Source organism: Megalobrama amblycephala, linkage group LG11, assembly GCF_018812025.1.
Source record: "Megalobrama amblycephala isolate DHTTF-2021 linkage group LG11, ASM1881202v1, whole genome shotgun sequence".
Classification (NCBI taxonomy): Eukaryota; Metazoa; Chordata; class Actinopteri; order Cypriniformes; family Xenocyprididae; genus Megalobrama; species Megalobrama amblycephala.
Window position 1 is genome coordinate 8,083,925 of NC_063054.1, and position 144,179 is coordinate 8,228,103.

At 37.7% G+C, this 144,179-nt stretch overlaps 4 protein-coding genes and 1 non-coding gene across 16 annotated transcripts in view; 4 read left to right on the forward strand and 1 right to left on the reverse strand.

Moving 5' to 3' along the window:
* Positions 1 to 5,896, forward strand: part of ches1 (checkpoint suppressor 1) — an 89,412-nt gene extending 83,516 nt beyond the window's left edge. For all 6 annotated transcript variants that reach the window (XM_048208525.1, XM_048208524.1, XM_048208528.1 and 3 more), the window contains one exon: positions 2,637 to 5,896. In XM_048208525.1, the coding sequence (XP_048064482.1) occupies positions 2,637 to 3,135 (499 nt within the window). In that variant the 3' untranslated portion in view covers positions 3,136 to 5,896. The remainder of the gene's footprint in view (positions 1 to 2,636) is intronic.
* Positions 5,897 to 12,076: 6,180 nt separating this feature from the next.
* Positions 12,077 to 31,838, forward strand: gtf2a1 (general transcription factor IIA, 1). Of its 4 annotated transcripts, none has more exons than XM_048208533.1 (10): positions 12,077 to 12,325; positions 16,149 to 16,250; positions 16,337 to 16,493; positions 16,567 to 16,652; positions 19,995 to 20,070; positions 23,446 to 23,579; positions 27,087 to 27,188; positions 27,290 to 27,553; positions 27,642 to 27,731; positions 30,395 to 31,838. In XM_048208533.1, the coding sequence occupies exons 1-10, from the start codon at positions 12,296 to 12,298 to the stop codon at positions 30,500 to 30,502; spliced, it is 1,149 nt and encodes a 382-aa protein (XP_048064490.1). In that variant the 5' UTR covers positions 12,077 to 12,295; the 3' UTR covers positions 30,503 to 31,838. The 4 variants fall into 4 exon arrangements, with proteins under 4 accessions (XP_048064490.1, XP_048064491.1, XP_048064494.1 ...); XM_048208534.1 differs by having other exon boundaries at positions 12,078 to 12,325; positions 16,588 to 16,652; XM_048208537.1 differs by lacking the exon at positions 12,077 to 12,325 and adding an exon at positions 13,154 to 13,284.
* Positions 31,839 to 42,063: 10,225 nt separating this feature from the next.
* On the reverse strand, positions 42,064 to 42,179 carry LOC125279165. The gene has a single exon (XR_007187336.1). It is a non-coding gene; the product is annotated as a U5 spliceosomal RNA (small nuclear RNA).
* Positions 42,180 to 51,395: 9,216 nt separating this feature from the next.
* On the forward strand, positions 51,396 to 101,786 carry LOC125279058 (leucine-rich repeat-containing protein 52-like). 3 transcript variants are annotated; one of them, XM_048208538.1, is made up of 4 exons: positions 51,396 to 51,505; positions 53,243 to 53,263; positions 53,785 to 55,027; positions 100,534 to 101,786. In XM_048208538.1, the coding sequence occupies exons 3-4, from the start codon at positions 54,379 to 54,381 to the stop codon at positions 100,872 to 100,874; spliced, it is 990 nt and encodes a 329-aa protein (XP_048064495.1). In that variant the 5' UTR covers positions 51,396 to 51,505; positions 53,243 to 53,263; positions 53,785 to 54,378; the 3' UTR covers positions 100,875 to 101,786. The 3 variants fall into 3 exon arrangements, with proteins under 3 accessions (XP_048064495.1, XP_048064497.1, XP_048064496.1); XM_048208540.1 differs by having other exon boundaries at positions 51,398 to 51,505; positions 53,959 to 55,027; XM_048208539.1 differs by lacking the exons at positions 51,396 to 51,505; positions 53,243 to 53,263 and having other exon boundaries at positions 53,293 to 55,027.
* A 31,490-nt stretch (positions 101,787 to 133,276) lies between these two features.
* The window catches only part of LOC125279059, a 19,429-nt gene continuing 8,526 nt past the window's right edge, over positions 133,277 to 144,179 (forward strand). The window contains exons 1-4 of one of the 2 annotated variants that reach the window (XM_048208542.1): positions 133,293 to 133,439; positions 133,527 to 133,557; positions 138,739 to 138,918; positions 139,962 to 140,091. In XM_048208542.1, the coding sequence (XP_048064499.1) occupies positions 138,741 to 138,918; positions 139,962 to 140,091 (308 nt within the window). In that variant the 5' untranslated portion in view covers positions 133,293 to 133,439; positions 133,527 to 133,557; positions 138,739 to 138,740. Of the gene's footprint in view, positions 133,440 to 133,526; positions 133,558 to 138,738; positions 138,919 to 139,961; positions 140,092 to 144,179 lie in introns of both variants that reach the window. The other variant, XM_048208541.1, reaches the window with a different exon arrangement.

Sequence of the window (144,179 nt, forward strand, 5' to 3'; positions counted from 1 at the left end):
AAACATGAAACAAATACTAGTAGTATTTTAATAATACCATAATAACACTGTTCTCAACCAGTGTTAATTTCGTTGATTTGTCATAATTTTCGTCTACATTTTTTCACTGACGAAAACGAGACGACAACTAAATAAAAAACAGTTTTGAATGACGAAAACTTTGACAAAAATCTACTCTCATTTTCGTCAATGAATAAAAACGAGACAAAAATGTTAGGGAGGGACAATTTGGGAAGAGATCCAGTTAGAACTGATGTCCTGCGTTGTAGATGCACACATTTGAATTGTAACGTGCTGATCTACCCGCAGGAAAACCCCGCGCGTTCTCCAGGCTCACACAACACAGTGCTTCAGACTACTTGATTCCTTATGAAATAATGTTGATGAGTTATGACAATGTTTACTTTGCGATGTTTATATGGTAATGTGTTTTAATCTCAACTCCTTTAATTCATATAAAAGGAGCTGACAGAGGAAAAATGAGTCCCTGAAATGTGCCAGACTCCATTCTCTCTTGGCTTTTGACAAAAAAAGCCAAAATCCAAAGCTGTTGTAAAATAGCTAATGGACACTGCAAAAATGTATTTTGTCTTATGTCATTGTTAGATATATATGGAAGAGGATTAGGGCCAAGCAATAATAAAAAAAATAAAACCATCTCGAGATTAAAGTTGTTAAATTTCGCGAAAAAACTTGTTAAATTTCGAGAAAAAAGTCAAAATAAAATGTTGAGAATAAACTCATTAAATTACGAGAAAAAAATCGTTAAATTTCAAGAAAAAAGTCGAGATAAAATGTTGAGAATAAACTCATTAAATTACGAGAAAAAAGTCATTAAATTTAGAGAAAAAACTTGTTAAATTATGAGAACAAATTCGTAATTTAACGACTTTTTTCTCATAATTTAATGACTTTATTCTCAACATTTTATCTCGACTTTTTTCTCGAAATTTAACGACATTTTTCTCATAATTTAACGAATTTGTTCTCGTAATTTAACGAATTTGTTCTCGTAATTTAACGACTTTTTTTCATAATTTAATGACTTTATTCTCAACGTTTTATCTCGACTTTTTTCTTGAAATTTAACATTTTTCTCATAATTTAACAAATTTTTTCTCGTAATTTAACAACTTTTTTCTCGTAATTTAATGACTTTATTCTCAACATTTTATCTCTACTTTTTTGTCGAAATTTAACGACATTTTTCTCATAATTTAACGAATTTGTTCTCGTAATTTAACGAATTTGTTCTCGTAATTTAACAACTTTTTTTCTCATAATTTAATGACTTTATTCTCAACATTTTATCTCGAAATTTAAAATTTTTCTCATAATTTAACGAATTTGTTCTCATAATTTAACGACTTTTTTCTTGTAATTTAACGAGTTTATTCTCAACATTTTATCTCGACTTTTAAACAAGAAAAGCATTTTGACAATATAAAATAAAAAAATAAATATAAAGCATGTTCATTTTCCGTATTTTAACATTTTAGATTAAATTTGTTGTCATCTAATGCTCACTCAAAATGAATCTGTAAAAACAATAACACTGTAAAATGTAATCTTTAGCAAATCTCAAAATGAATATCCATTTATATACTGTATATTATAATGTTCTGATACCTAAATTAATTTTACAGATTTTAATTTTTAGCATTTCATTTTTAATTTAGAATTTTAATTTCAGCCATTTATTGGTTATCGTCAGGGCTTGACTTTTTTTGCTCACCAGCCACTGTGGCTAGTGGTTTTTCAAAGTTACTAGCCATTCACCATTTTGACTGGCCACAATTTTGACATAGATACCATGGGGAAAAACTGCCATATAGATATTTTTAATATTATCTCATAATTTGGCAGCTGGTATATTAGGCTGCTGTCACTTTAAGACCTGACGCACAGATCAATTATACTGTTACACGTGCCTTTTCTTTCTCAACTGTTCACGTTCACTTAAAACAAAACTGACTATGTTTACGTCAATACTCACCAAAATCAGCATTTTGACATTATTTTGTGTGTATTTGACTGTTTAAGTGCACAAGCAGCAAAAAAAGAACTCAGTTTAGTACTGAGAGGCGGCTTTATGTGCGCACACTTTGGGTGTGAGCACAAAATCTGCAGGAATCAGTAAAATTATGCGCAATACGTGCAATTCCACACTGAAATTAAAGCCCTGTAACACCAATGATATTCATCTGGAGCAATTGAAAGAAGTGAGTGAGGGAAGGCGGGTATGTGTGTCAATTCACTGTCAGAGAGATGAGAGAGCAAGAAAGCACAGCTGGTATTGTGTATCTATTCTGCAGAAAATGAATATCGGAAGTGTTTATTATATTTTTGACAACACTACATTGCACTTAGTTTATTATGTCAGATGCCTTTTTAAGACTACAATTGAAAATGTATTATATGTCAAATTCAACCCGCCTAAGTGGCTAGTAGGAGTGACTTGTTACACGCCACTGCTGAAATCCACCCGCATTTGGCGGATGTTAATGTCAAGCCTCAGTTATCAGCCATAACACAACATGTATATACCTTGAATACACTGTCATTTTGGTAATAGCTTCTGCGTAACTGTAATATATTAAATAATGATTTGCCTCCCTCTCTGTCTGTCTTAACAGATCAGCCCTGGGCGACTATCTGACACGGGGTAAAAACAGTCTGTGCAGTGACTCTCCTCCACCCAGCGATGATCAACAGGAGGACCACACGTACAGCAGCTCCCAGTCTCCAAGTACAAAGGGGGACATTTCTTCCTCCCTCTCCTCCTGCTCCACTCAGGGTTCCCTCTCTGTCTACAGCCACGGTCAGGAGGCGACGGTCACTGAGGTCAAGGAGGAGCAAAAAGACTTTCCGCTGGACGCTTCGCCACCTCTTCCCCAGCTACTCCAGCGCAGAAGACTGCTGTGGACCAAAGGTCACCTACGGACCCCTGGTGACACACTTCCCCTGAAGAAGAGGAGGGCGGAAAATCTCCTGGTAAAAGAGGAGGAAGATGAGGAGATGAAGGAGGCGGCGGGGTCGTTGCTTCACCTGGCGGGCGTGCGCACCGGTTTGAATAAGAACGCTCAGCGTGCGTGTAAAGTTCAGAAAGAGCTGAAAGAGGAAGCCAGTGATTAGCAATGAACGGAAATCCCGTTAACACAGATCTAAATACTTCTGTTCCAGGATATCAGGTGAATTCTAGTCAGTTGTTGCAATATCAATAAAATCACTGTTGTCCCTTGTTAAATTTGATTTCCTGGGTGAAAGAATCTCATGTTCATGTTTTTTTGTGTGTGCGTGTGTGTGTGCGTGCGAGCGTGTGTGTGTGTGTGTGTGTGTGTGTGTGTGTGTGTGTGCATGTATGTGTGAAGAGGGAAAAAAGCCATAGTAAAAATTGGGTCATTTGAGTGAAATCTGTTTTAATGTTTGTTTTTGAATTCATCAAGCCTACGGAACAAGTTAAAAGAATTAATTCTGTTGTAGCAATCCTTCTAGTTCACATCAGAAAGTTGAACGGAGAGATTTTCTATGCTGCTCTCAAGTGTGCCAAAGATGATACCTGTTGATGAAAGTGCAGCTAATCCATGCACACTTAGTAAGACCAGTAATAGTTTCAAAACGTAGTAATACCGACCTATATTACAAAAACCATCAGATGAATATTTGGGTCAATGACATAATGCTCATTTTTCTTGGTCCACATCTATTGATTAACTCAAAAATACATTAAAAATGCAGTTCACGACTTGAGTACGCCTCTTGTTGCATTTTTTATTTCGAAATTCATTTTTGGGTCAAGTCAGAAAGTTCAGTGTGGTGATTAAAATTAGCAGTGTTAAGGGGAAAGTTACTTTTTAAAGTAATGAGTTACAATTTTGCGTTACTCCCTAAAAAGTAACTAATTGCGTTACTTAGTTACTTTTAATGAAAAGTAATGCATTACATTACTTTTGCATTCTGTTTTGGGCAAAAGGAAAGGCCATTTTACACTAAAAGTTACATGAATAAGCCTTAGGCTGAAGGAAATGCAAAGTAACTTGCGTTACTTATTTGAAAAAGTAACTCCGATGTTTTGTAAGTAATCTGATTACGTAACCCGCGTTACTTGCAATTAGTTTCCCCCAACACTGAAAAGTAATATGGCATTATCTTTTATTATTATTGTCTTAAAAATATGAAAAATTTGAAACATTAATTAAATTAATAATAATATAAATATTTTTGACAAAACTGCTCAATTATATTTGAAAACTTTTGTCTGAAAAGTAAAAAAAAAAAATCTGCAGACTTATGTGTCAAGGTCAGCAAGTCTCTTAAATATCAGATAATTTGACCTTTTCATGTCAAAATTCATTAAATAAAAAAGGAATAATTAAGAATGCTTTTTGCCTTGAGAAATTTATTTATTTCTTAATAATGATTAACGTGTGCATTCATGTATGTACTCAAGGTATAAGGAAAATATATTATTCTTTTTATTAATGTTTGATGGCTACACCACAGCATTTTAAAGTCATTATATTTACTTTTCTTGAAAATGGTGTACACAATAACAAAAAGTACATTTCTACTTGGCACGTGTTTTAAAATAGATTTTTCCTATTCTTTATGGTGGACACTCTTATATGTCATTGATCCATTTATTTATTAAGCAGCAAATGTTTTGTGTAAAATGGCCTGTGTCCAGTGGATAACAAATGTAAAGGTCAAATGCAATATGCCAATTCTCTCTAGATGCCTGGTGTTCAAAACATTTCTGGTGTTAGTTCTTATTTGAAGCACACGAAAACTAATCTTTCTATGAAGCAATGTGTCAGAAATGCCTATTATGTTGCCAAAATGTTTTTTTTTTTTTTTTTTTTTTAATCTTTATTTTTAAAAAATCTTCATCACAATCCAAGCAATTTGTCCTGTCAGGATAACACTGTAAAAAGATATTCCCTTTTTTTCCACAAAAGGCAGTTTTTGCCTGTTTTTCAGTTATATTGCATGGGTGCTTGTACATAAGAAAGAAGTATTTTCTTTTCTAAACGAAAGATCATGTAAGATAGATATTTAGCATGAGGCATGGCTTATTTTCTTACGAGAAAACAGAGAGAGGCGTCTCTTAAAGCGTAGGTTTCTTTCTTTACTTTTTTTTTTAATCGTATTTCTCTTCTGCGGCAGACAACTCTTCCAAAGGAAGGGACTTCATGAAAACCCATTAATGAACAGATCTGCCTTGTATTGAATATCAGGTGAAACTGATTTTGCCTTTTTTGTGGTCCTCGGTTTGGTGGTCCTTTTTCAATTCATTGATGTAAGTGTTCAGATGTTGTTAATAATCAGTGTTGGATGACCTATCACTCTGTACACCCTTTAAGGTTGTGCTTGGATGTCTGTTCTGTTCTTTTGTAATGGTTCGATACTCCGTTAAAGTCATTTGCATTGTGCAACCTGCAGCGTTGATATCATAAATTGTACTGAAATAGTTTGACAAGGAATTAGTATTGGCTTTAGGATAATCCCTTATTAGCGCGATCGACCATGGCTTGTCTGTTTCCTTTATATCTTGTTTTAAAGTACCCATCTTTGCTACCATCCCTCATGAACTTGAACTCCATCTGTGAAACTGAATGTCCAGGTGTGTGAGGGCGTCCTGTGATGGTTGTTTGCTGCCTGCTTGGGTCGTCATCCATCAATGTCATACATATGGCGCGTTCAAGTCATGTCGGAAAGATCGTATTTACGAGTTGAACGCACATGAACGCCACCATAATGTCGTAAATATGAGTGGGAAGCTGGGGATTATATGTGCATTCGCGCCATGTTGTAATTACTGTAATTCAGATATTTCAACTTTTAAAAAGTGTCCATGACCTCATAGAGCTTGTAATTACACCTTGTAAGATGGGAATTTTCGAAAAAATCCTACCTGTATCACATGACCACTGTACCACCCGACTGCTGCAGATTCATTTAGCCTATATGGAAGATTGTTTCCGCCACAGAAAAAAAAAAAAAAAAAGATATTTGTGACTCTTTATCTCACAATTCCCGACTTTTTTCCTCCGAGTTTTAAGATAAAAAGTCGCAATTACTTTTTTTATTCAATGGCGGAAACAAGTTTCCATACATTTAGGCATTGATAGTGTTGGCATAGAAAAGCATAATTCCCAGTCTGAGGATGTGAACAGCTCTGAATAATCACATGTTGTCATCTCAAGACTACGGTAATTATGACATGGTGTGAACAGCATATATTTATGCTGCCTTTATGTGCTCTCGGAATTATCGTAAATACGAGTTTCCTAGGTTAAAATATTGCACATGAACGCCCTCTCATGTTGAAACTGGAATGCGATAAGCTCGTATTCACGACTTAGGAAGTGGGAATTATCAAATTTTCTATAGCACATGAAGGCAGCATAAAGCTGCATTCACGTCACCTCGTATTTACCGGAATCTTGAAATGACAACACGTGACGTTATATTCGGAGCTGTTCACGTCCTTTTGGTCCTTGGACTGGGAATTATGCGTTTCCATGGCACCACTATCGTGCAACAACGCTGTACAGTTCGTTCAAACCGCCGCCGACGGGAGGGTCAAAATAAATGACAAGTCGCGTCAACCAATCGGAAGCCTCTCAAGCGAGGACCTCTACATTCCAATTGGCTGCCGCCGAAACGCGTCATAGTTCATTACCATAAAGTTAACCTGATTTCAACTCTCCTCGACGCTCTCACCGTCCAAGACGCGCCGCGCCGCTCTCGCCGGAGCTCGCCGCCGGCTCTCATTGAAAATGAATGACTAGCGTCACTTTGACGCTCTCGCCGCCGGCGGTGTGAACACACAGTAATAAATCAATCTACAGCGGTCAGGTGGTAAAGCGGCCACGTGGTACATCTGGGAGCTTTCAGAAAACTCCCAGCTTACAAACTGTAATTACGAGGACGTGAACGCTTTTTACAAGCTAGAATCTTGTAACTACAGGAATTACGAGGCCGCGTGAACGCACCTTAAAGCCCCGATCTTTACGAGTTTGGGGCGTGTCAGTGAGAAACATGGCGGAATACCACAATACTTAGGTATTTAGCGGTGACCTTGTCAGGCGTATTTATTCACAACCAAATAAGTTAACTGCCTGCACAAAATACGATAGCATCGTAATATAACAATATAGCCTAATAATATGTAACGATAAAGTTCACAGTAGGCTCATAATTAAAACATAAAAAAGCAAAACACACCTGATGCACATTCTTTATTCTTCATTTTAGAAGTAGAGTTTAAAAACCTTGCTGTATTTTTGTGTAGTTAAAGGGTTAGTTCACCCAAAAATGAAAATTCTGTCATTAATTACTCACCTTCATGTCGTTCCACACCTGCAAGACCTTCGTTCATCTTCAGCACACAAATTAAGATATTTTTGATAAAATCCAGTGGCTCAGTGAGGCCTGCATTGACAGCAAGTTAATTTATACTTTCAAATGCACAGAAAGCTACTAAAAGCATATTTAAAACAGTTCAACCAGTGGTTCAACCTTAAAGTTATGAAGCGACAATAATTCTTTTTGTATGCCAAAAAAACAAAATAACAAGCTTCGAAGCTTTACGAATCTTTTGTTTCGAATCAGTGATTCGGAGCATGTATCAAACTCCCATAGTCACGTGAACTATTGAAATTTCAAAACACTTAAGACGTAACGAAGCCTCGTTTACTGAAATTACGTGACTTTCACTTCGACTGATTCGATACAAAATATTCATAAAGCTTCGACGCTTCATGAAGCAGTGTTTTGAAATCACCCATGTTGAATAAAGTGTTTTTTTTGGCACACAAAAAGTATTCTCGTCACTTCATAACATTAAGGTTCATGTAGTTAACATTACCGGTTTTAAATATGTTTTTAGTAGCTTTCTGGGAGTTTGAAAGTGTAAATTAACAATGCAGGCTTCACTGAGCTGTCGAATTTTATCAAAAAAATATCTTAATTTGTGTTCCGAAGATGAACGAGGTCTGGAACGACATGAAGGTGAGTAATTAATGACAGAATTTTCATTTTTGGGTGAACTAACCCTTTAATGCTGCCTTCACGTGCTTGTCTGGGAGGACGATCATGTGCAACCTAGGAAACTCGTATTTATGATAATTCCGAGAGCACGTGAAGGCAGCATTACAGAAGGTACACCGCCATTTTGCTCCTACGAAAGTGGCTTGAACGCACCCGACGTCATAAACACGACTTCCCAACCCGTAAATACAAACTTCCAAGGAGGACTTGAACGCACCAATGTATTTGTTACACAGCATCTATCACGATGTTTACACTCCATTTGAAACGCTTTCTGAATGTTATGCGTCTCCAGGGGGAACGGAGCACAGATATACCGTTTCAGTCCTTTCAAATACTCCAGCACGATATTTCAGCACTTTTTAAAATGGTAAAATAGGACTGTTTGTCTTCGGCAGGGGGTCTAGTGATGGAGCGGCACTGTAGAGTACAGTGTAAAATAAGAGACGTACGGCGGGATGACCCTACTTTGTTTGATTTGCATATTTAGGCAATAAGCTGCTGCTAAGGTTTTGCTTTAAATTTATGCCAGTCCCATAATATGCCATTGTGTGTGTGTGTGTGTGTGTGTGTGTGTGCGTGTGTACCAAAAAACACGATTTGTTTTTAACTGATTTAATAGCTAAGATTCATACAAATCCATGTAAGACAAAAAGGGGAAACAAATATGCATGAATTATTTATTGGAAAACTCTCACTGCCTCTGAAATTATATGTGAAATAATATAAGGGTTTTGTCAATGTTGTTGATGTTGTTTGTTTTTGCCAAATATGTTTTTGTCCTTGTACTTACATAAGTCACTAGTGGTCTGATATGATTTTAGAGCACAATGGAGTCATGATGAATATGTATTTGACCAGGTCTATTTTCAATACACACAGATGCCAATGCTGTACGAGTATAAAGCTGTCTATTTCCTTGGTGTGCAATCATATTGCCAAAGAACAATATCAAACTATTTCATCAATACATGTAAATAATCACATTGTCTATATGACAATAAATGTCACATCATGTTGTTACTTTTCCACATATTTCTCCTGAAACTTAAAATAATGTTTATGTAATGTATTGTCTTCCAGTTGCAATAATAAAAATATCAGAGTTTTAAATGACAAGTTGTTTTCATTTATTTAGTTTCAGTGGTAGGCTAATTGTTGTCAGAATTTGAGTTCTCCATTCCCTTCAAAGTTATGAATAGTTATTTGAGGATTATATATTTATTACATTATATTATAAATTATTTTATGTATCACTACCTCAGTATAGAAACCATTGCATCTTGTCCTGTGTGTGTGTGTGTGTGTGTGTGTGTGTGTGTGTGTGTGTGTGTGTGTGTGTGTGTGTGTGTGTGAAATGTTCTCACAAAGATAGGCACAAATTTGGCCTTGTGCCGACATTGTCATTTTTTAGGGTAGGTTTAGGGTATAGAATATACAGTTATACAGTATAAAAATCATTATGTTTATGGAAAGTCCCCATTAAAATGGAAACCCGACATAATTGTGTGATTTTGTCTGGTTTAACTGCAATCTTGACTGATTTATCCCACATTTAAGGTGACTTGATTACACTGAGCTTGGGTGTGGCTAATGGGACCCAATGATGGCTTATGCAACTGGAGCTTTATTCATAATTAAAGGCAATAGAGGCTTAATCAGCAGCCACCAGCTCCCTGTGCTCACTGGAGCCATTTCTGTTGCTATGCAACTCCAGGAGCCATAAGTAGGCAATCTGTGCTTGATACATTTTATTAGTCTTTGTGTTGAGTCTTTATGAGTAAACAGTACAGGTGTATTTCATTCCTTGGTTAAGAAAAATGGGCCAAAAATTCCATAGCACAGAAGAAATGATGAAAATAGTGAGCGGATGAAATTCATGTAAACAGATGACACCCAAAACATATACAAAAAAATAAGATTAAATTATATTAAAGTTAATGGGTTAGTTCACGCAAAAATGCAATTTCTGTCATTGAATACTCACCCTCGTGTCGTCCCAAGACCTTTGTTCATTAAGATATTTTTGATGAAATTCAAGTTTTTTTTTTTTATCCCCCCCATAGAAGGCAACGTAATTACCGTCATTCAAGGTCCAGAAAAGTAGTAAAGACATGGTTAAAATAGTCATTGTAACTACAGTGGTTCAACCTTAAAGGGTTAGTTCACCCAAAAATGAAAATTGTGTCATTTATTACTTACCCTCATGCCGTTCCACACCTGTAAGACCTTTGTTAATCTTCAGAACACAAATTAAGATATTTTAGTTGAAATCCGATGGCTCCGTGAGGCCTCCATGGGAAGCAATGGACACTTCCTCTCTCAAGATCCATAAAGGTACTAAAAACATATTTAAATCGGTTCATGTGAGTACAGTGGTTCAATATTAATATTATAAACCCATGAGAATATTTTTTGGTGCGCCAAAAAAACAAAATAACGACTTATTTAGTGATGGCTGATTTCAAAACATTGCTTCAGGAAGCTTTCGGAGCATAAATGAATCAGTGTGTCGAATCATGATTCAGATCGCGTGTCAAACTGCCAACGGCTGAAATCACGTGACTTTGGCGCTCCGAACAGCAGATTCGATACACTGATTCATAATGCTCCGAATCTTCCTGAAAGAAGGTCTTACGGGTGTAGAACGACATGAGGGTGAATAATAATAAATAATATTATTTTCATTTTTGGGTGAACTAACCATACACTTCAATACTGATAACATATTATAGGGCTCTATTTATCCCCTAAAGCCAAACTGTAAAGCTGTTGCATTTACGTGAATTTACACAGTTTAATGCTGCTCAGAGGTGGAATACATGAATTTACACAGCAGTTACAGTTGCATAAATAAACTGCCTTTGATACTAAGGGTTGGGTGGGTCAAAGCTGGCACAATCTGACTTTTAATCAGCATAATGTCTTTACACTTACTTCTGAGCAGACAGCCTGAACTCGTCTGTTCAAAGACAAAAGATCTGAATGTAGACAATCCTCTCTCTGGCACGATCTGCAACTTATAGAGGCAGAGAAAGTCCTCAATTCCTTTATTTAAATTTCTTGAAATATGTATATCCAAAGGTAGTTTTGCTGTTTATTATTTAAAATTGCCTAAGTATCATTTGAAAATGAATGACTTAGGCAATTATGCTATTAGGCTAACGATTTAAAGTATTTAAACATTGGAATGTTTAAAATGAATCTTAGATATGGAGTGGTACACACTGCCCTCGTGTGGTGAAAATGGTAAGTCCATTAGGCTTGTATTTTCCAATAAATTAAGGGCCATACATACATTTCTCCATACCTTGCTGTATTCAGTACTAGGGCTGGGCGATATGGCCAAAAAAATAATATCTCGTTATTTTTTATTTATTTATTTATTTATTTTGTAGCTGAATTGCGATATACGATATCTAGATATTTTCTACATTTTTTTATTTGGATTTTGTTTTACAAAAATATCTTTTGTCCTATAAACAATGTTCATATTGAAAGCTATTAAGACAAATATAGTGAATGTAACCATGTGGTCTATGCTATAGGATATATGTGCAAAAAAAGGGGGGGAATTACATTACATTCTAACATTGTTAGCTACTACATTTGCGCCCGTATCAAACTACTGTATATCGATATAAACGGTATATTGCTTCATTTATATAAATAATATATCGAAATCCCGCCCAGTTTGGCAAACATTGATGTTGTTTTGACAAAGCATTGCCTGAAAGTTTGAATTATTTATAAAAGCATAAAGATTTAATCTTTCTAATATTATATACAGAAGGGCTAATAAATAAAGATGCTAAGAAATTTGATCTCAATAATAATAATAAACAAGAAGCGCTTAGTAACCAACAATCGTAATAGTCTTTTTTATGTTGATAAACTAAGTGACTCTATTGGCTGATTTTGGTAAAGCCTCCATACTGACTAACCGTGTCGTGTTTGCGGTAACTCGTTGAAATCTCGCGATATTTCGCACAGTGCCCGCTTGACCCTGCCCTGTGTCTCGCGTAGCTCCGTATATAAAGGCGGAGGACTGGAGAAGACGGACGGCTGGGGAGCAGCAGCCCTGGGACTGTGAATAAGACCGTAAACGGCTGTGTTTTTATTTCCAAAAACTTTAACCGGCAACTTTTTAAGCGTTTTAGATGTTTCCGTGCTTTTTTAAATGATTTTTGGGGTTCTTGCTTGATATTTGCGGTGTGTTTTTCCCCTCACTGCGCTCATAATGGCGAGCTCGGCTAACTCGAACCAAGTGGTAAGGATCAGACAAACGGCACTCATACTCGAAATCACACACGTGTCCAAGCATTGTAGTTAGACGCAGTGCGCTTTAACCAAACCCACACTTGGCATTTACAATAATAAAACATATTAGACACATCAAATCTGATCCATTTGAGCTCTTTGTAGGGAAGTGTGTGAGTGTTTGCTGGTAGAGAGGTTCAAGGCTGGATCTGCTGGAGGAAATACAGTTGCTCTGATCCATTGCAGTAAGCTTTATTATGTGTTTGAGAACGCATTTCTGTTAAACTTACACGGACTTTATTACATTTGGCCTCGGCCGTGTAAAAAGCTGTGTTTGATGCGGAAAATAAAATGTGTTGGTTCGAATTTCGTGTAACTCTATATTAGTTTGTTGCTAAAGCACCATTTGAACCCGAAATGAAACCATCTATATTATATAAATATCAAGTGAGGGCAGAATTGTGTTGTTTGTTGTCCTGCGTGTTAGAACGAAAACCTTCCTACATCACAATTTTATTATTAACGAGTTGTACAGTTCCCCCATATTACCGAATCCCATGTATAAGAGCCCAAATATGACCCGATTATCACAATAAAACACGTTCACGGAATCCTCAATGCAGGCAAATGCTGTTTCATCATGGCTACCGTCGCCCTTCTCTGTCTGCGTCTCTCTCCGCCTCTGACCCTCCTTCTTTCAGACGCCTGGTTTTATACAGCCATACCGGCGCTCTAATATAGACTGCCCGGGATGGGAAGGTGCTACTCGGCGCTACGTCACGGGCTCTGCATATAAACACCAGACTGCGCTTTAAATAGTGAGCCGACGGGCCGCGCGCCACGGACAGGACACGGCGCAGACCGCGAGCCTGCTGCTGCTTTTTCCGTCTTAGCAGAAACGCATTAGTGGCGCCATTGCGATGGTGGTTTCTGTGCAGCGAAAAACGTTTGCTTGATTGACTGCTGCAGGAAAGTGCATGTGTTTTTGACTCTTGTTTCATTTTTCAGTTTCGTCTTGTGCAGTTGACCGTGGTCGAAGTGGTGCACGCGCTATTTAAAGCGGATGCATCGCCTTCAGATCGCGAGTTGTAATGCACACGTTAGCAGGTCCCGGTGTGTCTATTTATAGTGCTCGGGTCCAGTTACCAAATGTTGACTGGGAAGTCAGGCTGATGTCCGCGGGTTGGTTCTTTTTTTAAAAGAAATGATTGAGAAACATTTTAGGCGCTTTTTACGTAATTACGTCATTTTCTGTGCTCCTTAAAGGATTAGTTCACTTTCAAATAAAATTTCCTGATAATTTACTCACCCCCATGTTATCCAAGATGTCCTGCTTTCTTCAGTTGAAAATAAATTAAGGTTTTTGATAAACATTCCAGGATTTTTCTCCATATAGTGGACCTCAATGGACTCCAAACAGTTGAAGGTAAAAATTAGTTTCAGTGCAGCTTCAAATCGTTGTACACGATCCCAGACGAGGAATAAGGGTCTTATCTAGAGAAACCATCGCTCGTTTTCAAAAAAAAAATTAAAATTTTATACGTTTAACCATAAATGCTCATCTTGAACTAGCTCTCTTTATTTGAATTCCAGCAGTGTAGATGCTGCTAAGTGTATTACTGCCCTCCTCAGGTCAAAGTTTGAACTAAATTGTCATATTCAATTTGCTAGTGCAAGTATATAACAATTAGTTCAAACTTTGACCTGTGGAGGGCAGTAATACACTTAGCAGTGTCTACACTGCCGGAATTCTAATAGAGAAGAAGAGGAGAGCTAGTTCAAGATGAGCATTTATGGTTAAAATGTTTTTTTTTTTTTTTTTTTTTTAAGAAAATGAGTGGTTTCTCTAGATAAGACCCTTATTCCTTGTCTGGGATTGTGTAGAACGCTAATTTTTACCTTCAACCATTTGGTGTCCATTGAAGTCTATTATGGAGAAATTCTGGAATGGTTTTTGATGAAAACCTTAATTTCTTTTCAACTGAAGAAAGAAGGACATGGAAATCTTGGATGACATGGGGGGTGAGTAAATTATTAGGAAATTAATTTGAAAGTGAATTAATCCTTTAATTGGGTTGTTAGACTCTAATACAAACTGTCAAAGCCACGTGTGTGGACACATATTACCGTTTATTACTTTATTTTACGTTTTGGTTTTCTTGTCGTTTTGAATGTTTATTTTAATCTTGTGTCCCAGTTCAGTTTGTTGCATCCATTATTTAGCTCATTAAGGGGTTAGTTCACCCAAAAATGAAATTTCTGTCATTAATTACTCACCCTCATGTCATTCCAAACCTGTTAGACCTTCGTTCATCAGATATTTTTGATGAAATCTGAGAGCTTTCTGAACCACTCATAGGCAGCAACTTTATTGCACCTTTTGAGGTCCAGAAAGGTAGTAAAGACATCGTTAAAATAGTCCACGTGACTACAGTGGTTCAACCTTAAAGTTATGAACTGATGTGAATACTTTTTGTGCGCACAAACAAAAATAACTTCTTTAACAATTTGAACTGTTGTTATATGCAGTTGACGTAGTGAACGCAGTGCAGGCTTAAGTTAGAGCAGCACGATTCTGAATAAAATGAGAATTTTTTTCAAATAGAGATCACGATTCTCCCACGATTCTGAATATACAACCAAACAAAATAACATCTAATTTACTAGAGGTTCTGACAAAATATAAATTGCTGACTCTAATTGCTGAAAAATGTTTGAATTAATTATTTAAAAAAATGGTTTTGAATGAATTCAATGATTCATTAATAAATACTTGTTTCATTACTGGATGAATCAGTGTTTTTGAACAAATCTTTGAATGAATCATTCAATGACAACTACATTTAAGTCACTTGTCACCACCTAGTGGAATAAGATGTATTTGATACAACTGTTATTTGACGTGCCAAGTTCGTTTCAAAAGGTAGTTTGCTCTATTTTGATCGCTGTCGTAGACATCGGTGTTTAAATACTAACTTAAAACTTATATCTCAGTACTTCTGTGATAATTTGAATATTTGTAACACAGAAATAACTAATGTGTGGTTCAAAACTGCTCTCTCTGGCTCTGGCAGCACAAACACATATTTGAATGTTTCGGTATGATTTTTGTCAAGGCTTTAAAAGATGCGGGATAATCGTTGTCATTAAGAAAGGAAGATCGCATGGGTGCTTGAATCGATTAATTGATTAATGGCTTAAGCGTTTACATCCGAACACCTCCTCATTAATGGCCGGCTCCTGCATCAGCATCAACGTCGTGCTGCTCAAGTGAACCGCGTCGACCAATACTGTGCTGCGTTCGGAACGTAAACACGGAAGCGCTGAACTGCGTTCGCTACGTTAACTGCGTATGACAACAGTTCAAATTGTAAAATAAAATCATTTTTGTTTTTGTGCACAAAGTATTCTCGTCGCTTCATAACCTTAAGGTTGAACCACTGTAGTCACATAGACTATTTTAACAATGTCTTTACTACTTTTTGGGACCTTCAATGACTGTAATTAGGTTGCTATCTATTGGGGATTAAAAAAAACCCTTGGATTTCATCAAAAATATCTTAATTTGTTTTCCGAAGATAAACGAAGGTCTTACAGTGTGGAACAACTATTATTAAAAACGTTTTGCCTCGTCAGTCAAACCCTCTGTTTACTGCAAATCAGCTCAATCATTGATTCTCAGCTCATTACGAAACCGATTCAATTTGGTTTGTAAACAAATAGTTTGTATACAGTTAAACCACTTCTTTAAAAACTCATAATTTTTTTTTTTTTTTTTTTTTTTTTTTTTTTAGTAGTAAGAAGGGATTACATTTTGTTTGCTTGCATTGTAGCCTAAACTGTATAGATCAGTAATGGAGGATGTCATCAATGAAGTGCGGGAGCTTTTCCTCGACGAGGGAGTGGATGAGCAGGTCCTGATGGAGCTTAAAACGGTAAGATGTTTGGCATTATGATGAATCTTAACATGCTGGCCAGATCGATGGTTGATTTTTAAACCAGCATCTTGCTTACTGAGCAGTTGTGGGAGAGTAAGCTGATGCAGTCCAAGGCGGTGGAAGGCTTTCATACAGAGGAGCAGCAGGTTCTTCAAGCTCAACAGCAGCAGGCCCAACAAGCTCAGCAGACGCAAGCGCAATCCCAACCACAGCAAGTCCTCCTGCCTCCAGCGCAACAGGGTGAGGCCCGGTCTGACGTGCTCTTGTTTTCTGGAATGAAATAAGAGCCAGTATATATTCTGTTAATTATAAGTGTCTTTCTGTGGTTTCTCAGCTCCTCAGCAGCAGGTCATTGTTCAGGATCCTAAGATTCTCCAGCACATGAGTGCGACAGGAATGGTAGGCCACGTTTCAATGCTTCACTTTCGTGTTGTGTTTGGAATAATGAAATATAGAGTGCAACAGTTGGGTTCCAGTCATTTTTTCCCTTAGGAAATTGATTTATAATGAGAACATATTTATAAAGATGGTATATGCTTTTGTTGAAGCCATCAGCATTATTTTAACTCATTTTTTTGAAAAATCAGTGTTTAACACTGGAATTCCTTGTGAAAACCAAAGTTACCCATGATTCTGCAAAGAAATCTCCACCAATCAAAGCCCACCACTCCCATAAAGCAATATGAATGAGAGTAAGAGTTAGTCTCCCTAATGCTTCATGGGATTGTAGTTCTTTCCCTCATTAAAGGGGTCATGAATTGAGAAATCAAATTTTTGATGACACATAAGAGGTCATTGTACTATATATAATAACCAAAAACGGCTTTTATTGAAACCAAGCTCCCAAAATGTCTCATTTTTGATTTTGTCAGATTGACATCAAAGTGAGACGAAAGTCTGCCTCTGCAGATCAATGTCTACTTCTACATCATTGCCTCTTTAGCCCCGCCCACTGATTCACAGATGTTATGCAGTAGTATATATGAGAGAGAAGAAAACACAGGATTACTCCAGCAACAAAACTGATAGAGATAACTCTGAGAATTACAAGATGTTTTGCAGTGCCCAAAAATGAAAATTATCCCATGATTTACTCACCCTCAAGCCATCCTAGGTGTATGTGATGGTCTTCTTACAGACGAACACAATCGGTGTTATATTAAAAAATATCCGTTGCATCAGAGGTTACGCTCTCGCCGTAAGTTAGTTAACTTCAATAGTTAACTTTGTTTGCCAGAACCAAGACTTATAAAGCATATGTAATATGCATACAGTGGGTACGGAAAGTATTCAGACCCCCTTAAATTTTTTCACTCTGTTATATTGCAGCCATTTGCTAAAATCATTTAAGTTCATTTTTTTCCCTCATTAATCTACACACAGCGCCCCATATTGACAGAAAAACACAGAATTGTTGACATTTTTGCAGATTTATTAAAAAAGAAAAACTGCAATATCACATGGTCCTAAGTATTCAGACCCTTTGCTCAGTATTTAGTAGAAGTACCCTTTTGATCTAATACAGCCATGAGTCTTTTTGGGAAAGATGCAACAAGTTTTTCACACCTGGATTTGGGAATCCTCTGCCATTCCTCCTTGCAGATCCTCTCCAGTTCTGTCAGGTTGGATGGTAAATGTTGGTGGACAGCCATTTTTAGGTCTCTCCAGAGATGCTCAATTGGGTTTAAGTCAGGGCTCTGGCTGGGCCATTCAAGAACAGTTGTGAAGCAGCTCCTTTGTTATTTTAGCTGTGTGCTTAGGGTCATTGTCTTGTTGGAAGGTAAACCTTTGGCCCAGTCTGAGGTCCTGAGCACTCTGGAGAAGGTTTTCGTCCAGGATATCCCTGTACTTGGCCGCATTCATCTTTCCCTCGATTGCAACCAGTCGTCCTGTCCCTGCAGCTGAAAACACCCCCACAGCATGATGTTGCCACCACCATGCTTCACTGTTGGGACTGTATTGGACAGGTGATGAGCAGTGCCTGGTTTTCTCCACACATACCGCTTGGAATTAAGGCCAAAAAGTTCTATTTTGGTCTCATCAGACCAGAGAATCTTATTTCTCACCATCTTGGCAAACTCCATGGGGGCTTTCATGTGTCTTGCACTGAGGAGAGGCTTCCGTCGGGCCACTCTGCCATAAAGCCCCGACTGATGGAGGGCTGCAGTGATGGTTTCTACAACTTTCTCCCATCTCCCGACTGCATCTCTGGAGCTCAGCCACAGTGATCTTTGGGTTCTTTACCTCTCTCACCATGGCTCTTCTCCCCCAATAGCTCAGTTTGGCCGAACGGCCAGCTCTAGGAAGGGTTCTGGTCATCCCAAACGTCTTTCCATTTAAGGATTATGGAGGCCACTGTGCTCTTAGGAACCTTAAGTGCAGCAGAAATTTTTTGTAACCTTGGCCAGATCTGTGCCTTGCCACAATTCTGTCTCTGAGCTCTTCAGGCAGTTCCTTTGACCTCATGATTCTCATTTGCTCTGACATGCACTGTGAGCTGTAAGGTCTTATATAGACAGGTGTGTGGCTTTCCTAATCAAGTCCAATCAGTATAATCAAGCACAGCTGGACTCAAATGAAGGTGTAGAACCATCTCAAGGATGATCAGAAGATGTGATATTTCAGTTTTAATATCAGTTTCTTTTTTAATCTGCAAAAATGTCAACAATTCTGTGTTTTTCTGTCAATATGGGGTGCTGTGTGTACATTGAGGGGAAAAAAATGAACTTAAATGATTTTAGCAAATGGCTGCAATATAACAAAGAGTGAAAAATTTAAGGGGGTCTGAATACTTTCCGTACCCACTGTAAATGTTTCACATTGTTGGCAAATGTTTCAACTATGTAACGAGAGATTTTTCAACATCGGAAGTTTTCAAAACAAATTCCACACGTGTAATGGCGAGGATGTTAAGTTATTTTAAGCAAAACTGTTACCTAGTCGTAGAAGTGGGTGATTACTTCTAAGATTTGAATGTTGCACAGCCATCAAAAACAGGATAGAAAATAGCTTATTCTAAACTAGGATGTTTTTTTTTTGATGTAAGTAAATAAATAAATAAAATGACATAAATAAATAACAAATAAATAACATAAGTGGGCCTTAAACAGTTTTTAAAAAATGCGGTTCATGACCCCTTTAAAGTTGTGAATTACAGTCTGTGTCTGTTTCCAATCTAAGTCTGTAATTTTGTGATTTATCATGTAGATTGTTGGTTTGGTTCATGCCTTTATAACTCTTTAAAAGCTGCTTTAAAATTCCTATGGGAAAAATGTATGGGGGGAAAAAAACACTTGTGGAGCCAAGGCCACTGAAAAAGTGGGTGGCCACTGTTGCATTCTGTTGACTTAATTGTTTAAGGGTTGTAGTTCAGAGTTCACATGCTCAGCAAGTTTTGTAAGCTTTTTGCAACTTTGTCACAAAGCTGAGCATGCCCAGTCACCGTTACTGGAATCCAGAAATCTGCAAGTCCCATTGAAATGAATGACTTCAGTGGTTTTGTCACTGTATGTATGAACACCCCTTTAGGGATCAGCATTAATGTCAGCAGGAGAGCAGATGGGAGGAGTCTTCCTGGAAAATGGTTTAGACAGTGCTGGGGACTTCAAATTAGATTACACTGCAAATTCCTGCAAGGATATTGTTTCTCTCTCTCTCTCACACTCCCGCTCCACCTGATCATTAATGTATGTGCGTGTCCTCTGTGGATTCAATTCTTGTTTCAATCTCCTGTTCCACTAGAGTGCCGCAGCCACAGCAGCGACTTTGGCTTTACCCGCAGGTGTAGCACCAATTCAGCAACTTATCACACCTCAGGGTAAGACATTACACTCTGACATGTGTCCTGTAAGGCAATGGTTCTTAACTTCAGGCCAGGGCCTCAAGGTGACTTAAAATCTTTAAAATAAGGGAAAACAAACTATAACACACCAAAACTTCTGGAATTCTACAATGTGTCTAAATTATAATTATTTTAGTTATTTTAATCTATGAGCGCTCCTAATTTCTGTAAATTTAAAGAAAAGAGATGTGGGAGGCCCCTGAAAGGTTGAGCACTACTGCTGTATGGGGACAATTGATCAATTGATTTAAGTGTTACACATTATTTAAACTAAGTTGTTTTTGAACAACAGTGTCTGCATAATTAGTTTATTAACATATGTGACCCGTCACGGAAACCAGGGACACAAGTCGGCAGCACAACTCTCGAGCAAAATGAGAAAGAAGCATTTTTTTTTCAAAATTGGTGATTTTCGTTTTTTTGCAGAATCTGTTAGTTGAGATCATGAAGAAGCCTTTCCGTGTTTGAGATAGCAGTATTGGTATATTTAAAAGCGTACATTTTGAGGTTGAAATCGGCTTGTTTTTCGGAGACTCTAGCACGCAGTAGGGGCATGTCATTGTCTGTGTGTATTTCCATACTGGGAAGGGCTACTTACTATGCAGCGCTCTGGCCGGCTCTAGCTGATATCAAAATTCAATGAATGTTTTGAAGTACTTCTTCGACAAGCCGGATGCTTATGAACAAGCGCTCACTGATTCTGAAGACGATCTGAGCGACGATGAAAGCGGCATAATAAGACATTACCTCTCTGGAGTCGGGTAACGTGCCGGCGCATTTTGCAGGATTTTTTTCACATTGCAGCAAAACAGACTTAAAATACTCCGTCTTTTTTTGTCATAGAGACATAAGTAATATATCAATTGAAACTATAGAATGTCTTCTTTTATTTGTGTACACTCAGAGTAAAAACAAAATGTTGTGCTTTTTGAAAAATAAAGAAAACTAACATTATGCGTGATCTCTCGTCTCCGTCTGAACGAAGTCCAATCTGATAGTTCTCAGAAAATGAACTGTAACTTAGTGAATACTAATCATAAAAAAATTATACTTAGCCTATGTCTGAAAAAACGTTGAAATGTCAAGTGTTAAAATGTGTAAGTCAAATCGAAAACAAACCTTCTGTGTTTATGTAATCTGTATGAAAAGAGAGCCATGTCAGAAGTCCGTGATTCAGCTCATTATCTGCTAATGCGGCCACGCCCACGGAGCCAGCGCTATTCAGACGCAAATTCTGAGTCAATGCATGCATTCATCGTCTCAATCGTGTATTTATTGACTTGAAAAGTGTTTTGAATAGCCATAGTTAGCGATCTCTGGCCTCTCTGTTAGTCCAGTTATTTCCTGGATTGCCTATTCTTCTTTAACAGGCTTCTCAGGTGAGAACATTTCATTTCATGATTATAGTGACCAAAATGATCATGGTTATCACAGAATCCTGTTCAAAAAGTCAATTCACCAAGTTTTATGTGGAAAACCAGCAAATAAAAAATAAAATTAGCATCAATATGTACTTTTTCTTTACATAAACATTAAAATAATAACATTAAAAATGATGGGCAGATTTTAAAGGAGTGTCTTGCAACATGTTATCTACAATGCACAAGTTCAAATAGAGTTTTGACAAAAAAGTCACATATTTCAGCCTCTAAATCATTTTTATAAAAGTCAAAAAAGATAAATTACTGACATTTACAATGCACATTAACCTTTATTATTAATAGTATGCGGTCCATGCAGCTTTACAGGAGGTATGGCTTATCTAAATGAGATGTAAATGAGCCCTATTGTCACTCCCAGCAGGTGAGAACAGGCGAGAACTGCAACTTTAGAGGCGTTTTTCTCCCTATAGAGCTTTCTTGATTGCCTACCTTCAAATGGCCACAACTTCTCCAAATATTATCAGATTTCCATGTGTCACACATCGTTGGAAAGCTTGGAGACTGCACTTTCAGAATCTGTGAATAACTCAAAATGCCCCAAAACCGACTTGTGTCCCTACTTTCCGTGACTGGTCACATATATAGTTTAAAACAAAATATTTTATTTAGTTTTTTACGTGTGACATGCAGCGCTTCAATTCTCAAGTATAAAATGTCTCTGCTATATATATAATTTTTTTGGTAACTCCTTACAATAAGGTTTCATCTAACGTTAGTTAATTATTAACATAACATTAGATAATTAACAATGAACAATACTTTTATAGCATTTAGGATTAATGTTAATTTCAGCGTTTACTTTATTAAAAATTGTCGCATTAATGCACTGTGAATTAACATGAGCAAACAATGAATGATATTTTTACTAAACTAACATTAACAAAGATGAATAAAATGCTACCTTTCATTTTACGCAGTGTCATTGAATGAATGCATTAACAATGTTGAAGACCCTCATGGCGAAAATCAAGTTTTTAATGTTATGTCTGTGCAGTGTTTTTAATGTGCTTTAAGACAAACCATGTGCAAATTCATAAGTCATTGCTGAGTATTTTCTCCTTAAAACCGCAGTTTATCAAAGACACTCAAAAACGTGGTTTAAAATCGCCCTTGTTCTCTTCGTCACAAACTACATTGCAACCAATCACGTCAATGTGCAGTAATAAAGTAGTCAAGCATATGGCTAATCATATTAATTACTGTTATGTGTCTGACGTTGTAGAAAGAGATGCACAAAACTCACTGCCATTTTGATACATCGACTTGTAGACAAGCCTGAATTATTCACTCTTCCACTTCTTCTTCTGAGTCAGTTTCTGATTCAAACATATTTGGCTGAATTAAACCAGTATTTCCACTTGCCATTGTGCAGTGTTTACTACAGTAAAGTTGAGCGAGTGGATCAGGTATTCTGAGCTGGGTTGGAGGCGGGGCAAATTTGCATATTGATAGTTCCGTGTATACTAAATGAAGCAAGGGTGTAGAGTTACATTCAGGCTACTTTAAGGCATGAAGATTTTTTTTTCCACAGAAATGTCATTTTGGTGATCAAAGAAGAGTTTTAAGGGATAAAATTGACTACAGGGGGCCATTAAACATTTAGTCACTGTGAAATCTAAATTGACTTCAGAGTTCAAGAAAATGTGTCCTCATCGTAATCTCTTCTGATTAAATCAGTGTGAGGGCTGGGAAAAAAGTTGACAAGTTGCCTGACGAGTTTAACTCCCCTCCAGCAACCTGTCGTATACATGAAATAAACATCCATTTCATTCGCAGCCCCCACATTGTATGATCCAGTCACTTCCAATAGATTTTTTTTTTTTTTCCCTCTTTCGCAATGTTTCATGCTGACTTTAAGTGCATCAAGTTTGAAAGCCCTAAATAAAGCGTCTCTCTGTTGGCTGTCCAGGTCAGATCCTGCAGGTGGTCAGAGCTGCCAACGGAGCTCAATACATCATTCAGCCTCAGCAGCAGATGGTGTTGCAGCAGCAGGTCCTGCCACAGATGCAGCCTGGAGGTGTGCAGGCCCCCGTCATACAGCAGGTCTGTGCTTCATACCTCACATAACACTCAAAACTTTCAGTGCCCATGTTCAGTGTGCCAACAATGACTCATTTGTTCTAGTTCAGTCACTGGATCCTGCAGGGTGCCGTCTGCATATGTGATGCGTGTGATTTGTTTCACAGTGTCAGTAGAGGTCCTTATCATAGCTAGCCAATGCAAGATACCTGTCAGTTCTCCTGCTTGTTTAAGTAACATTAGAAGTGATGAAGGACAGTTCACAGGAAGAGAACTGATGGAAGTAGAGCAGGTTAAGCTGTTGCAGTGTCAGTGGTTTATGAACGACGTACGTTCTAAAAATACATGAAATTTATAGATGGACTAGGGCTGGACGATATGGCCAAAATTTACATCACGATATAATTCTTAATTTCGGTCGATACGATATAATTCCGATATCGATATGAACTATATAATAGCCTCAGAAAAACTGCCAAGAACGGCCACAACGGATGTCTGTACCTACAAACGTCTGAAAAATGAATTTGCCAAATCTATGAAATCTCTTTCTATAAGACTATATAATATATTAATATAATATTTTAGAAATAAAAACAGTACAAATAAATTTATGTTCAGCTTTTATTTGTGTTTAGCCTTCATACAAACATAAAAATAAACCTAAGACTCACTCACTTTAGTAATATTAATATCTTTAACATTAAACTATAATGTAGGCTGATTTTCATGAAACCCCAAAACACTTTTTTTGAGAAGTAAACAGATATGTATAGGCTGCACATCATTGAAAACACTAAAGGTACTCAATGTTATTCATAAGTGAAAAATAGTTATTTTTGCATTTTTCATAGCGATTTCTGTCTTCCTGTTTGAAAAGCCTGACCTAATCGTGTACTTTCGTCCCAAGTATGGGCATGGTCGAACATGCTGACGTAGACCGTTTTGAACGAATCTCGACATATATATTCATAAAGCTCATTTAATCCAATCACTGCGCTGTAGTATGCATAAGATTGTAACTGCAGTATTATGCATGAGGAAGCATCACTTCTCTCGGAAGTGGATTGTTTTGCTGTAATCTACCAGCACAAATGGAAAATATGTTCGCATGAGATCGCATTACAGCGGAGAATTCAAATAACACAAAAGTGCTGCTCATTCACCTCTGCCTGCTCTAGCTGCGTTCAAATACGCAAGCCGTAGGCTGTTTACCTCAGCACAGCACGTGTGTTGTTTGTATTTTGCTCATGATGCGGTCAGAACTGGAGTTTGAATACGAACACATGAAAGATACGATTGTTTTTATGATATACAGGCGGAGCGCGCATATGCTCGGTTTCAGCGCGGAGCTCCGCGATGAGTTTAACACTAGCCACGTGACACATAGCTCATACAGAATAAAGTATCCGTGTTTAAAGTTTTTATTTCACACATTCTCCTGCACCAAACATTAACCAGCACGGTGTAGTTGCACACATATTTTCATCAAGTTGTGGAAGCTTGTTCCGTCGCATTTGCATCAGGTGTACTCCTTTTGTAAAACTTGCCACGTTCGCGTTTGATCTTAGCGTACAGCTGTTGAGCACTGGCTGGTGGCTGCATGTCTCTGTGGTGTACGTCATCACGCAAATAGCCAATCGCGTTCTGCTCTTTCTAACGGCTGCACCTCAAGTCAGTGACGCTGTAACGTGTATATATCAAAATACCGGAAATATGTTTAAAAATCATGTCACCGTTATCGAAAAAAATTATATCGCGATATATATTGATATTGAATTATTGTCCAGCCCTAAGATGGATTAGGGTCCAATTCTCAGTATTAACTAACTATTAACAAAGACTTTTGCCTCAAACTCATAATTACTGCTTATTAATAGTTAGTAAGGTAGTTAAGTTTAGGCTGGGTAGGATTAAGGGATGTAGAATATGGTCATGCAGAACAGGGCATGTAATAGTACATAAATGTAAGTGCTTTATAAGAACTAATAAACAGTCAATATCCTAGTAATATGCATGCTAATAAGCAACTAGTTAATAGTGAGAACTGGACCCTAAACTAAAGTGTTACCAAAAAAAAAAGGTAGCTGTTGTTGCCAGAGCTTTAAAAAAAAAAAAAAAAAAAAAAAAAAAAAAGAGAAAGTAGCAATATTACGTTTTACAGATTGGTCTTATATTTACAGTAAAAGACTTTCATTAACTCATAGTTAATATACCAATATACTAAAATGTTGTTACTTTATAATATATTGACAACTACCATAAAAACATAACTTTTTACTTTTAAATGTTTTTTAAAAAGTTTTTTTTTTTTTTAGTAAAACCGTAAACGACTATTTAAGTAAATGTTATACTGATTTTTTTTTTTTTTTTTTTTTTTTTTTTTTTCCTTTGTTTTTTACTTTCTTGGTGATGTGTATAATACTTAAAAAAACCAAATACTTCATTATTTTAGTTTTACTTATTTAAACAAGTAAATCTATTTTAAAGAGAGCCACACTGACTTCACCACAAGTAACTCTTCCACAAGCTGACATAAATACTAATAAATATATATATATATATATATATATATATATATATATATATATATATATATATATATATATATATATATATATATATATATATATATATATATATATCTATATATATATATATATATATCTATATATCTATATCTGACTGTCATGCACATAAATACAAAATGCTATATTACTCGCATCACAAATTAATGCAGTAAACATTCATTTAACACCATAAGATGTAATGTAACCCTGATAACAAACTGGGGGGGAAAATGGAATATCCATATTTAAAACTTTACAATAACCAACTTCTGACAAACATCCGTTATGCAAATCGACTTATAGCAGAAGCGTAACCTCTGATCCGTGCTGTAGGAGTAGTGGGACATTTCTGTTTAAAAATTCTTGTTTTAGAGTCACGTCAGAGGGTATGCTTTGTCAAATTGTGTAGGGATGTTTGCTGAAAGCTGCCTATTATACTTTATAAAGTTGTAAATATGGATATTTTTCTTGCAAAAACCTCTGAGGGAAGATAGTCATATACACCTAGGATGGCTTGAGGGTGAGTAAATCATGGGATAATTTTCATTTTTGGGTGAACTATCCCTTTAATGTTATATTGTCATGTTTATCAAAATAAAACTGATTAAAAAAAAATTAGACTCCACTTTATTGGCGTTTAAATAGTATAGGCTTATGTTGAACTTTTTATTCTAGTACACATGGCTCTGTATTATTCAGTACATAAAGTATTGAATAAGTGTTTGTTTCTTCTTGAAAACATCTGAAATTTGTGTATTTGACAAATATTGCATCTAATCCACTTTATATTTAATAAAGTTTGCAAACACCTTGCGAGTGTCTCTACAGGAAGCAGAAAGTGTCCGACTTCATATCTCCATTTTCAGTTCCTCCCTGACTGCATCTGGCAGATCTCGCCAGTCGGTAGAAGCCTAGTATAGTTCAACTCAAACAACCCTAATGTCTGTGTCTCTCTATGCAGGTGTTGACTCCTCTTCAGGGAGGCCTTTCTCAGCAGACCGGAGTTATCATCCAACCACAGCAGATTGTCCTCACAGGAAATAAAGTGCAGCAGAACACTCAGGTCAGCACAACCTCAGACCTCAAGCGTAAACTACATGCCTCTGGGACGATATTGATGAATGTGTGCGGCAGCGTGTATTGAGAAGTCTTGCGTGTCTTTAGGTCATGCAGGCAGCAGCTATGGCGGTGCAGCAGGGACAGGGAGCTGCGCAGGTGCAGGCTCAGGCTCAGCCCCAGCCTCAAGCACAGCCACCCCAACAACAGACACAGCAGCAGCAGGCCTCGCAGCAACCTCCCATGATGCTCCAGGTGGACGGAGCAGGAGACACGTCCTCAGAAGAGGATGAAGAGGAGGAGGATGAGTATGATGAGGACGAGGATGAAGACAAAGAGAAAGATGGTGGCGAGGATGGCCAAGTGGAGGAGGTATGCACTGGACAGAGCGCTGTTTGGCTCTGGTTCTAGGCCAGTCTTGTTTTTTACAATTCTGTTTTTTTTTTTTTTTTAAATTCAGGAGCCGTTAAACAGTGGTGATGACGTCAGTGATGAGGAGGACCAGGAGCTGTTTGACACAGAGAACGTGGTGGTTTGCCAATATGACAAGGTCAGTATTTGTAGGTAACTTCTGTTACCTCTTTTGCTAGTTTACATGTTAAAACCAGGTGGAAAGACTCCAGAAAATAAAATAAAATAAAATAAAATAAAATAAAATAAAATAAAATTTCTGGAGTCTTTCCTCCTGGTTTTAACATGTAAACTTTTGAAATGGCTTATAACTGTACCCACACAGAATTTCAAAATAGAAACTGGCATTTTGCATACATAGAAATGTAATGCAAAAACTATTTAGGGTAGATTTACATGACAACGATGTACTAAAAACAGAAAAGGTTTTCCTTTTGCGTTTTTAAAAAGTTTTGTTATTTTAGTAAATGAAAACTGAAACTATTGGTCAAACCTTTTTGTAAACTGAAATGAAATAAAAATTTCATAATTAATGAAAAACTAAACTAAAAACAGTTACTGAAAAACTAACTGAATTAAAATTAGCAAAAATAATCATTTTCGTAATTAAGAAGCTCTTATCCTGTGGTGGAAAATCTGACCTGTGGCTGTTTAGGGAAATACCTGTAGATGGCGCTTCATGTACGCGAGGTTAGCTGAGGCAGTGGGCTGGGCGATTAACCGCTGTCCTGTGACGCTCTCAATGAAGGACCGTAATGTAGTACACATTGCTAGTTCTAAGCAGCTATTCAAAGAATGTGTTTGTGGCTGTGGAATGGAAAAAAATAACTGAAGGTTATGAGACACAATTAGAACTTCATTTAACTTGAGCGCAGCGTTTAGAATGACAGCCAAACAAGTCTGTCAAGTGCAAAAACCTACTGCTGTATATTAGAGATTTCATGTTTGCATGATGGTGACAGGCTGAAAGGTGCTATTATCTGTTTTTACAAAACATTTACTGCTAATAATATAATCCATGTGGAGACATTTCCCCACAACGTAGGGAAAACCTGGACGACGCGCGCACACATGTACACTTCATTATTTAATCACACTGACTTCAAAGCAGGTTGTGTTAGCTGTATATGACTTGAACTGTTTTTTGATGTACCAGTGGTCACACTGCTTCATTTGTACAGCTGATAAAAGTAAACTAGGCATGTTTAACAAGACTTCATCTTGAAAATGAGTTGTCTGAATTTTTCATAATTTTTAAGTTGCACTTATTTGGGTCTTTTGTTCAATCTCAAAACACTATTTTATTTTTATTACGATATATGCACAATAGTTAACTGTATACTGTGCAAACATTAAACTTGCATTAAATGTCTTGCTTTGGTCTACACTGGAAGTATTGTTAATTCTGCTAAACTTTAATTACCAAAACTAAAACTGAAACCAAATGTATAAAAACAAATGATAAATGTGTTCACAAAATAAAAGCTAAACCAAACCATTAATGAAATGAACTAAAACTAAACCGAAATTTATAGCAAAATTGAAAACGATAATAAAAATAAAAACAAAATTAAAAATGCAAAACTATAATAACCTTGGTCAATACAATCCCCGTTCACACGGATCTGCAAAAATGACTAAAATTGCTTTATGCATGTTAGTCTAGTAGTTGTTGATGTCACTTTGTAAAGAAACACTACATGCTTGCACATTTTTATATAGAGAGGTGATTACAAACGATCAAGATAAAGTTAAATAATGCGTCTCCGCAGGTCGTAGTGGTGCAGTATACCTACACTTTGCTGGAGAAGTGTTAATAAACTCAGTATCTTGAGCAGCACAGATACAGTCCTGTAGTCCGCCATTGTTTTGCTATTCAAGAACTCGATACAACAGGGAAAACTGCCATTTTTAGATATTTTTATCGTATTTTTTGATAATTTGAGTAATTTTGTTGCAATCTCTTAAATGTATCAATGAGCCGTGAAAAAGAACTCAATTTGGTACTCGTGAGCCGTTTGAGAGGCAGATTTTTGTGCACACCGCTTATAGACTTGCATATCAAATGGTGAGCATGAAATCTGCGGGTATAAGTAAAATTATGCATGATACCCGCAACTCCGCACAGAAATTCATGACCTGTAACACCAACACTATTCAACCAGTGCGTATGAGATGAGTGAGTGACAGGAGGCAGAAGCAAGAGTATGATGCATCAATACTGCAGAGTATTGGAATCATTTCAGATATTTCGGGATGATTACGTATCGAAATATCTATTTTTGACAACATGACTTTACAAGTGAAATTAGAACATTGCATAGGAAAAAGTGAATTAGAACTTTTTCCAATACAGTATATTTATTAGTAATTTATTAGTCACTGGCATATTACATGCCTAGAAATTTAATGCAAAAAGAATAGCATGATTTTACAAGTGAAATTTGACGCTGCATAGGAAACTTGGTAACACTTTATTTTACAGTGCCGGTTACATGTTACATGTACTTACTATAGTAATAACAGTAAATTATGCATAATTACAAGTAACTAACCCTAAGCCAAACCCTAACTGTAACTCTATAGTAAGTACATGTAATTAATAGTACTCAGTACTTATTTGAGTAATTACAATGTAACTATGGCACTGTAAAATAGTGTAACCGGAAACTTTCTTTATCAAATTACCAATAAATAATCTCTATTATAATAGTCACTGACATTACACCCTTTGGGCATTTAATGCAAAAATCTTTTTTCTTAATTGTTCAATCAAAATTCATACAATATCTTTTGCTTCAGATTCACAGAAGCAAGAACAAATGGAAATTTCACCTGAAAGACGGGATAATGAATCTGAACGGGCGGGATTACGTGTTCTCCAAAGCCATTGGAGATGCAGAGTGGTAAAGAGAGAGGAACAAAACACAAAACTGTCTACTCATGAGGCAAGACACATCGAGACCTGAAACTGTACGTTTCAGGGGATTCCCACTTCGGGGGCTGAAGAGTAACGTCCCAATGCTACTGTGCTGTTTGAGTGATATCTGCACAAAATAATGTGTGCCATCCAAGAGATTTTCCCCTCCCCCTCATTTTAAGATGGCCCTTTTTACCTGTAGAATTTCACAGGAGTCCGTAACTTCTCATTTAGAATCATATTCTCGCCCCTCAGATGTATGAAAATATATTAGGCGCAGGGAGCCAATTTTAGCGCCTGGCGCTAACTTAAGTTGACTCTGGTGTGTTAAGATGGCCTTTTTACTGCAACCGTACGTGTTTGTTGGTGATTTCCGTAGCTAGATCAGCCATCTGAATCCTGTGTAAAGCGAATCGTCCAACACAAGGACCGTTTCATCACCACCTTATACAAACACTAAAACAAGCAACCAAGAACTGTGTTCCAATAAGTTCCTTTCATATTTGCTATGTTTTTAGACCTTTGTATGTTTAACAGCAGAGATACCAATGAAAACAGGCGAGATAAGTGTAACGTTGTCACTAAATTGTTCACGTGTTTGTATGTCTGTCATGGATTTTTCTAACTCTGTACTCTGGCTAAAGATCTGCTCTGTCAGTATGATGCATGTTTTGGGCAGTGCATCACGGAGCTTGCGTCGTTCCGCGTGTGTTTGTGTGCAATTATTGCGTTTGGTGTCAATGAAGTGCTCGGTCAGGCCACCCTTCCTACTTTTACTTGCGGTCAGGCTTATTTTACACATTTCTAGTAGTTCGTATTTATTCCTGAAGCTCAGGCAGCATCATATTTTGGGGGGATGAAACCGAACTGTGCTCTTAATGAAAGAAGTGCTCCTTTCAGCCCATTCTCTGCTGAGGAGGATTTCAATCTGATTCTGTGCATTGTGGAACTTTTTTTTTTTTTTTTTTTTTTTGTCCCTCCATATTTTGTTTCATAATATTTTGTCTGACTTTTTAAGCAATGCCCTCATACAGTCTGAGAAAAGACAGATTGTGGTGGTCTGTATCCATATGTTCAGCAGTTGAAAGTATTGACAGGTTTTGTTGAATATGTTCATGCTAAGATTGTTCGAAGAAATGGTTTGGACTAGTTTGGGGCTTTTTTTATTTTTATTTTATTTTAGTATATGTAGTTCTTTGCGCTCCTTATTTGTGCCTTTCAGATTTATTTTAGATATCAGGTCTTTTGTCTAAAGGGGGAGAGCCTTTAACAAATCCTACAAACTGTACATTTTGCTTTGCGTTTCTAATGGTAAGTAAATAATATTTCAGAACTACTGTCTGGGTCATGTGAGGGAACTTGTATGTACATTCATATACTGTTTTACCAATCAAACTGCTCTGTCTCTGATTCTCATCTCTATGAAGGTTGTGTTATGTTAGTAGAGATATTTAGTGTTTTGTTGAACCATGAGTTTTATTATTTTTGCCTTTGCTGAACTTTATTAAAGCACTATTAAAATTGACTCTTTGTTGAGCAACATTTGTTCTTTTGCAACTTGTCTCCTGCTGATCAGTGCTGCCTTGAACTTTTTACTGAAGACTATTATGAACTATTCATATTATAATGGTGCAATAGGCGATTCTCTACAGAAACATTTTTGTTATACTGGTTGAAAGTCTCCTCATATCCTGATCACTGTTAAACGGTCTAAATGTATTTTTATAAATGTATATCTATTTTTTATAAACGTCTGTAGAAAGCGTAGGACCATAAAATGTTCACCCAATTTTTCTATTCAGTCCGAATGAAACGCTATGTCCTACCTGCCTGTCAACGTACCCTTGCGCACCTTTTTTGTGCAGACGTGTGTTTCAAGCTATGCAGAGTTTATGTAGACAGACGTCAGTCGCGGAGCACCACAAACAAACAGCAGCCACCTTTTACAGTTCCTGCCAAATCAAAACAATGAGCTTTTGCTGCATTTATGCCATAACTACCATAATTAAGAGATGGCAACCTGTGACGTTCTAACCGGAGCTGTTGAGTCAGACTCGGAATTGTTTCCATGTCAACCGTGTCAACACCGAAATTAATCTGCAGCATTCAGGAACAAGCTCTCCTAAGTTTACGTTTATTATTATTATTGTAATGTTATGTGCTTTAAGACATGAGGTAGTTTACCGCTGTCTCTTGTGACTCTTTGTCGAGAGCAGCTGTGTGCGTTCATGTGTTTGAGGAGGCATGGCTTTTGGACAGCGTTTTGTAGAGAGGGTGGGATTGTATGCTTTCAATACTAGCTGGCTAACATTAGCATTTAACCAGGTCACCTACTGCACTTTTAAAGTCTTTTGTAATTGTCAATTTCATAAATTGTTCCACTTCTAAACCCCCCTTTTGTCATGTTGTGTGGATGATTGAAAGTATCCGAATCATTTAAGAAAACTATTTTCTAGGTTTAGTTTCAAACACTCAATTTAAAGAAGCCATTTTTTTGATGTCTAGAATAAAGCCCGACCCTCTTCTTTATACACTACCCTTCAAACGTTTGGGTGTGTAAGATTTCTTGTAAAAATGTCTCTTATGCTCACCAAGGCTGCATTTATTTGATACAGTAAAAGTGTAATATTGATAAATATTGCTATTTAAAATTTTTTTTTTTTTTCCTATTTGAATATATTTTAAAAAGTGTTCCTGTGATGTCAATGCTGAATTTTCAGAATCATTACTCCAGTCTTCAGTGTCACATGATCCTTCAGAAATCATTCTAATATGCTGATTTGCTGCTCAAGAAACATTTATCAGTGTTGAAAACAGTTGCTGTTTAGTGTTATGGAAACCAGGATTCTTTGAATATAGTTCAAAAGAACAGCATTTATTTGAAATGGAAATCTTTTGTAACGCATCTTTACTGATCACTTTTGATCAGCTGAGTGAAAAGTGTTCATTTCTTTAGAAAGTCTTGTCAAAATGTCAAGGAATGAAGCTTGATCTTCATTGTCTGCATTTGAGATCAGTTGAGCTTTGCAGCAGATTATCTGTCTGAATGTATGTTGTGCTTTACTACAATGATCCACAAGGTGGTGATATTCCCTATAAAAGTAGTTATAACATGTAAAAATTGTCATTAATTGTCAAATCTAACTATAGATTAACACTGCTTTGCAAACTGCAGCAATATTGATAATGACTGGTGGAGTGAAAGGTGGACCAAAAGCCATTAAGGAAGTAACACTGAAAATGAAGCTTCTGTTTTTGCCTTTTTCATTTTGTCTTCTCACCTACATTAACCTCTTCCACATAAATGCTACAGCTGCAGTAAAAAAAAAAAAAAAAAAAAAAAAACTCCATTCCAGTTCCACACCTCCCTTCCCCTGAATCAGCACTTTTCCACTGCAGGTCCACAGCGTTGCCTAGGTTGATTGAGCACCATATCAGCACACGTCTCTCACTCTCCCATGGGTCCTCTTTCCTCCATCACTTTGTCTATGTGGCTTTTCCCTCAAATTTTCAATCATGATCCATGTCCTTATACCTATAACTTCCTTCATCCCATCCATTCCCTTCCTCTGAGGTCACGATGCCACTCAAGTCTACGTATATTCACCATCTGGGTTTATATGCCTCATCAATCTTCACACACACTCCATTAGGCGTCTAATGGAGAGGACAGCTGTGTCGATGCCTCAGTTTCATATGAATTTTACGCCTACAAGAACATCAGCAGATTATATTGTCTCCCACTCTTTAAAATAGGTACGTTATGGTGTGTTTGTGAAAGTACAGCAATAGCCCTGAGCTTTTATATTTATCACCATCTACACCCACTTTAGAGCTCTTCAGTGTCCTTTGACACCCTGGCAGGTTGTTCACATGTATAGTGCTGTGTGTTGAAGTGTTTTTCCACGTTGACATCCGTACAGTCCAATCCTAGTGTACATTATTGAATACACACATAACACAGTGGTTATGCAATGGAGGCATCGGATGATTCAAGCAGTAGAAGAAAGACAATAGTAAAATGTTATTTAGGATTCAGCTGCATTGGTAATACTGGGATTCAATGTACATTTGACCAAAACTGTAATGTTAACTGCTAGACAAGATAGTTGCAGTTAGTGGTGGTCTCCTAAAATTTATGGACATGGGCTGTTAACTAGTATTGGGGATTTTGATTCTCAGTGACTCCAGTGAATCTTTTAAATCAATTCCCCAAAAAGATTCATTCAAATTTGTTCATGAATCGTTCAAGTTTCATTATACCAGTAGAGTAGATGCCGAGGTTACACCTTATTTGGTTACACTTTATTTTACAGTGATGTAGTTACATTGTAATTACTCAAATAAATACTGAGTACTATTAATTAACTACTGTACATGTACTTACTATAGATTTACAGTTAGGGTTTGGCTTAGGGTTAGTTACTTGTAATTATGCATAATTTACCGTTATTACTATAGTAAGTACATGTAGTTACGTGTAACTACGGCACTGTAAAATAAAGTGTTACCCTTTATTTTACGGTATCCTTGTTACATTACACCTATTCTGTTCTATGATCAAATCCAGTCATTTCAAAATTAATTCGTGAAAGGGCTAAAAAAAAAAAAACTCAGATTTTTCTCGTCACACAAATTTGTGACTTTTGTTCAAGTGGTACTCCATATCACTGCTGTATTGATAATGGACAGGAAAATTTTGCCAATGTCGAAATCGCCCCCTGTACACTTATATAGTGCAGTATTTGAGGGGACAGCCATTTGTAGTGGTGTTTGAAAACATAGTGGACATTATCAGGTGCTCTCATTCAATCCTATTATATGCTGCTCTAACAAGTGTCCAACCGATGTACACTCAACAGATAGTGAATATAATCATGCACTGTGAGGGTTGCACTGAATGAATTCCTGCTTTTCACTTTGTTTCTGAATTTGCTCACTCATTTTCATTCCTTAAAGTGGATTAATGTATGGATTAGTGAATGAGGGTATGGGTGTCACATTGGCGAAAACTGCGAAAGAAGGTCCATTGTCCATCATCAATAGTGTAGTGATGCATGAAGCAATACCAAAACAGTCACTTCCAAACTAAGCACTTTTATATTGGGTCAATGCAGCAAATTTGCATGTTCAAAGGTTAACAAACTTGAAACCGTTACAAAATCCACATGGGGAAATGTTTAGCCTCGCATGAAATTCCAGATTGCACAGATACCTGTTGAGTTGAGATGGACATTTTGTCCATGGAATTTCAGCATACAAAGTTAAATGTGACTCCACCCGAAAAGTGCTGAAAGTGACTGTATAACTTGGAATTGCGAGTTTAGATCTCACAAATCTCACAATTGCAAGAAAAAACTAATCAGAATTGCAATTCTGAGAAAAATGTCACAATTGAAAATGTAAACTCGCAATTGTGAGACAAAAGTTGCAATAACCTTTTACATTTTTTTTATTCCTTATGGCTGAATCAAACAAAATGTTGGTGGCAAATTTGCGACCCCCTGTGATGTGTGGCAGCAGCGCGAGGCCACGGGAGAATGACCAAGCAGACATAGATCAAGCGTAGTACAAAGCATTCTCAGTTTTATTCAGGAAGAAGGGTCAAATTTATAGACATAGGTCAAACAACAATCTCCAGGATGACTTGAGCATGCAATCATACGTCTTAAGAATCAAACCTTACTATGTATGGCATTTCAAGAAATATAATAACAAATAAGAAATGTATGTGCATAAATGTGTGTCTTCAACTTCTGGTTACGTGTGAGAGTGTCAGTGTGTCCGAGGACTACTGCTTCTTGTTTTGACTAGGTAGGTACACAATGGAAAAATCCCAAGACACAGAGAAAGTCAAAAAGTGAAGCCCAAGAAATAAGAAATTATTTAACAATTACTAACTTGAATATGAGTAAAATCTGTGTGAAATCTTGTGTGAAAGTCACAATCAAGCAGGTTCCTGTTGGAATGACTGGATTTCAACCACAAAATGTTGCCAAGCAACAGTAAATGTGAGTTCGCCTTAAGTGTATTATGAGTTAGAAAGTGAATCGTTCACTCACACTATTATTAACTAATGAATTGAGTTATAAATCAGAAAAAAAGTCTTACTATCCTTTAATAAAGACGTTTGGGCCTAGAGGTATACTAAAAGACTGCAGTGGACAACCAAGTATTTTTCATCCATTTTGTCGACTCCTGGGCATTTATATCATTGCTATAAAAACAATATATTCTAAATCAAGAGTTAATCATGTTCTTACCTTACTTAAATTTTGTATGGTCAATGGCCATTTTTACACATTTTACACAGGTTGACACATGCTGAAATGAATGAACAACATGCCTCTCTCATTCAATATCACGATGAGTCTCGTTCAGAATCGAGACACTGATTCATTTAGTAGAGGGCGTATTCGTTCAGTAAGTTAAACCAATTATTAAACACTTCTTTACAACCTTCACTCAAATGCTGTTTGCTTGGTTCATAGTCAATCGTTGAGGTGCGGTCACATTTACCATTATTTGGCGAATTTTTGAATCTAAAATCCAATAATTTAAATAGGAATCTGCAAAAAAAAATGGTTCTTTAAACGTTCTTTACATGTAGGCTAGTAAGTAACAGTTCTATTTAGAACCGTATCGTTTTGAAGAATCCTATGCTGAAATGATCCTTGTTGTTAGCTGGGTTCTTTTTTCCCGCCTTTTTGTTTTTCAAATACGTAACTGTCAAAGCCACCTCATTACTGATTTTCTGGAGCTTAGCAGTCAACACACTCTCAACAGGTAAATTATTTCTTTCTTAAAATGTCTATAAATTTTAACTTTCAAAGCTGTCACTGGATTCCTATACCATTACATTTTCTCTTAAGTTTATCAGAACATGTAACACCTTGTCCTAACCAGACGCGACGCAACGCGACACGCGATAAAAGTCATCTTTTCCATGTTAATCAGATTTTTTGTCCTAAACAGCCGCTACGGCGACAGGCGAATTACTAGAAACGTTTCTATTTCTCCGCGACGTCGCAGCTGACACAGCAACACAAAGTATGGCAATGATAATATCAGGTACTGTGTGCTTTAAAAGCGTCTAATGTGAGTTTGAATATCATTCTGTGTTCCCAGCTTTTTAGCTGTAATGAAAACAAAACTGGCTAATTCACCTCAGATCTTGAAAATAAATAAATGGACACAAGAATGTTCAAATTGTGAACTCAGTGCGAACAAACAAGTGTATTCTATGACAAGTCTATGTTCAGTCACTTCGTATGTACTTTAAATAGTGTTTAAATTGTGTAATATTTATAAATTTTACTATGTACTTGCCTATTTCATTGTGTCTGCTGTGCTCGTGCCGAGAGAGCCCGCCCACACTCTCTTCTGATTGGCTGTGGTTTTTGATCGATTTTATCGCTTCTATCGCTTCTCATTTTCGCGTCGCGTCTAGTGTGGACAGTCAAATTGCTCGTCGCTGGAATCTTATCGCATCGCGTCTGGTTAGGACACGGTCGGAGCAGCTCTATTCAGTTAAGGATCTTTATCTTTTCTTCTCCAGAGATATTGACGTTATGATCCACATTGTTAGATGTTTTAAATGAATACTTCATTCATAAACTTACCCAGTCACAAAAAAAAAAAAAAAAAAAAACATTAAAGCTACCCCATGACTTTGTGACCCTGGACCACAAAACCAGTCATATGTCGCACAGGTATATTTATAGCAATAGCTAACAATATATTGTATGGCCCATACAGTATGGGTCAATATTAGCGATTTTTCTTTTATGCCAAAAATCATTTGGATATTAAGATCATGTTCCATTAAGATATTTTGTAAATTTCCTACCGTAAATATATGTGAGTGGATATGCATTGCTAAGGACTTCATTTGGACAACTTTAAAGGTGATTTTCTCAATATTTTGATTTTTTTGCACCCTCATATGCCAGATTTTCAAATATTCAGCTTTTAGATGATGTATAAAACTCAATTTCAAAAAATTGACCCTTATGACTGGTTTTGTGGTCCAGGGTCACATATCTCTTTTTTTCTTTTGACATTGTAAAGGGCTCATATACTGTCAATTTTTGCTAATTTTGGCCTTCATAAACATAATTTTTACATAGAGACACTGTAACTGTAAAGATACTAATTTACTCAAATTAATAAAAATAAACTATTAATAAAAAGGTTATTTATAACACCATTAAGGTCCTATAGCACTTTCAAAGCATGGTTCTTTATGGAACCTTATAAAAAAAGTTCTGTTTAGCACCAGAAAGGGTTCTGCTATTTGTTACAAGCCGAAGAACTCTTTATACTGTTTAGAACCATTTGTCTTAAGAGTGTGGAATTTCACGCAAGGACGAACGCAGGTGAGATATGGTGTACGGTTGTGATGACAGATTGAAGATAGTGGGGAGTACTGTAGGTGGAAACACTGTACTGATTTTCATCTAAAATGCCTCCTCTAGACCACTCTTGTTTCTTCTGAGAGGACATCAATACTGGTAGTGGAATAAAAAAGCTGGGAGAGGCGTCTCTATCTGCGGTGTAACAGTAAGATCAGACTTGGCTCACTTGCTGGCCTGTGACCTTGTGGGTTTAATGGCCTTAGAGGCTGTGACACGGTGCAGGGTGCAGTAAAGCTAAACTGATGCAGAAACAGATCCTGAATTTTAGAACTGGAAGACACTGGTTGCTTCAGACCGGGAGAGACGAGACGAGGAGAAACTGACATCAGACAGTCCTACCAATACGATACGGGCAGTGGCCCTGTGGTCAGACAGACTGTTACAAATACACACTCGCACACATGCATGTATGCATGTATCCCAGGCTTGTCTGCAACATTTGAGACAGGAAAGAGCAAGGTGAGATGCTGTAATATGTACATGCAATGTTAAAAACAAAAACACACACCCAGTACCTTGCCACTACAAGGACATTGCCACTACAAAAAGACTCCACCACCTGATACATCTCAAAGCAATGCATGCTATGCATGTTAAAGGGATAGAAGGCATTTATGCATGTTAAAGGGATAGTTCACCCAAAAATGAAAATTCTGTCATTATTTACTCACCCTCAAGTTATTCCAAACCTGTATAAATTTGTTCTTCTTTGTTCTGCTGAACACAAAGGAAGATATTTAGAAGAATGTTTGTAACCAAGCAGATCTTTGAAAGCAGCGGTTTGAGCTATACTTTAATGCGAATGGTGTTTTCATAACACCCTTTAAAGTCACCCTGAAATCAAAATGTAAGTTTTAGTATGAATATGTTAGCCTTAAGGTTATGAATAAGCTGGTGTGTTCCAAAACAATGACAAAATTTGCATTTAGGAGATATAAGCATTCAAAACTCTCACTTCTGCTAAAATGGATCATCTATTTTCATGACATCACCGCGCACTTCAGCTTCTCATCAAATCTTCTGTCCAATCAAATGCTCTCTAGAATCTAAAGCGTCCCGCCCCCTACATTAGTTTCTGAAGCTGCGGCAGAAATCGGTCATTTGTTCACACATTTACTATTTTCTACATGGTGAATGGCACATAGTGCACTATATAGGGAATAGGGAACGATTCAGACAGTGTAAACATGCTTTCCATTGATGTGAATGAAGTCTGGTTTCACGTTAGTGTCACGTGAACCGCAGCGCACACAGTCTAATCCAGTCTAGAGACATGATAGCACAGGGTGGATCATATGCTCGAGTTGGTGCAGACCACAAAACGTATCGGACCCATTTGAAATCTGCACAGAATGCTGTATATTAAAGCGATATGGAGGAGATTAGGAGAAACGGTTAGAGATTATAGGAAACTAAAGCTTCTGCTGACCTCAATGGCTCTGGCCAAGCTGTGATATAAATGAAACGCTATTGGCTATTTTTTTTTTTTTTAAAGGGGAGGAGCTGTTTGATATGTCCCGCCCTGTCTTCCTGTTTCAGTTGAAATTGTCAACACATTGAATAATGCTGCACGTTCCAAGGCATTTCAGAGGGCCTTTAAGGAATTAATATAATGGGGTTAAACATTTAACTTTATCAGTAAATGTAGCTTATGATTTTCGAATCAGTGATTCGGAGCGGCAAAGTCACGTGATTTCAGCAGTTTAGCCGTTTGATAAGAGATCCAAATCACTGATTCAATTCATAAAGCTCCAAAACAGTGTTTTGAAATCGGCCCATCACTATATTGTTGAAAAGTCATTATTTTGTTTTTTTGGCAAAAAAAGTATTCTCGTTCCTTTGTAATATTAAGGTAGAACCACTGAACTCAAATGAACTGTTTTAAATATCTTTTTAGTACCTTTATGGATCTTGACAGTTGCAATGGCATTGCTGTCTATAGAGGCCTCACTGAGCCATCAGATTTAATCATAATATCTTGTGTTCCGAAATGAACGAAGGTCTTACGGTTGTAGAACGACATGAGGGTGAGTAATTAATGACATTATTTTCATTTTTGGGTGAACTAACCCTTTAAGAATACAACTCCAGCACAGTACATGTAAACAATGATGCCGTTTTCGCATCTTTAAAACACTTTTCTCTCAATAGTTTGGTCGACATATAAACATAGTCAATGAGCAACAGATTCCTTGAAAAAGTAAAACTTCCAAGCAGAGCTGAGATAGATTCAGGATTAGACAAAGAAAAAATTAAGCTTCAAGGACCACAGGGGGAGGAAAGACAAAGGGATGAGCTCCAGACCCTCACCAACCCCCACCTGCAGTTTACTTCTCGGCCAGCAGGGGTCTGTACGCCGGCTTTCTATCTGTGCTGCAGGCAACACTGTGTTCACTGTCTGCTGCTGTTGTCCTCACTGCCCTCTCTACGGGAGTCCCTATGCATGCAGCTGTGTAAGCAATAGTGGACTACTTATTTCTACTATGTCTACAAATATACCAAATGTACTTGTTTACAGATACATTGACCAAAAAGACTAGAACTAGATGATTGATCTTCGGCCTGGATTGACTAAAAACCCTTACAAAACCAATGTTAGGACATATTCTGTTTCATTAATAGTTAATAATAGTGTTTGTTTCTCGTCGAAATAATATAACTTCCAAGTTTCAGCAGGATGTCATTAAGGGTCCATTAAGACAGTTAAAGGGATATTAACAGGATGGGAAGTGAGTCAAGTGATACTGAGGATATGGCAATTTAGGTTTTCTTAATTAAAACAATTCCCAAGAACATGTTTTCCCAATAAAGCCAAACAGATCTTTTTAATCAAGAATCATCTGCAATATTTCTTCTTTTTTCGTTTCAAGTTAGTTGACATGGCATCATCCACCTAATATAATATCTATCTTTAAGTTACATGTTTATCATTTTGCAGAATATTAGACTTACAATTAATTTGGTGGCATCTAACATAATAACAGGATATGTATTGCCTTTAAAATTAGACATAACTTAATTGCTCACCTTAACAGTGCTCATACACTCACTAACTGGTAAACATTTTTCACTAAATGTTCTTACATAATCATTCAAATGCATGTTTTAAACTCTGATTTTTGACAAGTATAGGAAGCCCCGCCTTTCGGCAGGGCATCAAAAAATTATATTATACTCATAGTGTTCTTCCCCACGGAAATCTTTAGTAAAAGGCGAAAGATTTATACGATCTGAGGAAAAACATGAGTGTACTGACTTCCTTCTGCAACCAGCAGGTACCACACCGATGACAACACACTTCACAACAACGGTAAGATTGACTTTCATTATTACCGCACATTTTAACTCACTTAAACATTAGCACTATCCCTAAAGAGTGTTGTTCATATGTCTACCGAACATGCACCTAACAAATCTAATGAATAAAAAGCAAAAATATGTGTGAAATACAACGTGTGTTGCATTGTGGGTAGTCCGTGTCGTGCTCTTCCTGATACGTCATGCTTCATATCATTTTACATACAGTGCGTTGCAATTACGTCTCACTGAAACATACTGAAGGAGCTCCTTTTGAAAATTAAACTTTATTTGTTTCTGAAATAATATGATAATATTAGTTATAGGTGGAGGATTATACAGACCAAAACACTTAAACTATCTCAAGTTATTCCAGCAGAGCCTCTGCAGCTCATAGTAAACTCGAGTGAATCCAGGGCAGGCACACATTCAAAACAGCGTGGAGAGATAAACATTATAAATCGGTTATCACCGCTGCACGCCACTATAATCTCTCCTCCAGGTTATGTGTTGCCCTCTTTATTGCAACAATCTCGTGGATATACACAGATTTAAAGAACTGTTTTCCACACTGAGCTGTTTCACCGGTTGGCAACTCAAGCGACACCCAGCGGCAAGTCTTCATTTGCACTTTTAACGTTCACTAAAAGGTTATCACATGTTAAAAAGATAATAAATGAATAAACAACCTCATTAAAATAATTGTTTATGACAACTAAAAGCAGTTAACGTCACCCGTGGATTAATCACACTTTTGCATCATCAGAACTCACGATCTGTGATGTATATTGAATGTAATATATTAGGCTACATTACAAATATGTATAGCCTACCTATGATTTATATAGGCTGTGAATACATTTAATACAGTGATCATGCAATTACTTACAGTACCTCACGTCATATTTCTCTGAACTGATTTATAAAATATATTGGTCATCATGCATTTCGTTTTTTGTTTTTTCTCATATAGGCCTATATAAATTTGGCAAATCTTAACCTTTTAATGTTTTTTTTTTTTTTTTAAACATAATATTTTATTTATGGAATGTGATGTGTATTAGCTATATTTTAATTAATATATGTAGCCATGTGGTCTGTATTTATCGTAAGTAAATGACAACAGCATTTACTTAGAGGTGTGAGTCTCGAAATGTCCCGTTCACACAGCAACTTACAGTGTCTCGAATACTGTCTGTATGAACGTGCAACAAGAGGCAAGCCTGTATTCTGTTACCAGTAACCACTAACCATGATGACAGGGTCCAAAGTCTTAACACTTTTGACACGACAAGAGTCCAGTTTAGCCGCGAGTTCATCCGTCAAATCTCCATTAACCGACAGAAGCTTCACAGTAAACACGCGCTAGCCGGACGCCATTTGCACTCGCGTCGCGGCAGTCTCGAATAGAACACAAAACTGACGGGAGCCGCTCCGGTGGAGAACAGTGACTGAATCTAGATCCTTCAGATGACACACAGCTCATATCTCCTTCGCTGTAAGTTACCGAAAGCGAAACCAAACACAAGAAACCCCTTAGAAGAGCGGCTTCTTGCACTGTATGACGTGACAACTAGTTGTCCAGTGCGGTTCCGTTCACACAGCGCGGGTTTTCCGAGAATGCGGTTGTGAGTCCAGAAAAAATACGGGCCTGAGTTCGGTTACAGAATGTGGTTGTCACTCCCGTAAATAACCGTACTGTGTGTAACCGTATTAAGGACTCAAATAGAGTGGCCCAGGGATGACGCGTTTTTGTATGCAAACCCGGAAGTTAGCGGCGCACGGGTTCCCTCGGTGGAAAGCCTGCATTTTTCCCATAGACTTTTGGAGAGTCGCAGAAAATAAGCTCTGTGTTTAACAAAGGGTTATGACACTTACACGTTTTGTCTATCAAGATAATCTTTACAAGTTAACACAACATTTATAGATTTTGAAGCCTAAATAAAGTCGTCAGATATAAAAGGCTAACAGTAGGCTATAAACGGACTACAGCACACCATGGTCGCGGATCAACGTCACCACCACCAAGCTTCCTCAAACTTTATTTAGAAAACAACTTTATTTATAAACATGCTCGCTGATTATGATCTGTGCTGTTATGAATACTTATCCACTTTTTCATGAGAAATGCTGTCCAAATGTCCCGTTTTTAATGATGACCTCTAAAGTCCCCGCCAAAGGAAGTAGTCCCTTTTAGCAATTTGTTAGCAACCGCCGATTTTAAGACACAGTAAAAGTTTAAAAAAATCACAAGTGGGTTATAACTGGTGTGTTTTATGTTATAGATCAAAACGTGAAAGTATTTAGAGGCTTTGTTAACCACAGACCTTATTTCAGGTGATTTAGCAAAAACCCATTCAAAAAACCCATAGACTTTACGGCGTTGGAACCGGAAGTCCTAAAATGCTAAATGCTTCCGGGTTTTGCCTACAAAATTGCGTCATCCCTGAGGCACTCTATATAAGACTGACTACATTTGCCATGGTGTCATTATCATGTGAGCTACCAGCGTCAGTTGAAGGGTTGCCAACTTTTGAGTTTAACTTGGAGTATTTTTATTAGTGCTTGACACAAGCTGGTTTTATTATTAAAGGTTAAAATGAACAACTCATATTAAAGGGTCAGTTCACCCAAAAATGAAAATTATGTCATTTATTACTCACCCTCATGTCGTTCCACACCTGTAAGACCTTCGTTCATCTTCGGAACACAAATTAAGATATCTTTGATAAAATCTGATGGCTCAGTGAGGCCTGCATCGCCAGCAATAACATTCCCTTTTCAATGCCCAGAAAGCTACTAAAGACATATTTAAAACAGTTCATGTGACTACAGTGGTTCAACTTTAATATTATAAAGCGACAAGAATACTTTTTGTGCTCCAAAATAACGACTTTATTCCACAATATCTAATGACTAATGATTATCTAATGATATAATGATTGAAAAAGGGAGTGTTATTGCTGTCAATGCAGGCCTCACTGAGCCATTGGATTTGATCAAAAATATCTTAATTTGTGTTCCGAAGATGAACGAAGGTCTTACGGGTGTGGAATGACATGAGGGTGAGTATTTAACTAACCCTTTAATAATAGTTATCTTCGATGTATAAGACTGCTTTGTGTGCACAAATACTACATTTCACAATGCCGCCTAAACATCTTTGGTGATTGTCACACAGGAGGGGGTCAGCTGCTTACATACAGTGACATTTCATGGTGTGGGGAAAATGTGATTGGTACAGACCAGTGTTGCCAATTTAGGGATTTTGTCACTAGATTTAGTGACTTCCTCGCCCCTTTTGAGACTTTTTTCAAAAGTTTAGGGACAAATCTAGAAACTTCTTGGACAAACCTTATCTAGATTCTTATTTTGCCCACTGATCTCTATTCATATTTATATAGATCAATGATTTTGCCATTATGATGTCATCTAGTGACATTTAGCTTCCAGTTTTAGTTACTTTCAATTGAAAACAGTTGGCAACACTGGCATAGACTGGTCCAATCAAGAGGTTGCAAGTCTTGGTTTAATTAAAGGGTTAGTTCACCCTAAAGTAAAAAATCTGTCATTAATTACTCACCCTCATGTTGTTCCAAACTCGCAAGACCTTCGTTCATCTTCGGAACACAAATTAAGATATTTTAGTTGAAATCCAATAGCTATATGACCCGCCAATAGACAGCAATTTAACCGTCACTTTCAAGGTCCAGAAAGGTACTTAAGACATCGTTAAAATAGTCAACATGACTACAGTGGTTCAACCATAATTTTATAAGGCAACAAGAATACTTTGTGTGCAAAAACAAAACAAAAATTACAACTTCATTCAACAATATCTTCTCTTCTGTGTGTTCGGCACTGTGCAGACCAAATGGCATATGATATCAAAAGCACAGCTTTTGAATCCCTCTCACAATTTTTGATGTCATACACCAAGCATAATGGCTTTTTTTAATTTGGTGTGAGATTTACTTGGGCAGAGTGTGAGAGACTGAGTCTGAAAGCGTGTGTCTCATGGCAAATGCGTGAGAATTGGCAACCCTGCAGTTGTGTTGCTTCACTGCCATTCACAAATCCTCTCTCATGGCCTCATGGGATAGTAAAGTGTCCATCATATACACACTTCAGAATCTCACCGGAAGTAGTAGGTCATCCGGGTACTTTTTGCCTACTCTTTTATGAATTCAGACCTACTTCTTTTGTCACATACTGTTTTTCATCTAGTAGGGAAGTATACGATTTCAAATGTAGCCATCATCATAGAAGAGATGAAATGTCCCTGCAAAAGTGAGGGGAAGATATTTTGATGAAAGAGTACAAGGATACATGAATTAGATAAATCATTTATAGTAGTAAATTTTACAATATTCCATTAAAATTTGAAATTGTCTATTTTAATTTCATGTAGTGTTGTCAAAAGTGCCGACTTAGGTACCAAGTCGGTACTGAAATTTTAAAAATGTGACGCTTTAAGTGGTGTTGAGCGGATTTGTAAACACCTCTGAGTGGCCATTGTGTTCACGCGCTCATCAGATATGTCTGTGATTGGCTACAATGATCAACGCTTCAAAAACATATCGTAAATAGACATCAATGATGCTCTTCACACAGCGCTTAAACAACACACGGGAGCGTTCTGCTGATAGACGCCTGCTTTCAAATGCTCCTGCTCCCACTTTCAAAAGGCTTTCAAACACTTCTGTATGCTTTCAGACGCTCCCGTGCGTTGATCATTGTAGCCAATCACAGACATATCTGATGAGCGCGTGAACACAACACTAATTTCATGATGACTTTAAAACGGAAAAATAGAAGTAAAATCTTAAAAATATCAATGATGAACAATGACACATTGCAGGTACTTTCTTTCTCTTTGGAGGAAGATGAATTTAGCATATGTAAATAACATTTATGAGTGTTTTTAATTGATTCTTTGCACTGATTTTGCAGTTTAGCGTGTGAGTGACAGACCTGGATTTGTATAAATGAAAACCTGCATATGGCTTGATTTTTCTAACTGAAAATCTGCAATTTTGTGGTTGTGTGTTTCTCTGCTTAATTATGCTGAAGATCTGCTGTGCAAATGCACAAACACTACACACAGCATTGCTTTGCTGACTATGCTAAAAACCAAACAGAAAAGAGCAGAAAGACAGCAAATGTTCGATTTTATCTTTCTCAGGTGGCACAGAAAATCAAACTATATCAGCAATTTTAAATCCTTTAAAATCTCAACAGAGACTGAGAGGAAATATTTACTTAAGGGTTCTGCTTCTCAAATTATTCCCTTAATAGAAATCTCACGTTAGCTTTGAATTCCTTTTAACCATTCAAAAGCAAACTCTAATTTAAAGTTATGAAGCAAAGAACATGACTTGTGCTGTGAATGTGTTTATAAAGGATAACTCTTAAATAAAATATACAGTAACCTTTTCTGAGGGCACATGTAGATCTCACAGTTTCTCCATGGACTGTGCCATGCATCAGAGCCTCTGACAGATGACTCACCCATTAAATAGTAACAAAGTCTCCCTCCTCAACTTCACCTGACACTCCGTCGTCTGCAAACTGACACGCTGGAGACGATCCAGGGATGAAAGTTACACTAATGAGCTCAATCGTTCGGTTTACTTTGGCGCTTACCCCAGAATGCTAGCTTAGCTTTCAGGGCAGCATCAAACCACCAACAACCGCCCTACTAATGCCGCTCGGCTCTTCTTCCCTCACGTGCACCTGTCTGTTTGCAGGTGATAGAGTCTCTATCAGTGTCGTTTTTTGATAGTACTGAAAAATGTGGGCCGTTTTATGACATTTTATGACAAGTACTGAGCAAGATGACTATGGTAAAATGGTGTATTCCAAGAACAGTAATGAGCTCTTCAGTCAGAGTAAAAAACAAAACAGGTTATTTTGAGGTAAGTTCTGTCATTACAACTCTCTGAGTGTTTGGCATGGTAATGGATATGGCTATAGCTATGTTTCCATCCAAAGTTGTCAATTTAACTTAAGCGCAAAATAGGATAATATAGCATACATGAATTACCTGTAGCAGATCTATACAGGTGGAGCTGGGGAAGGTGGAGGGTTTCTAAAAGCGTGCTGCAAATGCTAACCAAGTGCTTGAAGGTTGAGCAGTGAGCTCACTGGCTACTGATACAGCAGCAACCAACCAATCAGCTGTGTCCTATAGAGAATGATGTGATTGCAAGCAGATTGAGTTAAGGACCTATCAGCCTGTGCCATCTAGAGTTTCATGACAGAACTTTGTATTTAAAATAAAAAAATAAATCTGATTGTTAGATATAATGTTGCAGTAACAAGAAATAGCTGTGTGAAATAAAGTTACATTGTGAGATATTAAGTCACAGATATGACAAATAAAGCCACACTTGTGAAAAAAAAGTCACCGTTAAGACAAATGAAGTCAAATTTTGGCCTGTAAAATTACATCTGTGAGAAATGAAGTTGCTATTGTGAGATATGTGATATATAAAGTTACATTGTGAGATAAATTCACAATTACATCAAAAGAAGTCAAATTTACTCTGAATATAAAAGTGCATTTGTGATATTTAAAGTTTAAACTGTGAGAAATAAAGTCTAAATTGTTATATATTTAAAGTCAAAAACAAATAAAGTCGCAATTGTAAGATCGTAAGATAAGAAGTTGTGAAAAATAAAGTCACAATTACAAAAAGTTGCAGTTACATGAAATAAAGTCAAAATTTAGGGCTATAAAATTCCAACTGGAAGAATTAAAATTTCAGCTGTAAGATATAAAGTTGCAATAACAAGAAATTAAATTAAATCAAATTTGATAGCCTATATAAAGTCACATTTTGAGATACAGTCACAACTGCACAAATCGAGCAGAGCGTTAGTTCAGTCAGGCCACGTAAGCATATGCTGCGACCAGCTGACGTGGTCAGCTGTCAAATCGCTCCAATCGCTACCATTCTCCTATTAGACACGGGACATATACGTGGCATTACTGCTCGGTAAGTATGCTAAAACTGCTCGCAACCCTCCCTCCCTACTCATTATAAGCATGAGCATATTACTGTGCACCTTCTTTTGTTTCAGATGACTAAGGCTTTCAAGTCGCGGCTGGCATGAACCTCACTGCTGAGAGACACTCATTCTCATAACCAAGCTACAGTATAGACGTCCCACTGCCATATCTACAGATTACCATGTTCTCTTTTAAAGACTCATTCTTAATTGTCTATGTATTTCCAACTGATGGTTCTGGGGGGTTAATGTTAAAGCTCTTGTAGTTCAATTCATTTTGGAGCAAGAACCCCCATAAGAACCATACCGCCAAAGATATTGTGTTCAATAAACTCAAGTAACTTGCCAAAGTGGTCCTGTCTGAAATAAAGTTGAATTTAATTAAAGGTGCCCTAGATTATGTTTTTAAAAGATGTAATATAAGTCTAGGTGTCTGAATGTGTCTGTTAAGTTTCGATCAAAATACCCCATGATTTTTTTTTATTAATTTTTTTAACTGCCTATTTTGGGGCTTTTAAACGCGCCGATTTTATGCTGCGGCCCCTTTAAATCCCGTGGTCCACGCCCACAGAGCTCGCGCTTGCCTGAAAGTGCCTTAACAAAGTTTACACAGCTAATATAACCCTCAAAATGGATCTTTACAAAGTGTCTATGCATGCGGCATGCATGCGTCGGATTATGTGAGTATTGTATACTGTTATATTGTTTACTTCTGATTTTGAATGAGATAGTGCTCCGTGGCTAACGGCTAATGCTACTCTGTTGGAGAGATTTATAAAGAATGAAGTTGTGTTTATGCATTATACAGACTGCAAGTGTTTAAAAATGAAAATAGCGACGGCTCTTGTCTCCGTGAATACAGTAATAACAGATGGTAACTTTAACCACATTTAACAGTACATTAGCAACATGCTAATGAAACATTTAGAAAGACAGTTTACAAATATCACTAAAAATATCATGTTATCATGGATCATGTCAGTTATTATTGCTCCATCTGCCATTTTTCGCTATTGTTCTTGCTTGCTTACCTAGTCTGATGATTTGGTTGTGCAGATCCAGACGTTAATACTGGCTGCCCTTGTCTAATGCCTTTTATAATGTTGGAAACGTGGGCTGGCATATGCAAATATTTGGGGGCGTACACCCCGACTGTTACGTAACAGTCGGTGTTATGTTGAGATTCGCCTGTTCTTCGGAGGTCTTTTAAACAAATGAGATTTATATAAAAACGAGGAAACAATGGAGTTTGAGACTCACTGTATGTCATTTCCATGTACTGAACTCTTGTTATTATATAATGCCAAGATAAATTCAATTTTTCATTCGAGGGCACCTTTAAAAATCAAGTCGCAATTGTGAGTTTGTGAGAAATAGCTTTCATTGTGAGATATAGACTAACATTGCAATTGTGAGCAATAAAGTCTAAATTGTGGTATATAAAATTGCATACATTTCAATAAGAATAATCTTATTCCTAATATGACTTGCCAAGTGTAGAAACATCTGAGAAATGTATTTTGTAAACGTCTCATTTAGAATTACATTACTTTCCCCCAACTGTGTTTCTCAGTAAAAACTAAAAAATACACTCCAAAATGTGGATGTCCACTTACATGACAACCATACAGAATTTTTATATATTTTTGTGAAAACAGCATAACTTATTTTAGCTTAAACCCTTGAGCAGAGTTTTGGACACATATCATATTGTGCAACTAATTTTTTTATGACTTTTCACAGTCCCACACAGCCAGTATGGAGTAACATGCCCCAGTCATACACAACAGCTCTACTCTGAGTCGATTTACCTGTGGGAGGCCTGAACAGCTAAAGGCAAGTGTTATTCCACCACAATAAAAGTTACACAATCAAATGAATCATGGTTTTCACATGTAGGCTTGTTGGTGCAAAGCCCCGGGAGGAACAGACTGAGATCTTCAAATGAAGAATAGGTTCACTTGATAATGATTTGCCCTCTTTGTTGATAGAGGAGGATACGAAGATTTCCCCACAACAATAATAGAACAGGCTCCATGTTGTAGTCGCACGTATCATGTTTCTTTTGCACCTGCGTCAGCTTGAATGCAACAGTCTCTCTCTCTCTCTCTCTCTCTCTCTCTCTCTCACTCACTCCATCTGTCTCGCCTCACAGACAGAGACAGTCAAGACGGTCAAAGTCAGTGGCTGTACAATCTGTCCCTCCTCTGTTTCTGCTACGTCAGGGATGGAGTCTTATGACATCACTGTACACACATGCCTGAGGTACTGAGAACAACCTAGACAGACACACACAAACTGATCTTTGAGTGCTCAAAACGACATGTAAATGAACTGTCTTTTTCTGGTTCTGGAAATGTCTTTTTGTCCATTTAGACTATACTACACTAGGCCTACTATATATATTACTATTGCTTACTGTTTCTACAGGTTGCATCATTTTGCCAGTAGGCAGTGACAAGTGACTGTCTTTTTCTGAGAGAATCATTGAATCATTCATTCAACTGATTCATTCCAAAACGCTGATTCATTTAGAAATGAAACGTTTCACTATCAGGTGTGTTCGACTTGAAGCGGCGCTGCGCAGACTGAACAATGTATGACATCAAAATACTGCATTCAAAAGCATACGAGGCTGTCTGCTCTCTAATCGCTCTCGCGGTACTTTGATGTCACACACAAGGGGTGTCCAAATTCAGTCCTGGAGGGCCACTGTCCTGCAGAGTTTAGCTCCAACCCCAATTGAACACACCTGAACCAGCTAATTCAAGGTCTAATTAGGCATACAGGAAATGTGGTAAGTTGGAGCTAAACTGTGCAGGACAGTGGCCCTCCAGGACCGAGTTTGGCGAGTTTGACAGCGCCGCTGTAGTGAGAAATCATGTGTCCCCCTTAGGAATCAGATCTTCTTTAGGACCCTGAGTGATCCCATTGGTTCAACAGACTTTTAATGGGTAGTATTTTTAGCGCCTGATTATAATTACTGCAAAATCATGTTATGATTTATATCGTTTAAAATGTGTTATAATGACCATTAATGTCTATTAAATCACATGGTTCATTTACTAGTATATGACTGAAGTTATACTGTAGGTTGTGAAATCAAGCATTTCTTGTTCTAACTGTTTTGTAGCTAGCTTATGTATTAGCATAGCATACATCTACCTAATTAGCCTGCTAGCTTAGCTTATATTATATTAGGTATGTTTTTGCTTCCAAATCTGTTTCCAGTTTTTTTTATTATGCAATAGGTATTCATTTTATATTTAAAGCATGATATTTGTGCACTTAATGTAATAAACATCATACAATAGTGAAATAGGTTATAATTAGTCAAGACATCACGATAACAACTTTTGATCAGGCATTACCACCTGGGTCCTAAAGGAGACCCGATTCCTGGGGGGGACTCGATTTCTCATGACACCACTTCAAGTTGAACATTATGAACGCGTCATTAAACTATTCATACAACAGATTCGTTAAAAACACCCTGCTGAAAAACCAGGCTTAGAAGACCAGCTAAAACCAGCCTGACCAGCTTAGGCTGGTTTTAGCTGGTCTTCCAGCCTGGTCATAGCTGGTTTTAGAGGGAGTTTTGGTTAGCTAGGTGACTGGGAGGCTGGGAACCCAGCTTAAACCAGCTGAACACCAGCTAACCTTAGGCTGGGAGACCAGCTTGACCAGCTAAGCCAGGCTGGGAGACCAGCTAAAACCAGCTACTTCCAGCTTTCCAGCTGCTTTTTACTTCCAGTTTAAACTAGCTAAGACCAGCCAAGCAGCTTAGGCTGGTTTTAGCTGGATTTTTCAGCAGGGCACTGATTCGTTTAGAACCGAAACACCATTATGAGTTTGTTTGGAATGATTTGCATTGACCGAGCAAAAACAGACAACTAAAATTGGCAACATTATGTAAGCTACTCAATTTGAAATGTATGTTTATTGAATTGTTGTATAAAAGAAATAAGTCTCAATAAGTCTCAATCACAATTTTATTCCTAGATTTGGCCGTATCGACACAAGGTCAGTATTTGTCCGACATTACAAAACACAGCACTCTTTCTCGTGTGATGTTTCTTATAGGGACAGTTCACCAAATATGAAAATTCATTCATTATTTACTCACTGTGGTGTTCTAAAGCCGTATGATTCTTTTTCGCAACACGAGGAGAAATAAAATGTTCTGCTCACGCTTGACCACAGTGGGAATGTTGACCTTCTTCAAACTTTAAAAAGGTCCCTTTTAAAGCTTTAACAAGGTGACCATTTATTGCCATTATGTGCACAAGCACGACATTCAATCTTTAACTTAAATCGAACTTCATTATAGGCTAGCCTTTAATTTGAACATAATTATGCATAATTGACTCTTGTCTGAATGTTATGTGTGTTTTTGTGTTATATGAGGATGTAATTTAAGTTTAGAACTAACAAAATTATTCTACTGCCAGACTGCCACAGGCTACAATACCATAGGCCTATTGTTTTAAAACTAATATTTATTCATGTTTATTTGTTCATTTATTTATTTATTCCTCGAAAAGAGCCTGTCCACCTGTGTGCTCTCTGTGCGCATGGCCTCTGTGTTGAACGCTTTTTAGAGGGAGGCTATACGCGGGTATTTTTCTCCTGTGTAAATGAGCGGGACACAGACATTGTGTCAGACTCTCCCTCTCTTTCTCTCTCTCACACTGACTCACTCACTCACTCGCTCACAGCTGCAGAGAGAAGCAGCGCAACACACACCGTACAGCAGCACACGCAGCGCGATGGTGCGCGTCTCTCAACTTAACAGCGTTTCAACACGGAATCAAACTTGTGGACTTGTGAGAAAAGTCCGTTCATCAAGACTGTCGAGTGTTTAACCTTGATATACGCAAAATGGAAAACAAACTACTTCCAGGATCCTAACACAACACCGCGACGAACAAGCTCATGGTGATATCCACAGGAAGGACTAAAGACGCGCCACGCACGGTCACCTTCGCTGTTGAGGAGACTTGCGAGAGGATCCCAAGTACAGCATCTGCTCCGTAACAACGACACGTTCCTGCCAGCAGTTACGACCGAACCGGATCCCGCAGATCAATGAAGAATGCGCGAGCGCACGCACAGTCGATGAAGCCGGCGGCGGGATCATGCGTGTTCTGCCCGAGCCGAGCGCGCAGTCACTGCGGCTGGTATTTCTTTTCGTCTTCGTCATGGATGTAGCGCCGTCTCCGGCTCTAACCGCCGGCTGCCCGGACCGCTGCGTGTGCGACGACCAGCTGGTGGTCCAGTGCGCCTGGCAACAGTTAAGCGACTTCCCCGTGGATCTCCCGCTGGCCACCCGGCAGCTAATCATCTCCAATAATCGGATCGGCGAGTTGCCGGCGCTGCAGCTCAACTACCTGTCGGACCTGGTGTACCTGGACTGCAGCAACAACTCGTTGACGGAGATCTCCGAGTCCACCTTTGGAAACCTGCGCAAGCTCGCCTACCTGGATCTGTCTTTCAACAGCCTGGCGCAAATCGAGGACCGGACGTTTGGCCCGCTGGCCAGCCTGGTGATGTTGAGGATGACTGATAACCCAGGGCTGTCGGAGATCCACCCGGACGCGTTCGCGGAGAACGCGGCGCTGCAGGTGCTGGACGTGAGCCGCAACAACCTGACGGCGCTCAACATCAGCTCGTTGATCGCGCTGCCGGCGCTGCGCTCTCTGGGGCTCAGCGGGAACCCCTGGAGATGCGACTGCGACACGGAGGACCTGTGCCTCTGGATCCAAATTGAGGGCTTCAAGTTCCAAGGTGAGATGCGCTTCTTTAACTGCACTGAAAACTTTCTAAGTTCAATATGCGTTTAAAAAACGGGGAGCTGTGGTTACCAGAACTTAAAACTGAGGATGTTACAGTGATTTGGGGAACTGTAGGATATATGTTATTAAATGATAGGCTATAATGTTATAATACCAACCTATTTGCGATATTAAAATCTTTTTGTAACTGTGAAATGTACTAATAATAACACATGTTGTTTAATAGAAGTCTACATAGCAAAGATTTGTTCAAATTGGCTCCAGCAAATGAATTACAACAATGACAGCACAGACGTGATAGGAATTCTGTGAATTCTTCCACATAAATTACAAAGTGATACCTACTTTTTACTTGGTAAAAAACTCTTTGAATGCTTATTGCCAATTTTTAAACATTATTTAGGTTATATGGTGATTTAGGCCTAAATATATTTACAATATTTTACAATACATTGACATTTTGTCTTTTGAAATATAATATTTAATACAATATTTTGTACTTTAATATGGTAAGTAAATTACAGTCAATTATTCTTGATTTTATTTATTTATTTTCATTTTTTGTAGCATTTTTTTTTTTTTCACCTTTAAAATTATTTAATTTAATTTCCTTTATTTATACACTAAAAATGCTGGGTCACACCCAGCAGTTGGGTTAAATGTTTGCCCAATGTCCTGGGTAGATTTATTGTAGTTTTTATTTGTTCAAAAATTGCTGTATTGCTTGCTTAAAATGAACCCAAAGTATGTTGTAAATTAACATTTATTAAAATGTTTAATAACTTAAGATGTTTAATGAATAATAATTAGATGACAAACATTTAATAAATTGCTTATTAGGGTCATTGATGAATAAGGTTTTTAAAAGTGTAAAAAAACATAATGGAGACATAATTAATTTTGAAGATTTATTAAGTGTTAACAATGAGATTATGTGGTTTTTGTAATCAATTAACACTGCTTTTGACATTTTTTACAAGATGGACAAAATTTGTAACCAAAAAAGTCAGTTTAACCAAAATTTCGGTTTTACCGAATGACACTTTTGGTTATACCGAATAATGATATTTTCAAACAATGCTCACAGGCTGATATCTAGCTCAAAAGGACAATCAAACATGTTTTATTTAGTATAAGTTTTTAAAATTTTCCAACATTTTCCATGTTTTATAGCGGTTTGCATATGAGCAAGTGCATATGAGCAAGTGAAAACATGAATTTTTCAAATAGTTAAGAGAAAGTTAGTTACTTTGCTTCACGACCATGTGGTCCTGTGCAGGTGTCTGAATGATGTCACATCCTGTCACATGATACTGACTACATGACCAAAATGGTCCCTTTATATTGGTGACTCCAGATGACATCTATGAAATTCATTTTTCCGGACATTCTTTCTCATAACAAAGCAACAACTTCTACACATAATTTTAATACCATTTTGCACTATGTTCATATATGATGTTATAAAATCATGTCAGAATAAAAAATATATACATTTATTACATTTTAAGATATTTTAATGACAAATTAATTGACTGTATTGGCCTTTGGACGGTTAAACCGAATGACCTTTTGACACTTAATTTGTTTTGAGTGTGAAATTGCAAATTAGTGATTCATTGTTTAATAATTAAGTGACTTAATAAAAAGTTATGTACATTACACATAATACAAGCACACTGGAACAGGTTATGATCATGTCTTTCAGTTACGAGCCGAAGTTTTTAACCGCAGCTGCATTAACAAATGTTATTGCCTTTCCTCCAGGCATCATAATTGAACGTAATGAAAGTGCTAATTATTAATTAGTCATTTAGTTGATGCTTTTATACAAAGTGCCCTAGTACACATATTATGCAGTCTCCCTGGGATAATTTGGAGTTAAGTGTCTCGATAAAGGGCACAGTGTGTCATCACTAACAGGCAAGGAAGTAACCATATTTTCAAGATTGGTTGTGGACCAAATGTAATAATTTAAGATTCAATCATTTCAGATTAGTTAAGCACTAATCTACAGCCCCGACTTCTGGGGTTTGACAAACAACCAGCCTAAATTTTCAGCCACTGGAGTACATTTCTGCTGAATGTGAAAGCTCAGTGTTAAATACTAGAACTGTCAGTAAAATATCATTATATAAAAGAATGTAAAAGGTTTGAGGTGATTTCAATTCACTCCAGCCCAACAAATGACCTTACTGTGAAGGAGAGAGAGGAAGGGAATGAAAGGCCAGCTAATTATCTCCACCATTAGACCTCAAGAGTGAGAAGGTCTTTATCAGTCTTATCACTCCAGTTTGCGTTATCGAGTTATTCAGGCTGTTAATTTGATCTGAAGGCTCCGTCTCAGTGAAACAGAGGGCAGGACGCAGACCCTGTGAACACTGCGGCTTCAGAGGGCAGGCTGGCTCTGTTTACAGCATCACCGCAAAAGACGTGAAAGATATAGAACAATATGTTTGGTGGGAAAAACAAGATATCATTGTGTAACTGCATGTCGTTTGCTCATTTTAGAGGGGTTTTGGGTACTTGTCAGCTGTTTAGGGTGGGAGACCAGCTGGTCGACCAGCTAGACTAAATTAAACAAGTTAAAGCCAGTTTAGTCTTAGGGCAAATGTACTTAAATGTTAATCTCCACACAAATGTGACATTTCAAGCATAATGCTCATAGTTATTTTAGTCAAGCAGCTGTAATTGAACTTCAGATGTGTCTGCTTGACATGACCCATTTCACTGTATGTAGATATCATTCATGCTGAAGTCTTGTGTGTATGTATCCAATTTGTTTTCAAAGGTTATTTTCTGTTTTGCTGGCAAAGTTTGAAACCAGTTGATTGAGAAGTGAGCATGTGGAGCTTCGCTGTTGTCTGAAATGCATTAGGACAGATTACCATTTACACTACAAACAGGTTTTGGATTCACTTTTTACCTCTGAATGTGGTTTTGAATCCCATTCACAACTTTATTTAGCGATGATTGTATGTTCAAACTGCTTATAACTCTGATCAGGTTTTCAGATCTGGTATTTAGGACTCAATCTCCAAAATGTCATTTTGAAAGTGATGAATCTGTCAATATCTGGAAGATTGCCATAGTAATAATTTCAGCATGCCAAGAAACTTTAGTATTTAGTGTTCAAAACCGTTTCAGTGTCCAAAACCGTTAACTCATTCACTATTCACTACATAGTGAAAGTCATACAGTTCACTATAGACGAGGAAAGAGTGAGCGAAACTAAGTGAACTCGGATATGACTTCCAATTTGATTGTTCAGACACCAAACAAATCTGATTATAATCAGATTAATACGGAGCCCCACACATGACATGCAAGAAAAAAAATTAAATTGTGCGCACGATTTACTATTTTGTTCCCTCGATTTAGTAATTTGTTCCCTCGATTTACAAAATCGTGCGCACGATTTACTATTTTGTTAATATAAATATAAATCGAGGGAACGAAATAGTAAATTTCGTTTTAGTAAATCGTGCGCACGTTTCAGTAAATCGAGGGAACGAATTAGTAAATCGTGCGCACGATTTAGTAAATTGAGGGAACGAATTAGTAAATCATGCGCACAATTTAGCATACTATTTTTTTCCTGCATGTTATGTCCGGGGCTCCGTAGATTAAAACATTGGTTCTCAGACAATATTCAAAGGCCCTCATGTCTAAGCTGATGTAAAAGTCAGACTATGTTAACAATACAGCTTTATTTTTTATTTTAAATACTAAAAATATAGTATTATAGTATATTATCTTCATATTAGTTGTCACGATAATAGAATTTCCAAATTCGATACGATACCTTGAAAAATATCGATATTCGATACCATTTTCGATACCATGGGGAAACAGGTCGGTCTAACAGTAGTATTCAGGTAAGAAATACTACAGAAATTAAAATAATCAAGTGTAAAATAACACTGGATAGTTTTCATTGTAAAAATTAAATACAGATAAATGCTTACTATTAAAGTTGCAAAAGTTATTCAGTCAAGAGCAGCAAGTGATTTTCTCTTTGTATTTCGTTCTTTGATTAACATGACAGACATCAGCAGGTTTATTAGGCTGCTGTCACTTTAAGAGCTTATGCATGCATCCAATATACTGTTACACAACATGCCTTTTCTCTCAAGTATTTACATTACAAAACTGACTATTTACATGAATACTTAGCAAGATGGGCATTTTGACATTATTTTGTATGTATTTGACCGTTTAAGCGCAATAAGCTATGAAAAAGAAGTCAATTTGGTACTCGCAAGCTGTTTGAGAGATGTCTTTATGACAGCGCCACTTACTGTAAATAGATAAGTAGTGCACACGCTTTTGGTGTGAGCGAGAAACCTGTGCGAATTACTAAAATTATGCGCAATACAAGCACTATTCAACTGAAGCGAATGAGACGAGTGAGTGAGAGGAGGCGGGTGTGTGTCAATTTGCTGTCGAAGAGAAGAGAGCGCGAGAACGTGCTGCTGGTAACGGTGTCGATACTGAAGAAAAGGAGTATTGGAACCGTTTCAGATATTACAGTATCGATACATATTGAAATATCAACATTTTTGTCTAACACTACTTCATATAACTACTAAATGTGAGTATTTTTTATTGGGGGGCCTCTGGAAGTTTGCTGAGGGGCTCTAGTGGGAACCCGGGGACCCTGGTTGAGATCCACTGGATTAAAACCACATACAGTATAGATTGGGTTTTTAATATTTCATGTGCTTTTTTTTTAGACACAAATGGATTCGAATTGGGTGTGCTAAAAAAAAAAAATCTGATTTTGAGGGCTGTCTGAACAAAGCCTTTTATTTTGCAGAGCAATTTTGTTCTTGGTGTTTTATCAGCTGTTATACCATAATGAAGCTGTTAAAGATAGAACATAGAAAGTATAGAAAGAATAACAATGCACGCAATCTGCCCAATCCATCTTTCTAGAAATAAGTCAATGCAGTCTCAGAACTTAATTGAGAAAATTGAGTTTTTCCAGGCGTTGAGATTGAACATAAGCCCTGGCCTCTCTGTTATCGGGGAACAAAACCCCAAGAATGCGAAAGCCTCATTTCGTTCAGTCTATTCAAAGATGTGCTCTCTGTCTGCACATTGTCTCTCTCCTGATTAGACTCTCTGACGTTTTGGTGTTGCCGTGTCCGTCCACTGAGAGCAGATGGCTAATTATGTCTTTTTTTAAAGTGGATATGAGAATTCTTGTCCCATTATATAATCCTGTCCGAGTGCTCTGGCTGCACCAGCTTACAAGAGCACTCATGCCTCTCTCTTAATCACCAAATATTACCAGTTTCAGACGAGAATACTTGTGCGTGAGCATATTAAACGGATAGTCCAACCGAAAATTCTGTTGTAATTTATTGACCCTCGTGTTATTCCAACTTTCTATGACTTTCACTTTTCTGTGAAACACGAACAGAGCCATTTGAAGAACGGGAGCTCAAATTTCAGCTTAAACAGGACACATCATAAAAGTATCATAAAAGTAATCCATATGATTTGTGCGCTATAAGGCTGTGTCCTACTTTATCGGGCAATGACTTTGCCAGCGTTTGCGCATGAAGGCTTCTCACAAAACTGATTTCGGACAGAATTCTGAGACAGTGTAACGGTTTAATGATCTACAGCAAACTAGAGCGAGCTTTGGTGATAACTATGCAAATATTTAATTAATTCAATAGTAATTTTGCGCTAGAAATGACATCAAAAGTGGAAAACATTGCTCAAAAACATACATGTACACAAATAATTCTTGAATTAAACTCATTGTCTCAGTGATCTGCACAACAGTTAAAGCGTTAGTTCACCCAAAAATGAAAATTCTGTCATCATTTACTCACCCTCATGTTGTTTCAAACCGTAAGACGTTTGTTCATCTTTGAAACACAAATGATGATCTTTTTAATGAAATTTGAGAGCTTTCTGTCCCTCCATTGACAGTCTATGCAACTACCGCTTCAAAAAGTTCATAAAGAGATCGTAAAACTAATCCATATGAATTGAATGGTTTAGTCCAAATTTTCTGAAGAGACACAATCGCTTTATATGATAAACAGATTGAATTGATTCTAGAATATTTGGAATAAAGCACAGAAACTTGTGGGCCATTTTTATGATGGAAGCTTTAGTTGACATTCATTCTAGTTGTTTTGAACAACATAAAGGTAAGTAGCTTTTCCAAACCTGTATGACTTTCAGTGCACAATTTTCATTTATGGTGAACTATTCTTCTAATGCACTCTCTAATGTCTACTTGTAACTAAAAATGGATAAAAGAATGCCAAAGTATGTAATAATACTCTTTTGTGTGTGTGTTAGTGTGTATGGAGTCTATTAAGTGTGTGTTTGGTGCAGATCGAGTGACCACTCTGTGTGATTCACACCACTTTAGCATCTGTGAGTCATTTCGTGTTTCTGCCTCCCTCTTTCTCTCTCACACTGAAATATTCTCAAACAGGCCAGCAAAATGCTTCTATTTAAAACAAATGTCTTAGTCCAGTGCTGTGTGCTAATCACAATTCTCAGCACATGGTTCCTTAAGAAGAGAAATGGCCAAAACCAATATTGTAGAATTGATGTCAACCTGCTATAAATGCAGGATGAAATCCTGATCCATCACTATCCTCCTTCAGCTTTGGACATTATTGATCTTCAAAGATCTCCCCTGCAGTTCATATGTATAGAAAGACATTTAAAGCTGTTTCTTTGGTTTCATACACACAGAAACCATCACTTACGGCTTGTGCTGTCCTAACAAACCCTTGAAATGATTTTATGAATGTAATTACCTTACCTTCCTCTGTTGACATATTTACTATTGAAACAAAAGGACATTTTGAAGGGCTTGTCCTTTTTGTTAAATAACCAATAGCTTTTAGTTTGTCACAGCCCAGCAAAACTATGATTTGCTAGTCCAGTTAGCCACTATAACTACATCATCTGGAGCCAAAATTATCTTTCTCTATTAATTGTCAGTCAAAATTAGGCTGATTAAATGAAATATAAGCAAGAAACCTATTGCTAATATTCATTATGGTACAGTAGATATCAGTGCCAATTGTACACTTGTCTGCTGTTTTTCATATCACTATGGAAGCCCATCTCTGCCCTGAGTAAAAAAAATATTTTCTTTTATTATTTGACTTTGTGACTTTATATTTTGCAATTTAATTTCATATATCACAAATGCAGTTTCATTTCTCACGATTGACTTTTTATCTCACAATCGCAAGTTTGTTTCTTGTTATTTGCGACTTTTTATATCTCACAGTGTAACTTTATTTCTCGCAGTGTGACTTTGTTTCGATGTGACTGAATATCGCAATTTGGCTTTTTAAATTTTTTTTTCTGATAATTGTCTTATAATTGTCTTATAACTCATAATTGTGACTTTATTTAGCATTATTGTGATTTTAAATCTTAGAACTGCGATTTACAAATTTTGTTTCTCAAAATTGTGACTTTGGGCCAGATTTACTAACAGCTTGGGCCAGTGCAAAAAAATAGCACTGAAAAAATGTGGACTGAGTTGTTTTTGCGGCTGACCTTATTGCATATGCATTTGTAGGAGTTTCCCTTTCAGACGCAAAATTTATTTAAATGAATCACGCAACGCGATTTACTAATGTTTGCGCTAGTCAATTTACTGGTATTTGCATCATTATTTAACGCCCAAAAAAGCCTTAACCCACTTAGCGACATAGCTGCAATTGTTGCTGCCTGGAGGAGGACACACCGCAGAGAACAGAGAGTGCATGTTAGAAGGGAGAAAATATTTTCCACTCGTATTAATTTCTTTGGAATATATATATATATATATATATATATATATATATATATATATATATATATACACACTATATTGGGACACCTGCCTTTACGTGTACATGAACTTTCATGACATCCCATTCTTAATCCGTAGGGTTTAATATAGTGTTGGCCCACCAATTGCAGCTATAATAGCCTCAACTCTTCTGGGAAGGCTTTCCACAAGGTTTAGGAGTGTGTTTATGGGAATTTTTGACCATTCTTCTAGAAGCGCATTTGTGAGGTCGGGCACTGATGTTGTCGAGAAGGCATGGCTCGCAGTCTCCGCTCTAATTCATCCCAAAGATGTTCTGTCGGGTTGAGGTCAGGACTCTGTGCAGGCCAGTCAAGTTCCTCCACACCAAACTCACTCATCCATGTTTTTATGGACCTTGCTTTGTGCACTGGTGCACAGTCATGTTGGAACAGGAAGGGGCCATTCCCAAACTGTTCCCACAAATTTGGGAGCATGAAATTGTCCAAAATGTCTTGGTATGCTGAAGCATTAAGAGTTCCTTTCACTGGAACTAAGGGGCCAAGCCCAACCCCTGAAAAACAACCATAATCCCACCTCCACCAAACTTTACACTTGGCACAATGCAGTCAGTCAAGTACCGTTCTCCTGGCAACTGCCAAACCCAGACTCGTCCATCAGATTGTCAGACAGAAAAGTGTGATTCGTCACTCCAGAGAACACGTCTTCACTGCTCTAGAGTCCAGTGGTGGCGTGCTTTACACCACTGCATCCGGCGCTTTGCATTGCACTTGGTGATGTAAGGCTTGGATGCAGCTGCTCGACCATGGAAACCCATTCCATGAAGCTCTCTACGCACTGTTCTTGAGCTAATCTGAAGGCCACATGAAGTTTGGAGGTCTGTAGCTATTGACTGAAGTTGGCGTCTTCTGCGCACTGTGCGCCTCAGCATGTGCTGACCCCACTCTGTGATTTTAAGTGGCCTACCACTTTGTGGCTGAGTTGCTGTTGTTCCCAATTGCTTCCACTTTGTTATGATACCACTAACAGTTGACTGTGGATTATTTAGTAGTGAGGAAATTTCATGAATGGACTTATTGCACAGGTGGCATCCTATCACGGTACACATACACTTGAATTCACTGAGCTCCTGACATTCTTTCACAAATGTTTGTAGAAGCAGTCTGCATGCCTAGGTGCTTGATTTTATGCACCTGTTGCCATGGAAGTGATTGGAACTCCTGAATTCAATGATTTGGAGGGGTGTCCCAATACTTTTGGCAATATAGTGTATATAAGGGTCATTGAAAAATAAGGTTTTTTAATGTGTAAAAAAAAAAAAAAACGTAATGGAGATATAATTAATTTTGAAGTGTAAACAATGAGATTATGTGGTTTTTATTATCAGTTAACACTGTTTTTGTCATTTTTTTACAAGATGGACAAATTTTGTCACCAAAAAAGTCATTCGGTTTAACCAAAATTTCTGTTTTACCGAATGACACTTTTGGTTATACCGAATGACGATATTTTCAAACAATGCTAAAAGGCTGATATCTAGCTAGCTAGCTAGTTAGATTGCTAGCTAGCTTGCAAAAGAACAATCAGGCATTTTATATTTAGTACAAGTTTTTAAAATATTACAACATTTTTCATGTTTTATAGCGGTTGTACCGAATGGCCTGATGTTTCGGGACATGCGTATGATCAAGTGAAAACATGAATTTTTCAAATAGTTAAGAGAGAGTTAGTAACTTTGTTTCAAGACCATGTAGTCCTTTGTAGGTGTCTGAATGATGTCACATCCTGTCAGATGATTGAACGCATGACTTGATCCAAAATGGTCCCTTTCTATTGGCTACTCCGAATGACATAAATGAAATTCATTTTTCTGGACATTCTTTCTCATAACAAAACGACTTCTACACATAATTTTAATACATTTTGCACTATGTTCATATATGATGTTATAAAATCATGCCAGAATAAAAAATATATACATTTATTACATTTTAAAATATTTTAATCACAAAGGAAATTGCTGTATTGGCCTTTGGACGGTTAAACCGAATGACCTTTTGACCCTTAGCAAAATATAATTAATACCTTTTGGATTCAAGAAAAGTGATCTAGTTGTACTACCTTACATACTTTGGATGTCATATCTTTGTTATTGTATTATTATTATTAAGGCCTTTGGACAAAAAAAATTACCAGTCACGTCATTGATACGTGTTTGATAAGTGTTTGACAGATTACATGTAACAAAGTCGACCCGCACCTGATGAGAGCATCAGCTCTGCTTATTTGCGACCCAACGCTAATTTGCACTGCTCTTGTTAGATTGCGTTGGTCATTCTGTAAATGATTTGACTGCGTCTGTGTTCTTTAATTTGTGTGTCAAAACTTGCCACTCCCATTGCCGCGTTTGTGGAATTGTGCGCTCACGCTAATTTGCCCCGTTTAGTAATTCTGGCCCTTTATATCTTGCATTGTAACTTCAAATCTCACAATTGCAGCTTTATATCTCACAACTGACATTTTATCTCACAGTTGCCACTTTTTTTCTTGCAATATGTGACTTTTCTAACCATTGCAACTATTTCTTATAATTGTAATAATCTTGGTGTGATTGATACCTCCCAGTATGGCTTTTTATATCTCACAAAGGGACTTTCTTTCTTGCAAAATGTGCTTTTTATGTTTCTCGATGTAACTTTATATCTCACAATGTCATATTATATCTCCAAATTGCGACTTTGTTTCTGATAATGGTCTTTATAACTCATTATAACTCTATAATTATATAATCTCTGCAATTATATTTTGTGTAATTGTGACTATATCTTATAACTGAACCGATTTACAACTTTTTAAAAAAGAAATTATTTATTTTAAACTTTCACAATTTATATATATATATATATATATATATATATATATATATATATATATATATATAAAGGCGGAAAAGCGCCTCCATATGTCATAGTGCAGGATGGTGTCTGACTCGATATTGAAGTGCTTGGGACTGTGCGGGACATAATTTTTCTAGGTCTATAAAGTCTGCAAATTCCATCTGGGTTTGGTCATTACATTATTTCTACAGTGACAAGAAACACAGGCCAATAGCAGGAGTGTTATGATGTTTTATGTTTTCTGGCTTGATTACTTTCATTTTGTTTTTGTAGGTGTGTGTGCATGTGTGTGTGTGTGTGTGTGTGTGTGTGTGTGTGTGTGTACTCACATCTCCGTTCTCTATTTGTCCTGGGCCTCTGAGAGCCACCGGTTTCATTAACTCGCACATCGAAGACTTCCTCCTTTGGGATACCTCTGCTCTCATTGTTTAGTGTGTGTTTGTGTGAAGTGTGTTTCAATCAGGCGTCTTGTGCTGAGAAATTCTTGCTTAGTTCAAATGAAGTTTTACTTCAAATGAACATGGGCCTCATTTCTTAGGCACAACATTCATTTTGAGTTGAAAAGTTACATGCTGCTCTCTGAAGCCGTGTTTTTGTTCTGTAATGCGCTGAAGTGTTGACACATGGATGTGTGTGTTTTGATGTTCAGATGTGAGAGGTAATTGTGAGTCCTCTAGCATAGTAAATGCAGCGTATGGGCGTGTGGGTGTTGCATACTGAGTGGATGCAGAGGCATGTGGCGACGCCAGATGCTTCTGCTAATAGGGTCTGATTTAAAGGCAAGCCTGGGGCTCACGGCAAGTTCGCTAAGTGCCACCTCATTCGGTGGGCACAAAGCGCATTTAAAGCGACAGTTGCGCATAGTGCGTTTAAATACACCATTTACGCTATAGAGTGTGTGACAAATACAGTTTATAAATTGGCAACTGTTTGTCAGAGGATGTATATCAGTAACAGTTTGTTTGAAATATCTAGTTCAGTCATGAAACTCCAGAGGGCGCAGGCTGATAGATCCTTTACATGCAGTCTGAAAGCAATCACATCATCACTGCATGGCACAATCTGATTGGCCTCTGCTGATCCTGCAGCAAATGAGATTGCTTGCTCATCAAATAGTTCATTGTTTGCTGTAGGCTAGACCCAGCTCCCTAAATTTGTTACGGGATTTATGTTTGTCTATTTATGCTGCAGCAGCATATCTTACATGCTCACAGCAGTGTGTCTGTGTATCTGTTAGCAAGTCTATATTGCTCTGCAGCAGCAGCAGTGTAGCGGATCTAGATCATTGTCATATTTAATAACATGCTAAAACTATTCCAAGAGCTGTCATGACTGAATGATATTTAGTGGTTTCACTGGAATGGAGAGCGATCAGATGAACAGATATTGAAATAGAGCATGTATCTATGACATTGGGCATCAAGAGAAACCTGACGAATCTGAATTACACTACCGGTCAAAAGTTTTGTAAAATTAAGTTTTTGAAAGAAGTCTCTTCTGCTTACCAAGGATGCATTTATTTAGTCAAAAATACAGTAAAACAGTAATACTGTGAAATATTACTACAATTTTAAACTTTTTTTTTCTATTTGAATATATTTTAAAATGTGATTTATTCCTGTGATGGTAAACAATTTTCAGCATCATTACTCCAATCTTCAGTGTCACATGATCCTTCAGAAATTATTCTAATATGATGATTTGCTGCTTAAAGGGATAGTTCACCCAAAAATGAAAATGTGATGTTTATCTGCTTACCCCCAGGGCATCCAAAATGTAGGCGACTTTGTTTCTTCAGTAGAACACAAATGATGATTTTTAACTCCAACCTTTGCAGTCTGTCAGTCAAATAATGGGAGTGAACAATCAATAAGAGTCGAAAAAACTTGCATAGACAAATCCAAATTAAACCCTGTGGCTCGTGACGACACATTGATGTCTTAAGACACGAAACGATCGGTTTGTGCGAGAAACCAAACAGTATTTGTTTTACCTCTAATACACCACTATGTCCAACTGCGTTCAGCACTCGGTTAGTGAGGTCTGGTCGCGCTCCGATGACAGAAGTGATGTCTCGCGCTTATACTTCAATGAGTGCTAGGCATTACTTCCGTTGTCAGAGCGCAATCAGACCTCACTAAGCGAGTACTGAGCGCAGTTAGACATAGTGGTGTATTAGAGGTAAAAAATAATATAAATACTGTTCAGTTTCTCACAAAAACCGATGTTTCGTGTCTTAGGACATCAGGGTGTCGTCACGAGCCACAGGGTTTAATTTGGATTTGTCTATGCAAGTTTTTTCGACTCTTATAGATTGTGTTCCCATTCACTCACATTATTTGACTGACAGACCGCAACGGTTGGAGTTAAAAATCATCATTTGTGTTCTACTGAAGAAACAAAGTCACCTACATCTTGGATGTGCTGGGGGTAAGCAGATAAACATCACATTTTCATTTTTGGGTGAACTATCCCTTTAAGAAACTTTTCTTATTATCATCAGTGTTGAAATTCACGATCATGTCTTGCATAGTTTTATTATCATGTTCTTTTTAGTTTCTATGTCATAGGGTGTGTCTATCAGTTCCCTAGCTCCCGAGCTCATGAATCAGTATATCATGTATTCGTGTACACGAATTCAGGCACTGTAAGGACAGTAAAGGACGCTGGTTCACCGCACATTGGGACAGTGATGACTCTATTTCCGGTGACATTACAAGGTCCTCATTGTACAACATCATTACTGCTATGAACAACAGCAGAGCTGATATCTTTCTGACATTACTTGTAATGTTATTTAAAGTACATTATGATAAATACTTATATACGTGCAACATTTTAAATAAATTTACATTGTTACAAAAGATGTCAAATAAATTGTTCTTTTTAACTTTCTATTCATCAAATAAACTTGTATCACACTTTCCACAAAAGTATTAGGTAGCAGAAACTCTTTCAACATTGATAATAATAAGAACCAATAATATTTTATATTAATTGAGCATCAAATCAGCATATTAGAATGATCTCTGAAGGATCATGTGACTGAAGACTGGAGTAATGATGCTGAAATTTCAGTTTTGCACCACAGGAATAAATTACATTGAAAAAATTAAAATAGAAACTATTATACTATGTTATTTTAAATTGTATTAATATTTCATAATATTACTCTTTTTACTGTATTTTTGAGTCCCATAATAATTATGATAAAAGAGCTTGTAGTAGCAAGCTAAATGACATGGTTGCTTCAGAAAATGTGTTTTTATGTCACATTTGCTGTTGTCAGTGTTGGGGGTAACGCATTAAAAGTAACTTGAGTTACGCAACTCAATTACTGACTACTTTTTCAATTTACAACAAAATATCTAAGTTACTTTTTCACATAAGTAACGCAAGTTATTTTTTCACATTTATTGACCGATAGCTCTCCTGTCCCCATGTTGAGAGAAAGGGGGTACTGTAAGTGCAGAGGTGTTGTTTGCGCTGTGTGAATATGATGGTTATTGTAGTTCTAGACTAAATATGAACATGCATTTACTCATCTCACTTGCACAAAAACATTCAGTATTCCTCAAAATGAATAAAAACAGTGAAATGCAATCTCAGAATTTTACGCAAACCTGTAATAGTTAAATATATTAAATTACACAAATATACATGTATTTAATCTCACTTTATTAACCAATGTCTTTGCTGCTGACCTTCAATAATCCAATTCAACCATACTATTAAGCAAAAATTACTTTAGATTTAGAAATAAGAGTGTTGAACTTCCTTCTCCTGTATCCTATTCTTCTTCAATCCCAAATGGCAGCACAGCTAAAAGGTTTGTTTGAGCTGCGCCCTCTACTGTACAGGTGTATATATGCATTTCCTTCAGCCTGAGGCTTATTCATTTCAGTCATTTCACAAAAAAATCAAACAAGCAAGCCTAGCCCAGGTGAGAAAAAGTAATGCAAAAGTAATGTAATGCATTACTTTTCATAAAAAGTAACTAAGTAACACAATTAGTTACTTTTTAGGGAGTAATGCAGTATTGTGATGCATTACTTTTAAAAGTAACTTTCCCCAACACTGACTGTTGTTAATACTATTGGTTAGGTTTAGGGTTTAGTGTGGTACTTTCAAAGTTTAAAGTTCATTTGTTTTGTAAAAAAATTATTTTAGCGCCACTCACTGGACATTTCACTGTGAAAGTGTCACGAAACATGCATAAAGCAACTCAGTATCATTTTGCAGAAATGTTGCCACAGACGTATATTTCCGATGAGCCTGGTTTGCACTTGATATGTCGATCAGAGTGTCTCTTCCTGTCTAAGTGGGTGGTTCTTGGCCAGAATAAGCTACAATGTGGAACAGACTTTATGTTGATAGTCAAAAGCGTGGCTACGCACGACTACTGACAACCACACAATCAAACAGCCAGTTATCCTCTGGAGGCACATAGTGCTTTACATTCTGAATTCACACTTCTTGTGTCCTCATTTTCTGATTGTTGAATTGTGGCAGCTCATTGAATATCTCTCACTGCTTCAGCCTTAGGAGCAGAACTTATAACCAAGGGTCTCATCAGGATAGGAAAGATTACTGCTGGCTCATCGTCTACTGTGTCTCATAATAAACTAGTCTATGTTGATTTGATTCTGTATAATTGTGATGCATTGTGTCAGAACGCATAATGATATTTCTCAGCAGCTCTATTGTTTCTGGATCAGCTGCTGGAGAGGTGACGGTTCTCCACACTGTCAGCAGTTTCAGAGTGATGACTAACAGAGCGAGAGAGAAAGAAACCGTGAGGGAGAGAGATGACCACCTGACAGAGCAGGGTTCTTCCTGTTTAACACATACCCAGAGAACTTCATTTCAATGTCTGAGACATATTAGCTCTGGTTCAAGCCCTGGCGAGCTGAATACACACCACTTTAGGCAGAATATATGGAAAGACTATTACATGTCTTTTGAGTTGTTTACTAGAAGTGGACGCCTAACAAAAAGAAAAGGGAATACTTTGCCCTGGGTTAATGTATAGGAAAATAATGAAGGATAGAGATAAGCTTCCTAAAAAAATCACTGAATTATCGTCTTATTACTGAAAGATGTAAATATTCTTCTATGAGAAATAAAGTAATACAGACTTTACGCAAGGTTAAAGCTGAACATTATTGAGGGGTCAAAAGGGTGTTGGGGAAAAAAATCTGGCAAACTACTAATAAATTAGCTTGAAAACAAAAGAACTCGGATAAAAGTTTTGATATTAAAATGAATGATATTTCAGAAAAGGATTCATTTAGCTACTAATTTTAATACTCATTTTTTAAATTCAGTTAATGAGAAATATCTAAGATTTCTAACTCTAAATAATGGCTTTACTTCTTTACATCCAATGCAATTTGGATTTCGCAGTAATTATTAAACAGAATCAGCTAATTGTTTGTTTGCTGAGAAAGTCAAATGCTTACTACATAAAGGTGTTCTTATTTTTTTAGATCTAAAGAAAGCATATGACACCGTTGGCCACCAGGTTCTTTTATCTAAACTAACAAATTGTAATTTTACCAATGAGGCAATACTTTGGATAAAATCATATCTTTCAAATGGGAAACAATGTGTGTGTGTATTGATGGTACTAATTCTTCTTACCTTGAATTTTAATAGTTTAATAGTTTATTAATATACATTTATTAATAAGCAATTTAATAAACGTTTATTGTTTAATAATTATTCATTGGACATTAATAAATGTTCATTTCCAACATACTTTGGGTTCATTTTAATTAAGCAATACAGTAATTTTTAAACAATAGTTGAGTTAAATAAAACTACCCAGCAGGTTGGGCAAACATTTAACCCTACTGCTGGGTTAAAACAACCCAATTGCTGGGTTTGTCCATTTTCAACCCAACTTGGGTTGTTTTTAACCCAGCCTTTTTTAGAGTGTATTAATGGTTTACCTGGAGTATGTAAAGATGTAAATGTTCAGATGTATGCAGATGATGTAGAAATTGTTACCCATGCAAATAAATTTGAAGAAGCTTTGATTACTTTGACTTCTCTGACCAATGTTCAGGATTGGTTTACCAAATCAGGTTTATTATTGAATATATTAATAAAAAGAAAACTGTGTCTTGATAAAAAAAAAGAATCTATTGACAGCCCTGTATATATACACTTTAGGTCTGTATTTTTGAAAAGTATATTATGATTCAGTATCTTATGACTCAAAAATACAGTAATATTGTGAAATATTATTATAATTTAAAATAACTGTTTTCTATTTTAATACATTTTAAAAATGTAATTTATTCCTGAGATACAAAGCTGAATTTTCAGCATCATTACTCCAGTGTGACTCATGATCCTTCAGAAAGGTTCAAGAAACATTTATTATTATTATAAATGGTGTGCTGCTTTATACTTTTGTGGAAACTGATACATTTTTTCAGGATTCTTTGATGAATAGAAAGTTCTTACTCTTCTTACTTTTGAACACTTCTTAAAATGAACTTCAAATGACTTGAAATGAAACATAAATTTCTCTTTGAGTGAATCACTGAGGATTTGATGACTAATTATCTGAAGAGAAGGTGAACGGATGAACAACATTTAGTAATAACATAAAAGATGATTGTAACTGTATTATTGAAGTACCTACTTAGATACTAGCCTGGAAAGTTGCACATAGTCAAAAGATCTGTATTATACTAATCTCAAAGGGAAAAACTGTATACCACATATCGATTGACTTAGAAGGACAATAGCTCAGTCCCATGACCTCGATCCATACTGGGAAAGTGCCCTCAACTTAACTTGTCCTCTGATATCTGATGTATATGTGTGTACGGTTGTGTACGTGCGAGTTTTTTGAGGGGGCAGATCTGGAGAGAGTATTAGATTCATATCTGCAGCAGTGAGAGTGATGCCCTCCAGCAAGAGCTGTTTGAAGGGAACGAGAGCAGCAGTTTGTGCCTCTGAATGCTTGTTGTTCTCTGCAGTATGGTATTGCTTTCACTCTGTCCCAGTCCCTTGATTTTTGCCCTGTTATTCGCTCCGTCTCCTCCTGATGAAGTGCGCTGGTTGGCTGAAGGGTATCTGAACTGGACAAGCTCATAGGCACAGAGCCAAAGAAGTGGGCGGGTTCAGGATGAGCGTTAAATATTCATGAAGAAAGGGATCACAGCGCAAGGAGAAAAACCGAGTGAGAGGGGATAGAGAGAAAAACAGATTAGGAAATAGATATGCAGTGGAACATAATGGCTGTTAGTAGTTTACAAAGCTTAGATCTCAAACAGATATTTGCAACCTCTACCAATCAATCATGTTTTTGACATATTTCAAAAATAGATTTGTTTTTTTTTTAGTTTGTACAGGTGGGAATCTGTAGGCACCTCATGATTTGATTTCAATTCAGTGAATCGGATTCCAAATGATTCTTAATGCATCTTAATTTTTCAGCCACAATGAAGTTATGTGCTGTGGACGAAGTCATTGACTCAAAGATTTACATGTAGTTTTTAGATGTGACACAGGCCTTAGAGTGGTTCGGGAATGACCTTAGCGAATGCTCCGCAGTCTCGGAGGAAGGTCACCTGACAGACGCTCAGTGTAATCTACCTCATGGTTCACTCTGATGTCATTAGTAGGAGCAAATAATATACATGTTCTCAAGGGCTTTCTGAGGTCCTTTATTTAGCAATACCTGCAGTTGACATTCAGGAGAGTTGTTGACCAGAAAGGCTGAATTTACCTGAATTTTATTACCAAATCGTAAAATAATGCAATTCTCCTCAAATAAAAAAGTAACAAAAGTACAATGGCATACATTTACATCTTATTCAGTTTGCTTATGCTGATATTATTAATTAGAATTGTAATTTTGCTATTTACAACACATTATTTTGCAATTTGTAGAAAGGTTTTTTAATTTTTTTTTACTCAATAACAGTACTTACTAGAGATGCACTGATACTAAATTTCTCCACCGATACCGATAGCCGATTATTCAGATATCTGCCGATACCGATAGTTTTGGGGTTCTGCTTTTTATACTTTTATACTTTTTTTTATAATTTCATTATAATTAATAATTATTCATTATATTTTTAATTATTCTATTTTGAAAAAAAACTTTATTCTCTCCATTTCATCAACTTAATATTTCTTAACTTTATGAATGTTATTCATTTATATAATTACTATAAATATTGAACATCAAACTGGTTTCTTAGCATTTTCTTTACACAAAACACAAATTCAGTGCATTTTCATGCTCTCTTTTGATTGACAGGATACATCGGCCCTATCAGCGGCCGATAGCCGATAGTGTGAAAATTTGCTTTTATTGGCCGATACCGATTATTAGCCAATATATCGGTGCATCTCTAGTTCTTACATTTGATACTAGTCAAGTGTTCGTATTTCACCCTGTGTAGTCACAACCTGTCATGTTTTCTGTTTCATTGTCAAGGAGCCTTAAGGCCCGTTCATACCAGGAACAATAAGAGTCCACATCAGCAGACAGATATTGTTCTGTTTATTCTAAGGGTGCGCTGCAGTTTTGTCATCTGCCGCTTTAAATGCTCGAGCTCTTTACAGCATAATGGATTCTGATTGGCTGCCATTGTTTTTATCATGCATCAGCTCGAAAAAATTGTTCTGGAAGTGATTCCCTATGATATTGTTTCTCTGTGCCGTTATAGTTTAGGTGTAGACTATTCTTTTACATTAAGGTCCTGTTTCCACCTGGTATTAAGATGTGCTTTGGTCGATCAGATCACAAGTGGACGAGGGACACACATACCCATTTACACCTGGTGTTTTAATCCATCTCTTTTGTCCACTTTCATCCACTTCTGTCCTGATTTCTTTGAGGGGAGGGTCTATTGGTGGGTAAATGTATGGGCTTTTTCAGATGTCAAACCAAGCTTGGGCCTTCAGCTGACAAAGTTTAAATCCTGTCTGGCTAGTGCGCTTCCCATAATGTTTACACATTTATTCAGTAGGCGGAGAGTAGACAGTCTTTAGTGGCAGTTTGAACACATTCCATCACATGAGCGTTTACTTCACGAAACTAATCCATCAAATGCATTTTTGACTACCTCTGGAAGAGGTCGAAAGTAGACAAGCTCAAAACATGTTACACCCTGTTTACACCTGTATTTAGCGTCATCCACTTGTGATCCGATCAAGCAAAACGCATCTTAATACCATGTGGAAACAGGGTTTAGATCGGTTTTTAGAACTATATCGTTATCTAATATCGTTATCTTCCTTGGTGTGAATGGGCCTTTAGTTTGTTTATCATCATTTCCTGTATTAGCTTCTGTTGCGATGATTATTCATTGTTGTGTTGATTCACACACACACACTCGTTCTCTGTGTATTTAATGCCTTCAGTACACTGAAGACTGGAATAATGAAGCTAAAAATTCAGCTTTGACATCAGAGGAATAATACATTTTAAAATATATTAAATAGAGAACACTTATTTTAAATTGTAATAATATTTTACAATATTACTGTTTTTACTGTATTTTTATTTTTGATTAAATAAATGCAGCCTTGGTGAGCATAAGAGACTTCTTTCAAAAACAGAAATATCTTACAAACCCAAAGTTTTGAACAGTACTGTATCTCGCAATATGACTGTATAAATCTCACAATTGTGACTTTTTTCACATAATTTGATTATATCTTGTAGTGTTATTTTTATTGATTTTAAACTTTATCATTAATTTTTTAAAAAAATTTTACTCTGAGACGCTTCCATACAAAACAACACAGCTCAGCACAAAACAGAGTCCAGTACAGATGTACAGCCAGGTATATGCATGTACACTGTACTACAAGGTCATTGCAGGATAAAGGAAATACATACACAGCAACACACATCGATACACAACAGCAAAACACACACAATAGAGTTGAGCACACTTTATGAAGCACTGCTGCCTGAGCAAATTCCTGTACAGTAATCTTCCTCCCCACTGCGCGCTTATCAGGAAGTCCATCCTCAATGAGATTCGGAATGAGAGTGGGAAAAAGTCTCCTACCTTCGAGCACTTCATCCTCTTACAGATTAACATATGCAATTACATAATTAGCTGGCTTTAAAAATAGAAGGCCTCTCTGCTGAATGCATTTGAACTCAGCCATGCTAGACCTGCACTTACTGCTGGAGAGCTTTACTAGACATGTTTAGAAAATGCGTTTGCTGGTGCGAGGGCGGAACAACTTGTCACTCACATTAGATCACTGCAATAGCAAACAAAAACCATCCAGTCAATCCCTCATGAAAATCAAGTCCCGCCCTACATTTTTTTTTTTTTTTTTTTGAGAAGTCCTTTTACTCGGATATACTTCACAATAGGGAAAAAAGACAACTTTTGCAACTTCCCTTGGGGCCCTATTTTAACGATCTAAGCGCGTGGCACAGGTGCACTTAGGTTGTGTCCGAATACACTTTTGCTAGTTTAACAACGGAAAAAATGGTCGGCACGCCAGGCGGATGGCCTAAAGGGTTGTACCTAGTCACTTAATGAGTCATGGGTGTTTTTTAGGCGCAACGTGCAATAAGTCAATCAGAGTGTCATCTCCCATTCCCTTTAAAAGCCAAGTGTGCTTGCACCACGGCGGATTCACTATTTGCATGGCGGAATATAGACACTCTCAACCTGACAAGTTAATTTAAATAGATTTTTAATATTTGGCATGCAGAGTGTACGCACGTTGTGCACCCGCCTATAGGGGCATGCTACTGACGCGGCCTTTAAATAATAAAAAAAACTACAGCGACTACTTGACTTTAGACCAGGTTTTGTTGGTCAATGGTGCAATCGTTTTTAGTTGCATCAAAATAGCAACACGCCAACAGTGCACCTGAACACACCTCATTTTCAGACCAGCACGCTCATGGGCGAACAGATGGGTGCGAGTGCATTTGCTGTTTAAACAACGTGTTGCAGGACGTGAAAATGAAGCAAAAAACACTTGCGTCATGCCTGGCGTCATATTGGGCCGATTGTATGATAGGGCCCTTGAGGTGAATGGCTCAAAAAAAGTGTGCCCATGATATTGAATGAGTATCATATTATGGAAGAAATAAATTGAATATTTTAAAATATTTGAGCACAGTTCATGAGCATAAACAGGTGAATGTGAGTGCTGTACTGTCAAGAGTTATAATATCTCTTTGTGCCATGCAGTGCACAAGTCGACAGGACCCAGTCGACAGGCATCGGATATTTGACAGCCGTAAGGTTTTGTTGAAGATACATGCACATGTTGTCTGTTGGATAGGCTGGTGTCCCTACCAGGCTTTTTAACTAGATAAACCATGCTAGTTGACCAGCATTTTTATGTATGCATATATGCTTGTGAACAACATGCAAAAAAAAAAAAGAGAATGAAAACTAGCAATAAACCAAATTGGACTAGCATGGAAATTCAATCTGAACTTGGCCTGCACTGATTGGTGGGCAGGCTACTCTTAAGAAAGGCTGCGGGTTTTCTCTTTACAAGGATTTAGTCATGAAAGCCACAGAAGCACCAAGAAATTTGTGAATCATGTTTTGGATGATGTCATTTTTCCTGAAGCAAATTTTAATAAGCATTGAACTGTGTATGTTTTTCACTCTCTCTGAGATCCCTGAGGAACATCCCTGTTAGAAAATGCTGTTCTGTATCTGAATACAGTACTGCTGATTCAGGGGTCAATAATTTTTTCCTACCTACAGTATTAATATATTCCAAAACACATTAAAAATACTATTCATACATACAATGACTTAAAGGCAAAATATGGAAGATTTTTGTATTGAAATATCCAAAAACCACTTAAACAGTGTTATATATTTTGTTGACTTGTGTACTTATACTATACCAAATGTTTCCAATTATGTTTTAATCCAGAGAAATAAGCAATTTTTACCATGTCTGTGCATCGCCTATCAATGACATCATACCTACGTTACCCTCGATTTCCTTTTTTTTTTTGTAAAAACCATGGAAAGACGCTTTAATATATTATATTTTTTATTAGACAATGGAACAATTGTTTGGATTCATTTATAGACAGGAAATTAATCATTGTTATATAGCTCAACAGGTTTAGTCTTATTGTTTTAATCTCGTTTTCTTGATTATATTAATATGATATTCTAATATCGATCTAGCTTACTGCAGTGTGCAACAAGTATCTTATATTAGCTGCCGAGTGAACGCTCAGAGTGATGTTATAACATCATTTTTAACAGTCAAATGTCTCTAATATGATAAACAGCGCTGTGTTACCCCACATGTGGCATAATAAAAGTTCAGCTGCTCTCGAACCGCGTCTCGCACTCGTCTCTCATTAGCAATCGCTCCAGCGGCCTCGTTCTGCTCTCACAGCACGCGGTTCTGCTCTACTTCATACTACAGTAACAATAATAATCCATGAACATGATTTCTGCTCGAGTCCCGTCCCGATTCTTTTCCACCGGCTGTGAGGTGAAGATGAAATCTGCATGATCCCTCACTATATCTGGCGTGATCAAGCTACCTTTGTTTTGAATAGGCGACCTCTAGTGGTGAAAAATTACATATTGCATACCTCTTCTATAATGAGCATTTTTTTCTGAATTTCCAAATTAGTTCATTTTCGTTTCAAAAACAAATATAAGGTTGATATAGCTTTAGATAAAATATACATACAAAACTGCTTCACAAATATTCATCAAATCAAAGACAAGCAGTGCAAACAACAGGAAATTACATCATAGAGAGGACCCCTCTAATAATTAATAATAAAAAAATTATAATTTGAACTTTTTTGTTTAGGTTTTAAAATGTCATGTGATGCAACACTCCAAATTGAGACATGTATTCGAGGTGTAAGGAAAATACTTTTACTTTTTTTTTTTTTACTTAATTGGTTATACCATATGACATTTTTTTAGAATCATTAAAATTAAACTTTTCTTAGTATAGAATATTATAAAAAATTCTCTAAAGAAGCCTTGTGGGGTTTGCTTTTATCTTAATCATGTGCTTATTGACCGTCATACAAAGGCAATGTAATTTTGTAATTAAGTGACAAATTAGGATCACCTGTCCACATTCTGAAACAGAAAATAACTGGACACTTCTTTCAGACTGCAATCAGCAAATGTAACAGAGACTGAAAATAACCTGAATGCATTCTGTGCCCACCCCGTTATTCGAAAGCTCTGGGTAAATATTGTAGCAACTGAAACAAGACTAACGGTAAAGCCGTAGGGTGTTCTTTAATTACGGGTGACAGGACAGTCTCTACACTGCACACTCAGCAGTATTGACACTAACCTTGAGCAAAAGTGTCACTGAAAACACAACAGTTAACTGAATATTTCACAGCTATTAACACCACTGCGGCGCTTCAGTTTGTGCTGAATAGGAAAATGTTTGGTTTAGTCTTTAAAGGGATAGCTCACCCAAATCTATCTTATTTTGTTTTGGAATGACATAAGGGTGATTAAATGATGACAGATTTTTTAATTTTGGGGTGAATTATCCCTTTAGGTGAACTTGTCATCTGTTGATATGATATACGAATGACCTTTTCAAGCTTTTATTTTTGTAAGTCCCCTGATGAAAGCTGAAAAACACTGATGAAATGAACTTGATTCATCGGTTTTCTGTCAGACAGGTGGTTATTAATATCATTATTTTCTGTCTGCTAGTCAGCTGCCGTTCATACGTCTCAAAAATGAAATATGCTAAAATTATGCAGTCTCTTTCTGCACAAAACAAGACCTGCGCATGGACCTTTCTGGAACACTGTCCAATAATGAAAAAAGAAACATCACAGCTCCAGAGACCTAAAATAATTAGAGTCTTTGAAAGAACTGCTAATGATAAAACAAGACACGATAAAAACGTTTGTCTGACACAATCAGGAATTTAAAAGCGGCAGCAGATGTTCCATTATATTTCTTGTATCATAGCAGGTGTTTCTGTATAATAAAAATAATGAAAATAACGAGAAGATGAAAGCTTCTTGTAGACAGCATGCCATCTGTGGACTGTTTCCTGTAAGGAACAGACAGATACAGCAGATCTTGCTCTGATACAGTGTGTGTGAAGGTATGTGACAGCTTTGACTGGGACATTAGCATCGCTACATCCTTCTGGTACTAATAATGAAGTACTAATGATTTAATTAGGCTGAGGGTACGCTTTATGGCCGTACCAATTAACAGTTCCAGCACCCAGAGGATACATTTTTTTGTGTGCGTGCATGCTTTAAAAAGTGAGATAGTATGGAAAGTACTATATTTATTCAGATGCTGCCAGCCCAATTAGTGAAGTAAAAATTAAAGTTAAAGGCTGCTTTAAATCCAAATAGGAGTTTTGCAGAGAAAAAATATGAGACAGGAGCAAAACTTTTATTTAAAATGCATTCTTTTCCTGATAAACTTTCAAAATGTTGTGTTCCCCCAAGAAACTATTCATTTACTTGTCAAAATTTTGCATTTCTCCAGAAAACTATTGCATATGCTTGCAAAAGTTTTGTTGCCCCAAACTTTACATTCCCCCAAGAAAATTTGTGATTAATTTTAAATATTTTGCTTTCCCCGGAGAAACTTTGTTATTACTGGTAAATGTTTTGTGTCCCCCCGAGAAACTTTGTGATTGCTCGTAAATGTTTTGTGTCCCCCCGAGAAACTTTGTGATTATTTGTAAATGTTTTGCATTCCCCCAAGAAACTTTGCGATTACTGGTAAATGTTTTCCATTCCCCCATGAAACTTTGTGATTGTTTGTAAATGTTTTGCATTCCCCCAGGAAACTTTGATTAATCGTAAATGTTTTGCGTTCCCCCAAGAAACTTTGTGATTACTCGTTAATGTTTTGCGTTTCCCCCAAGAAAATTTGCGATTATTAGTAAATGTTTTGCGTTCCCCGAGAAACTTTGTGATTACGCGTAAATGTTTTGCGTTCCCCCAAGAAAATTTGTGATTATTAGTAAATGTTTTGTGTTCCCTCAAGAAACTTTGTGATTACTCGTAAATGTTTTGCATTTCCCAAGAAACTTTGTGATTACGCGTAAATGTTTTGCGTTCCCCCAAGAAAATTTGTGATTATTAGTAAATGTTTTGTGTTCCCCCAAGAAACTTTGTGATTACTCGTAAATGTTTTGCGTTCCCCCAAGAAAATTTGCGATTATTAGTAAATGTTTTGCATTCCCCAGGAAACTTTGATTAATCGTAAATGTTTTGCGTTCCCCCAAGAAACTTTGTGATTACTCGTTAATGTTTTGCGTTCCCCCAAGAAAATTTGCGATTATTAGTAAATGTTTTGCGTTCCCCGAGAAACTTTGTGATTATGCGTAAATGTTTTGCGTTCCCCCAAGAAAATTTGTGATTATTAGTAAATGTTTTGTGTTCCCTCAAGAAACTTTGTGATTACTCGTAAATGTTTTGCATTTCCCAAGAAACTTTGTGATTACTGGTAAATGTTTTCCATTCCCCCATGAAACTTTGTGATTGCTCATAAATGTTTTGCGTTCCCCCAAGAAACTTTGATTAATCGTAAATGTTTTATGTTCCCCCAAGAAATTTGCGATTATTAGTAAATGTTTTGTGTTCCCCCAAGAAATTTGCTATTATTAGTTAATGTTTTGCGTTCCCCCAAGAAAATTTGCGATTATTAGTAAATGTTTTGCATTCCTCCAAGAAATTTGCTATTATTAGTTAATGTTTTGTAGCCTGACGTGGTCATACTCAATTCTAGTTCGAATATGAGTCTGATACTGCTCCATTGGGCTTTGATTATGGGGGCGTATTTCAACCGATCCAGGAAAGACCTCAATTGGATAGACCTACAAGCAATCAGAGCTACAGAGTAAGTGACGTATGTTGAGCGACGCATAGTTGTCAACAGAACTCTTCTTAGCGACCATCGGGGCCGTCTATGATCGGGGCCAGCTGATAAATCAAACTTTTGCCAAATCCCGTAGGAAGGACGGCAAAGACATCTTTCCCATCGACAAATGCCTTGATCGCGGTCCTCTGTTCCTCTTTTAAAATTAATGCGCTGTCGATATCTTCTATAATGGACGCGATGGCGGAATCTACACATCTCAGTTCTTCAACAGCCATCATTGTTGTAAACTAATTGACCTTTCGCAAGACTCGCCCCCCTTAGTTACTGTTGCTTTGTCCGACAAGCCGTGGCGCTGTCACGCCACACAGAGTGGAAAATACATCGCGGAGCAAAGAGGAAACTGACAACACGTCGGCAGACAAGACAGGACAGGTTACTTATGATATTAGACAGAGCCCCAGCTTTCAAACTGTGTAGTTAATAAAAAAATTCAAACAATAAAAACCGTTTTGTGGCTCTTTAATGTGTTGTGACCATGATCGTGACAGATTGCTGTAGCGCCTCATCTCAAGAGGCTCGTTAACCGATCATCTCTTCCTACTAGTCCATTTATAGCATCAAATAAACATGAATGAACATGAGAATGAATGTTGTTTCAAACGCGGAAAGACGTCAATATGCACAGTTTTTCAAGTTTAACTCCACCGATGTTAATCTTCTAACTCCTGACTGCTTTGTCGGACAAAATAGCGGATGCGGCGTTCTGATTGGTTAGATCGCTTGTCAATCAAACTCCCCAAGCGCTCTTTGATGACGTGGCTGATTACGTTTCTGGTGATAATCTGTCAATCATCGCCCTGACAATGTGATTGGTCCGAACAGTTTCTGTTCGGGCATAATTACTCCTCTACGGATCAAGTCCAGACCGAAGTCCAGACCGAACTCCCCGACCTCAAAATGTTGTGGGCGGGGCTAAGTTCGGCTGGCATCCAGGCTAAATGTTTTGTGTTCCCCAAGAAACTTTGTGATTACTGGTAAATGTTTTGCATTCCCCCATGAAACTTTATGATTAATCGTAAATGTTTTGCGTTCCCCCAAGAAAATTTGCGATTATTATTAAATGTTTTGTGTTCCCCCAAGAAACTTTGTGATTACTCATAAATGTTTTGCATTCCCCAAAGAAAATTTGCGATTATTAGTTAATGTTTTGCGTTCCCCAAGAAACTTTGATTAATCGTAAATGTTTTGCGTTCCCCCAAGAAAATGTGCGATTATTAGTAAATGTTTTGTGTTCCCCCAAGAAACTTTGTGATTACTCGTAAATGTTTTGCTTTTTCCCAAGAAACTTTGATTAATCGTAAATGTTTTGTGTTCCCCCAAGAAAATTTGCGATTATTAGTAAATGTTTTGCTTTTTCCCAAGAAACTTTGATTAATCGTAAATGTTTTGTGTTCCCCCAAGAAAATTTGCGATTATTAGTAAATGTTTTGCGTTCCCCAAGAAACTTTGATTAATCGTAAATGTTTTGCATTCCCCCAAGAAAATTTGCGATTATTAGTAAATGTTTTGCGTTCCCCCAAGAAAATTTGTGATTATTAGTAAATGTTTTGCGTTCCCCCAAGAAACTTTGTGATTACTCGTAAATGTTTTGCTTTTCCCCAAGAAACTTTGATTACTCGTAAATGTTTTGTGTTCCCCCAAGAAAATTTGCGATTATTAGTAAAAGTTTGTGATTACTCGTAAATGTTTTGCGTTACCCCAAGAAACTTTGTGATTATTAGTAAATGTTTTGCGTTCCCCAAGAAACTTTGTGATTACTTGTAAATGTTTTGCGTTCCCCCAAGAAACTTTGTGATTACTTGTAAATGTTTTGCGTTCCCCCAAGAAACTTTGTGATTATTAGTAAATGTTTTGCGTTCCCCAAGAAACTTTGTGATTACTTGTAAATGTTTTGCGTTCCCCCAAGAAAATTTGTGGTTATTAGTAAATGTTTTGCATTCCCCCCAAAAACTTTGTGATTACTCGTAATTGTTTTGCGTTCTCCCAAGAAACTTTGTGATTACTCGTAAATGTTTTGCATTCCCCCAAGAAACTTTGTGATTACTCGTTTATGTTTTGCATTCCCCTAAGAAACTTTGTGTATGCTCACAGTGTCTATTTGTGTCCACAGTCTTCTCCCTTTTCATATTGCACTTCAACTCAGAGAGGCATTTATTTCAAATTAAAATGAAAAAAATATAAAACAGGTAAAAACAGGTATTTAATAGGCCTATAATTGAAATTTGATTGGATGCGATGCATGCAGCTCATATTGTTAAGCCCAAAAATACTTTCTGGACCTTCAAGGTCACCTTTACTGATCCGCAGGTTCAATAGGGTTAAGTGTAGGGGTAGGGGAGGACTTTAGGGATAGAGACAGTAAATATTATAAATATTATACAGTTTTTCTTCAATCACTTTTCTAAACAGTCTTAACATTCTCTAAAGTGGAACATCAGAACTCTATTGGATGTCTGAAAAATGTTGTAACACCCAAAACATTTAATAAATGCTTCAAACCTAGTTAGTGTCAGTAAATTGGCTAATGCCACCAAAATAAAAAGTGTTTTTGTGAACATGTGAACCACACTGGTCAAAATGTTTAGATGTTTTTTCACCCTTGAAATATTTGTTATATACAAATGTCATTGATCTGCATTTATTGTTTTAAGAGAAAAAAAATCTCATTTGAGAATTGAGCCAAAGCAATTGAGAAAAACTCTTATGAATGTTTCTTTGTACTACAATACACTGAGGTGCAAAAAGTATTTACCACTATTTTTACCAAGTATAAATAGCATCTAACACTACACTTACTATAAATAGCATCTAACTACTAGTTAGACTAAGCGCAAAATACTGCTTTTTTTCACTATTTGCAATATGCCTCTGCCATAATTTATTATTATATTACATTTTAGAATGAATGCTAGTTTTTTTAAGCAAATTCTGAGCAATTAAATGTTTGCTTGAGTATGTGTGTGCATTTGAGTATGTAGATATATGAAACAAGATAGATGGACAGAGATAGATGGACATCCTTTCACACGATGTTCAAACTCCAATTTGCAGCTCTATTTACCCTAGCGATGCCCAGGTCATTTGAAGGAGGCATATCTGACAGGACTGTCCCCGGTGGCATTGCCAGTAGTGACCCCTTTCCGAGACCATAATTACTAAAGCTGACTGAAGCTGTACGACGAGGCAGGATGTCACTCTTTGTTCAGGTTTATGTGGCTGCTATTAGACCCATGCAGGGTGTTCCACTAAAATAGTTCCCCCTCTGCCCAAGTGTCACACAGGCTCTGACTCAGTGGAGCAGCGCTGTTGCTACCCTGATTGTTTTTGCTCCAGGAACATGGTGGGGTGTTAAAGAACAGGTTTCCAGGTTAACACTGCTGCATGCTGCTGATTCCACTTCCTTAGATTCTATAGAAAATTAGAGTTGAGCTTGGCATTGCAAAAATGTTGAGTTTTTATGTGTTTTCTAGGATGATTTTGGTGGTTTCAACGTGGTTGTTTATTGTCCCAAAAGAGTTCAAAAGTTTGCAGTCGGTAAGCATTGATTTTTTTTTTTTTTTTTTTTTTTTTTTTATAAAAGAAGTCTCCTAAGCTCTCCAAAGCTGCAGTTATTCAATCGAAAATACAGTAATATTATGAAATATTATTACAATTTAAAATAACTTTCTATTTTCTATTTTAATATATTTTAAAATATAATTCATTCATGTGATGCAAAGCTGAATTTTTAGCATCATTACTCCAGTTTTCAGTGACACATGATCCTTCAGAAATCATTCTAATATGCTGATTTGATGCTCAAGAAACATTCATTGTTATTTTTATCAATGTTGAAAACGTCTCGGTTACATCTGTAACCCTCGTTCCCTGAAGGAGGGAACGGAGACGTATGTCAGTAGTGACCGACGAATTGGGATATCGCTAGAGAGCCCTATCAGCTTCGAGTGAACTAAAACAAGCCAATGGAATTGGCGTGCGATATTTGCATAATGCGCACCGCCTCCGACAGGTGTATATAAATAGGAAGCGGATGCAATCGCACTCTGTTTTTCGCTGAGGAGACAACTGGTGTCCGTGCAGCAGCGAGGGTACAGAAACTGTGGCGATGGGACGTACATCTCCGTTCCCTCCTTCAGGGAACGAGGGTTACATAAGTAACCGGGACGTTCCCTTTCAATCGGTCACGTTCGACGTACGTCAGTAGTGACCGACGAATTGGGATCCCAAATAAAGCGCCACAGTTACGAAACCCCTTCCAGTGCCCAGCGCAAGCTCTAGCCACCCGTCGCACCAATTGGGACGGTGAAGGGGGCGAGCTTACGCCGAGAGAGTCTACTGCTGTTCCGACATACCCACTAAGTAAACTAGACTACACTGGGAAAGCGAACCCGTAGGGGACGCTGCAGAGGCCACTACCTACCCTGTGGGGGGAGGAGTTTACGTGGAGAATACACATATGGACTGGCCCGTGGGGCAGTACACATATGGAGTCCCTGGGATGGCTCCACCTGGGTAGGGGGAGACTCATCTGACAGGTGACAGCAGAGCTGGCTCTGCTAAGGGAAAGACACAGGCTCACCGTAGGGAGTTTGACCGTGGACAATACACATATGGGACCGCTCACGTAGAGGGATCGCGACATATGGAACCCAGCCAACATCAACGGCGGAGACGGATGTGGGCCTGGCATCAGACACTCCGCAATGTCCGAGCCGAAGGGGGAGGCGGAGGAACACGACAGGGTTCGCCAAGCGGGGAACACGACTGGAGTCAAAGATGCACGTATCCGGCCCAGGGGGCGGGAATGCCATTGCAAGCCGACACTTAGAGCGGGTTCAACGCGTCTACTGGCTAGTGGAAGCGAGTACACGGGAAGATACCAGCTCTACACGTAGGCTGTAGAATCTAGCAAACGTGTTAGGTGTTGCCCAGCCCGCAGCTCTACAGATATCTGCCGTGAGCCAGCGCCCAGGAAGAGGCCACTCCTCTGGTGGAGCAAAGCTAGGGCTGGGTCTGCCTCCTCCAAAGGCAGCGCTTGCAGGTTCACTAACTGATCTCTGAAGGGAGTGGTAGGAACCTTGGGCACATATCTGGGCCGAGGTCTCAGGATGATGTGAGAGTCAACGGGCCCGAATTCCAGGCACGATTCGTCGACCGAAAATGCATGCAGGTCCCCTACCCTCTTAAGCGAAGCCAATGCAACCAGCAGGACAGTCTTATGGGACAGTACTTTTAACTCGACTGATTGCAAAGGTTCGAAGGGATGACCCCGGAGAGATGTATGTGCCAGGGAGAGATCCCAAGAGGATATGGAGGAAGGCAAACAGATCTATCTGGGCCTCGCCAAAGTGCTGCCAGATCAGCTGGACCGCCTGGGGATGGAGCCGCCACTCGCCCGCAAATGGAGGCTGCCGTGAGAGCTCGTCAGCTGCACGGTTGAGCACACCTGGGACATGAATGGCACGAAGCAACCTCAGATGCTTCTGACTCCATAGCAAGAGATGGCGGGCAAGTTGCGACATGCGACGGGAGCATAGACCACCCTGATGGTTGATGTACGCAACGGCCGCAGTGCTGTCCGAGCGGACCAGTACGTGCTTGTCTGACAGCAGCTCCTTGAAGTGGCCCAGTGCAAGACGTACTGCTAGCAACTCCAGGCAATTGATATGCCAATGCAGTTGAGGCCCCGTCCAAAGACCCGACACTGCATGCCTGTTGTACGTGGCCCCCCATCCTGTGGCAGAGGCATCTGTGGAGACCACAGCATGCCTGGACCTGGACACCTGTTCGAGGGGCACTCCCGCCCGCAGGAACGAGGAGTCTGACCACCAGATGAGGGTGCAACGACAGCTCGGTGTCACAGGGACACGGAGCGTACCGCGCTGCCATGCCCATCGGGACCCGGCCGCGTAGCCAGTTTTGAAGCGGGCTCATATGGAGCAATCCGAGTGGCGTGACCGCGGCTGCAGATGCCATATGCCCCAGGATCCTCTGAAAGTCTTTCAGTGGGACCGCTGTCCTGCGCTTGAGCATACTCAGGGTGTCCTGCGCTTGAGAGTACTCACACCGACTGGACGCGCTCCTTGGTGAGGCACGCAGTCCGGGCGACCGAGTCTAGCTCGAGACCGAGATCAGAGATCCTCTGCTCGGGGGCGAGTTTGCTCTTGTCCCAGTTGACCCGAAGACCCAACCGGCTGAGGTGAGCTAGAACCATGTCCCTGTGTTCGCACAACTGCTCTCACGAACTGGCCATGTAGTTGAGGATGCGAACGCCCTGTTCCTTGAGGGGAACAAAGGCCGCCTCCGCAATCTTCGTAAAGACGCAGGGCGACAGGGCCAACCCGAAGGGTAGGACTTTGTACTGATATGCTCGACCCTCGAACGCAAACCGTAGGAATGGTCTGTGGTGAGGCAGAATCGAGACATGAAAGTACGCGTCCTTCAGGTCGATCGCTGCAAAGCAATCCTGGGGACGGACGCATTCGTGAATGCGCTTCTGCGTGAGCATCTTGAACGGCAGCCTGTGAAGGTACCGGTTCAAGACGCGCAGATCCAGGATTGGCCGTAGCCCACCGCCCTTTTTGGGTACAATGAAGTGGGGCTGTAAAACCCCGACTTCATATCGGCTGGAGGGACCGGCTCGATTGCATCCTTCGCCAGGAGGACAGCAATCTCCGCCTAGAGAACAGGTGCGTTGTCCAGTGACACCTGAGTGTAGTGGACACCCCTGAAAACCGGGGGACGCCAGGTGAACTGAATCGCATAGCTGAGTCTGATAGTACGAATGACCCAGCGGGACGGGCTGGAAAGCGCTGTCCACGCTTCCAGACACCGAGCCAGCGGGACCAAAGGCACCACAGACGTACCGGGGGTGGGGCAGCAAGGCAGAGGTAGCAGTGCGTATGGGAGACGGCATATGGGGCACGGCCTGCACCATCACACTGGCACCTGCTGGCGATGTGAGAGGGGGCTGTGAGTGGCAAGGCGGGGCCTTGCACGCTGACAGCCGCAAGCAGAGTACGGGTGACCCGACTCGGATGGCATGGTTGCGGCCCAGAGTTTGGTCAGACTCTGCGAGGTAGCAGTGTGAATGGGAGACGGCACATGGGGTGCGGCATGAACCATCACACTGGAACCTGCTGGCAAAGTGAGAGGGGGCTGAGAGTGGCAAGGCGGGGCCTTGCACACTGCCAGCCACACCCTCTTAGGACCTGGAGGATCAGATAACAGTTCTACTTTGTGGGTACCGCTGGACTCCGGAGAGCCAGCGGCGGGACAGACCAAAATTCTCCACCCAGCCCTCCTCCGGGGAGGGAGCGATGCGAGCATCACCCCCCGAAGAACTGTTTACCTCAGCTCCAGGTCGCCATTTCTCCAGGACCGCTTCTCGCTTGCCAACTGGGTTGGCTGCACTGAGCGGGCTGGGTTTTAGGCCAGCTTGTGAGATGAGAGCATTCGAGAAAGCGTACTTTGATGACGACACACCTCTGCAAGACTGGCCAGGGGTGTTTCCGGACCACCATGGTGGACATTGTCTGGCCAGGGCCTGCGCTATGACTTGCATCATGCGTAGCTTCATGGGTAGTTCCCGACTCAGAACTACCCATATGCAATGAGTGCTTTGGCCTTCCACGAACTTGCCGGGGGCCAAGACCCATGCGGGGCAGAGGTGGAGTGCCCGTAGCACTGCCACCCCACCACAGAGGGTTTAGATTACGCTGAGCACTCAAGCCCTTACGAGAAAGGTGAGACGAACAGTGGGCATACTCTCATAAGAGAGTATGAACCACCCACAAACACAGTCTCAGCACGCTAAGCAGACATGAGAGAAAGTGATTGTGGCCGTCAGTGAGGATAGGAAACGACCACCTCCAGAAACGCACAGACAGAATGACGTCTTGAAAAAGATGCAGTGTCTGTCTGTGAAGCTCTTTTAGAAGCTCTTGTTCTTTGTGCCGAAGCACACAGGGAACAGCCGCGATGTGACTGCAGGTACACTTTTCACTCCCTGAGTCACATACACAGAGGAACCGGCCCAAATCGCAAACCAAATGGGGCAAATAATGCTGTGAAAACAGCAGTTGAGAGCTGTATAACAGCTCGGAAAGCTCACTCTGGGAAAGCTCGCGGCCTCGCTGTACGGTGCCATAATGCCAGCACTGTAGAACGAAAGCTCTTCAAAGGCTTGAGAAGTCACTCTCAGTCTAATAGCAGGAACACACAGGTTGGCTCTGAAGCGAAAGACAGAGTGCGATTGCATCCGCTTCCTATTTATATACACCTGACGGAGGCGGTGCGCATTATGCAAATATCGCACGCCAAGTCCATTGGCTTGTTTTCACTCGAAGCTGATAGGGCTCTCTAGCGATATCCCAATTCATCGGTCACTACTGACGTACGTCGAACGTGACCGACTGAAAGGGAACAGCATATTTTTGTGGAAAGTGATATATTTTTCAGGATTTTTTATTGAATAGAAAATGTCCACAAAGATGGCAATATCCAAAATTCTTCTTGGAAAACAGCTTAGAAATCATACTAAGTGATGCAGAAAGTTTTTTTTTTTTTCTGTGATGGGTAGGTTTAGGGTTAGAGGATAGAATACCCAGTTTGTACAGTATAAAAATCATTGTCTATAGAGTGTTCCCATAAAACATGAAAACCCAACGTGTGTGTCAAAAACTGTAATGTCTAATCTCAAACAACAAGAAAAAAATTGCTTTGGGTTGAGGTGAAATGGTGACTTGTGGGTAATTTGACGGTGGGCACAGTGAGATTATCTCTTTAATGACACATTCTGAGCAATCTAATGAGCAATCGCCCTCTTTCAGCATGTGTGTCACAGATGATGTCGAGGACTGACGCAAGAGACTGTGTTTTGAGCTAATATGCCCTCAAGGAAAGAAGGATGGATTGAGAGAGGAAAAAAGACCAAGAAAGAAAGGCTAATCATAGAGAGAAGAGGACAGATTACACATAAATGACAGAGTTATGGTTATGGGACTTCAGATAATGAGAGCGAGTGATTTGTCCTCACACATAGAAACCCCTCTAGTCTGGGATGTAATGTAAGGTCATACATTGGGCAGGGGTTTGAGAGATGTGTAGGGTCGATGCGTGTGTGTGTGTGTATGAGAAAGAAACATTTGAGGGCATTGAGGTCCGTTCAGTGTCAGATTCTCTTTGCATCTTGGTTTGTTCGCTGCAAATGTTAATCTTTGATCCATGCAGCACACAGAAACACATTAATTTCTGTCACCACAGCGCAGACCAAACCATATCAGCCCTAGTTCATGTGCCTGAAACACAGCCAAATATAGCTCATGTCAGTACACTCATGCAATCTAATGTCCTGTCACTATAAACTCGTATAGTCTTATGAACGCTTAAATCAAATGTGCATGACAGAGCAGAGATTTACAAGCTCCTCATTTGGCCATGTGCTAATAGGAAGACAGTATTTATGTTATAGATCTAATTGGGAGATGTTATGGCCTGTAACTCATGTGTTAAAGGTCCCGTTTTTTGTGTTTTTTTGAAGCTTTGATTGTGTTTATAGTGTGCAATATAACATGTGTTCATGTTTCGCGTGTAAAAAAACACAGTATTTTTCACATAATTTACTTATCTGTATACCGCTGTTTCCACTGTCATAAAAACGGGCTGTTGACTTCCTTGTTCCTTGTAACGAGTTCTGATTGTGCCAGCGGTTCCTGTGTTGTGATTCGACAGCAGCTTAGCAAACCCAGAGCAAACCTTGCCCGGAAAGGTCACGCCTCTTACCAGAACGTGGAGATGCACGCGCTCAGTGTTATTGTAAACATGTCTTTAATTTTACCCTATCAATTTGAGCCGGAATCAGACCCGGTGATTGGACTGCGGGATGAAAATAACAGCGTTTCGAGACATGGCGACAAACACACTCTACAAACGCAACTCTTTTATTCCTGTGGGCGGAGGTAGTCAAAAAACTGTTTTAGTGACGTCATTAAAGAAGGAAGTAGAGGGATGTAGTCCAAACTGGCCGTTCGATGTAGGCGACTTCTGTTAAATAAAATATCTCGCTTGGCATTGAACTTTGAGCTTTAAAATTTTACAGATTTTATTTATACTCTAACAACAACATTACACACTAACTAAAGTTTGAAACATGGGTTCACGAAGAACGGGACCTTTAAACATGGAAGCTATTTATAACGTGTTGGCAAATATATCTAAGATTTGTGGTCTGAAGGAATGTTCTGGATTCATTTACCATAGAAAATAATGACAACAATAATTATTATTGTTGTTATTAACAACAATGATAATATACTACTTCAAAAGTTTGAGGACAATCAGTTTTTTAAAAGAAATTAATTTCAAATAAATGCTTTAAATCCAATATTCATCAAAAAGAATATTGAGCAGCACAACTGTTAAAGAATATTAAAATGATTTCTGAAGGATCATGTGACACTGAAGACTGGAGTAATGATGCTGAAAATTCAGCTTTGATCACAGGAATAAATTACATTTTAAAATATAGTGTTTTTACTGTATTTTTAAAAATAAATTTATCAAATAAATTACGCTTTGAGACGAGACTTCTTTCAAAAAAATGAAAAAGTCTTACTGTATTCTTGAAAGTATTCATAACTCATATTTTTGTGCAAAAATGTGTTATTAGAGCTGTAAATTTGTCTAGAATTATCCTTTTGCACTAAATGTGTACCTTGACCATATCTTGAAGGGCATTCAAAGTTCAGTCTTTTCATAATCGGATGACTATCTAATCTGTAAAAACACAAGAGACCAAGTTTAAATACCTCCACAGAGCATCCCTTTAAGATGCCATGTGGCTAATATAAAACCACAGAGTGCCTCAAATAGTTCACATTTTTCTCGTTTGTCCTGATATTACCTCATGGCTCATATGGCTGTAGTAAGAGACCGACTTGACAGCAAGTAAAGCCCAGGGGTTATACTGCCTCTGCTGGGGCAGGTGGTTGTTCCTGGCCCAGTTCACTAGGGTATGGGACACACTAATCATCATGACTTGCATAATGTCGGTCTGCTATTTTTGCCTGTATGAGAAAAGATTAGTTACCTGTAATCCCTGTATTTAGCTCCAGGTGGTCTTTTCCACACTTTTCAGTTGAACATGAGTCAAGTGTTGGTTTTTTTGTACAAAATGGATTGTGCACAGAATTCTGCTTTTGTCACTTGGAACCTATTGTAAACTCATTGGGAAATATTTTCATTATACACAGAAAATAGATTTAGTCAATGCTATCTCATGACCAATTCATAGGCATATATGGTTCAGATTACTCAAATAAATGGAGGCGCCCTTAAATGGTCAGATATGGAAGCTTGGGTGTCATCTAGTGAAAAAGTTTCGGTACTGTGCCCAAACAAAATCTTACTTAAAGCTCATTTTTGAAATATTTCAACCTAAAATTTGGAATGTTGATATTTTTGGCTTTTATTTTCTTGCAGTTTAAGAGTAAAACATGCTTTGTAATATATTGTTATAAAATATAAACAATTATATTTTTACATTTTCATAAACTTAAACTTCTATAACTTCTTTTTATTTCACTGTAGTAATGTTCAAAGTTCGTGGGGAAGGAAGAGGACAAGGGTCGGCTTTTGACTGCTGACTGAGCTTTATTTAGTGTATATGAAAAATGTCCAACAAAAGTCTGTGCACCGCACAACAACGCAAATAAACAATCCACAACAGGGCTTCACTCCAGAACGATATAAACAATCCACAATAGGGCTTCTCTCCAGTGCTGTTGTCGTGCTCAGTGTCTCAGTCAGCAGTCCCTCTCTCTCTCGCACACTCCTGCTTCTCCTGGCGTTTTATCCTGTCTCCGCGCCAATTACTGGAATGAGAAACAGGTGTTCTTAATTTACATTTAACCCACTCGCTTACCACGCGTCTCCCGACACTCTCTCCAGTTGCAGACCTCGCTGAGCCACGCCCCCCTCGCCACATTCACTTTCATAATTTATTATGAAATTCCATTCCTGAAAATCAGAGCAATCAGCTGACTTCAGATAACCATAACTTTTGTTACAGACAAGCTATGAAAGAAGTAAAAACAGATTTGGAAAGGGCTCGAATTCTGCTTTTTTACCTGTGATAGGTAAAATTTCACCATGTGATGGGTTTTCGCAGATCACATCACATATAGTCTTAATTCAGTGGTTTTCAACCAGGGGGCTAAACAAACTTCAGTATGACAAAAATTATTTTAATTATTTCAAAATTATTTTATATAAGAAATCAATCATTAAAATAAGCTAAAATAGTTCTGATTTAAATTTATTCCCTCAATAACTATTTTTGTTTTTTGAAGAACCAGGATATGAGGTACGTCTCAGATTATGACTGTAACCATGGTTTCCTGAGAAGGGGAACAAGACACTGCATCATGAGTTGACACTATGTGAACGCTTCTCGTGAGCAGTGTCTGAAGCATGCGTGTTACATGCCAGTATTTGACAGTCCTAACCCTAACCCTAACCCTAACCTGGCTACTGCAGTCAGGTGATATCACAGGCACACTGGTAGGGTATAGACCTTATGTAGCCCTGCCCCTTTTCAGCGCTGCGCTTGTAGTTTTTTGTCTTTCAGTTTGTATTTCTACAGCGTTCTTACGTATTTGTGAATGAACTGCTCATTTTAAAATCTTCCCAGTCTACTGACATTTGTTAAGACATCTGCTTTAAACATTACAATGCTCATTATAACTTTAACTCTACAACAAGTAAATCCACTTCACCAGCTAATTATTCTTTGACAGTGATGCCATAGAAATATAGGAGCTACCACAAAAACAGAAGTTCAAAGACAATATTATAAAGATGATGTCGCGCTTGTTTCTGTGGCGCATAAGGTCTATATAAGGGTGCCTAGAGAGAAGGTCATCAACTTCAACTGTCTGAAACAAGACATTCAGGCATGCCGGAAGTATGGGAACGTAACGGAGTGTCTTGTTCCCCTTCTCAGGGAACCATGGTTACAGTCGTAACCTGAGACGTTCTCTCTGTGCACCCTTACAGACCCTGCCGGCATGCTTGTGACATCATCTGACTGCGGTAGCCAATCAAAGACTGGCATGTAGCACACGTGTTCAGACACCAGCTCACATTCCCATAGCGTCAACTCATGTGTGCAGTTCCGCAGAACCTGATTTTGCTGAGTTCAACATGTTCCTGGGTCATCATTTTTGTTGATCCTGGAACAACAGTCAAATCAACCAATCAGATTTGAGGGACAAGTTTACTGATTATATCAAGTTTAGGCTTAAAATCATGAATTGGTGCTTCTACATCAGTGTTATTCATCTATCATTTCCCTCTGATTTTTGGGATAACTTATGGGTAGGGTTAGGGTTAGGTTTAGGGGTAGGAATAGGGTTAAGACTAAATTTTCAGACTGGAATGTTGTTCCAAGATCAACAAAATATGTTGACCCAGGAACGTATCTAACTCAGCAAAATCAGGACGTGTGTAGAATTCCACTTCAAAAGGGAAGCATCATTTGTAGACCTGGAAATCTCATGTAAATTAATCATCTTTAAACGCCATGGGCATTTTTACAAACAACATACACTATAGCTATTCCAAGCTTTTATTTATTTATTTATTTTCATTGTGAGAAAAAAATTCAAATTTATTCTTAACCAATAAATCACAAAGTAAATGTAATGGATAAAAAGATCAGCTCTAAAGACGTCTTGGACTTATTTTAATTTAAATTATTTTAGTTACTTATTGTAATCTATGGACATTTCTGTAAATTAAAAAATATATATTATTACATTAAATTAAAGCATTCTAAACACTTATTTGTTTAATTAAAGATCATCCAAGATCAAAAATGCCCAAGTTACTAAATAACTAAGTAAACTTTTACTTGAAACGATTTTACTGAAAGTTTAGATAGCCATCATGCTTGACCGTTTCTTGCTCTGCGTGTGTGCCCAATTCATTTTTGGCTTTATTTCTAACTAAGTGAAACATAATGAAGTTTGCTGTCATCTCATAATGACTGATCACAGAGTTTTGAAGTACATTTGGCTGTGGTCAAGGTGTTTATTAAATCTCTGCTGAATGCAGAACTCTTTCCAGGACAATCTAATCCAGATGTGATTTATTGCCGGCCCTATTCTCTCACAGGCTCTTCTCTTCTTTGTCATGGAGGAATTAGTTGCTTTTTGATTAAAGGTGAAGTGACATAATTTCTCCTAACAACTCACACTGCCAAACCACCAGGCATTTTATTATCTTTGGGGACCAAATATATTTAGTAATATGTCAAAAAGGCGGAAAGACACAAAGAAAAGGGGCCCCTTTATCTTCCTTTTTGTGATCGCTCATTTGTTTTAGGAAGTACCAAGCTAACAAAAATAAGTTCTATGAACATTTTGCTAACTTTCCCATTAAGTTATGAAAATTTAGTTCAAAACTTGTTCAAAACATCCAGGTTTTTTGTTTTGTTAAGGGAACTTTCTTTTTTATCAGTTTGCAAACATTATGGTAATGCTACTTTTGAACGTTCTCTGAATATTCTGAAACAAGTAGTAACATTTAAAGATGAAAATCCATCTGAAGCGTTAAAAAAACACTCCATGAACGATGTATAAATAAGAGTTTGTGCTAATGTTCTGAAAATACATGATTAAAGGGAATATTATATTAACATTACTGGAAGAATGTTTGTTCATAACTTTGAGAGAACCTTGCCAGAACATTAGGGAAGTTCTGAGAATGTTCCCTGTTGGCTGGTCAACCACTGTGTGTAATGAGAAACTGCTGAAGATCACAGAAGTTCATTTGTGGCCAGCCTCAGTCTCAGTGTGAGTGTGTTTGTGGATCATTCTGTCAGGCTGATATGTTGAGCTGACAGGCTGATGCTCTGTTGGGCTCAGGCTTTAAGATGGGGATGATGGTTACTGACCTGTTTTTTCCTCAGGGTCACTGCTGGAGGGCTCAAGACGTTTGTGTGTGTGTGTGTGTGTGTGTGTGTGTGTGTGTGTGTGTGTGTGTGTGCTGAGCCAGTTGTTGCTTACATTATATGCAAGTGTAAGTTAAAGACAGAGAGGATACAATTTTTTCAAAATAACAGACAAGAAACTTGAGTGTGTTTAATAACAAACATGCTCATGTTGGTCAAATATTGACTTTCTAAAATATTTAACATTACTCCAGTCTTCACTGTCACATGATCCTTCAGAAGATCAATCTAATATGCTGATTTGCTGTTCAAGAAACATTTCTTATTAATGTTGAAAACCTTTTGTGGAACCGTGATGATTTTTTGATGAATAGAAAGTTTAAAGTTAAAAAGAACAGCATTTATTTGAAATACAAATCTTTTTTAACGTCATAAAAGTCTTTACTGCCAGTTCTGATCAATTTACTCCATCCTTACTAATATAATTTAAAAAAAGTAATCAAGGTACATGGGGCATTTAACAGAATTGGTTCAAAGTCAGAGTTGGAAACATCTTAGAAAATGTCTTTTTTCACAAATGTTGTATGTTTTCTTGTAAGTTTTGGAATATTTTTCCTCTCCTCAAATTTGTCACTACCAAAACACAATAATAAATAATTTAATAAGAAGGCTTATATTGACCTATTAAGATTTTGTTTACATCTACTTTGTAAATATATTTTTTTGCTATTTTATTTGCTATTTTAAGTTTTTGCAGTTAAATCAATAACGATTACAATTTTAACAATATTTCAAGTGTAATTTATGAGATTTAATGTATTTTGAATCCTAGTCTTTCTTTGTAAAAGGCATAAAGTTTATTATACTGATTTCAAAGTTAAGGATTCAAAGTTTGAACTAAACACTATAATAACATCTTAGTTGATAATTCAATATACTTTATTTTTGACAAAACATTCCGTTTCAGTTGTGACTGCATATTTTCGGTTGTGACAATAATGTGTTGGTAGTGACCACATCACATTACAGAATTTTAATTCGCATGCTAAAACACTACTAAAACATACAAAAAACTAATGATTTGAATAACTGTACTAAAATTGTGTTTATTTCCCCCAAATAAAGGATTATGTGTTTCTGTTTGTCACTACCAAAACGATATCACAGCCGAAACTTCACCACGTTTTGGTCGTGACTGTTTCGGTAGTGACAATTTTAGATACTTTTGAGCATAAAAACTACATTTTATGGAATAGTTTTCTTATTTGCAGAAAAATAATTGACAATTGATAATATTAGTATAGAAAGAGTCCATGGAAATACATTTCTTGGTGTTATTTTAGACCACAAAATCAGCTGGAAACCACATATAAAACACATTGAAGGCAAAACTGGTAAAGACTATAGCAATATTAAATAAAGCAAGATATATTCTGGATAATAAATCATTGCATATTCTGTATAATGCACTCATAGTGCCATACTTAAGTTATTGTGTGGAAATCTGGGGAAATACCTACAAAACCAACCTACAGTCATAACGACACATTACAAAAGAGAGCAATCAGAATCATAAATAATGTAGGATATCTTGAACACACAAATTCACTATTCTTAAAATCAGAGTTTATTGATCTGGTTAAATTTAAGATGGCACAATTCATGTTCAAAGCAAGAAATAATTTACTTCTGGAAAATTTACAAAAAATGTTTATGGAGAGGCAGGGTGGGTATAATTTGAGAGATTAATTAAACTTTAATAAGCTCAACATAAGAACTACTCTAAAAAGTATGTGCATCACTATATGTGGGGTGAGGTTGTGGAATAATTTGGAGCAGGTGTTAAAATATTGTACAAACTTTAAACAGTTTAAAGGTGCCATTGAACGTTTTTTTTACAAGATGTAATATAAGTCTAAGGTGTCCCCTGAATGTGTCTGTAAAGTTTCAGCTCAAAATACCCCATAGATTTTTTTTTAAATAATTTTTTTAACTGCCTATTTTGGGGCATCATTAGAAATGCGCCGATTCAGGCTGCGGCCCCTTTAAATCTTGCAAAGTTCACACAGCTAATATAACCCTCAAAATGGATCTTTACAAAGTGTTCGTCATGGAGCATGTGTAATCGTGTAAGTATGGTATTTATTTGGATGTTTACATTTGATTCTGAATGAGTTTGATAGTGCTCCATGGCTAACAGCTAATGCTACACTGTTGGAGAGATTTATAAAGAATGAAGTTGTGTTTATGAATTATACAGACTGCAAGTGTTTAATAAATAAAAACAGCAACGGCTCTTGTCTCCGTGAATTCAGTAAGAAACAATGGTAACTTTAACCACATTTAACAGTACATTAGCAACATGCTAACGAAACATTTAGAAAGACAATTTGCAAATATCACTAAAAATATCAAGTTATCATGGATCATGTCAGTTATTATCGCTACATCTGCCATTTTTCGCTATTGTTCTTGCTTGCTTACCTAGTCTGATGATTCGGCTGTGCACATCCAGACGTTAATACTGGCTGCCCTTGTGTAATACCTTTCATAATGTTGGGAACATGGGCTGGCATATGTAAATATTGGGGGCGTACACCCCGACTGTTACGTAAACAAGTGTTATGTTGAGATTCGCCTGTTCTTCGGAGGTCTTTTAAACAAATGAGATTTATATAAGAAGGAGGAAACAATGGAGTTTGAGACTCACTGTATGTCTTTTCCATGTACTGAACTCTTGTTATTCAACTATGCCGAGGAAAATCAATTTTCAATTCAATGGCACCTTTAAAAAGTTGTATAAAAACTAGTTACTAAAAGGATATGAGGATGAACAAGAGTGAATGTGAGGGTGGGTTAAAAGATTGATTGTATTAAGAGTAAAGGGTGATGGGTTGTTTGGAATAAAAGGTAAAATTTGGTTTGAGTTTTTAAAAAAAAGGTTTATTTGTTATTGTGCTATGAAGATATCATATATATAGAAAAATATTTAATATATAATGGAATTTTGAATGGTTGTATAAGGGGTGGGTAAATAACAAGCGTTTGCTTCATCCCGCTCCTTTTCGGACACATGTAATTAATTGATGATTATTCATAGATATTGTTTTGTTTTTTATGTGGTAACACAATTATTGTATTTTCATATTTTATTTTATTTTATTTTTTATTGGTTGTTGTTCGAAATAAAAAAATAAAGAAAAAAGGTGTTTGGTAGTGACAATTTTAGGTACTTTTGAGCCTAGCTCAAAGATAATAATCAGTACATGGTTACTTAGCACAGTTCTGAACAGTTGTACATGCATAAAAACTATATTTTATGGAATAAAAACCCAAAAAAGTTTTCTTAATTGCAGAAAAAAAGGTGTTTAGTAGTGACATTCCTTAAACAGACATTCCCTACACACAGATTTTCAGACTTTGAACACATTAACCTCAAAATGATGGTACCTATTTACTATGAATGAGAGGCTATGAGATGGAGGAACATGGAAATATTTCCTGATCATAAATATAGTTATGTAGTTAAAATCATAATGTAGTTAAAATCAGTCTCGGCTAATGGACTAAAACATACACTGTCTCAGTAGTGACATGAAAATGTGGTACACATTTTTCAATATAATTTTAAATGATCAAATTATCAAAAATTATTTCAATATAATTTTCACAATTTGAAATTGAAGGGTTAGTGTTCGGGACAGCCAATAAATGAAAGCACCCAATTTTATATATATTAAGCTTACTGATATTTTAAATATTATTGTGGGATTCAGTAGATAATAGAAGGATCTTAGTACATCTAAGATTTGAAAACTTAAATGCTTTTTAAATGTATTTTATGGTTGTGGGACTCTGTAGAATGGCACATATTGTTGTTGTTTTATTCTTGCCCTCGTCCTAACCTATCCACTCCTCTCACTTCCTGTCTAGATGAGGGGCAGACGGTGTGCCAGGGGCCCCCGGACATGCTGGGTCAGCGTCTGGCGGAGGTGGGCATGCAGCTGCGATCAGAATGTCACCAGGGCTTGGGTTACTGGGACTACCTGTTCTTCATCGCCATCGGCTTCGTCATCTTCAGCGCCGGGACGGTCTCGGCGTGGGTGATGGGCGTGCTCATGGTTCTGTACGAGCGGTACAGCAAGAGGAAGAGCGAGGAGCTCGACAGTGAGGATGAGGAGGAGACAGTCAGCCGAGGGGCAGGATGCGGAGGAGGAGGGGGAGGGGGTAACCATGGCAATGGGGACCTGAGCAAACCAGGCATGCAGGTGTGACCAGAGGACAGAGGGACGCTGGGAAATCTTTGATGAACAGACAGCGAGCTGCGGACAGATTCGCAAAGGAGTTTTCTTTTCTATAAAGAGATTTTAAGTGCACTTTTTAGAATGTGTCAACATTAGTTTTAGTTTAAGAGAAGAGAAGGGCAGGACAGACAGATTAGATTTATTTCTATTCTTCTAGGTGGACTCAGACAGACAGAGAGACAGTTGAGAGGGTCACAGTGAACTGTGTTTTTGACAGATCTGGGGTTGGTCTTGGTTAAATGCATAGAAGTAATGCTCTCACACACACAACGCTCTCCCCAGTGTTAGTAATGTAGTTGGGGCAGGGTGACAGCACTGTGTTTCACGCTAATGAGAGAGACAGTAAGAAGAAAGGAAAAAGATAGATAGGTAGAGAGGCTTGAAGACGAATCCAGTATGCTATCTCAGCTTTTATTTTTTGCTCGGTCAAAGAAAGGAATATTAATGGAGGATAAACAAGGCAGTCTCTCCAGACTCATGCAGTGTGAAATGAACGAATGGAAGACGGAAGACTCTTCTAAACTGTCTGCACAACTCCATGGAAGGCTGAAAATGCTTTTTTTAAGGGGTCACAGACTGACTGACTGCTTAGATGATGGATTGAGAACATTATATTGCAGGGCTTAACAATAAGGATTTTTTTTCTGCTCACCCGGTCAGGCTAGTAATTTTCCCTCGACAAATATAATAGCTGATTTTATCATCAATAAATTAATTAATTTTAAAAAATACGCTATTATTCAAACGTTTGGAGTCAGATTGTTTTTAAGAAATTAATATCAGCAAAGATGCATTTAATTAATCCAAAGTGACAAAGTCATTTATAATGTTACAAATAAATGCTGTTCTTTTGAACTTTCTATTCTTCATACAATCTTGACAAAAAAAGCAAGTTTCCACAAAAATATTTAAGCAGTACAACTGTTTTCAACACTGATAATAATAATAATTAGTAATTAGTAATTATGTAAAAATTCAGCTTTGGTCACAGAAATAAATTACATTTTTAAATGTATTCAAATATAAAATATTTATTTAAATTGTAATATTTCACAATATTACTATACATTTTTTGATCAAATAAATGCTGCCTTGGTGAGCATAAGGACCCTAATCTTACGGATTTTAACTTTTAGAAGTTATTTTAAATTGTAATAATTAATGTAATAATATTTCACAGTATTACTGTCTTACTTTAAATGCAGCATTGATTAGCATAAGAGTCTTCTTTGAAAAACATAAAATCTTACACTGTTAGCTGGCTTGATAATGTTACTTTGATGACATTTAAATGAGCATAATTTGAACAATGTTCAGTATATCACTCAAAAACAAATGTTCAATTTTGCAAGGCATAAAAACACAAGTACATAATTAATGAATGCAATACATTATGACAAGTCAGCACTGGCCCAATAGTGCACCTAAACAGTCCTGAAACTCTCCCACTTGCCCTGGGCCACCAGACCATCCTTATTGTTGAGCCCTGTATTGGACGGGACATTATTGATCTCAGTAAGCCTGTATGCACTGCACCGAAAAGCCTTACACACAAGATGTAACCAGTCCAGCAATAACACCTCCAGGTGATACTGAGAGCAATAGAGGGAAACGTGTGTGCGTGTGTGTGTGTGTGTGTGTGTGTGTGTGTGTGTGTGTGTGTGTGTGTGTGTGTGTGTGTGTGTTTGTGCGTGTGTGTGTGTGTGGCTTGTCGCAGCAAAACCGCTAGAGGTGGTGAAGAATAAAGTATGTCAGCATTCTGTAATTTTGGCAAGGCTTTAATTTTTTTAATCAAATGTGATTTCTCCCGTGGCTACCACATGCCACTCAAGGGCAGAGCTAAAGTGACCCCTCCCTCCTCACATTGCACCATCAGCACTCAGGAGGGAATTGAGCCCACTGAGAGTGTTGATTTAGTCTGCGTTTTAGTTCACAATATTCCATAAAGAAAGATAATGGCACAAACATCTAAAAATTAGTTCTGATTTCAGCACAATTCCACATCTTGCAGGCCAGCTCTAGGCTGTGGAGAATTCAGCAGACTACTACAATCTGGCATACTTTACTGTAGAGCATCACTACAACAATCCAGACACTCGAATCGGCTCTTTAAAATGCTGACAGTGCTCTCAGCTGCACAGCACATCTGGATCTATAGCTATTTTCCATTATTTGGCCATTTTGAATTGCTGCTCGTCATGATCACTAGAAACACAAACATCTTATTCAAACAAAACTGTTTTCTGCAATAGCACAAAGTTATTTTGTAAATATACATAGTGGAGCACTATACCAACACAGTTAGCACCTGGTGAAACTGGATTGTAGGTGGTTAGTGAATAAGAAGCAGTTTTAACCCTGAATTACCGCATTCAAAAAGTGCAACTTTTTTAACATATTTCATCCTTAGATTCAGCCTCAGAAAGAGTGTGTTGAGCAGTTACATCCTCTTTTCTCTGGTATTTAGTGGAGAAGGAAAGCTGGTTTTGTGTGATTGAGGGTTGCTAAATCCATCTATAATGGGTTATAGAGCTTAAGGGGATGATGTTCGTGGCCTGGGCCACTCTAAAAAATATCTCAGCTGCTGCTTTTATAAATCTATAGCTTCTATAGCTAATATTTTGTCAACTTCTTGTTCTCCCTTTTCCTTTAAGCCGCAGTGGGTAATTTCCACACATCTAGTGACACCAAACAGAATTATTAACATTTCTAATAAACGTTCCCTTGAGAAACTTTACGTTCACTCACAAAACATTTGTGATTAACACAGTTAACACCAAAGCATTGAGGTATAATTTTTCTAACTCATATTTTTATATATTTTTTCTTTTTTTAATTAAACATTATTTCCATTACTATGTCCCCTTAGGTGCATTGTACTCATTCAGGGGCAGTCGACTCATTAGGGGCAGTTGTGGCATAATGTTTAGAGAGTCGGGCTTATAACCTGAAGGTCGCCGGTTTGATTCTCGCACCGGCAGGAATTGAAGGTGGGGAGAGTTAATGAACAGCACTCTCATCCACCTTCAATACCACGACTGAGGTGCTCTTCAGCAAGGCACCGAACGCTGGAGCAAAATGGCTGCCCACTGCTCCGGGTGTGTACATGGGGTGCGTGTGTTCACTACTCACTGCTGTGTGTGTGCACTTAGATGGATTAAATGCAGAGCACAAATTCTGAGTATGGGTTACCATACTTGGCAACACGTCATGAATTTGACTTTCATTTACCTGCTGTCAGTCAAACAGATAGTTCCGCCCCAAACTCAAGCCATTGCTTTGATGGGCCACTGAAACAAAAAGATTGCAGTTTGGTTTGGTGCAAGTATTAAGACTATTAATGTGAGTACAGAGGAGTGAGAGAAATTAGACAACAACAAACAAATAAACAAATTAATAAATAAACCAATAAATTCATATTTATAATATGATCATAATTAATATGTAATATTAATAATATATTTTATGTTTTTCTATTTAAATATCTCTCAGATATATATTTTTAAAAATACTAAAATTATCCCATTATGTGTTACCCTAATTAGGTAGTGGTATCTTTTGAAAGCATTGCGGCTTTTACAAAATCCACTCTTCACCAAAGCCAAAATAATGCAATTCCACTCCACTTCTCACGTCTAATACTCTGTGGCTAATGGTGCAGAAGTTACACACTGCGTCTGTGTGCACATACTCTCTAAACCCTGTTGAAAATTGGATTAAAGTTAAGAAGTCTGTACATCTAAAGCCCAACAAGCTGGTCTTTTCAGCAAGGAAGTATCAACTTTAGGTCACGACCCTGGACTGAATGCGTGTGTGTGTGTGTGTGTGTGTGTGTGTGTGTGTGTGTGTGTGTGTGTGTGTGTGTGTGTGTGTCAGTCCATCCATCTCACCACCTTCTCACCCCCTTGTTCACTCTCTCTCTCTCTGTCGTTCTGTCCTCTCACTCATTAGTTGGTGGGTTGTTTCAGATTACAGTGGGATGTAATCATGTCAGCATTATTTCCAAAGTGTTAACTAAAGACTAATAATACCTTGTCTTTAGAGGAACAAGATTATGTGTGTACAGTTGAGTCAGGAAATACCTGGAGAGACTTCCTCAAAACAAAAAAAGAAAAATACTGCTAAAAATGTTATGACAGGAACATATAGTAGAGGTCAAATGTATCATGCTGATGTCAGCATTGTGGCAATATAAGGATGGACAGTAGAGTTGGTAAACTTTATAGCAACATGCTGCAGTGTGTGTGCCATTTTCACCTGCTGTGAACTCTGAGAGTGATCATGCATGACTATGTCAACGGCCTTTAGAAGAAGAGAGATGGGGAGGGGTTGTTTTGGTATTTTATTCCTCTATGAATATTAATGTGTAATATAGCAGGTGATAAAGGGGACAAGCCCTAGTGCTATTCGATAGTAAAGTTCAATGTAAGAGCAGGACTTTATCTGAGTCTCCAGGCACTAACAGTGGCACAACACTGCAGTCTGTTTGGCTCCAAAACCGCAAGAACCATCAGCAATGCAGCAGGGATGGCCTGTGTCGGGAAGATCTGTAGAGATACTCACACACACATACACTCAACAGAACGGTAATGAACTAGCAGCACAGAGTTCAACTACTGCTATATCTTTGTGAATGAACAAACATAACCTTAGCTGCTAACAGTAAAACAGAGGATGAATAATAGAGGCTCAAGTATATGCAGAATGCAGCAAACATTTTCAAACAGATGCAGCCAAAACTTCACAATTGCCGTTAACCGTTAGAATTTTTTGCATTAACTTCTATTGTTTTTGTTAATGTGGCTGAAGCTAATGCTTTGTGGAAAGTTAAAAGGTGCCAAGGAGTTGGGTATGTGTGTACAGTATAAATTAAACTAAGCTAGCAGTATGCTAATCTAGTACTTTGAGGGGTTCTATAATACATTTTCATAACAAATCTGCAAAAAAATGTTGTACCTTATATATCCTTAAAAGGTGTGAATTAGTACCTTGTAGTAATATGTACTCTTAAGGTACTACTATGAACCCTTTAGGTATAAATGAGGTACAAATTTGTTTAAAGTTGGCCACACACTTGAAGATTTTAAGCCCGATTTTGGGCATGATTTGCAACCCCCAACGATCTGGGGGGTGTTGCCCATTTTGAGGCTTATTGCAACTGACTTTTTGTCCAAAAAAATCCTCAATTGTTTGGTGTCATTATGATTATTTTACTGCCTCCCTATCGCGTCAGAGCCTGCACGATCACAAAGCAGATCCCAAACATGTTTTATATTTACGACTCTTGATCGTGTTGCCTCTGACGTGATACCCGCGATAGTCAATGATGGTTTCGTGACGTAATGTCACTTTGACTGTCGGGAAGAAGTCTGCTGCGAGGCTCGCACCAGTGCGGGCTCAGGAAAGTGCACATCGAGGGCACTTAGCAGCTGCAAAGTGGGCACTCACAAACACCCTTCTGAAACCTAAATGATGAATGGGACACCCTACGGTCTTGTAAACCAAAAGTGCACATGAAGAGTGCCATTTGGGACAGGGCATATAACTGAATCTTGGCAGCCACAAACATGCTTCGAAAGTAGAGTATTAAGAAAGAAGATCACCCGTATTCTTTTTTTTCCCCTTTGTTTTTCTTCCTGTATAACAAAACTCACAGCAGGAGAACCAGCTGACGACATTGTTCGTCCTCCATTTGCTTTTCTTCAAGTCATGTTTGATCTTGCGAGTCTCAGTGAGATCTCTTCACTGTGAAAATGTTACTACAATCGACAAGTGTGTGGTCTTGTGGTCTAGACAAATATTCTAGTGTGTGCATTCAGAGGATTATAATGCTAAAAATTGGTTGAAACTGCCCTTATGTCTGTGGACTCCCAAAGTTTTGAAATCGGTTAAGATTTGAAATTCATCTAGTTTGTGGCCAGCCTAAGGCAGGGCTGGGCAACTCTGGCCCTCAAGATCCCCTTTCCTGTAGAGTTTAGCTCCAACCCTTATCAAACTCATCTGCCTATTGCTTTCTAGTAATCCTGAAGACCTTGATTAGCTTGTTCAGGTGTGTTTGATTAGGGTTAGAGAAAAGCTCTGCAAGAAAATGGATCCCGAGGGCCAGAGTTGTCCACCCCTGCTTTGAGAGTACTACCCCAGCAATAAGCTGTTGTACCCCAAAAGGTAAAAATTTTTTCTGAAAGTGTATGTAACAGTATTTCATACAAGATAAACCAAGGAACTTTGTAGGATTTCTAATCAGGTTCTGAATTGGGTGCCCATTAAAAGTTATTTTAGCCAGTGGAATTGCCTTGGGTCCTAGATGAACCTGATTCAACAGCCTGAACTAACTGTTCATGACATCAGAATTTCCAATTTCCTACTTTGTCTGAAAGTGCATTGACTTTATGCACAAATGCTAGCATTGTGATTTTGTTTAATTATGCACCCACTTCCTGGCAGAACACCCATGGTTGGAAGGCTGATATTCGAAGTAGAAAAATCCCATGACCAATGCTGGATGGAACACTGAGAACTCCCTAGATAATTTAGGGATCATACACTCTTAGAAATAAAAGTAGAAAGGTACCTTTATGGGGATAGCAGCTTGTCACTGGTGCAGTATCCTCAAAGGGACAACTTTGTACATTATTTACCCCTAAAAGTTCAGTAGTAGTAGACCTTAAAGGGTACAAATTACTACTTCTAATATGCACCTTTAAGGGGTAGATAAGGTACAAGTATTAGGATGTCACTGGGGCTGTGCCCTTAAAGGGACAAGCTAAGGTACAACTTTTACACATTTTTAGACACTGTAGATGCATTCTAGTCAGGTAGCTGACTAGGTTTTGAGACAGCTTCAAAGTTTTTCTACTACATTCTTGATGTGCCAGTAACCAATATGAAACTGTGGGTTAAGGTGCAGTAGAGTTTCAAATAAGATATTTGGCTCAGCTTTCAGTTCAAAGTCTAGGAAATAATATTGATTTGAGTTCCTTGTTGTTTTTTTAACTTTTGGTTTGGATGGGAGCTTTGGGACCAGAGGCAGTGCTGCAGGTCTTGTTGTACTGCTGGACTGAAGTTGTTCTCTGTGAGACTTTAGATTTGCTTGATCGATTTGCTGTCTGTGGAGGTGTGTCCGTCACGCTCTGTCCATCATGCATGAAGCTCTGCAGAATTTCCCCAACTGAGAGTCACTTACACTCTCCCCTCTTGTTTCACCTCTTCTCTTTGTCATTGTGTCTTGTCTTATCTAATCTTTTCTCCTGTTCTTTCTTTTCCTCTTTGTCTCATCTCTTATCTTCCGTTTTTGTCTCTTTTCTTCTCCTCTTTGTCTCATTTGTCTTGTCTCATCTCCTTTGTTTCGTTACACCTTCTCTCTTCTTTTTGTCATTGTCTCATCTCAACTCATTGTCCCATCTCTTCCTTGTTTCATTACACCTTCTCTCTTCTTTTTGTCGTTGTGTCTTGTCTCATCTCATGTTGTCTCCAGTATTATCTTCTCCTCTTTGTCATGCCTCCTCTCTTCCTTATGTAGTCTTGCCTCCTTTATCATCCCGTCTCCATTTCTCTTCTCATCATTTGTCTTCTCTCTTCCCTTCCTTATCTTGTCTCTGTTGTTCTTCTCATTTTGTCTCTTCTCATCATTTGTTTTGTCTCACCTCTTGTCTTCACCTCTTCTCCCCATCTTGACTCTTCTTGTCTTATTTTTAATTTCTTCTCTCCTGGTCTCATCTTCTTTTCACTTTTGTTCTCTCCTCTCCATTTGTCTTGTCGTCTCACTTTTTCTTGTCTTCTCGTCTTTTCTCCCACCTCTTCTAGTCTTTTGTCTCTTCTCTTCATTTGTCTTTTGTCTCTTGTGTCTTCACCTTCTCATTCTCAACTCCCACCATGTCTTGCCTTTTCTTGTTTCTCATCTCAACTCAATCTCTTTTTGTCTTTTGTCTTGTTTACTCTCAGTTTTGTCTCTTTGCCTTCTTTTTCTCATTTCCCACCTCTTTTAGCCTTGTCTCTTCTCATTTTGTTTCGTCTCATCTAGCTTCTTCTCGCCTTGTCTTGTCTCTTTTCTCTTCTGCAGTAGGCTGCTCTGACTCTGCTCTCCTTGTTTGTATCTCTGCAGTGCTGGTTTAGTGAGGGTGATGCCATAAAGGCTGCTGTAAGCCATCTTCCTGTCTTAAGGAAGAGGAGGACTAAATCAGAGTGGATGACAGTTTTACTCTGGGGACCAAAGCTTAGAGACTTTCCCCCGCCTTAACTCACAATGCTTTCATCCACTTCAAGCGTAATGTGGATTTGGCCACTTCAAGTTGAGTGTAGAAAGTTTAGGATTAATACTTCTGAAGAGAAAGTTTGTCTGTTTTTGGGATGTTCACATCCTTTTTTCACTCATTGAGACCAGAGAAAAGCATGACAGCTGCTCTCAGCACTATATGTTTCCATAATGTTAAGGTGACCTTGTATATAGTGCATCATCAAATGACATGACATCATTTGGGGAACATTTCTTCCAGCCTGAAATGATATCTCCCACATTAGTCCCACACATATGGCCACTGATCATTTTTATGGGGTGTGTGACAGATCACTGGAAAATTTAGTGGAGTCAAATCCCCCCCCTTGCCAAACACTTGCTCAGTGTGTGTGAGAGGTCCTCCACTCTGATAACCCCTCTCGAGCTCTTGGCATCCTGAAACACAGCGGAGGCTCGACTGCAGTGTGACATCAGCTTAGAGCAGGAAGGAAACACACACTACAGGGCCGGATCAACCCTTTATCATCTCTGACAGAGTGAAAACTTTTTTTTATTAGTCATTTCATTTTTCTCTCCCTCTTTTTGTCTTTGTGCTGTTGTTGCACATTCAGAATCAGTGTTTCAGAAGATACTTTAAAACTGCAGCTTGTTAGAATAGCTAAAGTACAGTCACACTCCCCTTTTTTTAAAAAATAGTTACATTAGGGAAGAAATATCTTTACAAGGAAATAATTATATTATTTATTTTTTGCAATCAGAGTAACTTATCTGGCACAAAAATGTTAAAGGTCTCCGTATGAACAACAAAAGGATCAGTTTACACTTGGGCTGCCCCCTAATAGTCGACTGAACGTTAGATGACTAGAAGAGGCTTAGTCAACCAAGATTTTATTAGCCGATTTGTTGCAGAAAAAAACTCCACAGGAAGTGGCAAAATCACACAGTCCGTGAGGGGACACATCATTAACAGCGGGTCCTTGTGGTAATTACAGTATTTCGGGCAGAAAATCCAAACGTTCACCTATCATCCGTCGACCTCAAATATGGCTATATATTATTTGAAACATGTAAGCTGTAGCAACTTTACATGGCTGCTCGCTCTAATGTTAACCTAGATAAATGTGTGCTATTATACATCCAAGTGTTCATGCGGAGTGTGGAGGGCAGCTAAAGTATAGCGTGATATACTGCATGACATTGAGGCGCCGGCGCGATCACTTGCATTGTTTCATCTTAAAATACTCATTTTGTAATACCGTCATTTTTTGTCATACAGATTAGAGTAATACATCATTCCGAACTATAAAGGGTCTACTTTTATTTGTGTAAACTCACAATAACAACAAAATGTTGTGCTATTGCAAAATAAAGAAAACAAACAGGATGCGCTTTCTGCCATCCCTGTCTCCCTGAACAGCAGCTCTTCACATAAATGAACCGACACTCAGCATATAGACTTGCCTCACAGACAAGATATGTAGAAAGCTTGAAACGTCTATTTTTAAACAAACCAGGTTGAATTGAAAAAAAAAAACTTGCTATTTTTCTGACACATTCATAATCATTACTTTTGCCAGTGTTTTGCAACAAGCTTTATGCGTGCACTTGAACATGAGGCATATACCCCCCCCCCAGTATATTTAAGTAATTAAATGAATTTAAACAAGCGATTAGTCGACTAAACAATCCAAAGCATCAACATTTGACAAAATTATATAACTTTATGTATCATTACAAAAACAAATGTCTGCTAAAATGAATCCGTGAATCATTTTATAAGCTAGTTCATTTAAATAAATCAAGTGAGTCTAACTCTTTTAAATGAACATCCAAATTAACCAGTTGGCTACAATGAAACAGACTTCCCAATAATGCAAAAATTTCTGTTTTGTCTGCGGTACTTGTTGGAACACAATGTAGATAATAGTTGCTACTTTTAGTTAGTTTCTCCCCAACGCTGCTAAAAATACTGCAGTAAGGAGGGTTAAAGCTGAAGACGTCTCTCAGGCATAAAGCATCTGATGTAATCAGTCAATAACATAGTCTGTGAGTTCACAAGAGTGTGACCTTTGTACATACACACACAGGCGGTTTGCCTTTCAAAAAAAAAAAGATTTCAGGTGAATCTGAGGACTCTGAAGATGTCGTATATTGTTGGAGAGGATTTTATTTTGGTCATTTCCATCTTTTCATGTTCATTTGCAGTTGCTTTTCAAGCAGCAGACCATGAAATATTCACTAGCATTTAATCTCTACTTAGTGGCATTCACATCTGAGCGGCTCGTTCTTTAAATGCAAGCGTGTGCGTGTACATTGACAATTGCACATTCAGTAGGGATTTCATGTGAATCTCTCAGACAGCTGCCTGCTCGTTGTGTAAGGGGTGACACACAGAATCATACAGGGGCCCAAGGGGGCCCCTGACCTATTTACAGCCCTTACCCTACTGGTCACACTCAGCCAAACACACACACTGAGTTTGTCACATTTCTACAAAAAAATTAAAAACATACACAAATTCAACCTTTCTCGGGATTTGTACCTAAACTGAGGGAGAATGTGAGAATGGATGTGGAAGACTAAACTGAGATCTTTAAGTTAGTAATGGTCCACCATTACAGTAAGCAGAAAATGTTAGTAATTTACTAAACGGAAGTAACATTGTTCAATTAGTTGTCCTGGGGTGCGTTTCCCAAAGCGAACTAGTAGTTCCGTCGTTACAATAGAGTTCAATGGGACTTACAACCATGGTTCACCAACGATGCTTTCGGGAAACTCCTGGTTGACATATCATATGTTCGGCTATCATATGTTCTCTCAGTTGTTATGCTTTCAAATGGCACTATGCCTTTCATGTTAAAAAACAAGCACAAGAAACTAAAATATTCATCAGGCAATGAGGCTCAATTTCCTCTTAAAGGGACAGTTCATCCAAAAATTACAATTCTGTCATCATTTAATCACCCTTACATCGTTCCAAACCTGTATTACTTTATTTGTTCTGTGGAACATAAATTTTGAAGAACTTTTTTTTTTTTTTTTTTCTTTCATACATTGAATGTCATTGGGGTCCAAAACGACATTGAATTGGACCCACTGACTTTCATTGTATGTACAAATAAAACTGAGACTTTTCTCAAAATATCTTGCTTTTATGTTCCACAGTTATGTCATGAATGACATGAGGGTGATTAAATGATGACAATTTTCATTTTTTGCCAACTGCAACCAACGACAGCTCACCCCTCCCTTTTGTGGGATTTGAGAAGCTACGGTGGCCGTCTGGCCGACACAAGACAAAGATTTCGAGATAGCAGAGAGTATATTTGCCAGTCAAGCAATGCGGTTTCTTCTTACTTCTAACAAAGAACGGTCTCTGCTTCTAATAAACCAGACGACTACTACTACTACTACTACTACTACTTCTTCTTCTTTGTGCGTATTCGACGTAGTGATGATGCAAGCTGCATCTAAAAAAACTAATGATTTAGAAGAACAACAACATAGTGATGAAACATGCTCTGTAGAGTGTTTGTCCGTTTAGGGCTGCTGTAGAAACATGCCAGCACAAAATGACGACTTGACATGGAGGGAGGACCCGCAGTGTATGTAGACAGAAATGGCTGATTCTAAGGTAATAAAAACATAACGGTTCATTATGTAAGGTCTTTGTACACCACTGAAAACATAGTTATGCATATTATATTGCATTTCTGTCTATAGATCCTCCCAAATTTTACACATTGCATCTTTAAATATGCATCATGCAGTGCCGCATTCTTCATATACATTCATGACAATGAGATTCCCATGTCACTGCAGCCTCTTCAGATGGTACAGGTCAACCTTTGAAGTTCAAAAGATTTTGAAGTCTTGAATGCACCTCAATGTCCATCCTTTGCTGCAAAAGCAGATGCTGAAAGTAAAGCCCCGGTTAGTTTTGTGAACATGGTCTTTCAGGCTTTGGGCTTTATCTGATCTGTCATAAAGAAATTCATCTCTGTACTGGACTGGTGAAGTGGGAAAGTTCACATGCTTCTCTGTTGTGTAGGAAACCAATTCAAGAAGTTCTTCACCGTATGAACATTTAGAGCTCTTTCAGCTCTGCAAGAAGCTCTGTCTATTTAATAAAACTATAGTAACTTATATTAAGTAACATATATCTTTTACTTAAAAAATAGAATATGTTTATGGATTGTTTTTTTGTTGATTTGTTTTGCTGTTTTATTTTCTTACTCTGGTGTGAAACATCACCTGTATTAGCACAAATGAGGAGGACGCAGGCAGACGAGATCAATAGTTTTCTTCTGGCTGCCCCCTTTGCTTTGGTGCAGAGCCACTTAGTGTGAGCAAGTGAGCCGTGTGTGTGTGTATGGCTGGACATGTATGTGTGTGTGTGTGGCTCACGTGTCCATGCACTGCAGTCTGTCAACTTTGTATTTATACCAACATTAAAGGTCATTTGAGTGAAGAAAGAGGTGTCATCTTTGTCTTATTGCTGTTCATTATATCGGTCTCTTTCACACACACTCATCTGTTTTTGGCCAGCACAGCATTTTGTCTTTATTTTAAGAAATTCTAAAACACTGCAGTGATGTTGGGATGATAAAATGATATTCAAACACACACTTACAAACATTCCTGTAAAGGAATTGTATCCATTTAGGGCCAGATTTACTAAACGGGGCAAATTAGCTTAAGCGCGCAATTCCACAAATGCGCCGATGGGAGTGGCAAGTTTTGCTCGTGATCCACTGATTAGAGTTAGGTCGCAAATGAGCAGAGCTGATGCTCTCATCAGGTGCGGGTCGACACAGGCACAACTTGTTACATGTAATATACGGATAACGTCTTCCTCTTACATTCCAAAGAAATTTATACAAGTGGAAAATAATTTCTCCCTTCTACCACAAGCTCTCTGTTCTCTTCGGTGTCTCTTCCTAGCAGCAACAATTGCAGCCATGTCTCAAAGTGGATTAAGACCAGTGTTGCCAAGTCCAAGGTTTTCCCGTGGAATTAGGCTACTTTTACACTGTTGTCGCGGGTTGATTTAAATATCCGCGGGTTGAAGGGACCCCTAATAAAATGATATTTAGCCCCTGGGATGCAAATTTTACCAGGGAACCCCGACAAAAATGCAGATTTTACCCCCCGGAACGCAATTTTTACCATGGAACCCCTCCCTGAAATGCGATTGGGCTAGTTTTGGGCTAGTTTTAAGAAGCAATTGGGTGGGTTTTGTTGTGAAAACCTGGCAACCCTGGTTAAGACATGCTTTTGACCATAAAATAATGGTGCAAATACCAGTAAATTGACTAGCACAAACATTAGTAAATTGCATTGCGAGATTCATTTAAAGGGTCATGAAACCCCCCTGTTTTACCCTGGTCGTTCACACCTCTGAGCTGCAAAAACTCTGTTAAAATGGGCGTGTAAAGCTCTGGAAAAGTGGGAGTAAATATCCGCGGGTTGAATAAAATGATATTTAGCCCCTGGGATGCAAATTTTACCAGGGAACCCCAACAAAAATGCAAATTTTCCCCGCCGCAATTGCTCTGAAAAATGCAAAAATAACTATTTTTCACTTAATGAATAACAGCACCTTTAGTGTTTTCAATGATGTGCAGCCTATACATATCTGTTTACATCTCAAAAAAAGTGTTTTGGGGTTTCATGACCCTTTAAATACTCTACTCCCATAAATTTTTTGCGTCTGAAAGGGAAACTCCTATAAATGCATATGCAATAAGGTCAGCCACAAAAACAACTCAGTCCATGCCATTTCAGTGCTAATTTTGCACTGTGCGTCTTTAGTAAATCCTGACAGTAGTTTTTAACGCCAAAAGAGGGTTTGCGCTGGCGCAAGCTGTTAGTAAATTTGGCCCAAAGTATTTTATTTTTCCCTGAAGTCCACTTTTAATATTAGTCAAATGTTTCTTGCACAATTTACAGTCACAATTTAGTTCTTAATGACTATTTTTCACTCTTTCTCTGACTGTAAAGCCACCTTTTCACTACCCCTGACAAACGACAAACCAGTTTCATTTCCAATGGAGAGTATAGGAGTTGCGTGTTCAGATCATATGCGTATTAAGGATTTTCGGATCCAATTTGAGCTTCAGCTATATTGATAATCTTTTGCAGCTATACTGTACGTGTGCGACCGACAGACTAATGTGACTTATTCTAATTATTACTATGAGGATGAGGTGAGAATTACTAATATTTTGCACCATAATTTCATAATTATTAGATAATTATTTACATGATTAGTCCTAGAAAATGTTTTTTGTGCATATATTAATAAATGCATTATTCATTAATTTTACCTTGCATAAGCAGAAGGTAATGCTTGCTTCACAACCAACAATCATACGCAAAAGGCTTTAGGATCGAACAAGCTACTTTTTTGCCACTGTAAGTTTAAGGCTTCTGTGTTATGATTGGTTCACTTCCATGTACTTGCTTACAGTTTGCACTGTTGTTTATCAAGTACCTGAATAAATGTTGAAATGTAAATGTGGGCAGACATGTAAATGGTGTTGTGATGTTATAACCATGATAATTTATGAATGTTGCCTTTATGCAGATTAGTTTCTATAAATGTATTTGGTGCTGAAGGAGATTTGCATTGACAGTGTTATGGAAGCATTTACCTAACACAGTACCACAGTTGTTTATGGTACAAACCTTTGATGGTTTAAAGGTTTTGACTGAGGAGAACCACTGTATTTTGTCTAAATAGTACATCATAAATAGTAGATCACACAAAAAAGCGCAATGGCAATCCTGTTTCCCAACCTCTGAGCTTGCAGTTGAACTATGACCCTGTATTGTAAATAGTTTCTTTGTGGTTGCCATGTTAGTTTAGCACCTAGAGATGGAGGCCAGTGCTTTGGGAGTTTAATGTGTACACATGCAGATCTCAGCTCTAATATGAGTCATAGTGACAGATAAATGGGTCAGAGCACAGACAAAAGACCCCCCTGGAGGAAATAAAGGTTATAACTTACTCATGGACAGCTAAGCTCATGCAAAGCTCAAAACACTTGGTTACTATCAGAAAAAAAATATTTGTATTAAATGCAAGTTCAGGCTGAAGGAGGAAGTGCATACATCTTACCACCATTACTAACTCATCCAAAAACACATACCCCCTGTGAAAAAGAAGTGCACTTAGTTTTGAATGTGCACTTCAAATCTTAAAAGTATATTAAAAAACTGTACTTGTAATCTAATATTAATGAAGTAAAAGGCCACTTAAAGGATTAGTTCACTTTAAAATGAAAATTTTATGGCCACACGTCTCCGGCGGGTTAATAAAGGCCTTCTGAAGGGAAGCGAAATATCCATATTTAACAAGTTATAAAGTAAAATATCTAGCTTCCACCAGACCGCCTTCTGTATACAAACTACTTAGAAAGTGTAATGCCTCTTGCAGTTCAAAATGCTACATCCTACGTATTCCATATTCAACTTACGACAAAAGCTAAACTGATGCAATGTCAGTTTTTTTTTTTTTTTTTTTTTTTTACCAGAGACTTACAACAGAAACTACTTTACAATAAATGGATTGCTTACCTAAAAATGTAAATTCTGCCATTTACTCACCCTCATGTCATTCCAAACCTGTAAAATTAGATGTTTAGCAGAAGGTTCATGCTGCTCTTTTCCATTCAATGAATGCAAATAGTGACCGTGAGCTAATAAGTTCTACATTTCAACTCTTTATAAGTAATACAATAGCTTTGTGTGAGGAACATCAAAATTTAAGTCATTATTCACTGAAAATCTGTATTGCTGTTCTGCATATTCAAACTTGCAGCATTGTGATTGGTTACAAAAATCAGGAATCAATGATGGCACAAAGCATCTTGATTCAGCAAGTTTGAATTGGCAAGACTGAATGCATATTTTTTTTATCCCACACTGAAAATAATTTAGGGCACACTTTCACGACAACAATGTACTAAAAGTTTTTCCTTTGCTCTTTTTGCGTACAGATGACAACACTGTCAAAACGATCCCCGTTCACACGGATCTGCAAAACGACTAAAAACTGTATTCTGCTGCCAGGCCAGTAGTTGGCGATATCACTTTGTAAAGAAACACTACACGCATGTAGACTGAACATGTAATACATATGTGCATGATGTCATTGTTATCACAAATTCGCTTTACACAGTTTACACAGAGACGATAACACTATCGTTTTCAAAAACTTGCAATTTGAAACCCGTTTTAAAATATTTGCATTTTCAGGCCCTCAAAATGCAGTTGTCATGTAAATGAATGGCCAAAACGCATAACAAGTTTTCTGTTTTTAGTGTCGTATGAACTGCCCCTTAGAGTAGAAACAATTTTCACTCAGAAATTTCTTGTAAATTTCACAAACCCTTACGAAAATGGCATGTAATTACGGAAGAGGATTAGGGCCAAGCAATAATAAAAAAATAAAACCATCTCGAGATTAAAGTTGCTAAATTTCGAGAAAAAAAGTTGAAATAAAATGTTAAAGGTCCCGTTTTTCATGGTTTTTTGAAGCTTTGATTGTGTTTATAGTGTGCAATATAACGTGTTCATGTTTCGCGTGTAAAAAAACACAGTATTTTTCACATAATTTACTTATCTGTATACCGCTGTTTCCACTGTCATAAAAACGGGCTGATGACTTCCTTGTTCTATGAAGTCCCTCCTTCAGAAATACGTAACGAGTTCTGATTGTGCCAGCGGTTCCTGTGTTGTGATTCGACAGCAGTTTAGCGCATCTTGCCCGGAAAGGTCACGCCTCTTACCATAACGTGGAGATGCACGCGCTCAGTGTTATTGTAAACATGTCTTTAATTTTACCCTATCAATTTGAGCCGGAATCAGACCCGGTGATTGGACTGCGGGATGAAAATAACAGCGTTTCGACGACATGGCGACAAACACACTCTACAAACGCAACTCTTGTGTATTCCTGTGGGCGGAGGTTAGTCAAAAAACTGTTTTAGTGACGTCATTAAAGAAGTAAGTAGAGGGATGTAGTCCAAACTGGCCGTTCGATGTAGGAGACTTCTGTTAAATAAAATATCTCGCTTGGCATTGAACTTTGAGCTTTAAAATTTTACAGATTTTATTTATACTCTAACAACAACATTACACACTAACTAAAGTTTGAAACATGGGATCACGAAGAACGGGACCTTTAAGAATAAACTCGTTAAATTACGAGAAAAAACTCGTTAAATTTCAAGAAAAAAGTCGAGATAAAATGTTGAGAATAAACTCGTTAAATTACAAGAAAAAAACTCGTTAAATTTCGAGAAAAATATTGAGAATAAAGTCATTAAATTATGAGAAAAAAGTTGTTAAATTACGAGAACAAATTCGTTAAATTATGAGAAAAATGTTGTTAAATGTCGAGAAAAAAGTCGAGATAAAATGTTGAGAATAAACTCATTAAAATATGAGAAAAAAGTCATTAAATTACGAGAACAAATTTGTTAAATTATGAGAAAAATGTCGTAAAATGTCGAGAAAAAAGTCGAGATAAAAATGTTGAGAATAAACTCATTAAATTATGAGAAAAAAGTCATTAAATTACGAGAACAAATTTGTTAAATTACGAATTTGTTCTCATAATTTAACGACTTTTTTCTCGTAATTTAATGACTTTATTCTCAAAATTTTATCTCGACATTTAACGAGTTTTTTCTCAAAATTTAACAACTTTAATCTCGAGATGGTTTTATTTTTTTATTTTTGCTTGGCCCTAATCCTCTTCCGTAAGTAATACACTGTATGTATATTAAACATTACATTTTGAAGTAGAAAAACTGAAATAGCATTTTCTTGTAAAACGTACTCCAATAATCCTTGTTTTATTTACAACTTTGAAAAATTATTACTTGACCAGTACTCATATATATCATATGCACAGATATTGGCCCCCGCCCACTGGCCCTTGCACTTTTTTATCACTTCCTCTCCTTGTCTTTCCTTTTCTCTTTTATCTTCCTCTACATCTCTCCATCTCTTCTAGACATGCGTTACACATATACACGCAAAGACAGGGGTATTCCAGGACTTGTGTCGACTGCCAGTTGACTGGAAACACAATCACAGCTGACAGTTATGTGTGTCATGAGGACAATGGCACAGCGGGGCAGAGATGGCAAACGCACAAATCCAGTCACCACATCGATGCACACACAAACAGAGACATCTTCAGCCCCAGATTTATTTACACACACAAGACATTTAATTTGGAAAACTGAAATGTTCTGGATCCATTCACACATCCATTCACACCCACACAAAGCTTACAGTCAAACAGAGGGCTAAACCAGTAAATCCTCAGAACGTCAAGCTAAACTGAGAGAGGTTATTAATATGAGACAGAAGGTTGGCATAATGCCCCAAATGCTATTTGAAAGGGCTATAAAACACAGTCTGGCTCTGAGTCTTTTGATGGAAGGAAAAACTAAATAATTTGAGGGGGGAAAAAAACAGCGAAAAATAAATGTACATTCATTAATTTGGCAGATCCTTTTACCCAAAGCAAAAGTGCATTCAAGATGTACTTTTCATCAGGACTCCATGGGAATCGAACTCACAACTTTGGTATTGCTAGCGCAACACACTACCAATTGAGCTACAGAAACAAAAATACTAAGAAGTCACTGGAAAAGGTCTGAAAAACTGAATGACCTTGGCATCTACCTCTTTTTGCCCTAATATGATGGCAACACACCCCCAAAGTAGGCAACAGACACCCTGGTCTGACCTCCCTCCCCTCCCCTCTCCATGTGCCTGGCTCTTTTTATAGCAGACCATATTCATTAATAGAGAAGGTTCCTCCCAGGAGAACAAAGCTCATTACAGAACTGCACATCCTTTGGGTGCTCTCAGGATTCTCATGTGGGATCTTTCTCTGGCAGGTCGGCACCTTTTCCTGATTTGGATGGCTTTGGCAAGAATTCCCCACCTCAATCTCTGCTCTTTCCTAACTTAACCACTCCACAGAGATGGTAGGACAGAGAAACATCCATCCCTTAATGAGTTTTTCTAATGCGAGCCATTTGCTATGTCACCTCTACAAATAAATTCAATGTTTCTTTCATTACGGAGATATCAAGATATATCCAAATTTTTCAACACACAATGGAAAATTAGATAAGCTCATAGCTTTGTTTACTTCATTATGCATTAGAATAAGACAAATTTTGACTTCCCTGAGGAATTTCAAGTTTGTTTAGCTCAACTGGTAGAGCGTTGCGTTGGCAATACCAAGGTTGTGGGTTCGATTCCCAGGAAAGACACAAAATGTATACTTTGAATGCACTGTAAGGGGACATTAAAGGATTAGTTCTCTTTAGAATGAAAATTACCCCAAGGTGGTTTCACCCTCAAACCATCCTAGGTGTACAGTGGCATGAAAAAGTATGTGAACCCCTTGCAGAATCTGTGAAAATGAGAATTATTTTAATAAAATAAGAGGGATAATAAAAAATGCATGTTAAAGATGAATCTCAAAATCCTACAGTCACTGCTGGAAAGGGTTCAAATATGCAAAAATGCTTGAAAACTGATGAATCTGCAGGAGCTGGAGGATTTTTCTGAAGAACAGAGCTCAGTTTAACTGCTCAGGACAAACAAGAGACTCATGAACAACCATCACAAAACATAAAAACAGTCGTGGATCATCAGGTAACCACACACAGTATTGAGAATCAATGCTTCACATACTTATGAATGGGGTTATTTTAATAAATTCAGCTATTGTTTTGTCTTGTGAACTAAATGCAAACATATTTTATGTAAAATATCTTACTCAGGACAGTACTAAACAAAAAATAACATGCATTTTTTATTATCCCTCTTATTTTATTAAAATAATTCTCATTTTCACAGATTCTGCAAGGGGTTCACATACTTTTTCATGCCACTGTATTTGACTTTCTTCTTTCTGAAGAACACAATCAGAGTTGTATTAACAAATATCCTGACGCATCCGAGCTTTATAATGGCAGTGAATGGACGAGTATGAAGCTCAAGAAGGTGCATCCATCCATTATAAACGTACTCCACACGGCTCCCGGGGGGTAAATAAAGGCCTTCTGAATTCTGAAATCTGAATTCGATACGAAAATATCCATATTTAACAAGTTATAAAGTAAAATATCTAGCTTCCGCCAGACCACCTTCTGTATTCAACTTACGAAGTGTAAAACTCTCAACGTTCAAAATGCCTTCCGTATTCAAATTACACAAAAGCTAGATATTTTACTTTATAACTTGTTAAATATGGATATTTTTTTTAACCCCCCGGAGCCGTTTGGAGTACATTTATGATGGATGGATGCACTTTCTTGAGCTTCACACTTGTGAACCCTGTTCACTGCCATTATAAAGTTTAAATGAGTCAGGATATTTATTAATATAACTCAGATTGTGTTCATCAGAAAGAAAAAAGTCATATACACCTAGGAAGGCTTGAGGGTGAGTAAAGCTTGGTGTAATTTTCATTTTAAAGTGAACTAATCATTTAACTTTCAATGTATTTTTTTGCATTAAAAAAATGCAAAACGCAAACAACAGAATGGAGAAAAATTTGAACTCACCTGAGAGCCACTTTTTTAGATCTGCATGCTGGAGACTGCTAAAAATATTAATCTTTATCAGCGCGTGTTTACATAGAAAAAACTATAGAAAAGTAGCGCAGTGAAATGCAAAAACGTGTTCTGTGTGAACGACCCCTAAAACATTTTAGAAAAAAGTCCATGCCAGTTGAATAAATGTAATCTCACAGAACAGCTGTATTTGACATAGCGACACTTTTAAACTCCTATCTATCACTCAGCACCCAGGAATCCTTTGCGGTGACCTGTAACGTGTTACATTTTGAGCCGGTGTCAGATAATAAGCTGTATAATTGGAGCAGGGTCACTGTTGGCAGATACGCATCTTGAACAAACAGCAACCACATTTATCTGACTGCTGCTATGTACGTTATGCGGTTGCAAGTGCCAGTGTGTGGTTCTGTTCCTTGTGTGTGTTATATACTGTGTGGAGAGGGATTTGTATCATTATCACTGAACAATTATATTCTAAATATAACCATGCGTGCACTCTGACGCACACACTTACACAGTGACCCTCAGGCCTATAAAGTGTTTTGCAGTGTATAGCAGAGCTGAAGTATGCAGATAACCCAAATTTCATCACTGTCAGTGAAGACAGAGGACCGGGTGCCTGAAATCAAAATGTAAAAAGCCTCAACTTTCTAGCCTGTCTAACCTTTACCACCCAGCTCCATAACACAGTAAACTAGTGTAAATAGCTTTTATTTATAGGGCACCCGCAAAGTCATTTCACTCCAGACCGCTTTGTGAACGAGTGGCAATACAAGGCAGGCTTTGCTAAAAAGTTGGTCCTCAAGAATGGATCTGTACCATCTGTTCGTGATCCAGCTTCACATCCAGAAGAAGTAAGTGTCACACTGATTTTTCATTTCAGTCTATGTGCCTCTTAGCCAGTTCCACAACAAATGTGGCTAAAGCTATTGTTGTCATAGAGACCATATATCTGTCCTCTATTTTAAACCTTGTTTATATACTATATAACCACACGTTTGTAAAGAACAGTGTAAAAGCTGATTATCTTGAAAAACTGTATACGCTTTCTGTAAAGGACAAAATGCTATGCTTATTTGCAAAGGCCAGCACATTTATCCACTAACCATTGAACAATGTAAGGCTGAACACCGTTACTAACAATTGTCATTTTGGCTGCGTGAGATTCTCCAGCTTTGTTGTTGTTGAGCAACTGAAGTGCGAGCTGTTAAAGCTCCACCCTCTTCTGGAAAGGGAGCGGGGAGCAGCAGCTCTTTTGCACTTAAAGGGTTTGTTCACCCAAAAATTAAAATTCTGTCATTAATTACTCACCCTCATGTCGTTCCACACCTGTAAGACCTTTGTTCATCTTTGGAACACAAATTAAGATATTTTTGATAAAATCCGATGGCTCCATTGACAGCAAGATAATTAACACTTTCAGTGCCCAGAAAGCTACTAAAGACATATTTAAAACAGTTCATGTGACTACAGTGGTTCAACCTTAATGTTATGAGGCGACGAGAATACTTTTTGTGCGCCAAAAAACAAAACAAAAAGACTTTATTCAACAATATCTAGTGATGGGCGATTTCAAAACACTGCTTCATGAAGCTTCGAAGCTTTACGAATCTTTTGTTTCGAATCAGTGGTTCGGAGCGTGTATCAAACTGCCAAAGTCATGTGATTTCTGTAAACAAGGCTTTGTTACATCAGAAGTGTTTCGAAATTTCAATGGTTCACCACTGGGGGGCGTGACTTTGACAATTTGATACACGCTCCGATTTTATCAAAAATATCTTCATTTGCGTTCTGAAGATGAACGAAGGTCTTACGGGTGTGGAATGACATGAGGATGAGTAATTAATGACAGAATTTTAATTTTTGGGTGAACTAACCCTTTAAAAGGACACACACAAAAACGGCGTGTTTTTGCTCACACCCAAACAGGGACAAATTTGACATGCTATAATAAATGATCTGTGGGGTATTTTGAGCTGGGGACATCAGAGACTTATATTGCATCTTGTGAAAAGGGGCATAATAGGTGCCCTTTAAATAAATATTAAATATCATCCCACATAATTACATCCAGAAATATTGTGTATCAATCAAGCATTTGGTAGCGTATCAAGTGTTTGTTTGCACTTTATTTTACAGTATGTGCACTTGTGTGTACTTACTGTGTACTACTTACCTAAGAAAGTACTGGGAAATATAAGGTAACTACATGGGTTAAGGTTAGGTTTAGGGGTAGATTCAGGGTTAGTACCTAGTTATTACCCAGTTATTGTACAGTAATTACTATGATAAGTACATAGTATGTACATGGGGAACAGGACTGTAAAATAAAGTTGGTAACACTTTATTTTACAGTGTCATTGTTACATATGTTACATGTATGTACTATAGTAATAACTATAAATTATGCATAATTACATGCAACTAACCCTAAACCAAACCAAACTCCAATTCTCACCCTATAGTAAGTACATGTAGTTGCTTAATATTACTCAGTACTTATATGTATAATTACAGTGTAACAAAGACACCTAAAAATAAAGTGTAACCATAAAGTTTTATCCAAGCATTTAGGTTAATGTGTTAATATGACAGGCTAATAATGCATTATTAAAATGAGTATGAGTGGAATTACTTATTTACTCACCCTCATGTCGTCATGTTCTTTTCAAACCTGTAAGCTTTTGTCCATGTGTGTCTATATCTGTTAAGCAGACAAAAAAGCACCATAAAAGTAAAGACTTGTGGACATTACTCACCTGAAGGTAATGACATTTTTGGGTCAATTATCCCTTTAAGAATCAATTTAGTATGGTCTTCATAGCATATGGCTTATGTAATACATGTAATTTGACAGCATTTGTACTGGGACAGCATTTGCTGATGTCAGAACAAAAAATTGTGAGTCATCCAACATGACATCAGTTATCCAGTGTGGTTTACCACTTTATCAGCAGTGTGAAATCAAATGACCGGATGACAGACGTCTCTTTGCACAGTCACCCAGAGGCAGTGCATTGAAGACAAGGTAAGACACTATGACAAGATGCAAGAAAACATTCATGATATGAATAATGCATTCAGACAAAAGTGGGGACAGGGACTGTTAAAGGCATGTTCTGCGTCCTGGTTTGTTTGCATGGTGAAATGAGACAGATCTTACTGCACTGGATGTGCTGCAGTGCATGTGTGTGCTTTATTGCTGCATTATGTCACAGTGGGCGTGCAAGTGTCTGAAGAACTTTTGTTCTCTTCTTTTATGTTCTCTTCTCTATAGCTTGAAGCGCTGAATCAGCAGAAGCTTCCAGCATAATGAAAGCCACTGACCCAACCTCTCGCTCTCTCTCTCTCTCTTGCTTTAAGGGAGACCAAGGAGTGTCGAAACATGAGGTGAGTCGTAACACTAGTGAATTAGAAGTGATCTATAGAGGTCAAATCACATCATACATGATCACCATCCTCCTGGGGTGACAGGAGAAGTTAAAATATATAGGATACGGGGGGGAAGCTACCTCAATTTGTAGAAAAAAATAAATAAGGGAAAATTACATCAAAGTTTGAGATGCATAGCACAAAAAAAAAAAATGCAATCCAATTAGATGTTAAAACAAAATGACTTACACCCTGGTCTCTCCTCCATCATTCTGCATGGTAAATATTAAGATCACTGGTGTGTGTAATAATGGCCTTATTCAAAAACATGGTTTCCCTGAAGGGAAGTGAAACAAGCTTGTAAGAAACTCACTTGAGAAGAAATTTTGGATCAGTGTTTATTGTTATCTAACTAAAACTATTAAAAATGACTTTCGTTAATTGAAATAAAGGTTAAATATCAGATTGAAAACTTAAACTTAATGAAAATAAAAGTGATTAAAAATAAAATAAAAATAAATCAAAGCTAAATAGAATTAATAATTAAAAAAACTAATTCCAAAACAACATGACAAAATTACTAAAATAAAATGTAAAATAAAATTAAAATGAAAAAATATATACAATATACAAAAAAAGCTAATTCTAAATATGAATAAATGCTTTAATAGTATATAAATAATACTAAAATAACACTTTATTGGATCTAATACATCAGTTTATTGCATAACGTGACTGTAAAATTCTGTCATTTACATCATTTAGAATGTTTAACCAAGCAGATCTCGTCCCCCATTGACTACCATAGTATTTTTTTTCCTACTATGGTAGTCAATGGAGGGCAAGATCTGCTTGGTTACAAACATTCTTTCAAATATCTTCCTTTGTGTACTATCCCTTTAAAGATGAAGTGTGTATTTTTTCAAAGTTAGAATATTATGTTCTCTTATATCTAGTTTAAACGGCAGCATTGGCTCAACCAATGGCGTGAATTTGGGGCAGTACTATATATATATATATATATATATATATATATATATATATATATATATATATATATATATATATATATATATATATAAATACGTGAACACACAGAAATTAAAACCGCATTCACCAACTCATTTTAGAGTGACTTCAAAAATGCATCAAATCAATCCAGCTTTGGTAAACTATTCTGCTATTTAGCACACAAGCCTGTTTCAACCTACTGCTAGGAATAATCTGTTCATCGAAAGCCTCTGGTGAAAATACTGTAATAGTGTATAAAAGTAGCATGGATCTGTGTTCACATGCACATGAAAGCTTCTGGGGGTAGCCGAGAGAAAGAGAGAGAGGTGGGGTTAGGAAGCTCGCCCTGTGCTGCAGGCGTGTGCTAAAAACAGGTCTGTTGTTCCGTGCTTTCAGGATCAATATGAGAACAGAGTGAGCTATGAAGAACCGAAGATTAAAAGGCGTATATCCCACTGATGGGCCCATCACTCATTCTTGAGGGAATTAAGTATTGATTTGGATGAAAATATAATTGTTTTGTGGGCGAGGCTGCGTGCTTGTGTGCAAGCGCTCTGCAACTTTTGGAAAAAGTAATGGCCTACAAATATGAATATAGTATTCCTATCCGTTATCTGTTTATGACAAAAAAATACAGGTTTTACCTGACAGACCTTTACAAAACTACAGGTTTTACTTTATCTAAAAATAAAAGAATTATGTTTAAAGTCACCATGAAATCATTGCACATGACTTTCATTTTTTGTAAGTATTGTCTGCAATGATGACATGTTGGTGGTTGGACCTTATTTTAGTATTTATTTGTTATTTTTTGAACACAAATCTTCTCTGGGGATTGTAATGTTGGCTCCCTGAGTTTGTTATGGCATGAAAGCCCTCATCCTCCTGAATCTAATGTTATCTTTCCTAAACATGTGCTGGTTAACTTTAACCCTAACCATTAATCCACGGCTTGGCATGAGAGTGTTCCAGGCTGGCTTTCTGATAAACACTTGCGCTTTTGGCTTTTCCTTTTTGAGATGCTCAGTGGGACTAGAGATTTACCATTACAAGACTGACCCAAATTGGTCAGATCCTATTATAAGTTAGCCTGAGGCTGCTGATGTTTGAATGAGAGAGGCGTCACGGGCCGAGCTCCCTGGGAAAAACATGGTGTGTTCAAAAGGTAATATGGTCATTTATGCAGAAAATAACCTGAATTAAACTTAACAGGGATGTTAGTAACTCTTTAGCTCATGAACTTTCAGCAATGTTTATGTTGGTTGAAAACTCTCATATAACGGCTGGAGGATTTTATCAAAGATGATCAAATAAAATTTAAAAGAAAACTCTGTCATGCTTTACATTAACTTACAATATATTGTTTAGTTATCAGGGGCTGGTTGCACCAGCTTTGCGTTAGTTTTGACGTAAATGGGCACAAAGTTACAACTTAAGCACTACTAAATATTTTTGTGTTGCACCATTAAACCTAGTTGAAGCGTAACTCTAGGTAAACACTAAATATTTACGGAAGCCTTCTATCAGGAGTAACGGTTGGACTGACTGAACTGCATCAATTAAGCTCTTGTTTTACCTGACAGACTTCATTCTTTACACATATATGATGCTGCTGACATTTACACTCTCTTACATTTTAAGAAAGAGAACATTATGTGAAAAGATTACTTTGTTAGCCACTCTTCAACACGAACCCGTTAAACAGCGCGCCGCCGTGTGCATCGGTCCCATCACTCCGTGTTGTGCATGTCAAATAAAAACCGTCATAATCAATAAATGTCATTTCTTATGTTTTTTTCTTTTTGTATCAGTATTTATTTATTGATCCTTATTAATTTCTGTTAGTTTCTGAATGTTATTTACATATAAAAACATTTATGATTAAGTAGTAGGCTATTATATTTAATGGAAACTTATTTTTACTGTTAGCTATGTGAGGCAAAATAAGTCAGAATGAAGGATAAACTGAAATTCATGGAATTTCAACAACTTCTGCTCAGGTATTTGAAGGATCACTGAGGGTAAACGTCATATTATGCGACTATGCATTACATTACGGAGACCTTACGAGCTACTAGCTACGTTCTGCCTTAAGAACAAACGGTGCAACCGAATAAAGTACAGAGTTAGTTACAAACTAGCTAGTAGTTACTAAGTCACTAGTATGAACTTAACGTTCCAATTTAAGAAAGAACTTACGAACGGCTGGTGCAACCCTACCACAGAAACTTAATAATGTATTCTTATGTTGTTAGTGCAAGTGTCAAAGACAAATTTACATCTATATCAGACTGAATAGACAAGATAATCGCACATGTTTAGGATCCAAAACTCTTTGCCATTATGTCCTTGTCAGGGTTATGTTTAAGTCTGCCTAGTTTCATTATGTTTTAGTTTTTGTTTTCTGTTACCGTTTTGCATGTGTTCCTGATCATTACTAGGCCCTGCTTCCACCTTGATATTAAGATGTGTTTTGGTCGATCGGATCATAAGTGGATGATGCTAAATATAGTTGTAAACGGGTTATAAAACATTTTGAGTTTGTCTACTTTCGACCTCTTTGAGAAGTAGTTGAAAACACATTTGACCGAACAACTGCTAAACTCTCCACCTACTGAACTAATGCGTAAAAATGATAGGAAGCACGCTAGTCAGACGGGATTTAAACTTTGTCGGCTGAAGACCCAAGTTTGGTTTGAAGACGAAAAATGTACCAAGCACAATGTTCTCTCACCATTTTTGATTTCTAACACACACTCACTGCATTCGGCCAGTCTTGAGGCTGTCAGAGCAGAAACGAAAACTATTGCTCTCTGTGTGTTTTTCCGTCACCTCCAATCAAGTTCATATGTAAATTGCGTGAGCTTATTGTCCATTAGATCGAAAGATTTGAAAAAAAGAAAAAAAAAACATACATTTACCCGCCCATAGACCCTCCCCTTGAAGAAATCAGGACAGAAGTGGTCGAAAGTGGACAAAAGAGAGATTAAAATACCAGGTAAAAATGGATATGTATCCCCCTCGTCCACTTGTGATCCAATTGACCAAAGTGCATCTTAACACCAGGTCAAGACCAGGGCCTTAGTCTTCCTGGTAGTTAATTAGTTAACACCTCTTTCTGTTCCTGTTAATTAGGTGCCGAAGAACATGTTTTAAAAAAGATGTAATAATAATTTGTCTAATTGTTGTCCTGTTGTCTTTATATTTCATGGTTGTTATTTTATGCTTTTCAGCTCTAAGTATCTCCATGGGTTTTTTTTTATAAATTTTTGTTCACACTTGTCATGTTTGGTTCGATTAAAACGAACTCTGGTGCGATTGCTAGGGTGCTTTCACACTTGGTTCGATTGCCTGGACCGAACCCCAAGTTCAATTGCTCCCCCGCTCCCCTGCACCCAACTGGACTGTGTTCACATTATATTATTTGAGTCCGACCCGCGGTTCGTTTGCGTCATCAAACCAGCAGCTGTTTACTACGTTGCTTAGTAACGATGGTAGGGGAGAGTGGGGTGATTTGTGCAAGGGGGGAAGTAGTTCCACCCATTGTTTCTGGAAAACCATAGAAGAAATTGGTCATGTGACCACAGAATTTTGAAAAGCCATCCATTTTACTCATCCTCCAAAGAAGAGAGACACATGGCATGAGAGGAAAGCACATTTTAGCTAAAAAAAAAACCTGTTTTTTCCCTTTCAAAGTAAAATTTCTATGATCAAGGTTTTTTGATTGTAGTGTCTGAACAATTATAGCTAAGTTTGAAAAATTTCACACATGTTTTAGTACTTTAGCAGGCTACACAATGAGTCTATGCAGTTAGCATGATGTTAGCTCTTAACTGCTGGATCATGCTAGTTTTTCAAACTTGTGGGTCCGGGGTGATTTGTGCCAGAGGGCCTGGGTTAAGTTGTGCCAGTGGTACAACTCACCCCCACGTATGATTATTTTCAATATATTATTAATTTGTAATTGTACATTGTACTCTTACATTTTAGCAGTTAAACTATGTGACATTCTTGATTTTAGACCAAAACCCATCATGCCACGCACTTATAAAACACACTTTCTGAAGATGAAAAGCATGAAATGGTCCAATGTTGTGCAAAAGGCATGAAAACAACTAATATTGTGTGAAAACTGAATGGAGATTATCGAATCATCATAAGATTTGTGAGTGATTTAGAGCACAGCAGAACTCGGTCAGATAAAGGCTTATTAATGAAAGTTCCTGTCAAAAAAAATTAATTCCGTATTAAAAGGGCAGCTATAAAAAAAGCCAGTGTTCAGCAGCAAACAGGTATTTTCATCTTCAGAAAGATCCTTCCTCCCCATTTTGCATGAAAACTGTGACTTGCTTAATACATGTGGAACAACCTCTAAGTAGTGTTTCCATAGACCTGGCAAATTATTTTGTCTGAGATTGATACCAGTTATAAGACATGGATAAATAAACAAACAAACATTTTCTTAGGAAAAACTAAAATCTGAATGTTTATTCTACTGAAATCTTACTGATATGTCACTTGCATAATAATTTGTAACGTGGCGTATTCTTATGTTATTCTTGCCATAATTGACAGACAGCGTTCTATGTATGTCAACAGGCATCTATTGCCAAAGCCTTTTTGCCTGAAATGATTCACAAATATCATGATTGTGTATTTAAGTTTTTTGTGTTTTCCCAAAAACTACAAAATATGACTTAGCCTATTCCAACAGTTTAATAGAGTGACAATATCTAAATAAACCTTAAATGAGTAATTTTGTATTGAATTTGTCTTGATTTCATATAGCATTACAGTTCATAACATTAAAATGTTCTGTTTTACTTCAAAAATGACTGGCACAAATTACCCCTACGTATTCTCCCCAAAGGCACAACTTACCCGACTGTTACGTAACAGGGGTCAAGTTGTGCCACGAGACCACTTCGTTCTTTGGAGGTCTATTTAAACAAATACAGATTTATTATCAGAAGGAGTTATCACTGGCAGTTTGAGACTCACTGTATCCTGAAATATCCATGTACATTCTTAACTCTTGTTAGGCAACTACTGCCGATGGCCTAACTTTAAAGTCACTTTGAGTAAAAATCTGGCACAAGGGCACCTTTAATTATCAAGTGTAAAAAAAATCTGTCTGTTCATTGTTTCGTGTTGTCTTTATATTTCATGGTTGTTGTTTTATGCTTTTATTCTAAGTATCTCCGGCTCTTGTGTTTTTCATTGATTTTGTTCAACGGCCTTGCGTTTATTGAATTAGAAGGCGAGCAGAAATGAGAAAAGCTACGCTACAGCTCTCTGTTTGCAGCACGTCAGTCACGCTCGTCGGGAAAGTGAGTGAAACACACACACAAACACACATTTTTATCAAATTATACGGCATTAATAGCGGTTCACTTCCGCAATTCGATACGTTTTCATTCATATCAGAAGCGAACCGTACCGGAGTTCACTTGAAACCCCTTAGTGGACTCGGGTACGGTTCGCGGGTGCGCACCCGAGTTCAGAAGACCGTGTTCACATCATCCAAACGTACCGAACTCTGACGTCAATCGAATCCGGGTGCGCACCAAAAGTGCTAATGTGAAAGCACATGGTGCGCATCAAACAAGCAGACCGAGACCGCTGAAAAGATGGGTCTCGGTCCGCTTCCAAACGAACTCTGGTGCGGTTTGAATTGATATATGAATGCAACACGGACCAAAGACATGTAAACTAACCAAAAACAGAAAAGATAAGGACAGAAAAAGGACCGAATCCTCATGCATACCGGTTTTTCTCGTTACAGCCGCGAGTTTGCCCATCACAGGCATCGGACGTGAGTCTCCACGCAGCAGATCATTTATGTGTGTGATGGAGGGATTCCCGCCGCTGTTTTGACTCCTTTACACATTTTATAAGCACTTCACAAGTTCCCAGCTGGCCAAAATACCATCATATGCAGGCTACGTTCACACAACAAGTGCATTTATCCCAGCACACAGCATTGTTTTGAATGTTCAGTTAGTTCCGTTTTAAAATAGGCAATACGTCATAAAATCCGACCAATCAAGTTGTGAACGTATCCCTGTGCCTTTAGGTTCGGTATCTTTTGATTTGGTGATAAAATTGCCAGTCTGAACGCTAATCGGAACAGGACTAAATTGGTTTTTATTTTTGGTCCGGACCAAACGAACTGAACTACAAGTGTGAACTGCAAGTCACCCTAGTATTAAAAACTGAATTTGTTTCTCTACTCTTTCATTGTGTGCTTTGTTACAGCCACACGTGACAGAACCCTCAAATAGTACTTTATTACACTATACTTATTATAAAGTTGTTACTAAAACTAAATATTAAAAACAGTATATTAGAATGATTTCTGAATGCATGAGACATTGACGACTGCAGTAATGATGCTGAAAATTCAGCTTTGCATCACAGGAATCAATTACATTTTAAAAATATATTCAGAGAGAAAAGATCTATTTTAAATTGTATTAAAATTTTAATGCAACAATATTTGAATAACATAAATGCCGCCTTGGTGAGCATAAGAGATATCTTTCAAAAACATAAAAAAAAACCTTTTGTAGTTACTTTATAGACCTGCTCACATTTGGTTACCCTAATTATGGTTTTGACATGTTAAAGAATAGCATTATGACCTAATGTATTTCTTTTGTAACTAAACTGTAACTTTCACCTTGAAGTCAGATCTTATTACATTCAAGTAATAATTATCTCCCAAAGAATAAAGAGTCAGTGAGAAGGAACTCAACAAGACCAGATCAACCAGATCAGGTCAAACATGTTTCATCAAGCCTTAGATGACAAACGCAAGACTGCTTACTCATGGCTCCATATTGGGTAAAAATTTGTCAGATTAGATAATGACACGCACTTACAGTCTTAAATGCAATTGTAGAACATTTATACACTTTTATACAATTTGTAAGTTACAAACCATAAAGGTTTGCCAACATAAAAGCTTTGAAGTTAGATCTCTCCTTAAAATGTACGTTATAGATTGAAGAACAGGCTATAAACCTGCTTTGATCTTCCCCTCTTTATAAATATGTGCTGGTATCCATGGAGAGCTCGTCATTGTCACTGGTCATTATTTTGTCAAGAGCCCTATAGTTACCCTTAGTAACCGTCTGGGTGACAGAGGAGTCTGAATAACAAACTAAAGAGAAGACATTGTGTGCATCTCAGAGTAACTACAACCCTGAGGGCTTATGCATGCTCTTCATTTAGCTAAAACTAACACTACTTTGGATTATTTGCCATATTTGTCCTTCGTATTGCTTTATATTAAGGGTCAGTATGTTAACTTTTTTACTTCTCCAGCACTGGAGGATAAATCCTGTTTCTTAGTTTGAAATCTGTCACTTTTCAACTTTTCAGGACTGACTTCAAAGTGGACTCACCCTTTACAGTAAGTTCTTTTCATGTTTTTTTTCCCATTATGAACCATAATGGTGCAAAACTTAACAAAATTGTTATTTAAAAAAAGGATTTAAGGTAGTAGGCTGAATGTTTTATGAGAGCACTTCAACCGCTGTGGTTTCTCAGCTGTGCCCACAAAAGCTTTTTTAAATGGAGACTGTCATAGTGCGTGGGGGGAAGGCACTTTTTCCTTTTGTTATGCCTTTGTGCCGACAAACTTGACAGGTGAACGATATGAGTGCAGATGAGGAATATATTTTGCATGGTCGTAATGATCGTTAATTAAAACGGGTATATTAAAATGATTTTCCTGTTCTTGCTGGTATCCATTATAATGATTGAGACTAATTGGTCTTCATGGCCTCTTTAAACATAATACAATCCATTTCTGCTATCTTAGCTGACAAATGATATGCGCTGTTGAAAAAAAAAAAAAGAATTCATAATCATGTTTCATATCTTTTCATTGCTTTTGGTTGGACTCTTTCATGATTTATGGTTAATATTTTAGAGTTTTGAGTATGTATTAAAGTCATGAAATCTGAACTGACCCTATTTTGTGAATGAATCATCAGTGCACATTATTCCAAGAACAAAATAAAATATAAAATAACACACAATCCAATTAATTCTCAATGGATCGATTCAAGCCCCATTTTGCATTTATTCTTGTAAATTATCCTGCTCACTCAAAAAAAAAAAAATGATTTTTTGATGCTGTTCATTTTATTTTGATTCAACACAATTGTAGGTTTCTGGTTCAAATGTGATTGCTTCATGTTAAATTGACTTGAAACAGTTACTCTTTGACTTAACTTGATGTTTTCATTTTGAAATAACATGTTTCAATCAAGTAACCCAATCAAACAGGAATTTCACTTCCCATCATGCTTTGCAGAGGGGCTGAATTGGGCTGAATGTTGAAGTAAAGTTTTTTTGTATGCATTTTTAAGCAAGATGAGAAGATGGGGAGACTTGTTAATGTTCAATGTTCTATTATATTTGTATTTGTATTTAAAAGTTTGTTATGTTAGTGGTTTTAGGGGTTACCATTGTGGTAAAGTATTAATTTACTCACCCCCATGTCATCCAATTCTTTTGTTTATGCCTTTCTTCCTTAAGTCGAAAAGAAATTAAGGGGTTTGAGGAAAACATTCCAGGATTTTTCTCCATATAGACTTTAACAGCTTCCAAAGGGTTGAAGGTCAAAATTACAGTTTCAGTCCAGCTTCAAAGGGCTCTACACGACCCCAGCCAAGGAATAAGGGTCTTATCTAGCAAAACGATCAGTCATTTTCTAAAAAATAAAAAGCAAGTGTTTACAAAGCGAATGTGCAAACACTAAGTCAAACGCCCTTTACAAAACAACAATGTCGGGCGATTTCGAAGTTGTAGGAGAAAACGAGATGGAGTTTTTCGCTCTACCATGGTACTTCCGCCTACATCACGTGTGACCTTTCCAACGTGATTACATAATGTGTGGCAGATCGCAGAACAGTGCTAGACGAGCATTTGTGATTAAAAGGTATATACGTTTTTAGTTTTTTTTTTTTTTTTTTTTTTTTTTAGAAATGACAGATTTTTTTCACTGGATAAGACTCTTATTCCTCATCTGGGATCGTGTACAGCCCTATTTTGGTGCAATTTGGACCTTCAACCCATTGAACCCCAGTGAAGTCCACTATATGGAGAAAAATCCTGAAATGTTTTCCTCAAAAACCTTAATTTGTTTTCAACTGAAGAAAGAAAGACATAAACATCTTGGATGACATGGGGGCCAGTAAATTATCAGGAAATTTTAATTCTGAAGAGAACTAATCCTTTAATACAAAAGTAAAATGGATTGTGAAGTATGTTGACTTTAATATAAGTGCATTTAGCTCTCATATATTCTGTTTAAATCAATGTGAAACAAAACCAAACAATTAGCACTGGTCATATGCCAGCACAGATCTGCTCTCCGAGAATGGAAAAACAAAGATTAGCTTTGACTCAATCATTAACAGAGATCTCATATGTGATGCCCAAAGGCATGGATGAGCTGGTCCAAGGTAAATATTACCACATAGATCTGGTATGAGCAGAGCAGAGGGGACAAGGAAGAGGAAGAAATTGGAACATTTTATACTGAAACAAAAATGTTGTCTTAATTAAAGATAGCTGAGGTAATGTTTGAGGGGATGTTTGAGAATATCAACAAGTTGACACTGAGGCGTTAATTAACTGTCACACACACACACACACACACACACACACACACACACACACCATAAACCATAAACATTTAGCAATCATAATAATTGATATACTCAAGAAATTTTTAACAATGTCTTACAAAGACTTCAGTATCAACACCTGTACTCAGACTTTAACTAATCAAACTTCTGTGACTAAAGGATATAAACTTAAATAGGACAATGAAAAATGCTTAAGGTGGTTTTAATATCTATCACCAACCCTGATCAGTTACACCAAGGCCAACAACATCTGATTTAAGACCAGACACTGATAGTTTATTTTCAATCAATTTCAAGCTAATAGGGCAGATGAAACAGGGAGATTTAGAGTTTTATCGACAGGGGCTCTATTTTGCTTTATTCAAACCCATTACTCATCCAATGAGTAATGACCCAAACAGGCCAAAACCAGCCTCCTCACCTTTAACTGATGAACACTGTGGTGGAAGTGCTTCATCAAAGCTTGTATCTCTTATCCTGCTGTGGACTTGGTCTCTCTCACTTTCTCTCTCTCTCTCTCTCTCTCTCTCTTAATACTGGAAGGGCCTGTTGCATAAAAGCATCCTGACCATGTCTTTAAAAAGAAGTTTCTTGCATGTTATATGTTTGGTAACAGTTCTTTTAACCCTAATTGAAGAAGTGTGTAGCTTTTCATTTATTAAACAACCACAGGAAGACACATCATGGCTAAATTCCAGAATGACAAAGCCAAGATTCATCAGGCTAAAACTGTGAAAGAATGGTTGGGAGGGAGCATGAAGAATCATTTTCACACATGAATTGGCACCTCTGTGTCCAGACCTTAATTTCATTGAAAGTCTTTGGGATGTGCTGGAGTAGACTTTAAAGAGTGCTCACCTCTTACATTGTCAATTCAAGATCTTGACCAAAAATTGATGCATCTGTTGATGGAAATAACATCACAACATTTATTTCCAACAAGAGGTGCATACATTTTTGGTCAAGATCTTGTTTTGACAATGCAAGAGGTGAGCACCCTGTAAAGTCTCGGGTTACAATTGTAATCATGGTTCCCTGAGAAGGGGAATGAGACACTGCTTCTCGTTGCCATGCCATTGGGTCTGCCTGCATGTCTCCTTCAGACAATGAAGTTGACGAGGTGTACTACGGGCGCTCTGCTTATGACGTCATGGGCTATCGGCAGCCAATAAAATAGAAGTGTTTTCACACATGCTTCAGACACCGGATACATTGATGGCATCCCCATAGCGTCGATCCAAGACACCGTGTCTCATTCCCCTTCTCAGGGAACCATGGTTACAGTCGTAACCTGAGATGTTTATTAACCGCAACAGGGCCAACAGTTAAATAGCAGACCATTAAAATGTATTTTAAGTTTTAATAAAATTTTGCTATGTGCTTTTGTCATTTTTATTATTATTTTTTATTTGTATATATATTTTTATTTTTTTATTTAGCTTTCATTATTTTAGCACTTCAACTTCAACTTATTTAATCTATTTTTTAATAGTTTTACTTTTAGTTAACAAAACCTAGTCCTTAATATAATTTGGGATGTTTCATTTCATTTCGTAACACTTTAACAAAGGGTAATTAACACTTTAATAATGTATAAATTATTTACCTATGTAGACAGAAAGATGGGTCACTCGGTTTTAGAGCAGAACATTTATGTCAGTGTTTTGGGTCACTTTAAACAGTGCAGCTGCCAGTGTAAATACAGAAGTAATGGCCAGGCTCTAAATCTCATTGTTTTTATAAGAAATGCTAGTACAGTGTTTCAAACTATTCAGCATTAAGAATCTCTTTAGCTGACCCAGTTATCAAAAAGCAAATGTGGATTTGAGTGAATGAGATGCTATGAATAATTATATTCTTTTGGCAAGTGAGACGGATATGCTGAATATGGTTGTGAATAACGATACAATGAGTTACATAGTCAAGCTTGACATATCAGAGAGCCCATTGGAAGAATATACAATACTGAGTATGAGAGCATGTGTATGTAGGTGTATGTGTTTTCCCAATCCTCTTGTATTAGGCCTACACATGGTTTATATTTTGGATTATGTATTTGAAAGTCATTTTGTTAATTGTGAATTTGTTGCTGATGTTTTGGTTTGATATTTTGCATTGTGTACTGTATATACTGTTACATCTCTTCAAAGACAGAGAGACCAGGGATATATTGGAGAAATAGGAAATGGGAGAATTGTGGAGACTGTAGGAATGGAAGTAAAGTTATTTAATTCCTACAGTCCTATGTGAAGACTGTCGAAATTAAAAGAGCCAATAGCTGGACGAGACTGAAAAATATTTAGCTAGTTAGTTTGTTAGTTATTATAGTGTGATTTGAGTTAAAGAAACACAATTTATGATTGTTAGTACATTTGGACTTTATGGACTATGGCCGAGCTATGTTCCAAGAGCCCTTATAGTCCAACAGCAATTGGACATTTCACTGTTTTTTCACTGCGCTTTCCTCATCGTTCCACATACTACGTCGGTAGGTGGCATCAAGTGACTGTCAATGAGTGAGTCATTGAAACATTCACTCAACCAATTCATTCAGAATGCTGAATTATTTAGGAATGAAAACAAGTGGCTGGGGCCTCTATGACTGAGTCACTGATTCATTCACTGAATGAACCAATTCATTAAGGTACTTAGACACACAATGGTAAGCTCTATTGTAACTCTGTTTAGACCTATTTTCATTGAGAAAAATGAAACATCGGAGCAAAAATGGAGAAAAGTAACTGACAATATTGTGTCTAACATGCAAGTTACTCAATACGTTACTCAGTTTTGTTTACTGAGATGTTGTATGAAAGCAGTACTTACATTTATGCTGTTGGTCTGAATTTACCTCAATTTTTTGTTTTGTTACATTGATATTGATATTGCTTTATCAGTTTTGTGTAAATATATTATTGAAATGTCATCATCAGGTATGCGTCGTAGAGACTGGTTGCCATGGCCCGGTGAGGCTCAGAGACGAGAAGAGAAGAGGACCGAGGCCAAACTGGCTGAGGGTCTGCAGAGACTCGACCAGGCTAAACATTACCACATCAACACACTGACCAGAGAACAGCGCAGACTACACAGAGACCTCATCTCCATCAAAACAGGTGTCTGAGGAATTAAATCTCTCTAGAAGAAGTGAAAGGTGCCCTAGAATCAAAAATTGAATTTACTTTGGCATAGTTGAATAACAAGAGTTCAGTACATGGAAATGACATACAGTGAGTCTCAAACTCCATTGTTTCCTCCTTCTTATGTAAATCTCATTTGTTTAAAAGACCTCCAAAGAACAGGCGAATCTCAACATAACACCGACTGTTACGCAACAGTCGGGATCATTAATATGTATGACCCCAATATTTGCATATGCCAGCCCATGTTCAAGGCATTACACAAGGGCAGCCAGTATTAACGTCTGGATCTGTGCACAGCTGAATCATCAGACTAGGTAAGCAAGCAAGGACAACAGCGAAAAATGGCAGATGGAGCAATAATAACTGACATGATCCGTGATTACATGATATTTTTAGTGATATTTGTGAATTGTCTTTCTAAATGTTTCGTTAGCATGTTGCTAATGTACTGTTAAACGTGGTTAAAGTTACCATCGTTTATTACTGTATTCACGGAGACAAGGGAGCCGTCGCTATTTTCATTTTTAAACACTTGCAGTCTGTATAATTCATAAACAACTTAATTCTTTATAAATCTCTCCAACAGTGTGTAATGTTAGCCCGTTAGCCACGGAGCACTATCAAACTCATTCAGAATCAAATGTAAACATTCAAATAAATACAATACTCACATGATCCGAAGCATGCATGCAGTATGCATGACGAACATTTTGTAAAGATCCATTTGAGAGTTATATTAGCTGTGTGAACTTTGTAAATGCACTGTATTATAGTCGAGAGCTCGGGGAGGGAGGGAGTGCGCGATTTAAAGGGGCCACAGCCTGAATCGGTGCATAGTTAATGATCCCCCAAAATATGCAGTTAAAAAAATTAATTAAAAAAAATTCTATGGGGTATTCTGAGCTGAAACTTCACAGACACATTCAGGGGACACTTTAGACTTATATTACATCTTGTAAAAACTGGTTCTAGGGCACCTTTAAAGCATTTCACATATTAAATCTGTTTTGTGTTAGGTAATCCCTGGAAAAGAGGACTCCACAGTTTAGGGCTACGACCCTCCAATCATGATGTTGGGCGCCCTGCTGCATCCTACAAGAGGACCCTATTACCCAGCATCCCACTGGCAGGCAAAGAGGCAGACAGGTGAGGCTGAGACCAGGACTAGATTGATAGTATTTTCTCACTATATTCAAATAGATTTATAATTTTTTAAATAAGTATAATTTTATATTAGAATTATTTTTATGTTGTGGCCAATTATGTTTAAATAAATACAAATAAATAAAATCAGATTTTAATTGAGATATTTTGAAATTTACTAAATATTTATAACCGGAGTCGACACTGATGGAGAGACTCAGGAAGAAGTTACAACTTTTAGAATGAAACTGGATGTTTCTGAATGGTTAGTGGATAAATTTATGTAGGTGCTGTGGAGATGATTCAACTCATTGACCCCCTTTATTGCGTGTTCCTGGGGGCGGGGTTTATGTAAATTTTGGAGTTTGTGATGTCACCAACCAAGGAAGAAGCTTGTTGTAGTCCTTAAAAATGATTTCTGTAAAAGAAAATATCTTCCTTTGCATTGAACTTTGAGTGTCGTAAATGAGATGTTGTTTATGCTCAAACAGCAACATTAAAGTAAAAAAAAAAAAAAAGTGAAATCATAATCAAGGACCCTTTTAAATTATTAGCGGTTTTATGAGTGTTAAATGATGGCAAAATAAATGGAAATGAGCATTAATAATTAAATAACAAAATAAAATACAATATCGACTGGTTCCAGTAAATTAAGTATATGGCGAAAACCAAAATAGTATAGATATTGTACATCTCTAACTATGGTATTTAAAAATGTTAATTATATATTCATATAATCAGAATATCATAGTATTACTATCACTGTATTTTGAGGTATTTTTATACAATAAACATTAATAATTGGATGCAACTGCTCTATATACTTGAGTCAGCGAAGCCCCTGATAATTCTGATGGAGTTCAAAGGAACTGTGTTGTGTCAACATGAAACTAATCTCTTTAGCACCTCATTATATAACATGGCTATCCGGCTCTGTCTTCCCCTGTATCCCAGCTTCAGCCGTGGCATGTGCCCCGCTCTGCATTTAGGCTGGGGTTGGCATGGATTTCAGTGAGGAATGAGAGAATTTATTCCACTTGATACTTGACACAGCACAACTTCAAACAGAATGTGGAAAATGAATCTGTTGCAATTAGGATCTCTCCTTCAGGGTACAATCTTAAAAAAGGAAGCTAGATGCTGCCTACTCATTCTATAAATGTTTGATATTGTATCTTAGACCCACTTTGCATTCAAAAACTCACGCAAAGGATAAAGCAAGCGGAACAGGGAATATGTTTACAGTTAAAGTGGCCCCAAGTAAAATATCCCTACTATCTGACAAATAGTAAAACAAACAATCAAGCATGAAAATATGTAAGGATTTCGCAATGATAGTCTTAGTGCAAAGTGAGGATTTTAAAATTGGTAACACTTACACTTACAGTAAGGTCCCATTAGTTAATGTTGGTTACTAGTTAGTAAATATTGAAATTAACATTTACTAAGATTAATAAATGCTTTAGTTTTTTTCATTGTTAGTAACTAATGTTAACAAATATATCCTTTTTGTTTTAATTACCTTGGGTATCTGTGGATACCATAAAGGTACATGGTGGTGTAAAAAATATGAGACGGGATGGAAAAAATATATTTCAAAACATTTCAATACATTTTGCATTTTCTCGCAATACATGAGGTAAATGTTGTCATCCCGAGCACAATTTTTCTGTGTGTAGACTCTGCTGGCAAATGTGCCTTGATTTTTTTTTTTTTTTTTTTTTTTTTGGATGTAATTAGTTGGTCCACAAGGTGGCAACACTGCCTATGTGCATTGTTTTACAGTCAAGAAAGAAACGGAAGAGTAAAACAGAATAACAACAAAACTACTGTAGACCACAACATCAACAGACGTTTTTAGAATAAAGACATTTTTATAACTCATAACTTCTGGAGAGAAATAGTGCAGACACTAGACAAAGATGAAACTCATTAGTGCACATGTGTCGAGCACCCATGTTTGTGCACACTATACTAAAGTAGGATACTTTAAAAGGTTATGCTTTGGGCTGTGTTTGCATAAAAACGTAGAATACTTGGGTCTGAAGGGAAACAGTCTGATCCAATTTACTATATGTCTGTAATCTTATTAAATTATCTTTTAAATTGCAATAGATATTATTTATAACAACATAAAATAACCTCATATGGGGCAATATTTTCAAACGGGCTGCATTTGGTATGTTTTGAAGCTTGGCAGCTGGTTTGAGCTGGTTTATGCTGGTCCTTAGATGATCATGAACTGGTTTAAGCTGGTCAAGGTCTGGTCCTAAGCTGGTCCTAAGCAACTAGCTCCAGCTCAGGACCAGTTTATAACCAGCTCAAACCAGCTGCCATCCTTCAAAACATATCTAACCAGCAAATGGTGTTTTTTTCAACAGGGTAGGCTGATACTATATTACTGAATGAACGTATTATGAAAACACACACATTAACGATTCAATAAGCAGCATATAATTCTGTACAGGCAAATTATGATTGTATAAGGGGATTAAATTCTATTTAAGATTAGCAGAGTAATGGCAAGCATGATAATAAATGTGTTTTTGTTTGTGTGTGTGCATATATGTGCTGCGTGAACGTGAATGTGAATGTGGGGTTGAGGGTCCCTGGGAATGAAAGCTGAATCAGATTGTGCGTATCAAATGTGTGTGTGTGTGTGTGTGCGTGTGTGTGTGTTAACAAGTCGGTTATGTATGTGCATGAATGCTTTCTGATTAGAGTCTGAGATGGGCATCTGTAATTGAAGGGATTTCCCCAGTTAACCGCACCAGTGAATCTGATGATGGGATAATCACATACACACACAGATCCATCCATCCTCAAACACATACAAATTACTTAGTAAAAGATTTATTATGTTTTAGCCCCCTACATTGATATGTCCATCTTTTAATATTTGTTCCACTGTCTGCCTCTCTCTTTCTCAGATCTTCGATCAGCACTTTCAAAGAGATGAATGAATGAGAGTGAGGGGGAAGGGGACAAAATATGTTTTAAAATGCGATCTGGAGTCAGTGAATCAAAGAAACAGAGTTGGTAGACTAATGGTTAAAGATCTGGGCTTATAATGGGACAGTGCAAGAAATCTCTCTCCTGCTTGTGCCCTTGAGTATGACACATCTCAGGTTGCACCACTGGAACTGTCCATTCAATTAGTGAACCCAAGGTTGCTTTGGATGGCAAGCATCTGTTAAATAGCAAGAAAGAAACAAGAGAGATGGAATTAGGCCATCTCTCTCTCTCTCTCTCACAGTGCACCGTCTGCACTTCCTGTAACATTTTCTCTCTGTCTGTTCTGTCTCTCTGTGGACCTGCAGAGAGGTTGGTGGTTCTTCGTCTTTATGCTTGTTAGGCAGACAGGCTGTAGACAACCAACTAGTGTCTACTTCACAATACTTCCCCTTATTTCCTGTTTTCTATCTCTTTCTTTCCCTTCTGGCTCACTCCCTGACGGAGACACTTTTTCATGATTGTTTAATTTCCTTTTCTTTTTTTCCTTTTGATGAATACTAGAAGTTTTTAGCTGCCCAGTCCATGTAACATCAGACCAGCTTTACATTTTCACAAAAAAAATGTATCTTTTACTGATCTTTGATCTGTACTTTTTACTAATCTACTGATCTTTTAATGAGTGTAAAAATGTCATGTGGTGTAACGATCAAGTAAAAACATGACCACATGACTGTCACACATGGTTGCAGCAAGGATGACAAGAGAAGGATCTAATTGCTGGCAGTATCTAATTGCTGGCAGAATGCAGGGCAACTGAACAGGACCTCCCGGAGGATGGAGGAGCCAGGGCGGAGATGATGATGGGACGAGCCAGTGCAGAATCCCCAGCTGGAAGACCTAGGATGCAGGCCCAAGGCGAGTTCGAGAGAGGGAGGAGCTATGGTGGAGACCTGGCTGGCAGAATCTGGGGGACGACTGATTGAGGCGGAACTGATGGCGGTGTAGACCCAGGCAGACTGAAGAGCAGATGAGACTGGGCAACACAGAAGGTCCTGGAGACAAAGGCAGAGCCACAGGGCCAAGATGAAGCCAGTGTGCCGGAGAGCTGAGGTGGAGCCAGTGCAACTGAGAACCAA

What these genes read in the sequence shown, in the direction of transcription:
- gtf2a1 (XM_048208533.1), top strand. Translation starts at nt 12,296, where the DNA reads ATGGCGAGCTCGGCTAACTCGAACCAAGTG. An exon ending in CGGCTAACTCGAACCAAGTG is followed by an intron (nt 12,326 to 16,148) that starts GTAAGGATCAGA and finishes CTTGCATTGTAG; the next exon opens with CCTAAACTGTATAGATCAGT. An exon ending in AAGTGCAGCAGAACACTCAG is followed by an intron (nt 27,189 to 27,289) that starts GTCAGCACAACC and finishes GCGTGTCTTTAG; the next exon opens with GTCATGCAGGCAGCAGCTAT.
- LOC125279058 (XM_048208538.1), top strand. Translation starts at nt 54,379, where the DNA reads ATGCGTGTTCTGCCCGAGCCGAGCGCGCAGTCACTGCGGCTGGTATTT. An exon ending in TGAGGGCTTCAAGTTCCAAG is followed by an intron (nt 55,028 to 100,533) that starts GTGAGATGCGCT and finishes CTTCCTGTCTAG; the next exon opens with ATGAGGGGCAGACGGTGTGC.